General features: G+C 44.4%; 2 protein-coding genes across 7 annotated transcripts; both read right to left on the bottom strand.

Moving 5' to 3' along the window:
• Positions 1–26938: 26938 nt before the first annotated feature.
• LOC104062710 (serine/arginine-rich splicing factor 5) lies at positions 26939–44227 on the bottom strand. 2 transcript variants are annotated; one of them, XM_054067965.1, is made up of 8 exons: positions 44068–44227; positions 41984–42122; positions 37462–37532; positions 36596–36676; positions 34224–34296; positions 30438–30511; positions 29422–29532; positions 26939–28458 (listed from the first exon to the last, which is right to left on the bottom strand). In XM_054067965.1, the coding sequence occupies exons 2-8, from the start codon at positions 42107–42109 to the stop codon at positions 28161–28163; spliced, it is 834 nt and encodes a 277-aa protein (XP_053923940.1). In that variant the 5' UTR covers positions 42110–42122; positions 44068–44227; the 3' UTR covers positions 26939–28160. The 2 variants fall into 2 exon arrangements, with proteins under 2 accessions (XP_053923940.1, XP_053923941.1); XM_054067966.1 differs by having other exon boundaries at positions 34224–34293; positions 44068–44226.
• Positions 44228–48801: 4574 nt separating this feature from the next.
• Positions 48802–139562, bottom strand: ACTN1 (actinin alpha 1). Of its 5 annotated transcripts, XM_009564853.2 has the most exons (22): positions 139304–139562; positions 99199–99313; positions 93842–93961; positions 86587–86673; positions 85920–86007; positions 85110–85188; positions 77932–78013; positions 76218–76303; positions 69543–69635; positions 68641–68871; positions 68001–68148; positions 67245–67395; positions 64705–64813; positions 64081–64221; positions 62204–62386; positions 61343–61477; positions 60327–60506; positions 59264–59410; positions 57219–57299; positions 56640–56705; positions 55136–55294; positions 48806–53312 (listed from the first exon to the last, which is right to left on the bottom strand). In XM_009564853.2, exons 1-22 carry the CDS (start codon positions 139406–139408, stop codon positions 53154–53156), a joined length of 2745 nt encoding a protein of 914 aa, XP_009563148.1. In that variant the 5' UTR covers positions 139409–139562; the 3' UTR covers positions 48806–53153. The 5 variants fall into 5 exon arrangements, with proteins under 5 accessions (XP_009563164.1, XP_053923235.1, XP_009563148.1 ...); XM_009564869.2 differs by lacking the exons at positions 57219–57299; positions 76218–76303 and adding an exon at positions 74787–74872 and having other exon boundaries at positions 48802–53312; XM_054067260.1 differs by lacking the exons at positions 56640–56705; positions 76218–76303 and adding an exon at positions 74787–74872 and having other exon boundaries at positions 48804–53312.
• Between the last annotated feature and the right edge of the window lie 4617 nt (positions 139563–144179).

Here is a 144179-nt window from a genome sequence, read left to right as displayed (position 1 = left end):
GCACTGACGAGGTACTGCAGTGGAAAAAGCAGAGGTATTCTTTTAGCAGACACGGGGTAAGGAAATTGGCTGAACTTAATGGATCTAAGTTATGATTTCCAGTGGAAATACTAATGCAATTAATATTTCCACATAGCAGAACAGCAAGCCCATGCTAGTGTGTAGCTGTTTGTCACAACTGCTCAAGCATCTGGGCCAACCACATCCTGGGGTCCGTCCAGCTGTACCCAGATACATGCAGCCTGTGCTGGGGGTGGGAGAAGGGCTGAGGCACAAACCAGTGTGGAAAATAATAGATTTGAGGGGCTGGACGAAAAGAGCATCACCAGGACTGGCTGCTGCATGGTTGTGGAACGTCAAAGTGCCTGAAAAGGAACCTCTACCCTCTGCCTCTGGCCTGGGTGTGGGGCTGTCGCTGTGCACTGGCTTCCCAGCAGAGCACCCACCAGCCTACCTGGGGTCTGCACACCTGCCCAGATGTGGGACACAGGGCTGGAAAGCCCAGCAGATCCCTCCATAGCGCCCCAGGCCTCCCTGCCACCCACTCACTGCTGGCACCCACTGCCTCCTGCAGAGAAACCTCTCTTTTCTTACCAGGGTTTGCCTGTTCTCAGTGAAGTTGCAAACCCTTTGATTTGCAAAGAGCAAGTCTCATCTGATCACTCCTCCCTGAGCATACCACAAACTGCATGAATCTGGGGAAGGGATTTCCATCCTGCCAGTATGGTAACAGGAGCTGAGAAGGCATCCCAGCATGGTTACAGCAAGGTGAGGGATGGAACAAGATATGTTTTGCACTGCTGGCAGAGGAGAGCTGTGAAACAGCTGTCAGGAAGGCTGGTGTGCTGTCCCACTGCAGGTTACTGGACCAGCATCCTGTCCCTGTTTCTATGGGAAGACCACCTGTGCAGGAGAGCTTGTGCAGCTGGTTGCCGGTACCATTTTTCTTCCAGGTCGTAGTCAGGCACATGGCAGTCCCCGGGTCCCCAGCATCCCTGCTGGGCCCAAACTCAGGAGATGATTATGTTGTACAGCAAGGGCACAGCTTCAAATAGGTACCTTTAACTTGGCCTGGTCTGCCCAGGGCTCTGTGCCTGCCAGGGCAGAGAGAAGTCAAATATCTCTCATCAAAATGAATTGTCGTTCAGATTAAAGGAAGTGCCAGAAGCTTTAAAGAGGCTATTAGCAGTTTCCAAGAAAAAAAGCAAGTGACACCTGCTGCATGTCATAACAGCCATTGCCCTTGTATTGATAAGGTCGTTAGGGCATGAAACAGAAGTGATCGGGGATGTGGAAAGGCATAGATCTCAGAAAACAGCATAAATTCCATGTTTTTTTCAAATCTTGCTTCTGTGCTCCCAGGCCCATACACAGCAGAGCGATAAACAACACAGCGATTTCTGTTGGCCTCTGCCCATTTCTAGCCAGAGCAGCCCTGGCTGCTGATTTATTCAACAGATGTCAACTAATGGAATGTTTCCATGATTTTTCCCTCTGAAAGAATGTGCTAGGACTAAATGCTTTCACCTTTCATTTTTTCAAGGAGAAAGACTAAAGCTACTCAGGAGCCTCCAAGATTGTGACATTTGTCTGACATGCAGTGCTGGTGTGTGAAGGTGCTCCTTGCTGTGCTGATGGCAGCTCACTTTCAATAGCCCCAGCTATAACCCTCTGAAATAGCTTTTTGGCCCTTCACGGTGGAACTTGTCATAACCTTGCTTCCAAACACATGGGATGCACTCCACACATCTTACAGCTCCATGAGATATTTACATCAGGGAAGCAGCTTGCTTTCCTGCCTATCCCGTTCCATCAAAACACACTTTTAGCACCAGGCAGGAAGCCAAGGTCAAGTTTCCTTTTATTTTTTTTTTTTGTTTCTCTGTCTGCTCTGAATATATTATGATACAGACTACAGTTCCACTATATCTTTTCCCACACAACCATTGCTCATTCAGACTACAGCAGGAAACACACTTTCATCTCTGCTAGCTGGGCATGGCTGGAGCGCCCCATGCCTGTAGGAGCTGCATGGGGAGGACACGGAGCGAGTCTTTGCAGATTCTCATGCATGGAGGATGGAGAGGTTTGGTCAGGTCCAAATCTGGGAGGGCATTTCCAGGGAGCCTTTCACATCGCCTCCTTTGTCAGGCCAGTAATGAAGGACTTAGATGGGGATGGGATTCCTCTCACCTGATTTTAGGTGCCTAAAAGTTAGGTGTCTAAACCTAATTAAGTTGGACAGGCTTCCTGCATAGACAGTGGAGACAAATAGGCACCTCTAGTGTGTGAGTCATCTCACCTATCTTGAACGTTTATCTTGAGAAGGGCTGACTCACTCAGCAGCCAAGCGCCTGCTTCTCTTCTGTAACTCAAAAGACAGAATTGGCAACTTGCTGAGAATTTGACAACGAAATTTAGGATCTAAACTAAAGTTGGGCAAGGTGAAGTCCTACCTCCAGCTGAGGCAATGGCTGTGGGAAGCATCGTGACTATACTCTGGCTTGGCCCCCCACCCCTGCAATTTCCCTCAGAGGGTCCATTTCCAGCCCTCCACAAGCAAGGGTGGGTTTTAGCCTGTCCAAATCACGTTATCAGTCCTTATCACATTATGAGACCAAGTTAAATATTTATAAAGCACCTGGGGGCAGGGTCCATGTCATTCGCGTGTTTGTATATTCCCTTGAGGATTGAAGCCCCCATGACGGTTGCAACCCTTTGCAGACTGATACAATACGGCACCGTGGGTCCCTGTGCCAGTCTGCAGGTCCTGACAAAATGCAGCCAGGAAGGCAAGAAGACCTCATGGACATTGAGAAATAAGCAGGAGTGAATCATAAGAGTCAGAAGAAGCTACTAATGTGTGGGAAAAAGGCAAATGTGCTACCTCGGCACAAACATGTAATAAGGAAGTATGTAATAATAATTATTGTTATTGTAATATGGTCTGGGTGAGCTTTTGGGAAAAAGATATCTAATAACTGACAAGCGACGTGGCTCGGTTTGTTTTGATCTGAAATTCAAACAATGGTTGTGTTTATAAGGCAATAATACACAGGGCACAGAGCACTGGCACCACACCAAATATGCACTCCCCAAGTCGGGTTTATATAGGTCATGCCAAACAAATAATAGTGTTCTTCAATATAATTACTGATTCATTACAGAGAGAGAATGTAACTCAGTCTGTTTGGATTTCAGGGAGGCGTTAGATATGGTAAATTCATACATTTGAACTTGAATTGGGAAGGCTTTGTGCGCTCGTCTAGTTCTACTCTTGCAGGAGCCAGTGGTAAAATTCCCACTGCAGCCTGCCCCAGCAGCACAGGAGTCTCCCTGCCAGCTTCGTCCGGTGCTGGTGCTCCTGCTGCCCTTTACAGACTCTCTAAGCACCCTTTGATGCACTTCACAATGTAAATTGGGAAACCAGACTGCTTCTAAACTGAGACCTGAATCCAAATGTGCTGGACCTGGCACTTGATCCAGGTGACTGCACTCACCCCATTAGCTGTCCTCGATCCTGTCCTCTACTTCTAAGCCCCCTGGTCCCTGCCTTGCTTCTGGATGTGTCTCTTTACACATGTTATTCCAGTGTTATTTCAGGGGGAAGTGGCAAAAGCCAGAGGACAGGAAGGCCCAGCAATGCCCACCAAGTACTGTTTCAAAAAAAAAAAAGAGAGATAGGGGAAGAAGGATAACAAGGCAATAGCATTTGCTGCCAAAAGAGAACCATGTATTAGAACTACAAGCAAAGCTCAGCAGGGCTAGGAGGAACTCCAGAAGTTTCTAACTAAAGTCAGAAACCAAACCACAATGACGGAGAAGGTTCAGCACACACAAATGCCAAAGCAAGCTGTTTCAGAAGAAATTGGGCAGGCCTCTCGTTCTGAATTAGAAGCTGGCTTGCAGGGGTCAGCAGTGGGCATACTGTTCAAGCACTGCACGTAAAAGACCTGCATCATGGGTCAGCATGAAAAATATGTCATCGTATAACCTAGTCACACATCACAGTCCGTGTCCGCTTGCCCACTTTGAAGCAGGACCTAAAGAAACCTTGTAAGGCAGACCATGCTGAGTCAAGATCAAAAGTCCACCAAAGGCAGCATGGAAAAACAGAAACAGGATCAAAGGCAGAGCTGGGTGGAGGACTTTTTTGTGCAGGGAGATTGAGGAGTATAATATTATGTCATTTGCACCAGGGAAGCAAAGGGCTAGAAAACAATGGTTCCATTTAGTAACGACTGGCTGATGCTTATGGTTTATTTGTGCTATGCAAGTTGAAAAGAAAGATGTAAAGGTGCTTTTAAAAATAGTTGCAAGGGAAGTTTGTGCTTTGCCACCGATCTCTCCTGTAGTAGTGTTCCCCGCTGGATGCGATCTGCTGATAAGCTTGTACCTGGCCTGAACTCGGCTCTGCATGCCAAGCCACCTGTAGCAGTGTACCTGCTCTGGCTGGACTGCCAAGACCCACTTTTGCAGAGGCTGTATGCAACTGCCTTGTGGGCAATGTCCAGCCCTTGGCAGCAGCTGGAGAAGCCCAGCCTGTGCAATGAAAGCCCGCTCAGCATCCAGCTGTCATGGAGTGGGAACCACATGGTGGGAACAAACATGGTCCCTGGCAGGGTGTGGTGACACCAAGACCCATGCAATAAGAAATGGAAGGGGTGTGTGTGTGTGTAAATAGCTTACTAGTATGACCTAAATGCTACCAGGTCTTTGTTTATTTTTCTGAAGGCAGTAAAGAACCACACAGATCCTGAGACTGGAATTTGGGGACCAGAGGCTGAGTGCTGGCACAAAGCAAAGGCATCTAATCCCTCCACATGGGAACACAGCTGGGATGGGAGCAGAAGGCTGTCTTCCAAGTTTACAGCTTTTCCTTCATACAGAAATTTTTGCAGAGAAACAAGAGGGAGAAATGGCACATATCCACCACCCAGAGAGGTGGGAGTTTCACCACATGCTCTGTGGAAGGACCAGGCAGGGGAGATTGTTTGCTGGATGATGCCTGCCATGTATTTCAAGCAATGTTTCTTGCTGCCCCCAGCCACTAGTGCTGCTCTAGGGCCCTAGGTCCATGGAGTGGTAGGCTTTTGGCTGAGAAGAAAAAGCAAAGCCTGGACTAATTGGCACCAAAGAAGAGTTAATCATGCTTCTCATGAAAGCAGAGACGTTGGGCCTGGTGTCTTACAGTGCAGGTAATTAGTGCTGATGGGATGCTGTGGTGCCCTGCTCCACAGCACAGTTTCCTCGATGTTGCCAAGCCCAGGCGGTCTCGGACATCAATGTCAGGGAGCTGCTTCCTTACAAACCCTTTGTTTCTGTAAGGGAATGAGAGGTTTTGCACATACAAGACATTGATTGCTAGCTTCTGGAGTTGGGCAAAGAGAAAGGCTGTTGCTCTAACTTGTTCCTACTTTTTTTTTTTTTTTTTTTAAGACTTTGCTCCATATATTGTGTGGCTAGAAGAGAATCTCATTTTTCACTCAAAAAAAGCATGCTTTTCCTGCTAGTTAGTGCAGAGAAAAACATGAAAATGCTACATTGTGAGCCAAAGACTGAAGAGTCAAATGCAAACATACAGAATTCAATGTTATTGGTTTTAATTTTTTTAATTGTATTGTTTTAGGTGACAGTATTTTGGAATCTGACTCTCAAACGTTTCCCATTAGGTCTCCTGGAAAGGAGAGGATGTCAGCCCTCTAGTGCCACTTGGGAAATGCCAAGATCCTAGTCCGCAGCTCTGCAGGGGAGGTGTTACTTGGCAAGTACCTAGAGTTTAATCAGAAGTTTGGGACCACCTTTGGGCTGGAGCAGAGAGAAAAGCAGATCAATTTTTCTCTTTCAGCTCTCCTGTGTGCAGCCAGTCCAGCTAGATGATAGGTCCAGCAGTAACTCCTAGCAACAGGAAACTCTCCCTCAATGGCTACCTGATGTCCTATGTGAAACAAGTCAATGGTACAGGCAATTCTTAGTGGACAAGTATCCACACATCATAATTTATGCAGTAACTGAGAGGACTGAAATTACCTGCAATTAATTTTTTCCAGCAAGGTGTCCTTCCAACTGAGACTTTGCACTTCTTTGCAGTAACAGCACATGCACAACCCATGCTTCTTCATTTCTTGCCGTAGCGTGTCTGCGGATACACAATTGCTATTCCCAGGCCTTCAGAGTGAGTATCCTTAGACATATGAAAAATGTCTTCTAACTTCGAAATTCATGGCCCTTTGGTTTGTGCACATCCAGCCCTTACAGCTGAGGAATTGTACCTGCTAATTGTTACTGAACTTTGCAGTTGGTTGACCCACTGGTACAGCGATGGGATACCAGGTGGAGTTGTGCAACTCCTCCCAAGTTCAGATGTGTTCAAGATATGTGGCTCAAAGATGACCAGTCTGTCGCAGGTCACTATCATTGATGGATCAGAACCCCATAGATTCAAGCTTTGGTGGGTATGATAGCATCTGGTGCAAATACAGCTGTTCCAAAATGCAAACCAGAATTTCTAAATGCTATTGAAATGGTGAAGACCCACTGAGGAGTAGGTATGCGGGTGGTAGATGGCAAAATCTCCTTTGGTGAAACTGTTCTAAAGGGCAAGTCTGTTGATGAAGGGAAGGTCCCATGTACACCTCCAACAGTATAAACTCAATGGAAAGCAGCAGCAGCAAAAGCCAGCAATGCACCAAAAGCTAAGTGTCCAGGCTAAATCAGGTCAATAAAAATAGTGATGCTCCTGAATGAATATGCCAATCTAAGCCCCATTTCCTGAGGCAGTTGAACTCACAAACCTTGTCCCAGGCAGAAGGGCTGTTGCAATGATGATGCTATGGAGGGGGATGGCTCGGCCTCATAGCTGAGCTGTATACAGTTATGGTGGATTTGTACTTGTGAAGTGCATGCTTTTGCATCTCTCTTTAGTATGAGAAAAAGAAAAAAAACAGGTGTTTCTATGCATGTGAGTGCTGGGGAGTACATATACTAGACTGGGAAGGGTGTGCATGTTTGTGCATGAGTGTGTTTGTGCTGGCTTAAGGAATTGCATATGTGCATGAGAACAAGTGCTAGTGAACACGTGAATGAGACACTGCGTGGACATCATGCAGCTGCGTGTGAGCATCCTGGACTGCAGAAGAAATGACGTGCATTGAGACGGAGTGTGGATTATGCAAGGGCTGGTAGAGCTGCACCACTGCTCACTTATGCAAGCCACGGGGAGTGTGGGATTGCGCCTGCAGGAGGGCAGAGCACCAGCACAGGGCAGCACACAAGGTGCTCTGGTGCTGGAGGAGAGCTGCAGGAATGCTTATTCCCAACCGGTTATACAACACGGTTTAGCTCAACAAAGAGTTAATTCAGGAAAGAAGAGTCTAGAAAGGCTCCTGCCAGCTATAAACAGAGCGATCAGCATACACAGGATGTGGCAAGCAGCTAAAGGCGTCCCGTTATTAACTTCACTTTTATTTCAAGGGTACTCACTTCTCTGTTCTGTTTCCTATTTGGGAAGTGAAACCTAAGATCATGGTACCATTAAAAAAAAATTTGGTCACAGCTTGTTTGTTTTTCTACTTTATTCTCTCTTCTTTTAAAAAGTTACTTGGCTTTTCCTTGAATGGAATTTATTGATATTACTGGTAACACATTAAATCTTCACTCTCTGTTTCTCTCCTGGTGGATGATCTCATTTCTCTCATTTGAAACTGTTGACTCTGAGGGGAGTGTTTACACCTCATGGCGTGTTCACAGTATGGTGTAACTCAAAGCACAGAGAACAACACAGGTTCCTCCTAAGAAAAGCCAGAGCTGACCTGTGCACTGCTCACAAGGTGCTTTGTAAACATTTATTCATTCTTGCACATATGCTGCCTTCCCTCCCCCCATCAGGTGAGGAAATGTTATTGTCACCATTTCACAGATGGAAGAAGTGAATGCAGATAGGTTTGGTGACTCACCCGCAGCCGCTGAGGCAGATCTAGAGCTGAGTTGTTAAGCTCCCAGCCACCTAATGTAACCCAGCAGGTCACGTTCCCACCCAGGACAATATAGGTACTGCCAGTTCCATCTACTTGCCACCCACTTGCCCTGTGAAGCAGTAATGCTCATTTCCACGTTTGCAGAATGAGATCAGATTGCTGTGGCTTACTCCATGCGACGGTGTCATCACAGCGCGATACATTAGGAGGATATCATGATGTTATTATGCTAGAAACTAACGCAAGGTCAAGCACAGAACAGAGGTAGGCAGTTGAAAATGAGCAACCACGTGCTCCTCAACTGCATCACACACACACACACCCTGTACCAAGGTGTTGTTTGATCCTACCACGCTGCAAGCACCCCGTGTGCTGGGCAGGGTCCCCCCCTTCTCTGTTGGGGCCTGCATTCATTTCTGCCCCATACGGTCCCCATGCAAATAACTGAGGTAGGAAAGATGACACCATGAGGCAGCAGAAGGAAAATGTTTTGTTCTCCAGTGGAAACGGCTCTCAAAGCACATGGGCAGTAGATAAAGATCATGGCCCCAGTTCTCTGGTGAGGCTGGTTTGTTTCGAGTGCTGAGCACTGGCTGCAAACCAAGGCTTCTAAAGGTGGTTCAATACAAGCACTTGGGTGTCTGATCACAGCTGAACATCCAGGGCCACATGTTGCCACTGCTTGGTTCTGCCTTGCTATTTAAAATCCTTGCTGTTATTGTTATTCTCTTCCACACAGAATCAAGAACAGCAACAACAATGCCCCCCCCTTCCTTATCATCTTCTTTGCTTTTTGTGCTGTTTACACAGGGCATGATTTCACTCATGTCCAACTCATTGCAGACGAGACAGATTAGTCAGTTCCACTTTCTGAAGCGGGCTGGTCTGGCTGGCTGCTGCTCAGGGCCCGCAGGATGCTGCTGCAACCAGGCTCACGCTACTGGAGGGGAGGTTAGCTTTCCCAGCATGGACCTTAACTTTCGTTTTTAAATAAAACACTTGATATTCTCTTCTTTTGAATACAACTTTTGTAACAGGTAATTCCAACGAAGCTGGTGTTGCTTTTTGACTTGCCACGTGCAAAACTTGTTTCCATTGCTATGATGAAGTTTGCAGAAAGGTCCTGATTGATTTCTGGGGCTTTGGACCTATCTCTTAGGGGCTGTTACCATACTTGTTGAGAGCAAGAGCAAAACACTCACTGATTTCAAGGTGCGAGAGATTAGGGTCTCAGAAGCACTTGGGAGTATGAAGGAAATGCATTTGAGTGCCTGGCCCGTTCAGAGGCCTCCCTACATCTCTTCCTACTCCTACCATGGTGTGTGTTTTGGGGGGGTGCTGAGACTTTACAGTTGTAGGACGATAGAGAGGTAGAAGTCTTGAGCATCTAGGAGGAAGAGAGCTTGCTCTTCTTCCTCTGTCCCTCCTTTAGGAGCTGTAAGTACCACCCAAACTGTGCCAGCGACCTGGGTGTGACAACACCACCTTTCCAGCATTTATCGCTGGAGTTAAGTTTTCCTTTCCTTATTGAGGGTTAAATGGGAGTTTTCAGGACGTGGAGGAAGGCAGCGTGGCAAGGGCTGTGATCAATGGCAAGAGAGTGTGGAAGAACCTCAAGCCAGCACCTTTCATCCACAGAAACAGAAGACCCTCTGTTGTTGAACTGGCGTAGAGTTAATCTCGTAGTTAAAATATTACTGGGCTCTAGTTGCTCTTATCCTTCCACAGTGCAAGGGGCAAGGGGCTTAGTAGGTCAACTGGCTAGTACCTGATAGCAACTAAAGGAACTCGATCAAGGCCCAGAATTTGACCTGTGCCTCCTTGGTTTAGATCCTCTTCCACAGTTCATGTCATTCTTGTTCATGCTCCAGTGTGTTTTGTGCTAAACAGAACAAAGTAAAAACCCTGCAGAGAAGAAAGCCCAGTCAAAGCTAGGTATGTTCACTGCAGGCTTCAGCAGCTGTCCTGCAGTGATGGTGCACAGAGTGCTCGTGAGGGCAGCCTCGCCATCACTGGCTGCTAAATGAAGGTGGAGTCCTTAGAACAGTACGAAACGTAGTGCATAATTTCAGGAGTCCCTTATGGGGAACATAGCTGTGCCAACTGTGAGAGACAAATGAAATTACTAGTTGAGAAGGAGTCACAAATCCAGGGCAAACACCCAGGCAATACTCTGCCTTCTCGTAAGGCATATAGCCAACACCCTGATTACACTAGTAATCAGGGTCCTGAGTAGCATGGGGCTTGTTTGCTGCTGGCATTGCCTCTGTGCCCACCCTAGCCACAAATCTCTGGTTCCAAACCTAAGCCACCAAGACTGCAAGTTACAGTTTTGCTGGCCAAAAGCTTTTTAAGTGTGAACAGGGAGCAATCCCTGCTATCTCTACAGGTTCCAGCTCGGCAATGTGTGCTACACCCATTCATCTAAATGCAGAATTAGCTCTGAAACTAATGATAAAGCTTTAAATGCCATCACACAGCTAGTTTATTTCCCCACTGTTCCAAAGTACTTCCCAGGTGCTACAAAGCTTAGCTGCCAAAATCTCCATAGCCGCTGCTGACAATCTCAGTGACACAGCTCTTCATTGCATCATCTTTCCCAGTTGTACAGGCCCCAAGCACTTTCAAGCATTTACATACTCAGCCTCAGAGCCCTCAGCAGTTGTGGTGGGGCCATTCTCCCCATGAGACAGCCAAGAAGACCTGTGGCCCAGCAAGGAGAAACGACTGCTCACAGGTAAAGTGGGCACTGGAGCACCAACATCAGCTGATGCCTCCTGTTTTCCATGCGTGTCTTCCCTCTTCAGAGCAACGTGCTTCACCTTGATGTCAGTGGAGTTACACAAGTGTCAGCTAGCACATTTGATTGTGCTGAAGGCACGAAGTCGTCCCACCCCTGGGAAAGAAAGGGAGGACAGGAGTGTATATACACACACACGTGAACACACCTAGGTGATTGTGTATGAACACACATGTGTACACATGGAGCTTCCATTTGGAGATATGCCCTGCATGGCACATGGTCTGTTCAGGCACAAAAACATCACTGCTCTGATTCCTGAAGCAGAATAATTTTTGTTGTTCTTTCTTGGGTTCTGGAGTTACTTCTGGGTTGCAAAAATAGCACTGCTCCAGGCAGCCTTCCTGATAGGTGGAATAGTTTCCCCTTGAGAAGAAACTGGTGGAAATCCCCTCTCTTGAGACATTTTTAGCTTTGCCAGAAAACATACAATGGGAGTGACTGCTTTAACTAGTGAGCTGACTGGGATGAGCTAATGGGTTTTTCCATCTCTGGTGTCTAGTTCCAGGGATTTCCATGAATTGCTGTCAGGACAGAGGAAGGCAACAGATTGCAACTATGGGATCTGCTGTTTCAGCTCCACTGACACGTCATTCCCTCAGGACACCCAGTGACCTGGTTAATCTAGTTCTTTGCTTCTTACTTCTCTTCATAAATGATTTATCAACTGGCGTGGATCCCTGTTTGCTTAAGGAGGCGTGTGACGACCTCTAGCAGACCGGCTGCACAAAGCTACAGTCCATATTTGGCACCTGGTTGCCGGTCCCAGCTTATGACCCTTGGCACAGGGAGCAGAAGGACGGGGCTCCGGCAGAGATTGGTGCAAGAGCTGATGCAGGGAACTGTGGGTAGTGTTTACATGGCACTATGGAGAGCCCCAGTGACTAATCTGTCAGCTCACCAGTGAGGGTGCTTGCAGGCCTACCTCAACCTCTCCTGACCTCCACAACATGAAAGTCCTAACTGGGCAGACGTCTGTCCTGTGCAATATATACAGGCTGTGGGATATGAGTCACGGGAAGGATCAGCTGTGCTAAAGCCAACCTTCACATCCGTGTGCTCCAGAGAGAAAATAACATGAATATCTACCACCTTGTCCACCCTCGCGAAGTAGTGTCAGTGGTGATGAACCAGATGCAGCTCTGGAGGTCTTCATCATGTACGCACATAGCTCAATACACAAGTTACCACACAGTAAACACTGCAACTAGAAAGAAGATAGTATGGATCTAAACACAAGCACTCAAGCCAGGGTGCTGAGGAATGATCCTGTGAGCTTTACATTCTGCCTTTGTATGTAAGGAGCATGGAAAGAGACCAGATATCACAAACTGGGCATCCCCCTTGAAAATTGCCTATGGGCAACTCCCTGCCTTCCCTCCAGGCCAGTTATTGCTGCTTCCTGCTCTGATTGTTTCAAATCCAATTATCTTGAGTTATACCTGTTCTGGCAAATATGGTGCAGCATAGGGAAGGTCGTGTTCCCATCGATGCTGTATGCATGCCACAGATCACAGAAGTTAGCACAGGAGGAATAGCTCAGATGAGCTACTCGAGGCAGGTGTTGGGAAGCTTACAACAGAGCTGTTACTGATTAGAAATATAAAACTGTTTAACAAAATCTTCATGGTTTTGTTCTGGTCCTGACAACAGAAGGCCATTTTCTGGTTCCTTCTCTGTCTATCCCAAAGAGGTTTTAATTTGCATTTTTGACCACAATCAAACAGATATTGTCACTGAGCTGTGCACACAGAAACCATTTTATTGAGCTGTTCTGGTTTTGGTGTGCTAAAATTGCCCAGCTGGCAGAGCCATTCACTGCAAGACCGAGAGAAGTCACATACCTCTCAGCTGGGTTTTACCATAGGAGATCCTACCAGGATGCTCTGACAAAGGCTACAGCTTCCTGCTGTGTAGTCAAGGCATCCTCCTCTACCAAAACTGTTCTGGGAAGACTGGCTCAGAATTAATGGGCTTTCAATCCCAGTGTCTTATCCAGGTTGGCTCCTGATGAGGTTCACATTAAATCTACTGGCAAGGTCTAACAGGATTGCATGCAGAAGGGCACGGTTATGGCTGAATAGAAGTGAGGGCAATAATAACCTGCTTTTCTTGGACCTAGTTCAGCAGTCACTAATGGGGTTTCCATGAGCATTAGTAGGATTCAAATCAGACTATAAATTTCTTGCAATTTTTCTTCTGCTTTATTAAACCAGAAAAAAAACAAACCAAACAAGCTAAAAAAAAAAATATATTGTAGAAGTTGTTTCCCCTTTTTCTTATATATTTATTCTCCTTTCTGCTCCTTCCTGGCACTACGAAGATTATATCCCATGTCTGCCAAGACCACGATCCAACAATTGCCCATAACGCGAGGAGTGCATTTCTGAGACTTCCAGATTTGCTGGGCATGGAACAACCAACTCGTCTCTGCTCCACTTCAAGATTTGTCACTCATACCAGCCACCAGCATGACAGAACTGCACACTGAGAGGACTTTCTTCCTATCTTTTTATCACCTTCTCAAACTATCAATTAAAAAATGTCACATTTCTGTACCCTGTGGATGTCATCTGCCTTATTTACGTACTTTGTTCACACAGAGTTGTGACACATGCTTCCCGCAAGTCATCTAGGGAGGAGTATTACAGGTATTGAAGCACTTAAAGATGCTGGCAGGGGGCCTAGTTGGATTTTAAAAGGGCATTGCTCCTGCTGCCTTTTGATTTCAATGCAGGTTGGACACACAAACCCCAGTTCCTGTCTCTAGGTACCAAATACCTCTAAAGTCTGGTTGACAGCCTCAGTTTGCTCTTAGACTATAGCACTTAGCTGTCAGAGTCTTGTGAGGATGGAAGCCAGAATCATAGAATCATAAAATGGTTTAAGGGAGGGACCTTAAAGATCATCCATTTCCAACCCCCCCAGCCATGGGCAGGGATATCTCTCACTAGATCAGGCTGCTCAAGGCCCCATCCAACCTGGACTTGAACACTTCCAGGGATGAGGCAACCATAACTTCCCTGGGCAATCTGTGCCAGTGCCTCACCACCCTCATTGGGAAGGCTTTCCTCCTTATGTCTAGTCTAAATCTGCCCCTCTCCAATTTAAAGCCACTTCCCCTACTCCTATCACTACAGGCCTTTGTAAACAGTCCCTCCCTAGCTTTCTTGTAGCCCCTTCAGGTACTGGAAGGTTGCTATAAGATCTTCTTCGAGCCTTGTCTTCTTTAGGCTGAACAACCCCAACAATGACTATGTAATGACTATGAGTTCTCAGAAGATGCAGAAATGGAGTCAACTAAGTAACTTTTAAGTCAATCACAAAGACAGTTTATTAACACTTTCTGCTAATAGCCAGCTTTGATAGATTCCCGTGATTTCCACTGTCAGCATCTCCATTCACACAAGGAAATATTTATGATCATTCTCCATCAAAAGGCTAGTTTATCTCATTTGAAATAGAGGGAGCATAAAGATACATCTATCAACTGTAGGGACATTAGCTCTCCTTTTTTGTTTCCATGCTTAAAAAAGAAAACAAGCAAACCTTAAAGTGGGAAGTGAATCACACGAAGTGGCTGCGGATGGAAGCCATTAAATGCCTGGCTACATTTTTTTGATTGAAAAAAATAAAGCAATTTATTGTACAAATAGCTTTGCCAAACAGAGGTTTAGGTTCTATCAAATGAAGTTCACAGCTCTGTATCCCTAAAGATCAAGTACAGCAGTGAAGCCTTTGACTGAGAGGGACCTGGACAAGCTGGAGAAGTGGGCTGTGCAAATCTTGTGAGGTTCAACAAGGCCAAGTGCAAGGTCCTACACCTGGGTCAAGGCAATCCGTGGTTTCAATACAGGATGGAGAGTGATGTGATTGACAGCAGCACTTTGGAGAAGGACTTGGGGTGCTGGTCAATGAGAAGCTCAACATGAGCCAGCAATGTGCGCTCGCAGCCCAGAAAGCCAACCATATCATAGGCTGCATCAAAAGAAAAGCGGCCAGCAGGGTGAGGGAGGGGATTCAGCCCCTTTATTCCTCTCTTTTGAAACTTCATCTGGAGTATCGTGTCAAGTTCTGGAATCCTCAACATAAGAAGGATATGGAGCTGTTGGAACGGGTCCAGAGGAGGGCTACAAAGATGCTCAGAGGGCTGGAGCACCTTCCTTACGAGGACAGGCTGAGAGAGTTGGGGTTGTTCAGCCTGGAGAAGAGAAGGCTCAGAGGAGATCTTATAGCGACCTTCCAGTACCTGAAGGGGGTACAAGAAAGCTGGAGAGGGACTATTCATAAAGGCTTGTGGTGATAGGAGAAGGAGGAATGGGTATAAACTGGAGAGGGGCAGATTTAGGCTTGATATAAGGAAGAATTTCTTCACTATGAGAGTGGTGAGACACTGGCACAGGTTGCCCAGGGAAGTTGTGGACGCCCCATCCCTGGAAGTGTTCAGGGCCACGTTGGACGGAGTCTTGGACAGCCTGATTTAGTGGGAGGTGTCCCTGCCCATGGCAGGGGCCTTGGAACTGGATGATCTTTAAGGTCCCTCCCAACCCAAACTATTCTATAATTCTATGATTCTATGAGTCTATGATTCTATGTCCCTCCTGAGCCCTCAGGCAGTCCTGGCTCTCCCCCTAGGAGCATCGTTGGTCCACCAAGCAAAGTGCACACCAAGTGTGTGTGAGTGCGAGGCCGAAAGGAGGTACCACACCTCTGCTTTGGTTTCCATGCAGATCAGAAACGTCAGGGTCAGTTCCCAGGTAACAATTCCTGGTCCCTGACAGGCAAGTGCCCCAGAGTGGGGCAAATACATAATCCTCATTTTGAACAAGACGAGAGGAGAAAACAAATCCAGTTTGCTATCAAGACAGTCTTGACTGCCCATAGGTTTTGGTTTGAACTACCGAAGTGTGAAGCCTGTCTTTATGCCCCATTTTCAAAAGGAAGGCTTTTCTGTTTTTCAGCATTTTGATGTGTGAGCAACAGGGTTGCCATCTAGAGGCCAAAGAGACTTTCCAGCACATTCTCTCGGACAGCAATGGCGCTGACAGGAATCTGCTCCTCTTGCTACCTTCTTATAAAGGATTTCTCATGTCTAAAGAAAATTGTCGTAGTACAAAACCCTTCTCCACTGACAGCTCTCATTCAAGAATTGCATATCCTGACTTAGTCGATCCAGCTTAAGAATGGGCTATATATATAATGAATGTATCCGTCACAGGGATGAAGGACAGTATGGAACATAAGATATAGAGCCATGCAGAGATATTTGAGGGGTTCTGGGGAGCTCTAGACTTCTGGAAGTGGTATTAAATGTGTGGGTTTGGAAGAGTTATAGCAGGGAGGCTTGAGTATGGGACAGAGCTTTGTGTTGCCAACTTTGTCACATCAAGCTCTACAGCCACAGAGTAAGCATCATTTTCATCTGCTCATCCTGTTGCTATTCCTCACTACTGCCAGGCTTGGGAAGAGTTTACTCTGGAAATGCCCCGGAACTGTGTCTATTTTGGGTCTGAATGTGCTTTTCTCCCATCCCTACAGCAGTCTTATTACTCTCACAGGTGCACCAGGTCTGCTGAGACCAGCAGAAATCTCTGGATACCATCCTTCCCAACCTGTCCCTGAACTGAACACTGCAAGTCAAACTGATCTGGACTCCTGGAAACTGGAACTTGTCTTGGTGGTTACAGCTTGTACAGAAAAGTCACATTTCAACTTTTGCACCCTGCCCACGGCTGCTTCTCTGCCTGGCTGCCTAATCTTATCTCTAGTCTGGCTTAGGAGTGGCCTCTCCCCACGTGCTTCCCTACAGCAGGCATAGGAACCATTTAATACTGACAAACGTTAAAAGGAACCAGGCAGAGGACACCCATGGCACCCTACTGCTGTCCAGAATGTCTCACGCTAATGTAAGGTATGTTAAATGCTTCTGCCACCCATACACCTCAAGTGGCCTAACGAGCAGGTAGAAGTGCAGCCAGAAAGTGAGGGCTGCACAGAAAATATTTTCTGGCCATGCAGCTTGAGAATCCCCAATCAAATGACCTTGCAAAGCACTTCAGTTTTGCTTGCACACTGCCTGCCCTGTGCCCTGCACCCGCTGTATTGCAAAATCCCCCGTTGATGTGACTAAGAGTCACGCTCTGCAGCCTCAGCTTTGGTTTCTACCTCTCACAGCCCTGAAATGGAGACAGGGAAGTGTCAGGCGCTTTCTGTTCTCCTTACCTAGGATTCTCTGACCATGGGTGGGTTTGAGTCCAAGGGGCTGGAGGGACCTTTAAGTCAATACTATTGCGTGAGCAACTGAATAAAAACAGATCTGAACCCAGTCAGTGCTGCTTACATCAAGGAAAGTGGAAGCGGCCGTTGACTCCAGCAAGCACTAGCAAAGTTCTGCAAGAGGTGGCTAAAAATAGGGCTGCCCCCTACAACACTTCCGTCCTGCCTTTGACACACTCGCAGCTTTCACATCCCATCAGCCTCGCTGTTTCCTTGTCGTGGGCTTGCCTCATGCCCCAGCGTCACAGAGCAGCCCTTGCTGCCTGCGGACAACCTCAGGGGCTTTGAAATGTAGGCAGCTCCCTCCCACCCTGGTGTAAGCAGCCACTTCCCCTGCCCTATTGACTGTAGTTCAGCTGCAAATGAGAAGTGGGGCAAGTCCCCAGTGACGGTCTTGCCCTCAGAAGACACTAAAAGTCCCAGACATACCGAAGACCAGAAAAGCTCTTCAGAGTGAAGTGTTTTGACAGTTAATGAAATGGTGGAAAGTGTTTGAATATCCTGGGATAACATTGCCTTTCAATTTTGGTGCTTATCGTTGGAGACCTCGTAGCTGAAAATGTCCCGAACCTGCTTCTTGCAGTAAAAAGCAAAACAAGTGAACCCCAAATGTAGAGGAGGAGATGTGAATGCCCTTCTGCATGTTCTGAGGCTCAGGGGAGATATACCCTTATGCCTGGAGCCAGGGAGATGGCTGTTAGTAGGCTAGTGATACCGTGTGGATGTCGGATGATGGGTCATGGAAGATGACGGTGCATTAGCACTGTGCTTATAGGAAGAGCAAGAGCGTTACAAGTTCTGCCGGTGCTGTTCAGGAGAACAGAGCTCAGAGCGAATGGCCATCACTGGTAAGCTAAGGAGAAAGCAAATGTATTAACCAAGATGAAACAGAGACTGGACAAAGAGATTGTTGGAAATGTCCTGTGCTGTTTACCCAAGGTTTTCCAAATCTTGGGAAAGTAATGCCCATGGGATGTTGGGCTGATTGGGAGCTCATTACTGTTCCTGTCTTCCCTGCCTTTCAGTCCAGCAAGTACCAGGAAGGGCATGGCAGCACATGCTAGACTCCTGGAAACAACAAACAGGATCAGGAAAATCTAAGACCAGGGCTTTGCTGCCTTCTCTGGACCACAAGATGATTAAGCAACCTCCTGCCTTGTTGCCATGCTGCAGGAGCAGGGGGGCGGGCAGCCTGGAGCTGATCTTCTCTTTTAGGAGTTTGGATTCTCACTGTTCTGGCCTCAAGCTTTCTGGTCTTGAAAGAAAAACACATTTCACAGCCCCCAATTCTGCTCCATGGTACCAGGGGTGAATCAGGAAATTCGTTTGAGTCTCCTTGCTGTAAAGCACAGATGATGAGGGAGAGCTGTGCCTCTTCACTGAGGGTGGGGGATGCCCTCTCTAGGTGCCCTCGCTGGAGTTGTGACCTTGGCGGAGGACTGGAGTGTGGAGGAGCTGGCTTGGTAAGTGCCAGAGGTCCCTGGAGTGGACCAGGGAAAGGCACACTTGGGAAAGTGCTCCAGCCAACCCGCAGGACAGCCTCCAGGGAGTAACCCTGTTAGGAGAGGGCTGCTTCAGGGCATGGAGGGGTAAAACAGCAGAAAAGCAATCTGCTGATAAGCCACACCCAGACAGAAGAGATTTTCTCCAGACCAAGCCAAAAGCCATTTCCTGAAGCCTCTTCGACACCAGCCTTCTTTGGAGTAATGGTAACATCCTATACCTAATGGCTAGAAACAGGGCCACGGCAGGAGAAGGGTGCAGCCCCAGTTCTGGGTGCCTCCTGTGGGTACAGGTGTTTCTGGTTCCTCAGCAGAGAGTTTTCTATTTTCCAGTCTAGTGCAGAAGAAAAGCATTCATAAGTTGTAGCTGATTCTAAGCCTTGCTGACCACTATCAGGACTAGCCTGTGAAGGTTTCCTGGGTGGTTGGTTTGTGTTTTTTACCATCACAATTTAGTATCTGGATCTTAATTAAGCCTTTGCATCTCCCTCCTCCGCCCCACCCGTGGTCACAAAGGCAGAGGCAGCCTGGGCTCCTGGGGAAGCTGAGCCTCTGCGACCTTCAGAGGCTGCTGGGATCCCCAGGAGACCTGGGGCAGCAGCTGAGTTGGAGAAATGGATCTGCAGCCCCTTGGGTCAGTCTTCATGGTGGCCTTCCTGACAGAGGGACTTCCAAGGGCTTGGGGCAGGGAGTCCCATCTTTACTATGGTTGACGAGAAGGTCAACCTGAGCCAGCAATGTGCGCTCGCAGCCCAGAAAGCCAACCGTATCCTGGGCTGCATCAAAAGAAGAGCAGCCAGCAGGGCGAGGGAGGGGATTCAGCCCCTTTATTCCTCTCTTTTGAAACTTCATCTGGAGTATCGTGTCCAGTTCTGGAATCCTCAACATAAGAAGGATATGGAGCTGTTGGAACGGGTCCAGAGGAGGGCTACAAAGATGCTCAGAGGGCTGGAGCACCTTCCTTACGAGGACAGCTGAGAGAGTTGGGGTTGTTCAGCCTGGAGAAGAGAAGGCTCAGAGGAGATCTTATAGCGACCTTCTAGTACCTGAAGGAGGTACAAGAAAGCCGGAGAGGGACTATTCATAAAGGCTTGTGGTGATAGGAGAAGGAGGAATGGGTATAAACTGGAGAGGGGCAGATTTAGGCTTGATATAAGGAAGAATTTCTTCACTATGAGGGTGGTGAGGCACTGGCCCAGGTTGCCCAGGGAAGCTGTGGCTGCCCCGTCCCTGGAGGTGTCCAAGGCCAGGTTGGACGGGGCCTTGGGCAGCCTGATCTGGTGGGAGGTGTCCCTGCCCGTGGCAGGGGGGTTGGAACTGGATGATCCCTTCTAACCCACACTGTTCTATGGGCACAGACTATTCACACGGGCAGCTCGGAGCAGGTCCTTGGAGCTGCACAGGGCTGAGCTCCTGGTTGACTCTTGGGACTCCCACACCCCTTCCTCCCGCCCGGCAGGTGAGCGCGGCGGAAACCGCGGCGGGAGGAAGACTCGGTTCCCATCGCTGGGGGCTGTCCGGGTTTGGGTGTGTTTCACAGAGGCGATGGTTTGGGTCACCAGGGCTATTTTAAGAAGGTATTTGCAAGTTGCTCTGAGTTCCTGAGACAGTGTCACAGCACCATCTGCTGGGGGACCGCGCACCCGGCAGCTCGGAGGGGGGTTAGAGCTCTTGGGAGCTGCTCTTCCAAAGCCCAGCCTGCTGCGCTGCCTTGCTTGCTCCACAGGATCCGGCTGATGCTAAGATTTCCCCCAACACTCCGGTACCCTGACATCTGCTCGGCCCTGCGTTGGATGAACCCCTCTGCCAGGGACACCGCAGCATCGCGGCCGAGATGCGAGTGGGGCAGCTTTGGACTCGAGGCCAAGGCAGCACCGGCCACTGCCTACACGACGACAACTTCACCATAAATGTGAGAATAAACCATTCTCACCACACTCTTTTTCCATATGCAGCTATTATGGTTGTTCGGTCAGTGTAGACAAATGTAGGGTAGGAAAATGCACAGGGCAGGTTTGCAAGGTCTTAGCTGAGCTAAGGAAATTCACTCATAGTTTGTGAGGTCTTCGCTGAGAGGTTTGGGGTCTCAAAGGTTGTTCTGAGTATCGTCCATTCTCAATGGGGGTCTCAAAGGTTGTACTAAGTATCATCCATTCTCACTGGGAAATACAGCATAGTGTGATCCTTTTGGTGCTCAAGGATAAAAGATATGAGCTACGGGACTAAAAGAAGTTCAGGAGAGTATACATGATGAGCAGATGTGGATTTTAGACCGTCCAAGTGCCAGAACTGGGAAAAGGTAAAGCAAATTGAAACAAATGGAGGGTGGGGGTGGGCAGAAAGCTTGTGGCAAGCATTTGGGCAAATCTGGAAGACCAGTCTACGTGATCAGCAGTGTTTCTTGCATTGCGCTACAAACAAGTTGTGACAATCTAAAGGCAAAGAACGAGGAAGCTTTTTAAACATGCAAAAAAAATTGTGGTTTTTGAGCACATCACTTTCCAGCCAGGCATCCCCAGGAACTGGCAGTGATGCAGAGAACACAGCAATGGCCATGTGTGTAAGAAAGAGAAGAACTGCCTGCATGTAGTTTTTGTGAAACAGCCAGTGTGATCTGAAGCTTTGCTGGGAAAAAGACACAGAAGGAACAAAGCCTAGTGCAATAAAAACCAAAACCCACTTCAGGCTGAAGCACTACACGTTGTGTTAAAGTCCAGGTCTATTACATTCCATCTTTGTCCAGAGGCGTGGAATGGCAATGCTGTCCAGAGAGGCCAGATACTGATTCTCTGGTGGTCAGTACCAGCAGATTACCCATGGCCTAGGCAGGCACGGTCTGCTTTGGAGAGCTCTGGCTGATAGCTGGAATGCCGCTGGCCTGGCCTCACGACAACCTGAGGCACTTACTAAAACCCCAACCAAAAGTCGCGGTGGTGAGTGCAGCCCAGACCCACGATCCCATTCACCGAGTCCAAGGAATCGTTCTTTCAGCTCCAGTTGTGAAATGCAAAGATTTCATTCAGTTTGCTTTCTTTCCCTGTGTATCTTTTCCTCACATCTCTTTCCTGTCATTGCAGTGCCAGCACACACTGCAGCACTGTCACCCTACCCCCTAGCTAAGATCTGGCCCAAATCTTAACAATTTGGGGTATCTCTGCTTTCAGGGCTCTACAGTAGGAGCATTTTCAGATTTTAATAAGTTCAGCTATACCAATGGGCGCTCACTTCCTCTAAAAGAACATCCTGCTACATCTCATCTCTATGAACCACGAAGTAATATCCACAGGTTTCTGCTAGGCATGGAGAAATCAGCTCCTTAGAAAGCCACAGAGCAGGCTGTTGGGCCAAACAAATCCCGTGTGCATGAGGGATCCTGCTGAACCTGATCGCAGGGTCTCCAGTGGCATATCACACCTATAGACACACATACAGAGCAATTCTTCGTGTGAACTGAAACACGCACTCTTAAGCATATTGATCTGGATCTTTGCAGCTCAACCTGCCACTGCTAAATGGTGCACACAGTGCAATGGTTTTCTAGAGTGGAAAAGGAGAGAACACGGAAAGAAAACATTAATTCCTGGTTACAGGAAGAAGTTATCACACAACACAAAAGTATTATTCATTACCAGTGAAACTCTCGTCTTTTATTTTAAGCCCTTTGTTAATCTTGAAGAGCAGGTTCTACCACACTCTCCTGCTCTCCCTCATCACTCCCTCACGGTCCTACACTCAGCAAATCAATAGCAGTGATTGTCCTTTAAACATCTTGAGACTACCCAGACATACAGAGTTGCCATTAGCTAGTATTTCACTACAGCATATAATTTAGCCTTGTTTTTAACCCAGGTCCCCAGCCCATTAACCCTTGCACTTCCCTCTTGGTGCCAACTCTATCCAAGGCCTGAATGGCTTCCTTATGTGAAGTCTGTGTTTCTGCTGTGTCCCCTCCTTTAAGGTGACAAGCACAGAGCACTCTCCTGGTACTGCTCCCCCAGCTATAGCCTTCTGCCTGGCATGGCTGTTAGCCAGTCAGGGTTATCGTCCTAGTAAATCATCCCCAGGGTGAATGGCTAACACTGTCTTTGCAGGTTTGCAAAAAGGGGTGGAGGGGTAACTGACTGCAGGGCTGGTAAAATGGGAAACATGCCCTCAGGTACCATACACAGACTAGTCTTCCAGTAAACAATGACTAAGGGGGGGGCATGAAGGAAACAGACTGGAAATTACATGCTTCCAAAACCCTTGTTAGAAAACTAAAGCCTCTTCAGCACCGTACAGCAGTCGGCTCTAAGATCAGCGTGCAGCAGGAGGAGCAGGCAGAGCAGAGAACTTCCCACCTCAGAACTCATCGTCCTTGACCCTCTGCTAGAGCAGTGGCAGAGCACTGCAGGTACAGATCCCAGGACTCAGAAGCACACTGCTACTTCATCTCGATTTTGAAAGAGAAACTTTTTCTCTCCTGAGAGGAACCAAAACCCTTCTCAGCCAGTTTTACAGCTTCACAGGCAGTGGCAGCAAGTGCTGCCGTGAAATTTGACAAGACAGAGCTGAACCTGGTCAGGGAGGAATCCTGGCCTTTGCTGCGGGCACATTCCTCCTCCTGAACTCTCTTTTTTCGCAACTGCAGGTGAACACCCTCACCACTTGCTTTCCTTTTCTCATCTGTAAAGTAGAGATGACGTGTTTTAGTAAGCATGGTAGTGTTGGGCTGGTGGTTGGACTGGATGATCTTAGAGGTCCTTTCCAATTTTAATGATTCTCTGATGTGATGTGGCCAAGTATAAAGTTTATCATCACAAACAGATGGGATACCCTTGGATGAAAAGCCCTGTGTTAAATTGACAAAAATGTAATTAATAATAAAGAAGTGCCACGAGTATCACAGAATATACGCTCTTGTTGGGGTGGGATGCAGCCTGCTGCTGAAATGCAACTAATTGCAGTGCTCAGCTTTGCAGTGCTCAACTTCCAGCTGTGCCCTGTGCTGCAAGCAGATGTGTGCTGTAGCTCAAGGTATCCCCTGGAAGAAAAGAGTCCTGTGATAAGAGCAGCACAAGAAATCCTGGATCGAAGGAGTGATGGTGTTCTGTTTGGAGACTGACTACTTGGAGAACAGAATGGGAGGATAAAGTTCGGAAAAATAGAATACTTGTGTTTGTGAGGGAGGAAAACAGAAGGATCACAGGGGAGTTATACCCCAGGTCATAATTCGACTTCCTCATTCTCAAAGAGGACTGGTAAAAGCAGTCTTGCAGGAGATCCAAAGTACCCTCTTTTTATGGTGTAATTTAATTGGCTCCTGGAGGATCAGATGAGCATCACAGACAACACACGACAAAGGGCGGACACAGGGGTGGTAGCTTGTTGTGCCAGCAGTAAGCTGCTAGATCAGCCTAGACATGGTGCCCAACTGCACCCCCTACGTACAAGTGGAACCTTTGAGTCTAATATAAATTCAACATTTGAATTGTCGCCTCCATTTGCTGAGAAGAAATTTGTGAAAACTTCTCTTCAAGGATCAGGTTAGCAGAATAAGGGTAGGAGCAATGACTACAATTACTCAAAGATGCAGCATGACTTCAGTGCTTTTGTTCCTTTCAGCTGGAAGCAGCAGCTTTCTGCCAGTTGGAAGGGATGATTCCCAGCTTTCTCATGGGAAGTGTCAGAAGTTAGAACATGCTGCCTGTAAAAGGTATGACTTTAGTGCTTTAAAGAAGTCTATTCACAGTTATTTTAAAGTGGAGCTTACATTTATGTGCTCTGCAAATTAGGAACTAAAGCACCTGATATAGGTAAACTATTTGTTCCAACACAGTCTAAAAAGGTTCTATTTTAAAATAATCTAGTTTTTGAAATACATTAACAGTTCAGACAGGTTTCAGACTATAAAGTGCTCTGTCAAGAGTCCACCCAAGCAAGTCTGTGTCTACTACTCAAGATGACTACCTGACTTGTAGATCCTATCTTCGCATAGGAAGAGATAAGATTTTAGGGTTTTTTAGACCTTTTGCTCTTCAGCAAAACACCGAATATTTTTATGGAAAACAAGAACACATATTTCCCAATTTGTTTATCTCAAGATCATGTGCTGGAGGAAACCTCTGAATTTGAACTGTTGTCATGAGTATAAAGGTTCTGTTCCTTTCTGTGGTCTATCTATACCACCTGAAACTGCCACCTGTCAAGGCTTAAACTCCTGGTTGTCCTTTTTTTCCCTCCTTCATGGCTTCTACCTATCCCAGTCCCTCTTCTTCCCTCTCAAAAGACACTTGCTGACCACTAAGCAAGTATTTTATTCAGGCTGCTGAACTGCCCTTCTAACCCCTCTGCACCAACTCATATGCTCTAAAACTACAAATTTCAGATTTGGTTTGCTGTAAGTTGAGGTCAGATTTGACCGACTTAAGAGTGGCACAATGAGTTATCTTTGATCAAAGCAATAAATTATATGCACACAGTTGTAGCTCATTTTACATGTCAGGTAAGTTCAAAACTTTAAGCCCTAATGAAAAATGTATTTTTTATTTCCAACTCTACCATGTGCCAAACAGAGCCGTGCTGCTCTCAAACCTGCTCAAAATTGTTAGTGTTTCCTGATAGAAGAGTCTTGGGGTTTGTTGTTTTTTTTTCCCTAAAGAGAAAAAAAAATCCTATCTGTTATTCATAGTCTGTCCTCTCCAAGAAAAAAGAAAAATAAATAAATGTGGTGACATGCAAGAAATGGGAGGGGGGGCAAAATCAGACCACCCTTCCACCTATCCCCAATGTGGTTTTTTAAGGGGCTTAAACATCTTTGACATGGAAAAGTCACGTACACAATAAATAAAAATTTGGACTTCAAAATCCATTATTTCTCCAGGTACCAAAATCAACATACCAAAATAAACAACTAAGAGCTGAGTAGCCAAGGACTCGGCCTCTCCTTTAAGAAAGCTGGTTTTAGCTGCTAAAGACTCCTACCCTTGCCCAAAAGCTGCCAAGTTCACATGTACCATAAATCTTTCCCCAGAGAAAGATCAGATTTAATATTTGTAGTTCAAAAGCTCACCTTTCCTCACCTAAATACCTCTGTATATCCTAGAGGAACAAAGAGCCACTGCTTGCCACCTTGAAAAACATGAAAACAAATCTGTGGAAGTTTCCATTTCCATCCCATCACACTGCATTGGTAACAGCAGCCTGCAATCTGCAGTCCTTAATTACCTGTTGCTACATCTGGAAACCAGTACTACAGTTAACTTGGATGCAGCTGTGCTAGCAAAGATGTTTAAACTGCTACTCCACCAGCACAGAGAAGAAACACTGTCATAGATATTTCTACACTAAACCACTAGCAGCTCAATCATACAAATTACAGAAACGCACTGCTAACTAGTATTAAGAGCAACACAAATCTATGGGTAGACCAAGTTTTAGGTTCAGAAATCAGCTCTATGTATTTATAGTTGCCATCCCAGCAACAGTTATAAACTTACTTCTAACCTCAAGGTGTTCAGAGGGTGAAGGGGAGGCTGGTTCGTTGGTCTATCTTAATCTGTTGCCACTGCTAACTGAAAATCACGGAAGGGGAATGATGTTTTACAATAAAGATACAAGAATGAATAACATTCACAAGATCTACATTAGTTCTACATTTAAACAATTTGCAGGGTCCGCAAACTGCGGTCAGAAGCACGTAAGGTCTCTGGACTTGCACGTGCCAGTCTCAAAGCTACTAGTCTAGGCAGTGGACATTTTGGGGAGCTTTTTGGTAGCATAACTACTTACCAAAGCGGGGAACGCTGACAATCAACACAGCTGGGCATACCCTAGCTTTCCCAACACTCATACCTGAGATTCCTTGGCAAAGTGGTTTCTATTTGTTCCATGTGTGCTTTCTGAACAAATTCAGGTATCACCAAGCCAAACATGCAAAGAACATGATTAGCAATAAGTTGCTCTAGAAGGGGTGCCAGCCTTGAAACCTCAGATGCACAGAAGTAGCGTGGGCAATATAGCAAATCTCTGGAGCCATATTTCAAAACTGACAAATGATTTTATCTATAAAAAGATTCCAGTCCTCACATCCACTTGGTTGCTGGTTCTTCTGTTGAATTGGTAGACAAGAAGGTATCACACAAATCTGTCTGCTAGTACTGCAAAGACTCCTATTTGCCATCCATCCAAACAGCCGCTGATGGCCATGACAGTAAAATCCTGTCCTGCCCTCCTGTTAGTCACCATCCGGTTACTTAGGTCTCGTAATTGGTTTCTAGTTTATATTTTGCTTCGTTCTGCTTCCACAAGGGTACACCTTCAAATAAATTGGCTTGTGATTATGTTTGTGAGGTTGTATAAAGTGAACAACAGCAAAAGTAACATTACTAAACAAAACTGCAAGATAAGCCAGAAAAAGGTTTTATTAGGAATGGTACATTTAAAACACATGTAAGACTTCGGGGTTAATTTACATATTTCTCAAAAAATGTTTCCCTTCTTTAACGATACAGAAGTTAAAAAAATCTAATTGCAAATTATGAGAATGAACAGTATTTGCAGTGGAAATTTCTATTAATCAAAACAATTGTGCATTCAGGAGATTTAAAGACATTATCCCCTTTACACTTTTAACACAATTAACTTTTCCTGTCACAACTGACTACACTTTTCCTGGTATTTTTTCGCTGCTGCCATTACTAAAATAACCTTCCTTTCCATCAAGACTATTGCTAGTCATACACATATTATTCGGTATCATACTTTTGGGCATGAAAGCTATGTCACTTTTATAAACATCAAAAACATGGACATGCATATTGACATTTCTGTGCAGTTTTATGGAGTCACCTGTCAAATAAGGCCTCTACATACAATACCACATACTAGCGAGTTACTGGAAAATTATTATAATGGATTCCCAATAATCCTGACATCTGGATGGTACATCTCATTTTAACAGGAAATTCCAGATTTCATTACTGCTTAACAATGTATTGATTCACTATCCAAATGAGCAATATTCAACTGACCAATGTGTATTCCTGAAAGTCTGTTGCAAATTAAGCATATTATCAAGGTCATTTAAAGCTGGAACTTAAAACAGCCTGTTAAGCCAAGCAACAGGGAAAAAAGTGAACTCTAAACTAAATTCAGCTGGTCCATTCATTCTCACACAGAAAAGTAGCCACAGAACCTTAAAGGAATAAAATCTATGCTTCCTGTTCTCGGAATTAATACCAAGGACAAAAGCTAACGTAGTATTTTGGAAGTCAAAGGCCTTGGAGGTGGAGGGGAAAGTGGGAGACAAGAGATGGGGAAAGCAGCGTATTGTCTCATCCCATTACCTCAGCATTATGTGTACATAATATATCTATGATAGAAATGTTTACTAATAGCAGGGAGAAAAAATAAAAGACTTCCCACTCCAGACTTCACTGAAAGGAGAAAGCTGACAGCCCTCCTCACAGAGATGGCCTATTTGATGACAGGCACTTTGGCAATGTAAGAGGAGGTTACCCTTTCATCATGTTAACTCTTCCCCCCCCAGCTCTCATGTGTAATTTGTCTCAAGTCTTCAAGAAACTCGAATCAAATTAAATGCATTAATACATCTCTAAAAGCAAGTTAACTACGGCTATGAGCAGAGCTTGACCTAGAACGAGATTTTCTTTTAGAAGAGGAGGGAGACGGGGAAGAAGCCGGCAAGCTTGAGCGGTGCCTTTTCTGGGAGTAACTCTTTTTAGGTGTACGACTGCGAGAACGAGACCGGGATCGAGATCGGGACCGGGATCGAGATCGGGACCTAGACCTGGACCTGGACCTTGATCTTGACTTGGACCTGGACCGGCTGTCCGATCTGGAAGATCCTGTAGACCTGGACCTGCTGCGAGACCTTGAGTAACTCCTTGATCGAGATCTGCTTCTGGAGAAACACAATTAAAAGCTGTAGTCTCACCTCTTCTAACTAAATTTAAAACATGCAATTTAAATTCTCAATTACTTCATATGCACAGCACATCCATGTGAACCTCTGAATGTGCTATGCACAGCATTCAATTATTTCAGAGCTAGATTTCTGTTATCCTCCATGGCAAGAATATCTTCTTAGGCCAAGTCTAGCAGGAACTGCTAGCCCTGACATTCTCTGCTAGCTTGGTAAAATATGAATTGCCTAATAAAAGATGTCTCCTCTCCACCCCTGCCAGGAAGAGACAGACAAATTTTTAGCCCCTTGTCAAGAAAAGCACAAAAAAGAAAATTTGTACCTATGATATTTCTTCTCTTCAGAAACACCCATGTAAATTAGTTAAGAGTTTCTTATGAGATGCTGAAAAAAAGTCCCTAAAGGCATGGAATACTAGCACACTTTAAGGCCTGAGAGTTTAACACCACCTTTAGTTGCGTGTCCCTTTTGTCATGAGAAGAAATTGATTTAAAAGAGACAATGAAAAAGCTGCAGCTAACATGTTTTTCTAATGACTAAATGGCAGAACTGCTTTTTATTATGCAAGCAAGCTAACTTTTTCTTTTATTCTCATGAAAAAGTTGGCTTTCACAATTTAAGACAGATTTCACAGGACTGTGAAGCAGCTTTCCATTAAATTAAAAGGTTTCTAATACCAAAATTCATATATTTTTAAAAGTCCTTCCATTTAAACATCGAGTTTTATCTTTAAAAAAGAATCTCATTACTCTCATCCAAAAGTGTTCCATTTACCCTGTTTTCAGCAAGTCAGTTCTTATCTAAATCTGTTTACAGTGCTAGAAAGTGGTTCTGTGCAGTGATACTTAGCTTGGGGCCAAAGAATTAGGTAATAAAACTTTGGCATCAATGCTACCCAAAATCCATGCCCTCAGCAGAAATTTATCAGGTCAGGTGACATACCTATGCCTTCTGTGATCTTCAGTCAGTTTAATTCTGCGTCCATTCAGCTCAGTGCCATCCAGTTTTTCCAGTGCACTCTTCATATCACTGTAAGATGCAAATTCCACCACCCTGCAGACCATCAGGGAAAAAAAAAAAAAAAGTTTCAGAGAAACTGAAAAAAAAGAATAAGCTTGGACCTTCTTCAATCTGTTGATTCACAGCTTGATGTTTTATCTTCTGAAAGCTAATTTTTAACTTGGTTAACAGGAAAATATGACAGTTGTAGACATCCACAGCTTTTGCATCATCTTAAACAATAGCAAAACTCTTATCTGCAATGAAATGGAGGAAATCCACGAAGCTACACCAGCTGAGGAAATATCTTTCAGTCCTCCACAAAACTGCATACTGAAGCTGTCCGAGAAACAAAGCAAATTTGCAGACTCTCCCACCCTACTTAGATTTTTAACAGCAAATAGAAAAATCCCTTGTTTTCCCCTCAAAATAAATCGAAGTTGCATTTGCTTGCAGTGGCCCTAGAGCACTGTTTTTCCAGCACAGACACTATTCACCCACTCTCCTGCTTTGTAGTCTGCAGAATTAAGAATGGAGAGCAGGCAGCTAGTTACTTCCTATTGAGATTGGTTATGTTAACTTCCCATAACTTTGTTGAACCAGCGCAAAGCAGCCACAGACAAGGTATTTCAGCTTCAAGCGTCAGACCATAAATGATTATACATAAATAACTCTAACTTAAAGACAGCAGAACTCAACTGTTGAAAGGTATTCTCCCTTCCCTCTCTGCTTTGACACACTGTTTTCATGGTAAAGAGTACAGACTCAGTTTAATAACACTTCCGAACTCCTACTTACTGGCACTTTGTTTGTGGGCTTGTTTTTTTTTTTTTTAATTGGAGAAATTTCAGCGTCTAAGTCACACCATATTTAAGTTTCATTTCTTTTATATTACAAGGATAATCTAAACCTTTACCAGTTTCAGTTACCATAAAGATTTAGATACAAGGTGAACTTACCCTTCATTCCTGTTGTTTCTGTGTGCATCCACAAAGGTGACCTCCCCTGCCTTTCTCATGACATCTTTCAAGTCCTGCAGCAAAAGTTAACATTTTAACCTTAAACAGGACACAGATAAGTCACCTAGCAGTAAGTAACGCCCTTCTAAAACTTTCTCTGTTAAGACTGCTTAATGCTTTTACATTTTTTTAATATATAAATACATATAACTCAGAAAATTTTTTCTGAAAGAGCCTACGGAATAGCAGCTGCATATAGCAATTTTTACGACTACAGTGAAGAAAATATTGTTTTTAAAATATTCCTGAATCCCAAAACCAGCTGTTGTGAAAACACAATGCAACACTTAAAATACCAACATATGCACTGCAATCAGAAGTACAACAGATGAAAAGCAACAACATAGTGAACGCAAATTTTCATGACTAACACCCCAGTTGAATGACAATCCAATATATGTAGACATATTCACTCTATATGCTCACTTCCCCCAGCTTAACAGCAAAATTAAAAGCAAAAAGGTGTAATTACTATCTAATTAATAATTTTACAAAGGAAAAATGTCTTATATTTCAATTGAATATCTGTCCCACTACAGTGCCATGTCAATAGACACCCGGGTATTTAACTTAACAGAGGCTAAACACGCAGACACTGTAAAATTACTTGCTCAGCAATAGGATAAAGTACAAACAAATAATGTAAAAGGTCACTAAAAAGCTAAACATTTGTATAAGTTAAAGCAGTACTTTTACCAAACAGTATCTGGTATTTTGTAAACCCAGACTACTTACCGCGACATGCTACAAGTGGCAGACGATACAAGAAGGTACCTTAAGCAAAGAGTTGCTTCTCCAATACCTAGCTGGCCAAGAGGAACTCTCTTACATGAGAAAGGCAGAGTGATGGCGCATAGCAATAAGCTTCACGGAGGTACCAGAGGCCCTGAAAGCACTGGACATATTCTCCAGAAGTGGCTAAAGAACCCGAGGATAATCTGTGCTAGCCAATCGAGATCAAACCCAGGCAAACCAAGATCTAGATTGCCAAAAAACAGGAGTGTCATAGGAACCAAAAGGAAAATTCAGAACAGGCCAAACTCTAGAATTTCAGCCACCAGAAAACCCCCAAATCTTTGGTTCTTTTCCTCTACACAAGAAAAATGAGGGTTAACCAAATCAAGGTTGTTAGAAGAGGTTCAAAATGCACTTGGTTAGAAATAGGCTTAAGGAAGAAAAGACCACAAAACAAAAAGCCAAGAAAAACTTCAAACATTGCCACAGAATATAAGAAGGCTTAGTTTTACACAATCTTTTAATTAAAAAATCAATAGTTTTATTTTTAAAAATGGCGTATTCCAACTAGTAGATATTCTTTTTGTTTCATACGTGCTTAACACAAAAAAACCTTAATAACTGAAAAACGGGCCCTACAACACCATTAGAAGTAATACTTTGACCTCAGTATGTTTATCCCTATTTACAAAGAACAAAATTCTGCCTGTGCTAAATTCAATGACAGCTTAACCAGATCAGATATGTTGATCTACATAATTATTTTCCAATTCAGTAACTTCAAGCTCTAAAATTGAGGCCCCCACAGACCTGCCACACTATATGCTGAATCCTAAGGATCCTCATTATGAGATTTCATAATAGTTAGAAAGAAAATAATAAATAATAAACAATAAAATAACATTAATAAAATAAATAATAACCAACATGATTAACCTGCCAATGTTATTGCTCAAAAGAAAGTAAACCTGCATGCGTTCTTAAAGCTCAACAGAGTACTTGCTATTATTAGGGGAATCTTTTAAAGTTATCAGCTTTTACTTAACCAGCGGAACAATCAAGTTTCATCCTAGGTTTACTGTTCTGTTTCACCTCAAAGAGCACAAGAATACCCTATTGTCCTCGGCAGCAAAGGAAAACAAGGTGTAGGACAACCATAAATAGGAAAAGCATGTACCAAATATTTACAGGTGGCTGTAAAGCTCTGAACATGCAGAAATGTTTGCTAAAATAAGGAGAATTCTAACAGCTTGCCTACTACTCGGATATGAGATTATCTATTAGCAACATAGTCAACCATTTGAGGAAACCGATCTGAATACTAATTTAATTTGTGGTTGGTTTGTTTATTAAATATCCCAAAATACTACCTTTTAAAGGAGACAGAAGTTCTCAAAGCACGCAACAAAGACAATATTATGCGTGTAAGTTCTAAAGTAATGGTCCATATTGTCCATAGCTTACTAGAAGCTCAGAAATTAGAAAGCAAAAATAATGCCACTACTGTTAATGTAACAGCTATTTTAATCTGTTGTGTAAGCAGCGTAGTTAAAACAAGTTAAAACACTATAGTCAGTATCAAAGCAGTACAGCTTCAAAACTAAGTAGGGCTTGCATATGAATGTTAGCTTCAAATTTCTACTTAGGCAGGTGTCAAGAAGTCTCTTAGGCTAACTTAACATATATTTAAGAGAATAATTAGAACATTTAATTAGAATCCTAAAGATTCATCAGTATGAAATCTGAGCTGGGCAGGCTTCAGCCTAGAATGGTAAGTACACAAAAAGCCAATATAAATATTCCCAAATAAAAGAAAGTTACAGAAATGCCAATTTTTTTCCCAAGTTATGAATTTAACGCTAAACAGCACTATAGGATTTATTATCCTTAACACTCCATTCTAGCTTACTTCTCTGGTCTCTACTGTCATTTCCAAGTGCTGTGTTTTATAACAATTTCTTCATATACATAACTGCATAGCATAAAAGATATTCAGATGAAATCCACTTTCTCATCACATCAATTCAGAAGTTGTTTTTTTAGTTATTCAATAATTAACACGACTGTACAATTACGATTGAACCTGTCATGCAGAAGATAAACAAACCTAGTCCAACCGTTTATCTACACGGACTGTACCCAAGCTCTTACGAAACACATCAGTGGAGCTCCAGGCAAGCCAAACAGCCTCCTCATGCGGATTTAGCTGCAAGACCACGGCTTTGAACACTTGGCATGTTCTACGGTGTCTTTCAGTAGACTAATTACAGTCTCTTTACTAAACTCCACTATTCACTCACCTTTTGTAAAGCACATCTGTTGCTACGCTTTTAAAAAGTAAACTTTCTATTGACTGTACACTACAGTCTATAGAAGACAACTAAAGGAATTGATTACACAATTTTTCTGTTAAAAGTCAGATAAAAATAAGCAAAACATTAGCAAGGGGTGAAAAAATGGGGAAGGTGGTAAAAAAGCTTCAAAGGACAATTACTGGAAGCTTGGGGGTTTTAAAAAATACCTACAAGTAAGCATCCATTACACAGTAGCTTTCTAAAGATTCCCTTTGTGAGTGACATACTACCAGACTTGTCAATCATGCATCATGTCACAAAAAATATTTCACAAAACACAAGACCACAAATTTCACTCAAAACTAAGGCATGCACTTCCACGTGTAACAATACAAAAGGACAACATAGTTTGAATGGATGCTATGCTTCAATAATTAGAGTCTTCACAAGCTTTACCAGCTGATAAACACAAGAATCAGCTTCCAACTACACAATCTAGTTATAGAACTATTTGCACAGCTGTGAAACAAAAGACTTCTGTAAGTGTTTGATTGTAAATTTTAAGGAATCACTGAAGCTTCTGTGCTAATTTTTTTTAATCAAGTTAAGTATGATGGCTTATTAAGAAACTAGGTTGAGAGTAGTCTTACTTACAGGGTCAGAAGATAAGGTGTAGAAAAAAAAGATGTTAACTCACCTGCCAGCTGATACGGGATGAGAGGTTTTCAACTATGATCCTGTGTTCAGTACGGATAGGAGGTCCATACCTGCTATAAGAGTTCAGAGGAAAAGAAAAAGGAAAAAGTCTACAGTATAAGGAATTTAGAACTTAAGAAATCTCACGTTTTCTATAGTTTTTATATTTTTTTCGATAGTTTTTATATTTTCCTTGTTGCTGGATTGCAGACTTAGTTTTCCCTAGTCATTAATACGTTTAAGAGTCCATTACAAGAAATTAGCTGCTACAAGGGGATTAAAGAGGATTTTGATTAAGAACTTTATACCAAGGCAGTCAATATACCTGCCATTTTTGATAGATATACTGACAAAAGTGCCTAGCAGAATGAAAATAATGTAAAGAGAATTAGTTTAATTTTGGCATTTGACAGGCTCGGTTCATACACTTGGTTCTGGAGGATATTCAGGCAATTAAAAAAGAAAAATTTTGAGTTGGTAGGATGAATTCTACTTCATGTCTGGGATACAGAAGATACAATTTAAAAGCACCATAGCCCATACTTCTAAATCACTCATTAATATTTATAAATGCCACCATGACCTATAGTAGATAATTTTGTGGGTAGAAATATTCTTATTTTAGCAAAATGAGAGCCAAGATAACTGGTTGCCCTGAAATAAGCGTGGCAGTAGACAGGCCCTGAAAGGAAGCTAGTGGTTTTCAATTAATCAAAAATTAAAGACCCTATCAAAAGTGAACATGTGGCTTGAAAATTTTCATACAGAAAGGAAGTGTAAGACATCCGGAAAAAATACTGCCCTTACAGGTCATTTCTACTCCCCAACCTAGTCATTCTGAAGCCAAAGGGAACTGAGAACTACGAAAAAAGGTATACCAGCCTTTTGGTAAGTAATGAAGGATTCTAAAAAACAGCACTAATTTGTATTACTATAAGATTGAAGAACACTGACCTTAGACAAAATTATTCTCATCTTCTTGTCCCATAGAAACATAATCCTAAATTGTGCACATTGATTTGTACACTGGAGCACAGGCAATTTCATTTCAGTGCATACCTCAAAGTGTCCCAATTTTTTTCAGAACATCCAGATCTTCCAGGCATTTAAACAGAGGTTCCTGAGTCCCCAGACTGGCAGGCTGAGTCTCATTTTTCCATTATTGAAAACGGCAGTCTCTTCCTGTCTGGCACTGGCAGTCTGACATCATGAACATGACTACAACGTCAGATGCCCACGACCTTCAATCACACTTCCTACTTTAAAAGTCCACTTTTAGCCTGGACCTCGGACCAATTATAGCGCATCAAGGTTACTGCCACTAAAGAAAAAATAATCTAATTATCATACTTGCATATGCAAATTAGATGTTCCAGACACTGGTTTGTAACTGGCAGCAATTCTGACTTTGAAATAAATGCCAATGTTTATGTCAGTTAAGCCTTTGTCTTTCTTCCAAACTTTACTCTGCGTAGGCCACAGCTATAAATGTTTCTACAGAGTAAATTATTCCTTACATATTTACTTCACACAGGTAGATATGAAGTACAAAGATGTAATGTGTAGTTGTTTGATGGAATACATGCAAATCTGCAGAACTTTCACAAAATCCATTGCAAGCTGGCACAAGGTTTGCCACTGGCGCAAACCACTGAAAGTGAACAATTCCACAAATACTGCATGTCCCCTACAGGCATTCTAGATATAAGCTACATCTGATTTTTCAGATTCCACTGCCAGACAGAGGCTCTCATTCAGCAAGGCACCTGACTGATCAGCAAGCTTAGTCAAATGGCATTTAAACACTTCTGCACGTGCTTGTATCTTGTGCTCTAGCACTGTTTCTCAAATACAGTTCCTTTTGTATGCTGTGCTGAAGTAAACATTTTAATAAGGATACAATTGGAAATATGAAAGCTTGGTTAGATGGTAAATACTTTGAACTAGCACTCTACAATAATTTTACTTAGTCTGTAAGCTAAGTTTAACGACACAAGCCTCAATAGAGAAGCTCTATTTTCTTGATTTAGTGTTAAAAATAGCAAATCCAGCTGCAGCATTACTCCTTCACGTCATTTACACAACAGTAGGCAGCAAGATCAGTGCAGTGCCTACAACACGAAGAGGGAACACATTTCATAATAGGTTTCTGAACCTCTGCGAGTCAGTTAAACTGCTTCGAAATCCATGTTCTCAGCCAGAGGGGGCAAACAATAGCAGTGGACCTCCAAGGTTTGAGAACATAAAACTTCTTCCGTGAAGCTACACAAGTAAAGAGATAGATCCCTCACTTCAGCCACAGGAGGAAAACAGTATTTCAATACAGTTCTTCAGTTAACTGTGTTTGTAGGAAACAGAGTCCAAATCACCCACCTAGATCCACTCTGGTAATAACTGAACCGTTGCGCGAATCTGCCCCTTCCTCTTCGGGCTCGAGCAGGCTCAATTGTAACCCTTATGACAGGAACAAAACAAAACAAGCAAGCAAAAAATAAACCACAAACTTTAGCTATTGGACACTGACTTACATCTTTCGCAACTGGAAGCACATGTGCACAAACAAGAATTATCTTGCCCGTGCAAGCAACAATTTATAAACAGTCACTGGCATTTCTTAAAAGAGCCAGAAGAGTAGCATTCTCCTGGCTCACTCATCTCCCTCAGACTTTCATGGAAATTGTGACGGGTCTGTTATTCAGACCGAAACAATTACATTTGTTCAACCAGAGCCTACGAGTAATCACAGAGAAGGAAGAGAGCACCAAAATAAGTAGCAATGACTGAATGATATAAGCACAGCTTCCACAATCAAAATAAAAATTACATAACATACGACTATAGTCCACACTGGTGCAAACTGAAGGGCAATACTGCAAATGATGAACGGCTATCATCAAGTTATTTTCTGAAGTCAACAGACAGATAAATAACAAATAAATAAGTTCACTTTTACTAATATTTCTAATGACCAGACCTTGAGTTAGCTTCAAAGGAAAAATAAGTGCAAGTGGAGAAAACAGTCAGCCTTGCTCAAAATCATCCCTCCTCCAGTCCCAAACTATCTTTGCCTTATATAAGACTGTAGCCAGGATCCCAATGAACCTCTTCAGATAAAGTTATGAAAGGTGTATCCCACCACAGAGCCACAAGAAACAGGTGTCAGAGACCAAGTTAATGCACTGTAGTTGCACACAAAGTACTTTTGCTGTTCTAAAGCGAAATGATGGTACCGTGCTCACCTTTCATCACACAACTCTTTACCATTTAGTTCATAAATTGCATCATCGGCATCTCTGTGGTCTTCAAATTCCTAGAAAGAAAACAGGAATAAAAAGGTATTTTCCGTCATAGTATATTCAAATGCTAGAAAATTTGTTTTATAAATTTTACATTTCTGCAGCAAGCATCAGCCAGAATTTTGAACAAGAAAGTAGATTTCTAGTTCACCTAAAAAAATTGGTTCTTGGCTTTTCAGTTTTTTCACTGAAAAGCCAAGATGCTCCCATTCAAACCACTTCTCCTCCCTCCACCCTGCAGACTGTTTCGCCTCCCTCAGTTGTTTCAGTACAACTATTTGCATTACCTATATAAAATTAATTACTTAAATTACCTGGCTTATTACAGAAATATCTTCTTTTGGGAGGGGTGTACTTCAAGGCATACAGTTTAAAACACAGCCCTGCATACAGGGCAATCCTATATAAAAGCACAAGCTGATCAGCTGCAAACACAAACAGGATCGCTGTGCACTCCCCAAATCCTCTTAAGAGTTCTGGGGCCGATTCAGTTCTTACTGAATTGGGGCAAAGAAAGAATAAACCAGAAAAAAGCCCTTCTGATATTTTTCTGAGTGAACTCAGCTCACTAGTCTGGCAAAAAGATGCCCATGGAAGAAAATTAAGAAACATAAGTCCCTCTTCAGCACTGGCCACCTGTGGATCTGGATCAGCTGTAATATGAAATTCCGTATACTGCTGCAGCAGAATCTGTTGCTTCGCTTTTGGCCAGAATGCTGCTTCAGTCAGTCTGAGTAGCCTCTGCCCACTATCCAGCTCACTGTTTTTTTGGCAAAGCTGTTTGTACAGCTCTGCAGGAAACTAGGTCAAGAAACCTATCCAACTGAAAAAAAAGCACACTTTGACCAGGAGGTGGGGCAAAAACCACAGTGTTATTTTTCAACTAGATCAGCTTCCCAAGTAGGTTCATTATGTGGCTGAACAACTCTGGTAACACCGTGTGAGGCAAGGGGAGAAAGGAAAGAAATAAAGCAGTGAGAACGAGGAGCTGGGTAGGGACTGCTTGAACCAATAGTGTGGATGGGGGAAAAAAATTGTGGAAGTGTAGCTTGAGAGCAAGAAACAACAGAGAAGAAGCTTCTCAAGTTGAAGAAAGTGTTTGCATAACTATAAACAGCTTTTCAGAAGCAATACTGGCTTAAGCAACCTTCCCCCTTCTGCACTGAAATCTGTTTCACTACCAAGTGAAACATCACACGTCCCTGCATGATGATGCAAAGATTATCTTGACAAAATCGATTTAGGCCCAGCATTTAAGAGTATCAATAGTTATCACCTACAATTCCCATGATTTCAGCTAGTTTCAAACAAACCAAATGTCTGAAAGTCTACCTAGCTCTACGGTCTGAAGTTTAAAAACATTCTGCACTGAAATCTACAAAATTTAAGTAAATATAATTAGTTCCAAAGATCAAACTATTACTTCGATCAAACACAGTGAGAAATGCTTTTAACACTACAACATTCCACCCAGATCACTTGGGGTTTTATGAGGTTTTATAAATACCTATTTTAAATAAACAAAACCAAAGATGAACTGACAGCCCAGGACTGCTGAGGTACCTCAAAGGGTAACGCTATTCAATCTACTTACAGATAATCTGGATGACAGGACTGAGCGCACCTTCAACAATTTTGTGGCTGAAACCAAAGTGGGAGGAGAAATAGATATACCAGAAGGAAAAAAACACCACACAGAGAGACCCTGACAGGCTGACAGATTAGACCAACAAGAATCTCAAGTTTTAATACAAGATAAGCGTGAAGTCTTGCATCTGAGCTAGAATAATCCTAGGCGGCAGAACAGACAGGGGTCTGAGTGGCTGGAGCGTGGCTCTGCTGAAAAGGACATGGGAATCCTTGAAAGAGAGTCAGCTAAGCATGAGTCAGCAGTTTGGCCTTGCTGCAATCAAAGCAAACTGCTTCCTTGGCTGCATCAGTAAGAGTACAGCCAGCAGAACAGGGGATGTGATTATTCCACCCTGCTTGACATTTATTAGGCCATACCTGGAACAGTGTCCAGTTTTAGTGCCTCCAGCTTAAGAAAGACAATGAAAAACCGGAGTAGGACCAGCAGAGGGCCAACAAAGCTGATCAGGTTGGATAACAAAGAAAGGTTGAGAGCTCCATGTTTGTGTAGCCTGAAGAAGGAGCATAAGGGGATCCAGTCAGTCTTCCAAAACCTAAAACACAGTCAGAGAGATGAAAGAAGTGGTTCCCTCCTGTGGGTGCAGTGATGGGATGACAGATAAAGGGAGGGGGAGGAATTTTGTTCAGACGTAAGGAAAAAATTCTTCATCATAAGAATTCTTCATTAATTTTTTTAGACAGTTATGGGACAATTATTCAAGCTTATCAGTGAGCTTCGAAAAGAAAATGCTTCTGCCTAGGAACTGGAGAAAAAGAGGAAGGAGGGCTGGCTGACTCATGCACAGGAGTTGAACAGAAGTTGTTCCTGAATGAGTCAACAGCCCTGCCCAAGAAGAGATGGGGAATGCTCAGGGAAAGGTGATTGAGAAATAGCAGTAATTGGAAAGCACACACTTAATAAAGGCAGGTTCATGTCTAGATTGGCCATTTACCTCTGGACTTTAAGAGGCAGGTATTTACCTACCGGCAGACAACAAGAAGTAGCTCATACTGCAGGGCAACAAGGAACTGGCATGTGTAGGAGTCAAGGAGTAATACTCGTACGAAATTGAAGTAAGGGAAGCCTGTTTTTTTGTTCTTTTCCCACAGCTACCCCCAAGGGACTGATCTTGGCAGAACAAATGGTATATAAGTCTGCCATAATGCGAGGGCAGTATCAACCTTTCTAGTTTCACCTCAGTGTGGCAGAACAGCTAATCCTCAGTTCCCAGGAGACAGTAGTGCAAGAAAAAGGCTGATCCTGAGTCAAATCCGGAAACTGTGAAGCTGTAAAAATTTGGACAACAGTTCAGAAGCACAAAGCTCTAAAAAGCTGAGTTAGGAAGCTAAGATGCGATGAATGGTGTATTTCATTTAATGGTCTGACAGACACATATGCCCTAAGAACATATATTGATGGTGACTATGCCCAACCTCATCTGCACAAGAGTTAAAAGCTGTGTTGCTCAAACCCAGCAGCAAGCACCTATTAAACCTGCTACCTTAGCCAACTACTTTGCTTTTAAAGCAGGCCATTATTTAGAGATATGACTGAAAAGACTAGGACTGAGAGAGCAACTTAAGTGGTTCTATACATACTTTTCTCCAGGTCAAGACTTCGTCAAGTTTTGTAATGCTGCAACACGATATTTGTGCTGTCTTCAGAAATAACAGAAAAAAACCTGAATCTATGGAAGCCTATGACCAGACAATGCATTTAACATAGACAGAATATTACCCAGATTTTGAGCAAAATCGGGCCAAAACCAGGTAAAATTGTAATCCCAGAGCTGCTTAATATCTTCAACAATGAAATAGACAACGAGGCTGTGTGCACCCTCAGCAAGTTTACAGATGACATGAAGCTGAGTGGTGCAGTTGCCCCACCAGAAGAACAGGATGTCATCCAGAATAATCTGGACAAGCTGGAGAAGTGGGCCTGTGAGGTTCAACAAGGGCAAATGCAAGGTCCTACATCTGGGTTGTGGCAATCCCCAGTTTCAATACAGGATGGGGGATGATGTGATTGAGAGTAGCCCTACAGAGGAGGACTTACGGGTGCTGACTGATGAGAAGCTCAACATGAGCTGGCAACGTGTGATCGCAACCCACATCAATCATATCCTGGGCTGCATCAAAAGAACAGTGGCCAGTACGTTGCGGGAGGCGACTCTCCCACTCTACTCTGCTCTTCTGAGACCCCACCTGGAGTATTGTGTCCTGTTCTGGAATCCCCAACATAAGAAGGATATGGAACTGTTAAAATGGTTCCAGAGGAGGGCTATGAAGATGATCAGAGGGCTGGAGCACCTCCCAGGCTGGGAGAGAGCTGGGGTTGTTCAGCCTGGAGAAGAAAAGGCTCCAAGGAGAGGTCACAGCAGCCTTTCAGTACCTGAAGGTGGCCTACAAGAAAGCTGGGGAGGGACTTTTTACAAGGGCATGTAGCGACAGGGTGAGGGGGAATGGCTATAAATTGAAAGGAGGAAGATTTAGATTAGACATTTGGAAGAAATTTTTCCCAATGTGAGTGGTGAGGCACTGGCACAGGTTGCCCAGGGAAGCTCTGGATGCCCCCTCCCTGGAAGAGTTGAAGGTCAGGTTGGACGGGGCTTTGGGCAGCCTGGTCTGCTGGGAGGCGTCCATGCCCATGGCAGGGGGGTTGGAACTGGATGATCTTTAAGGTCTCTTCCAATCAAAATAATTCTATGATTCTGTTATTAATAATTTCCATTTCCCATTGGAACTATTATTCTGTTAAGTATCTTCCCTTCCCTGACATCAGTCTAGCATGGATAACACCTGCAAGCAAAAGGAAGGTAAAAAAGGTATTACTTACCACAAATCCGAACCCATTTTTTAGATGGATTTCTCGTATGCGTCCATATCCTTTGAAGAACTTCTCCACATCCCGTTCCCGAGCACGTGAGCTCAAGTGTCCAACGAAGACACGGCAGCCACTCATCTTAAGGTTGATGCTAAGAAAGAAAACAGCACTGTTTATCAGATTAACAAACTTTAAATTAGGTGACTAAGATCACTTTTACATCTCAGAGGTCTCGGTTAAATAGGACTTGATTTTATTGTCCTCCAGGTATACATGTTAGAAACACAATTCTCTACAGCCAGAGAAGTGAGAAAATCCTGCCTTACTGATTTCCAGCCAGACCTACACAGAACTCTCAGTTTTGTCCTTTCTAGTCATATAACTTGAAGACTTCTTGTATTCAAAATAATGTTTTTCGTAGGCTCATAAGGCTTTTGTATCACAAAACAGTAAAAACCCCACTCTATATACTCCAAGATTAATTTACTGAGCTAACAGCAGTTAGAAAGTACATAACTGTTATTACAATAATCATTGGAATAACAACATAAAACATTCTCAAACTTCTGCTTTCATCTGAAAGAACTACTGCAATAAAACTTATATTAGAATTCAAAAGATAAACAGCAGTCACCAAATTATTATTTGCACTAACCATGCAATACCTTATTATAACAGTCTATCAAGTTAAGAAGAAGGAACATTATGTTATTATATGATTTCAACAACAGCAAAACCAAAGGCTATTTCAGTTATTCAGATCTTTAAAATTATCTACTGAACCAGGACACACAATTTCAGATATTCAGTGGAAGCTCCACTGTCTATGTTGAGTATGTCACTTTTTCAAGTTTATGTGATTTAGAAATGTTTAAGTTCTTGCATCTGGAAAATCTTAATTATCTGGCTCACTCGGTGAGCTTCCTGACAATACAAAAACCCAAAGAATCCAAGTTCTAAGCAGTGAAAATACAATGTGATGTTATATTACAATACTGAGCTGTAAAGCAGACAGAGTAAATAGACAACACCTTAGCTGTGAAAGTAGATCAAGAAAATTTGGATGCAGTTTTTTGAATTAGCGTGATTTATTGTCTGTCTTAACATCCATTAGGTTTCTATTGATTAGCTTCTTACTCAGTCTCACTCTGCCATCAGAGAAGTGCCAGAAGTTTGGAAAAATCATAGAATAGTTTGGGTTGGAAGGGACCAATCATCCAATTCCAACCCCCCCTGCCACACAGAGGGACACCTTCCACTAGATCAGGCTGTCCGAGGCCCCATCCAGCCAAGACAGGGCACAGGGCTTCTTATGGGGCGAGGGTAGAAATGTGACAGTGCTTACTTAGACTGGCCCAAACTGCCCGTGAACCATGACCTGACGTGATAGCTATTTAATCACTTTCACGTGAAAGGTTTTGTGTTTCTCCTACAAGAGCCGACGCCGCCCTTTGTAACCACCCCGTCCTTTGTGGACACACTGGCATTTTTATGCCCACATGGCAGTGCAGCTCAGAGGACTGATTCAGCTCCCTCACGGAGCAGCCGGGCTATTAAGGGAAAGGCAGGCCTTTGCAGAGGAAGGGCGGCCTTATGTAAGCATGTGCTTTAAAACACGGTAAAAACAGCCACTTGGGCAACAGCGCTCAGATCGGGAACAACACAGATCCGACAGATTAAAATGCCCGTGTAACGGCTGTCCGACAGCTTCGCTTCTAGAAAAACAAGATGGGGAGAAGAATTACGGAAGGAAATGAACGCGAGGCGGGCGGGATTGGCCGCCGCAGACACTGTCACAGCGTCAGACGTGTCGCTGGCGTCGCCGCTCGGGCTCCTCGCCACACCAGGCCCTGCCGCCAGGCCGCCCGCTCGCTCCGCGCTCGGAGGAGGCGGGCCGGACCCGCGGCCAGGAGGCGCCTCTCCTCGGTCGCGGCCCTCAGGCCATGGCGGATCCCAACCCCCCCCAGCGCCGCGCCCGGGCCCGGCCCGCCGCCCCCCGAGCCCTACAGGCCGCCACAGCCCCACTCGCAACTCGCTCTCCCCACCCTCCCAGGCCCTCCCGGCGCCGAGCGGCCCGGGAAGAGGCGCCCGCTCACCGTCACGGAGCGCCGGGGGCTGCAGGCCGCGAGTCGATCCGCTCTGTCCCCGCCGCCGCGGCAATGGCTGCCTGGCTGCTGCGCGAGACCGCACCGCCGCGCGCGCACCCGCCTCCCAGCATGCACCGCGCTCCGTGCCGCGCCGCTGGATCCTAGCGCCCCCCCTGGCCCGCGCGGCCCCGGGACCGACCAGGGGATGGGGTTCCCGGAGATGGAGAGGGAAGCACTACTGGGACCGCCCTGGGAAGATCGGGGTCCCGGGGCACCGCAGGGACCGCCCAGGGGATGGGGGTCCCGGGGGGAGCAGCGCTGAGACTTCCCGGAGGATAGAGGTCCCGGGGCAGTGCTGGGACCGCCGGGAGGATGGGGGTCCTGGGGGGAATTGGGGGTCCCGGAGGAAACGGGGGGAGCAGCGCTGGGACCGCTCTGGGGAGATGGGAGTCCTGGGACACCGGACTGGGCAGCGCTGGGACTGTTCAGGGGATGGGGGTCTCGGGCAGCTCTGGGACTACCCTGGGGAGATGGGGGTCCCAGGGGGGATGGGGTCCCGGGGGTGGCGGGGGGAGCAGCGCTGGGACTGTCCTGGGGATGGGGATCCTGGGGATGGGGTCCCGGGGCAGCGCTGGGACCGCCCCGTGGAGCTGCCTGTGTCACGGCAGACAGCTGGGGACCCGAGCTGCTGGGCGAGAGGAGCGACGGCACACACGGGTCATCCGAGAGTCCGGCGAGAGCTCAGCAGTGCTGCCGGCAGGAGGTCTCTGCGGCCATCCCAGAGCTGCCGCCGCCTTTAACCCCAGCCACGAGGCGACGTTGGTGTGGATCAGCCCGCGGTGCTGTTCCTGTCGCTGGCACCGAGGGGTAACCTCGGGTGGGGAGCAGTGGCTGGTGCTGCGGGGTTGCGTGGCAGTGCAGAAGCAGTTTTCCATGCATGGCCACGCGTGCTGCTTCTCGGGTTTATCAGCGAATGAGATTCTTACAGTGTAATTCATGACAGGTCACAATATGATGATCGAGGTAAAAATCATTATCTGCTTTTTCGGTATAGCATACCGGCTTAAATCTTCACCATCTGGGGGCTTAGAATATCGCGACAGCTTGTTTTGCCCATTTCTTTCCCTTGTCGGATAGCATCATGTCTGGATTTCCTGATTTAACTGGGCGTAAATATTGTAATATACATTTATGACATCATGTTAGATTCAGGTGTTGTTCAGATTTCTTGCTCTCTAATTAGTGTTTAGGATGTCAATAACCTATGCATTGAATATCCAAACCAGCTTCATTTAGATTGGAAGAAACGCCTTGAGATCAGCTGGTCCAAGCCCCCAAGGTTGCCCAGCACCGTGTCCAGTCAGGTTTTTAGTATCTTCACAAATGGAGGCTCTTCAGCCTCTCCAGACAACCAGATGCAGTGTAAAACCCTTAGAGCAAAAAAGTGTTTTCTTGAGTTCAGATGAAATTGATACCGAGAAGATCCTGGCTCCTTCCTCTTCCTTCTCTCCCATCAGGTATTTATATACGTTCAGCCTTCTCCAGGCTGAACAGTCCCAGGTCTCTCAGGCTCACCTTATATGAGAGGTGCTCCAGTCCCACAATCATCTTTGAAGCCCTGTGCTGGACTCTCTCTGGTAAGTTCACCTCTCTTTTGTACTGGTGAGCCCAGCAGAGGACACAACACACCAGGTGTCCTCACTGGTGCTGAGGAGAGGGGAAGGACCACCTCCCTTGACATTCCTGCAATGCTCTGCCTAATGCAGCCTGGGATGCTGTTGGCTTTTGCCACAAGGCAGCTGATGTGAACTCTTTTCGGTACAAAAAGGGTGTAATGTGACAGCTTAACAAAGCTAATTGTGGTTAAAAAAATGTGTAGCTGTAGCTGGGGCAAGTATGTCTTACAATTTTGAATGCACTGTTCCGTTCTAAAGCTGTTTTACTTCTTTATTTGATAAGACTGTCCAGGACACTCAAAATGGCAGCTCTGTGACTCTTTCTATGCAAATTCTGTGTAGATAACAGAATTGAACTGTTACACGAGTAGCACCAGAGTCTCTGTGTGCTTAAATTGCTGCACAAGAAGCTCAGAAGCAGAAAAAAGCTCCTTAGGTGGCAGTCTTGGAATGGTATGGGAGTAATAGGGATTTGAGTTACTGGCAATAATGAAGACAAGTCATGCCAGCAGCCCAATTAAAGGTTTTTCAGTTTTGCCCTTCATCTCTGCAGCCTCTAGGTTCGTGTCAGTGGGGAGGAATGTGGCTACACATCTGAAACGCAGCTCTGGCTGTGCCTGAGCTGGGCTGGAGTCCCGCTTTCCCTTTCTTGGTTGTGGACATTCTGCACAGGTGGTAAAAGGCATGAAATATATCATTAGAAGAATCTGCAGCGTTGCCTCTAGTGTGTCGGTAGCGTTTCTGGAAGCTATCATGTACAAAGTCAACTTTCCTAGTGGAGCTGTGGTTTAGTTTCCTCATTATTTTGGTTGCACACGAAGATTGGTCTCTCAGAAGACCATCTGAAAGCCCACTGGGAACTATTAGCATCCCGACTGCACACCTACCAATGTAAACAAATACTCAGCTGGAATCGGGATACTTAAAAAGCACGATCTGTTTATTGCTGGGGTAAATGAACTGCTTCTTGCTTCCCTGAAGAAGACATTTTATTTTTTCCGTGGCAGAAAGCAGGATGCTGTGGTTCAGTAGCACAGATTAGAGATTATGCCCTATTCAAGTAAGAACTAGAGAAATTATTCATTAAAGTGATGGTGGTGGTGTTTAAACGTACTTAGTAATAAAGAAGGCATAAAATGTTTTCTTAACTCTGTTTTTCTTAACTCTTAAGTAGTCCTTATTCAGAGGCAAATCTGTACAAAGAAAGCCACGGGGTTCCTAGAAAAGACAAGACAGCAATTAAGGAACTGGAGGGAATGGCCTGGAAAAAATGGTCTGAAATAGCTGTAGGATGACTGCAGCACTTAGACTGGAATGCGACAGAGCTGGGCTCAGTTCTCTGCTCTGCCAGGGATCTGTGGTCCAGATTGCTTCTGGCTGGAGGCAAGAATTACTCACTTGCCTTTGCTGCAGCACCTAACTCAGAGGAATCCAAGACCCAGAGTTAGGTCTTGCATAGGATGCAGGGGGAGGCAGACTGAGGACCAAAAATGCCTGTGTGCTCGTAAGTGAGTGAGGAGCTGCTAGGAAGCAGTCTTGTAGGTTTTAACCTCCTGCCCCTGCTCAGCACGTACACACCTGCCTGCAGCTGGAAAACCAGAGCCTTGTTCCACTGGGATCCGCGATGCAGAGTTGTCTCAAAGAAAAGTGCCAGCATCTGTTTAGCAAGGACTAACTAGAACTTGATCTTTAGCTTCCGAAAGACATGTTGAGACCAGCAGCTATGTTTTGTAAAATGGCCTATTGTTTAAAATACCAGTCCAGTAGCTTGGATCTGCTGTCTTCCTCAGGCTGAAAACTTGAGCTCCCACCTGCCACAGAGTGCCCTGACCACAGCATGAGCCTCTGGTCACGGAGGCTTCTTTCCTTCAAGCTGTGCTGCTACGGAGCAGGTAACTGAGGGAGAGCAGGCGTAAGGGCAGACCTAGTTGTCGGGGTGCTGAGAGAGGCATCCTAGGGCCTGTTTCCCACTCTGAGGTTTTGTTCTGTGTTTTATCCTTTGTCTAGTTAACAGCAAATGCCTAAAAAATGCCTCCATCGGGGCATTCCTTTTGCTGAGTGCCTAAACTATGAGGATATAAGTTCATGCTTTTTTCTTATTGCTTGGATGCTTATTCATTATTTCACAGAGACGGATGGAGTGAGGCTGGGAAGATGTTCCCTGGCTCAGCCTGTTAATTAGATTTCCCACTGGTTAGGATGTAGTGCTGGGAGATGGGGTTCCCCTGAGGAGATGAAGCATTGAACTTGTGTTATTCTCCTAGAGAAAATATTTTAGGCAATTAGGCTCTCATGGAGCAAATGGGTGGCAAACCCACCTGGAGGCTTTGAAAAGAAAGCAGCTTATCTTGCTGCTCTGTATTGCTCTTTGTACATGGGGTGAGGTTTGTAGCCCCCCGGTGATGTGGGGTGGTTGCGAAGGGAATGCTTTGGGCTCTGATGGGGACTGTCATATGGGACCAGCAATCCACTTGTTTCAATGGGCTGTTCCGGGCCTGTCCTGAAGCAGAAATGTAGGAGTGCAGAGAAATCTTAGGTGCAACAGGGAAAATCCAGACCCTCCAGATTTGGGCAGCATCTGACCAGAAACCGTTTGGATTGCAGTTGTAAATACAGGCTTCACATTTCTGCCTTCTAGTGAGATCTAGCCCTTTTTCCCTATGTGCCTTCATCATCTGCACAGTGGGAATAATAGTATTAATAGATGTTTCGCTTAGCAGTAGTGAGAGATTATATTTTTCCAGATCGTATGAGGATTTGGGTCACTGAGGTATTGTGATAGCTAGAGGTCCTTCTTGATATTTCGCTCGAATGTTTGCTAGGTCACTAGGATGGGAACTACTGACAAAGAGCAAAAAGATGTAAACAACCTTTCTGAGAAGAGACAAGACAGGGATGGGGTGTAGTTCAGTTTCTACCAACAGATTTTCATGCATCTATGTCCCAGAAATTGAAGCAGTGAACAAAACTGAGAAACTATTTCCTGATTGTTGTAAAGTGTCCAAAGATGACAAAGCAAGAATCCATTTTAATATTTTATTGGCGAGATGTATAGTCTGTAGTGGCTCTAAGTCCTTAGAATATAAAAAGATTAATTTTCTTCTTGCAATTTAAGTGAGTTTAAATTGTTGAGATTTAAATTTACCTGAACGAGCCTGATAGAGCGTCCTTCCCTGTACAACAGCTAATCATACAACCTTATCCATCACAATAGCTGCCTTTTCTTACCGACTGCAGCACTGAACGCATTTTCTCAGTGCATGCTGGGGAATGTTCTGATTACCTGCTTGGCTCAGGATGTGCCCTAGACTTTGTTAATCTAGGTTTATTACGCTAAGGCTTTCCCAGCAGCTTAGAGCTAATGCAATGGATTTTAAGGGTTTACACAGTAGCAACTCTTTCAGCAGCCAGTCGCCTTGGCAGTTTGATTAATTCAACAGGATTAAGCTTTCTTAGTTCTCAGCTACTCTGGGGGTGGGAGAGAATCTCTCCTACCCCAGCATCTGTAGTGCGAGTAATGCATATACAATTAATTTTCTTGTTATGGTCTGAAAATTATACCTGCATTCTGGTTTCTTAATTTTAGTTCTAGCTGTTCCTTTTCCCAGCCATTACAGTCACCCTCTCTTTATTCCTCACGCTTTCCATAATTTCCCTGATAAAAACAGTCAGTCTGATTCAGCTGGATGGATCCTCAGTGGATATATGAATACTTCTTTGAAATCAAGTTCATTCAAGGTTGCAGACCAGTTTCCTTTCGTTGTCTTCTGAGACTCCTGTCTCTGCTCCTCTGCTCCAAAACCAGACACTGGCAGAACTGAAGACGTGCAACAGTCACAAGATAGATTTGAGAGGCTTTTGGAAGTGTGGTTGACATTCTGGTAGGCGAGAAAACCCCATGTTAGGTCTGAGCACTGATGTGCTTTTTTGCCCTGTACTGTCAGACAGTCATGCCAGGGCAGGTACCGAGATCTCAGGGTCCAAAGATGTCAACAGTCATGAAAGGAAAATGGTTAATTTCTTGAGAAAGCATTATTTCAATTTTTGTGCCTGATAATATTGAGTATGGCAGACTGACAAAACCAGTTAATCCCTGAACAGAAGATGTGAGCTTGAAGCGGATTGTCCACTTTTGTTCTTGGCAGGGAAAGGGGCAGTTACTGAGCTGTGAACAGCTGCTTCCAGAGACGAATTTCATCAAGGCTGATGTCAGGACTTGGCTAGAGAATGGCACGTTAGCTGCAAACTCATGAGCCTAATACGGAAAACTTTTCAAATTTCAGCATACTAACTGCCAGAGACTGTTAGGCCACAGGATTGCAAGATATATCTTGTGCCGCGAGAAAGGTGAACTTGTTGCAGCATCCTAGTGCTCCTCCGTGGGTGGAGCAGGAATGGGGAGGCTTAAGGGAAAAGACCGGGTCACATAAGCTCTAGCCAGTTTGTCAAAGGCTGTGCCACCTGACCAGAAGAAATACCAGTCCTTGTCCCTGAAATTTTAGACAAACCTATTACCAATATTTCAAACTCTAAACTACTCAGAAGCACAGGCGAGACCTTTTTGGTGCTGTTAACACTTCAGCTTCACCAAAGGATGCAGTGGTGTGGTGCCAATGGAGCAATGCTAGCAAGGCTGCAGCCCACACAGCGCCAACAATTTGTGGTGTGAGCAGGGATGGGGCACTGTTTTCTTTGTCTGATAAAACCATGAATGCTTACATCCTGCTGAAGTTTTGTGCAAAACCTGATTATAGAGTGCAACACTACCACAGCTCAGTAAAAGTTTCTTTGTAAAGACTTCTGGAATCTTCAAGCATGGATTTACAGAGCACTGTCACCGAGATGATTCAAAATAATTTGGCTCCATTCTCAGAGGGACAGCAGACCTGGGCGCACAATGGTGGCCAAAAGCGCACCTATGTTCTTTTTTCAGCCCTATTTCAAAATAACATGAGCTTTTTCTCCAGAGAGTGGTCATATTTCCCCCCCAGCCCCTGGTATGATTGTTTAAACAATTTAAAAAAAGCATACATAAAAAAAAAAGCGTGTCATTACATCTTCTGGCAATGGGTAGAACCTACAGAGAACCTCAACTTATTTGACAATAGCAATGTCCTTTTCCAGGTGCAGCAAACCAAGGACAGGGAAGCTACTGTGGAAAAGGAAAGAGGGTTATCAAAGCAGGGGCAAAGGGTGCTCAAAGACAAACTTCAGCATAGATTATCTACTCATGCCTGTAGTCATCCTCTGCTGTTTTAGTTTTCAAACAGATAACCTATGTTAGGTACAGTAAAATATGGCAATGGAATCAGCACTCCCTGTCTTCAAAGAGGACAGTCCCATTTGTGGCAACATAGTAGCGATGTAGCTGAAAACAGGCCTACTGAGAAGTTTGCAAGTGGATCAAATACTGATGGGGCTGCAAGTCCTACATTACTGACAATTTGTTTTAACCTCTCCAGGCTTCTCATTTTCACAGATTACAACATAGGAAACTCAGCTTCACCTTAACTCCAGCACTCATACGCACAGCTACGGGTAAATGAACTGCCTCTGCTTCCGCCTTTCAAAACAAACAATGGCGAGTTCTGTCTTTCTGTGTCTATGGATGAAACTAAATGGTGCTTATTTGCATACCCTCTACAAACACATTATCCAGCTTAGAGGAGAACACTTTTGGTGGAAAAAGTGCCGTAGCAGACATTAACACCCCCTCTCCCAAATACAGTACGTGAATACAGTCAGGTTGGGATACGCCAGAACACACTACTGTGACTTTTATTGTGTCCTACTCCAGGTTAGGTTATAAACCAGAAAGCTGTGCTGAGCCCCAACCCACCATGTACAATATTCCTCAGGACTTAGCCCTGCTCTGGAGGACAGAGGACAATGCTACCGAGCTGCAGGAGCTCCCTGTGAATCTGTGCACGAATTCTTCACTCCTGCAGTCATTGTTTCACTATAAAAATGGCATTCAGGACTAGAGAGTATATGGTTATACCTAAAAAACTCACTTGAAACACATCATGAAGCACTAATGAATATTTTTCCTTCTAACTCTGTGTTCCCTAAAAAAGTTGTCAGTAGGCAGGAAATGCACCTGTAATATGAGATGGCTGGGAAGGGATTAGCTGCTTCCTTTTGCCGATTTTCAGGCACGTGCATGTGTTCGTATACTTTGATTCATTAAAGGTCCCAAAGGAGTTGTTCTGAAGACTGGTTTCTTTTGACTGTCTAATACAAAGATGATCTTGAGGTCTCTGGAAGAATTTATGATGTCAGAAGATGTGATAACAAATGCAGTCATATTCAGTTCTGAGCATGAGAACGGTGGAGGAATTTTTCATAAATGATTAAAAAATACAGTGATTGTTTGCATAGCTCTAGTAATTAATTTTGTGCCATTTTTAAAGAATAATAATAATATTGTTCCTAGAGATGTGGGTCTATCACAGATAGTTAAAAATTATGTAAGTCATTAACTTAAAGTGGTGAGAAAGTTGTGAAAATTCCAACATCATTCAACAAGAATGAAAAGGTTAAGGTGGAGGCAAGTTTACCTTTAAAGTATTGTAATTTCAATTAAAAAAACCCAACAATTAATTCTGGTTTCTTTGTTGTGTTTGTTGTTTTAACTAAATAGAATTAAACAGTATTGCTATAGAAATGAATAAAGTCTAGAGTTGTTATCACAAGAAATTTTTAATATGGTTTGTGACAAGCAATATCAAAGTTACCAACTCTCAAGCTTCATGTTCTGAAACCAGACAACTCTCAGCAACAAAAAAGTTGTGCACTGATAAACATAGGAGGCATATTGTATTTTTTAATTAAATATGAAAACATGAGCTGTGTACATTATTTTTTCCCTAGAAAACACAGCAATTTCAAAAGTTTATCATAAAATATTTTCATGAAATGAGTGAACCAGCAAACACATGCACTTGTGTGCCTTCCCCCCCTCCCAAGATAAACATAAGAGAGACATACGCAAATGTAAAGTTAACAGAACAAGTGGCGTTTTGTAGTTGTTGTTTGGTTCTTTTTGGAAAGGATGGAATGTAACATTATGCTTGACTTCCTATGTCACAACAAAAAATATTTGGTGCAATATTTTTAACATTTTCATTTTAAGTTTCAATCTGGTGGAGAAAAATACCTTTTTCTATAATAAAATATGTCTGTTTTTCTTAAAACGTTAACTTTTTTTGCACAAAATAATTTTGTAAACTGTCATTTCAAGGGCAATGTAGGCGGTGCCATGTCAATGTCCCCCCCCCGACTTAAAAATGTGATCTGTTATCTGAAGCAAAACAGGGAAACACAAAAAAGAGCGGAGCAGAGGCTGCTTTGCAAAGAGAAGGAAGGGTGTGTCGGACTGGGGAGAGGGAAGGGAGCGTGTGGTGGGGCAGAAAAAAGTTAAAGGTCACTTTCGCCGTAGAGTGCTGTGGAGAAGGACATGTAGTCCAGGGCACCGGGTACAGCATCACGGCCATTGTAGGGTGCCATTCTAGCAATGCAATACTCGGCCTGATCAGGAGGCAGTTCACGCCGTAATTCATCCACAGTGATGTAGTTCTGCAATGACAACAAACAACAGGCGATCGTTACTTTCAAAAAAACGACCTTCCTCGGAGGAACAGCCACCCCCTGCCCCAACACGGCAGCAGACAACAGTCAGGGACAGGGCCCCAGCAACTAGACTAGTGCTGTGCACCCACACAGGGAGCTCTCTGCACGTGCACTTTGGGAGAAAATGCAGTCGCTCGCTACCATTTGTCCAAGAAACTGTTTTTACAACGGAAAGAAAGACCTTTTGCAGGAGAGATGCTGGCACACTTGAAGAAAAGACCTTGAGATATGTAAGGTGTTAGTGTAAGACTGTCTCTTCCCATTCACAGTGTAAGTCCGGCTGAAAGCAAATGGGAAGATATTCATTTGGATCCCATCTCTCACTGGCAGGAGGTAATGGCTGCTTGTGCAGCTTGGGAGTTACTGTTCCCTCTCTTCAGAGTAAGGAAAAGAGCCACCCCCACTAGCTCCAGCTGATGACACCAATGATGATAGCAGATAAGCAAATCATTTGTATTGCTTCCACAGTTACCCCAACAATCCTTGTTTTTCACAGTTTTAATAAGCAAGCAAAACTACTTATGTAAATTTGGGTTCTGGAGATCCATGGAGCTGAGGTGAGGTGGCTCGGTTTCTCTCCATGTAGCAGGTAACAGTAGCTGCCTGCTTGCCATCCACTATGTTCTCTTTAGCTAACTGACTCATGGGCATTTGTAGCTGTCTGAATAATGATTCAGGTTTCACACCATCTCTCTCTCTCTCCTTTGACTTTTCATTCCTTTTTTTTCCCTCTGCCTTTCAGTTTCATGACAGAGTAAGAGGTACTTTTCTTCATAATGAAATACTGTCTGATTCGTGTTATAGTCACCAGGGCATATTAACCATGGACAAGTATATTTAACGTACTGTACAGAGTAAACCACTTAATAAGTAATTCTGTATCCAAAAGTACCTGTTGATTCAGTGATTAGCTTATCTGTTTAGTGTGGAATTTTCAGGCCTTGAATGACAAGAGGACTGGCTTCAGTAAGGGAGATGCCTGAAGGACAGGTATCATGGGTTTCTACATTACAGATTATGAAAAAATATTAGTGAAATGTGGAAACCAGTAGTGGATTGAAGGGTAACTAATTACAATCTGAGAAATGTTATCTCACATTTTAAATGAGACGAATAAAATCATTAGCAAATGTAGAGATATGTTACTATTACATGTACATATTATTTGTTCAATTACATAAAAGATTAGCAGGGATTGTTATATAAGAAAAATAAGATTACATAATTTTTTTTATCAGCTGCTTTCACTGATAATGCAAATTTAGGAACACTTTTAGTATCACTCTGTGCATTTTCCTACTTACAACCAATTTCTATGATTAAAAGATGCTCCTCCTGCAGATACAGTGTATTCTCAATGAAGATCTATTGATTGTGTAATGACTGATAGACACATATATATCTGAGAAAGATCACCTCAAGTTTACAGCCATCAGTAATTAATAGTTTTTCAAGACTAATCAAGAACCATCTGTTGAAGTTGTTCATCCACTTTAAAATAACAAATCACAACCAAGCTCTTAATTAAATTTTTAAAGCAAGAGTGGGCAGCACAGTTCTGACTGACAGCTGAACAGGACTTTCAAGTGCCTTGGCAGGCTGCTCATTAACCCACACGTTAGCCTTGCACTCCTCCAGCACTGCACAATGTTCCTGTGAAAATACCCTCCACACTCGAGAGTGCTTCCCTCAACACTTTCTCGCAGAGATGAGAGAAAAAGAAAAGCAGGAGCAATGCAGACACAGGAAGGGAGGGTGTGGAACCTGACCTTATCTCCAGCCAGGATCTTGAAGGAAGCCATAACCTGGTCAGCAGTATCTGTATCTGCTGTTTCCCGGGACATGAAGTCGATGAAGGCCTGGAACGTCACTACACCCAAACGGTTAGGGTCGACGATGCTCATGATGCGGGCAAACTCTGCCTCTCCCTGAAGGACAAGAAAGTCATGTAAGCCTGGAGATTTGGGCAGCAGTGCTATGAAAGTGGGGAGAAACTGTTCAGCAGCACATCTCACAGCTAGAAAAACAAAGCCAAATAGAAACCACTTATGGTGGGTTTTTTTTTTATCAGGATATTCTTTTTCGGTTTTCTGTTGTGTACAAATGCTTCCCACTCACTTGATGTTTGGAATAAAACACTCTCAGCTGTGCTGTAGGATAATATCCAGCTCCATCTAGCTCTAGGACAATGCTCAATGTCAGGGAATAATATCACACAGACTTACTTCAGGGCAAGACGCACATTTCTCTGCAATACGTGTTCTGCTAAATGTCTCTAGCTATATTTGAAGATATTAATAAAACGATTCCTCGAACCTGTAAAAGAGAGCTTTCACAGCTCTCTTCAGCTGCCAGAACAGGAACCACCAGAAGAAATGTCTCTGGGGTCTTTAACAGTATCTGGTTCATGTTTACTAGACAGCCTTTGGAAAGAAGGACTTGCGTACCTCCCCAGGCAAGGAGGAGGGCAGAGTAGAGCTGAGTCTTCTCCTGGGAACAGGCTCTTCTAACACATCTAGAAGAGTATACCTTTCAGAATAATTAAGGTATCTAATCAAGTGTTAACATGGATTGGCACACTATGCTGAAGAATCTGTATTTATACTGAGCTGATGAGTGAGATGAATAAACACTGCTTCGCCTGACATCAGGATCAAAGATATCAAGAGCACGACCTAGTGTTTTTGTACTACACTCTTCTCATGCACTTTGATGAGCATCAGTCTTCGGTGAAGGTCTTCCTACTAGTTATGGTGCTTCTCAAGTTGCAACATGTAACTGTTCTGAATATGCAGGTGCTCTGGTGAGGGAAAAGCTACGGGGTGATGACTGGAACTTGAACTTACTTACATGTACAGGAAGAGAGATGTGAAATAAATGGTAGGAATGCGAGGAGCAGAATTTGAGTGTATTAAAAAATCAGGTCGTTTATGCTTCCAGGGTAGTTTAACATCTAGGGCTGGGGAGGTTGTGTGCTGTGCAGAGTGCATGATATGAGTAAGTTTAGTGTTTCTTCCACCTGTAGCTATGCAGTTTGATAAATGTAATTCTTATTTGAAAAACACAGAAATTAGGCAATGATTTAAATTTTTTTTACCTTCGGCTACCACTGCAAGACAAAGATTTTACAACTAATACTAGATTTAACATCCATTGATAATAACTGATAAATAAAGGCTATATTTACCTTGATTCACTACACATTCTCCCTTTACTTTTAAATGTGCCTATAAGAATCACTTTGAACATGAGTGACAGAGGGCTCTACATTACCATATTGTAACCCATGGAGATAAGGCAGGCTCGGAAATCTTCACAATCCATCATACCAGTCTTCTTCTACAGGAAATGATGCAAAGATGGAAAAAGCCAAGAGAGAAAAGGGAGAACAGTCCGGGGAGAAATGAACCCACAGGAGACATTACAAAGAATGAGTTTTGGGGAGGAAGGATTTACAGGACAATGAAAAACAATAGTTTGTGAAATCACGAAGTGGCAAAGGGCGTTTTGGACAGGGAATAGTTTACACACAAAATGGAAAAAAAGGAATGAAGATATCAAACAAGACAGATTGAGAGATGGACATGAAAAGGAGTGTTAAGTGACACACATGTAAATGGAATAGTTTGAAGACACAAAAGGAATTTTCTCAAGATAATCAGTTGGGGAATTAAGAAGGAATAGATAGCAAAGTACATTTACAGATAAAGAAGTATAGAAAAGTGATGTATACATAGTCAAACACAAGAACAGTAATGACAGATGGATTACAACAAACAAGAAAAGAAAGGAAAAAACTGTTATTTTTTCACAGTTTAACATCTGGTTGTGTTCACCACTAGCATTCAGTACCTGTGCATCGTTTCCAATATCGTAACCCAAGCTGATGAGACAGGCTTTGAATTCCTCAGGGCCAAGTGTGCCGGAGTGGTCCTGGTTATGCGGTGTGCCAGGCAGCAGGACATGCAGTGCCAGTGGGGTGGTGGTGTGGGCAGGAAGAAGTGGGACACACAGGAAATCAAAAGGAGGTGGAAGGACAACAAACAGGTGCACCATGCAGTGGGTGAGGAGAGGGGGAGAGGAAGAATGACATGCAGACAGGAAGAGAGAGAAGAAAAATAAAAAGTGCACAACATTAGATATCACAATGACATTTCAGGATGTGCTAAAAATGCTCTTGGAACAGCTCCTTCTCAGAGAACTTGTCACATCTTGAGAGCATTTGAATGACAAAAACAGTTGATGCTCAGAAGCCTCAAGATCTCCATCTCCTAAGTGAATTATTTGCGTCACTGCTTGTTATCCATAGTGCCAGAAGCCCTGTGTCTCAATAGTAACTTGGAGTGCACGTAAGCAGAGAGAGGCAGTGGGAAGCATTGCCTTAATCTTCTAGTCAAAAGTCCCACTAAAGGAGTAGGTGAGGGCAAGTATGTTTGGCAACATACTCAAGGAAGCTTAGCTGTCAGGGTATCTCAGGAACAGACAAGGAAAAACAGCTGAAGCTCAGGGGAGCAGTGTTATGGCTGCATTTATGAGATCTGCACATGAGGTGGAGCTTTGACTGGTAAATCTATTTCCAGTGCTCAGCTCTGCAAACAGCACTGCTGTACAGCGTGGCACAACACAGCTTGGCAGCTGCTCTTTCCTTCGCTCATTCCCTGCTCTCCTATGGTGGATGTACCCATCAAACTATACATAAGCTACCACAGGAACTGAGAATCTCCTTCCACCGTGCACAATTTTAGCTCAGGACAGCCCCCAAATATTGAAGAGCCCCTGCCTGTTGCAACCATTCCTGTCCAGATCAAGGAAGCTACAGACAGTATGCTGAGTCCAGTTTTAAGCAATTTTCTTAAAAAAAATCAGCTTTTAAAGTCAGTGTTAAGCCTTCATAAATCAAATGCACAGTTGAAGAGCGGAAACTCACATTCTCTCCGCATTATCATTCAGACTGTTGTGGAGGAAGGGGCAAAAGGATATGAAGGTCAAACTATAAAATTTACAAGGCTTTATGGGTTTCTCTATTAAGAAAGGAAGCTGTGGTTTTCTTTTCAGAAAACCAGTGTTCATCAATCTGAAAGTGTTACCAATCTCTGAGGGCCAGCTGCAGCCCTATTGTCTGGAGATCTCTCAAACAGTCTGGCTGGTGCAGCAAGTGGTGGCTGGTGGACAGCAACCTGTATTTGCATCACTGACTTAGTATCTCTGCTCATGGATTTCCAGACAACACTGATGAGGAAAGATAATGGAGCCATTTTCAGGCTTGGGCTGCTGTCTCCGCTTCACTGCATGACACCTTTGTGATTCGGATTGTAGAAGGAAGAGCTACAGACAGATTGGCAAACTGAGGGGAGGAGAATTTCCTTTAAGGAATTCCTTTCTTATTACACTCATTAGTGCCTTGGCATGTATTTCCACAGTAGGGCAAGGCAGGCTTTACATCGGGGTTTATCTGTATACTGCAGTGCCTTGGTCTGTACAAATCCTCCCGTTTGCTCCATACAAGAGTGAGACTGTTTCTTCAATACAGGTTTATGGGATGTCAGAGTGGAGGAGAGCTGCTTCAAAGAATTCTATAAATCAAGATAATAATCTGCTCTCTGGAGAAGATGGGATAAAAGTCTAATTTCCTAAACAAGCCTTCAAACTTCTCCATACTTCAGCTTTATCAGGAAATTTAACAGTTTCCTGTGAAGATATACTTCTCCTTCCAGCCTAATGATCACCTTACATTCCTCATAGGAACGACTCCTCCACAGGAGTGGGTTTTTTAAGAATGAAACATCTTCCATTGATCTGGTTTTATCACGGTGACTGCTTTTTTTTTTTTTTCATTGCATTGCACTGTCTACATAGAAGCTTGTAGCTTACCAAGCTGCAAGTCAGCACTGACTTACCCTGTCAAAATGGTTGAAAGAAGCCCTGAACTCGTTCATTTGTTCCTGGCTGATTCCTTTGGCATCACGGGTCAGAATCTGGTTTTCCACTTCGTTGATGGTTCTAGCAATTGTTGTTAATAACTGCTCCCAGCCGACTCGGATATGCTGGAAAAAGAGGACAGCACAATTTTTAAATTAAAAAGTAGCTCTCCTGCCAGTGGATCCAATGTGCTACTTGTTACAAATTAAATTATCCTGGTAGCCAAGGCAGGAGAAGTCCATTTGCTCAGAGAAGCATATTTCTCACCTGCAGTGTGAGCCAACCAGATGTTAAAAATCTGAATTTTGTCCGAAAAAAAAATTGAACAAGCCAATTCCTGATCTTAAGAAAGCCTTGGTTCTATTGCAAAGTTCCTTTGCCTTGTCAGAGCAACATACTGGGAGCCTTTAGCACAAATAAGAATCAAACCCAGTGCTTCTAGGACTTAGTTGGGCATAAAAGTCTTCTTACCAAGAAAATAAACAAACCACGGTCCTTGGAAGACACTGGTGCTCCGCTGCCTCTACTGTTGCTTAATGGAGAGCTGGCCAGAAACCAAAATACAAGTTTCAAAGCCCGTCTGTGTTCTGCTAGACTCATGTTGAACTCAGATTGCTTCCAAGAAACCTCATGTTGTCAACAGAAAGCCAGTCTCTGATTTTAAAGAGCTTTTGTTGGACTTTTTCCTTTTGCCAGGCTGTGGTTGCTCAAAATCACTATTACTCCCCTAGTCTTTCTAACCCAGTTAATAGGCTGCCACAACTGTGTGGCAGGAGAAATGAGATCAGTCAATTTTTCAAGCAAAAGTGCTGATCTCATTCAGGTTATTTCTACTGTCTGTATTTGGAATTATATTGAATGGGTTGGCAAGAAGTACAGCAAGGCAAAAAAAAATATTCAGTGACATATTGTTTGATGTTTGGCCATGATGTCAAACTCTTCATTTTCCTGAGAACAACAACATATTGGCAGAGTAAGATGTGGCTAATGCTAACTGGCCACAGCAGATGAGGTTGTCTGATTCGCTGCCAAAACTTTTACCTCCATGGTGTAGTTGGTGTGCTTGTTGTCAAAGATAAGAGCTTCTTGGATCTGTTGGTGATCTCCTTCCAACTGGTCAATCTTTGGTTTGTAATTCACAATGCTTTTCTCATATTGCCGCAAGTGGTTGAGCTGGTCCTCCAACGTCCCATGCATCTCTATTGAAATGCGGCCAATCTCCTACAGTAGCAAAACGAAAGGAGTTAGACCCCAGTGGAAGAACAAGCCTCAACAGGCCTGACATTTATTGCAGCTATTTCATGCTTAGACAGGATGATGATTCAAAAAAAAAAAAAAAAAAACTCATGGAGCAGTTACTTTAGATGAGCTCAGACAGTGTCAGCATAAATTTTAGCAGAGCCCTGAACGTTTTCCAAGTGAGGTGAATCACGAGATGCGTCCAATACAAGCACACAGACAAAAACCTCCAAAACTGCAGTCCATAAACTAGTAATGTACCAAGCCAGATCTTTTTCTGATGTACTGTCTGCCGCTAACTTAATGCCTTCATACGGACATTTCTGTAATTGCTCTTTTTCACAGCTCCTGCCATCAATAATAGCTTCAGATTTTTCTGTTTCATCAATTCCAATTCCTGCAACTCGAATCTTACTTAAAGAGAGATCTCCCTTAAAAATGTCTCCTCTGCTGCTCTTTGATATGCTAATCATATTAATTTTCTCATGTGTATCAAGACAATTGCTGTGAGAGCAGTTACACAAAATATGCTTCTGACATACGGTCTTAACCTGCTGCATATAAACACAATTCTATTAAAATACCAGTGTCCTCCACATAAAGTCATGTTTTTTATCTCTGTACTGAAGAGTTAGAAAAGTACAAGTACTGCAGTAACTGATATCAATCTTGGGATTTTCCATGTTTTCTATGAAAGTTTCTATTGCTGTAACCTGAAGGAAGAATGAATGTGACAGTGGTCAAGAAAGACCAAGGGTAAGACTATCAGTGAAGATCACAGAGGAGAACAGATTGTTTCAAAATGAGTAAGGCGCTACCTCCATCTTGGTCTGGATCCAGGGTCCAATGACATTGGCCTGTGCACCAAACTGTTTACGAAGCCGTTCATTTTGCTGCTGGCGAGCATGTTCCTCCATCAGGGCTTGATCTCTTCTGGGAACCAGTTGCCTCACCTACAACAAAGAGTAACAGAGTAACACTCAAAGGCACTTGTATGGTAAAGGTAGAAATTGCCATAAGGGAGGGATGAGTGGGTGCTTGCATGGAAAACAAGCAGTCACACGGTTCAGGACACAGCAGGAATGCTCATGGAATGTGAATCCTATCTGCTGTAGGATGCCTGCTGCAAACTCATCTCAGGCTGTGGACGACCAAAAGAAGGTTACATCCACTACTTGGGTTTTTGGTGGCTCACGTTAACTGAATTTCGCAGGAACCTGTTCAGATCTCACTTAGGTGATCTTGTTTGCTAGTAAGAACCATCACACCACTGGTATGGAGAGTAGCTGCTCTTTTAGGATTACAGCAAGCAAAGGCTACTTGGCTGCAGAGATAAAACACCGGAAAGGTTGAACGATGAAGAAAGATACTGACTCACATGCCATACTTACTTATCATGTCGGCTGAGGACTGAAAACCTGAAAGCTTTTAATTTAGCATCTTTCACCATAAAATACCAGGTAAAAGTGATCTGACACTGCTTAGATATGTATATGAAAGATCTGTTCCACTTTCCAAGCAAATGGCAATCAAGCCAAAAACAAATGATGAAAAAAAAGCACTCAGCAGTAAGCATGAGAAGGTAACTGAAGAGTAAATAAATACTCCACTTCCTGTGGCCCTAGTGACTGAGCAGTGGCATCCTCCCACACTAACTTGCAAGGCTGGAAAGAACTCACATGTTCCCATTTGCCATTGATCTCATGTGGGGTGATCGTAGTGTAAGGATTTGTTCCTGCCATGTTGACATGGTATGTCTGGACAATCTTTGAGACTTCATTGTGGATTCCCAAGATGGCCTGTCGCTCTTTGTCGGCATCTGGCAAAGTGGCTTTGAACTGTTCATGCGCTGTGGTCAATCCCTGCAGGAGGAAAGCAGCAACAAAAGAAGGGTAAGAGCATTAGTCACTGAATAGCCTCTTCAGCAAGTGTATGCCTGCAGAAGTGACTGGCTTACATACTCCCAGGATACAAAGCAGGCTACTCTAATACACTTTTCAGGTTCTCTCAGCATCACTCAACAGGCTGTTTTAAGTAGTTAAATGTTGTGAAGTCTCGTTTTCCTGCAGTTTCTGTCTCATGTTGACCAGTGACAGCGATCACATCACAAAAAATGGTGGAATAATTCTGACTCATAATTTAGGGGACACTGTTTCTCACTACTCAGTGACTGCCTGTGAGCCCCTTTGGGAAGACGATCTGACCACTAGTATTACTTTAAAGCTGTCATGTCTCACTAGTGTAAATGCACCAAGCTTTTTTTCTCCCACTACGTATGTACTAGTTCTACACCTAAGGTAACTCCAGGTGAATAGTAAGAGTCAGATTCAGTCTGATCAGAGTCAATTAGAACTAGGTGAGGGTCTTCCAGCCAACAGCAAACTTGCACAGGCAACATATTCTCCAGCTGCTGAAAAATATCTCCTTCTCCCTGAACACAACAGGCCCCTTCTGTTCCCTTCTGTTCTTGCTGCATTGCCCAGACTGTGCTCCAAGGACCGATGGGGGCATGGTTGGTGGTAGTTTGAGGACAGCTGATATGCCAGTTGCTCCTGGCTCATCTCCCACTGCTGTTACAGACCTTCAAGGTACTTCATCTCAGAAGCCTGTAAGATCAAGACTAGGGAAGAAAATGTGGGGAAAGAGGCAGCAAAACAAATGGGGGACAGAGAGACATGTGCAGGGATGATCGAGGGGACAGTGTGGACAGAAGAGAGAATGAAAGTAAACCACATGATTGACCACTTTCTTACAATGCACAAACTCTACTTTTTGTAAAATTGCTTCCCTACATTGTGCGTCATCGAAGATGAGATGCAAGTCTGGGGGGCTGGGAGAGATACTGCGAACAGTCACAAAGAGATGGTGGAAGTGTCTAAATGCTGTTCAGATTTGTTCTGCATTATAGAAGATTTAATGAACCCTTTTTTTCAGGAGGGAAGGGTGGAAGAAACCAGCAGAAGCTCAGTAACAGCGCTGATACCAGGCTAGGGCTATTTCACTGCCCCTCTGTTCCCCTCGCTGCATAGTGCTCCCCTGTTTGTCTCCCATATTCTGCCTCACAGATAGCCAAGTTGCAGTCAGTCATTCCTGCAAAGAGCTGCCTTGGATTCTTTTCATGAGCCCAGCGAGCAGGAAAAATGTAAGTCCCCACTGCAACCTAGGGAAGAGTAACTCCTGCTCTCAAACATCTGAAAATTACTTGTAGAGACCCAAGCTGTTTTCATAACAACCTTTTAGAAGGAGGAAAACTTGAGATACTGCCCCTGTTGTCTTGCAGGAGACAGCTTTCATTAATAAGACTCCAGAGTTACGCTGAAAAATCCACTTTCAGTTCTTTGTGTCCAGCTAGGATGGTGTGAGCATGTTTCATACCTATTCAGATCCATGTTTTTGGAGGGAAGACAAGGAAAAAAATATTCCTTTTACTTTTTCCTGTTAAGGCCCACTCATGAGGGGAAAAGCACCAAAACATGACCTACAAATTTGACAACTTGCAGAAGACCCTCAACTTCTCTCTATCCCAGCCCAGTTGGTGCAAATGGCTGCTCTGTACCTGGATCTCTTCAATGGTGTGAACAATGAATGTGTCCTGCAGGTCCTCCATGGCCCCTTCCATCCAGTTATTGAAAGGGGCAGCTCGTTTGGCATATTCCAAGTACAACTGGTCAATTGTTTCCAGTAGCTTCTCTGTCCTCTGGGCATACACAAAAAATACCAAAGAAAATCAGTAAAGGTGGTTAGAGAAGAATAATCACACAGCTATGTTGGTTGTCTGAGCTACTCCTTCCTTTCAGACCTATTTGGTGCTCCCAGGATGGCACCACACTAAAAGCCTCTCTGCTGTTAAGAGACTACACAGAGGATATATTTTTCCCTTTGAAGGAAAAATCTGAGGTTATTTGAAATAAAACAAAACAAGAATAGTCTTTTCAAGCAGAACGAAATTACAAAATCAGAAAAATATAAACAAATGAATAGCCTGAGCAAACAAATAGCACTGTAACTAGGCTGGGAGGGGAAAAGCAGGCTAAATATACTGAAACGTAGCACTTGTTTACAGCCCGGGATGTTCTATCTAGAGTGCAAAGAAGAGCTGGAATCAGTTGCTTGTGCCCACTGCTTCCCACAAATGACCTACCCACATAATCCCAAAGGTCCCTCTTGTAACATGTCTCACCTCCAAGGCTTCTCTACGTTTCTGGGTTAGAGCACCCAGATTATCCCACTGATCACAGATCTTCTGGCACCTGGCATTGACGCTGGGTGAGTCGTAATAGTCCAGCTCACTATAAGGGATGGAGAATAAAAAGGACATGAAATCAAATAAAGACCTTTAGGAGAAGGAAGGGAAATGCATTATGAGTCTTTATCAGCCTTGAGGACAGATTCAGACAAAGAGCTCACAGTCTCTGCAAGTAAAGCGAGCCAGGAAGACAGCAATATCTAGTTTTGGAGACGTTGTATATTATGGTACATTAAAGAGTACAGAACAGGAAGAAAAACAACCACCACCCAAAGCCTCAACAAACACTGGTGCTGTCTGTCTGATGGGAATAGGTTAGCACAGGGAGGAGGGAGTATAGGCTTTTGCTAAAACTGGGAATAAGCAGATTATGAGCAGAGCAATATGCCCCTGTATTCTGTTTAAGAACATCATGCAAGCTGACTATCTGCACCTTGATTATCAGAATGGGCAACAAAGATTTTATTATAAATGCAAAGAAACTGCTTAAGATCCTTGTAAGAGTTGCATAGTACAGGTGGCAAAGGATATCTACAATCCATTCATTTATTTAGGACAACCCCAGAACTACAGTGTAGATTTCTCTCCTGTGTGCCCGACAGGGAGTGGTTTGCTCAGACATCTGTAGGCTGGCACTCATGGAAGATGGGCCGGTAAGAGTACGGCTGTGGAAAGGAGAACGTGGGAGTAAGCTGAAGCTTTTGGTCCTGTTTTGTGCACATGGTCAAAGAGGGAGAAACCCACAGGCAGAGGGGAACCAGCCAAGCTGGGAAGTGTCAGCCTCAAAAGAGGAAGCAAAATAACTCACTGTGCTACTGAGCGACCCTGGGCCATCTGATGAGCATTTTTCTATGCAGTAACATGGGTTTAAATAGCTTCCTCTTGCCTCGCTTAGACTTGTTGCTTCCCACCATTCTATTGCCCTCCTGAGGTGTGTGGGCACAACTGTCGGTAGCGTCTTGCCGTAAACTATTCAGGAAACTGATCTGGGCTAAAAATAACCTTTTCTTTGCTGGGCGTTTAATCCAGATCAGTTCCTTGATCTACTTTGCTGCAGAGCCAGTGCTGCAGATGAAAGAACTGCCCCCGAAAGCCTGGCTTGTAATGCATCCGTGCTGAGCCCCTAACGCTGGTAAGTGGAACATGCTGTGTCCCCAAACACATCTGGCATGGGCAGCCACAGCAGCTTCTTCCAGATCCTCTTCATCTCCCCAGCAGTGTATCTCTACCTGGGGGAGAAAAGAGCTCAGCCATGGATTTTCAGGTCACAGCCTCTTTGCTGAGATGGAAGATGGGTTTTGGAAGGATGGCAGAGCCCGCTGTTCTCACATTTGGGAAGAAATCACCTCTCCCCCAGCTTAGGGCCAAGCCTTCCCTGTTGCTCTTAGAGCTACAGCAGCTTTGGCTGGCATGTAGCATGTGCTTTGGAAGTGGCAGGTCAGCTAATGCCTGCTGAATAGCCAGCTATGGTTTTAATCTTACCGACATGGAGGATTGCCTTGAACCCTCCTCCTGCTCCAAGGTCAATCCTCCAGGGGACAAAGGAACAATTCTGTAAATCTGTGTTGTTAAAGGAGATAATGATCTTGATCCAATAATTCTGAATTTTCAGAGAAAAACAGTCCTTCAGTCCAAGAGTACTGATCTTAGCCCAGACACTAACTTGAGATAGGCCCGCGTGATATATAAATATTTTTAAAATAGGAAACAAGGTCAAAGCCAAGTTGTTCAGACTGTTTTTGCCAAGAAACATGCAGGGTTTCAAAATCTCTCTTCCTGTGCTGCAGAGGCCAGCTCTTTACCTGCCTGCTATCCCTTCCAATCAACCTCCTGCCCTGAGGAAACTGAGTCTCCTGGTAACTTGCATCACTCATCACTCCAGGAAAAGAAGTGGAGGTGAAGGTTTCCAAGTCGGGACCAGCAAGGAGGGAGCTGAGCAGCTGTGAGAACCCTAAAGCAAGTGCTGACAAAGTACAAAGAGAGCAAGTGCTCCTGAAGCAAAGGGCCCACGGTGGCAGCAGAGGCCACAGCTAGCTCAAACATCAACAGACTTTTTTTCCCTGACAGAATAAGAAGGATCTCTTTGATAAAAGAGAGCAAACTCAGAGTTGCTATCCCCTTCTGTTCCTGGAAAAATATGACAGTGTTAGAACTCTGACCTAGCAGGCGCCAGCAATAGGTCAGACTCTTTAGGAAAGGGTTCACAGCAGCATAATGAGCTGGAAGGGGATGGAAACTGGGCTTGGGGATATAATTCTGCCACCCCTCCGTGAGCACCCATGACTCATTCATTTTCTGGCTGGCTCTTCTGGTGTGTCCAGATACTGAAGAGCAGTATCCTAGACACTGTTTGGAAACACTGACTTCCCAGCATTTTTGTATGGGGATTGATTTATGGCTCTCTGGAGAGCAGAGGGCAAAGCCGATTAAGCCTCTTGGGCCCCATGGATGGGACGTGCTCTGGGTTGCCGTACTTCAGCTCTTGTGCAATAGCAGCAATCTGTTCCACGCGGTCCTGGTGTGCAGCCAGGTCACTCTCAAAGGCCTCGTGTTTCTTCAGCAGGGCCTTTATCTCGGAGAGGGTAGCAATTTCGTAATCCTTCTGCTGCAGCATTGCTTCCTTACCTGGGGAGGGAGCCAAAGGACAGGAGAATGAAGGACAGGACCCAGTGCCCTCAAAGCCAGCCCCCAAAGCCAACTCTGCCAGCAAGATAGCCCCAGGGGCAGGGGGGCACTGAAAACATCTGTCCCACTCCAGACACCCTGCCCGAGTCTTGCTCTCATGCGTGCTGGCCTAGAGATGCACAATCCTCAGTCTCAAACCACAGAGTGAGAGTTTGCCATTAAAAACACAGAAGGGAATACAGTGCAGCTCAAGTCAGTTCTGTCACAGTTTATACTGGACTCATCTCAGTATGTGCAAACTGGGCTATGCTGGTCCTGTAAATGCCAACTGTAGCATTTACTGCATGGTAACCTTTCCTCTGCTCTGCAGCTCTTTTCTCTCTGAAGTTCCCACTTTGAAACAGCCAGGGAATGTTTATATGGACACATGACGTAACAAAAGAGAGATCAAGCTCATCTTCATGCATTATTTTCTAATAACATAAGAAACGAACTTAGCATTCTGGAAACAAAAACCTCATGGAAGGACCTATGCAGGAACCAACTCTTCCTCCCTGCGTAAGCACTACATATCAGGCAACAGGAAGCATGTAGGTTAGCATTACCATCTGTCCAGGACTCATGAATGGATGCCTTCTGCCGGAACTTCTCTGCCAGGTGATCCAGCCTCTCTAGCCTCCGGATCTCATTCAACAACCACTCCTCATAGCCCTTCTCAGCCTGCTCTAGCCCACCCCAGGCATTGTTTATATCCTAGAGACAGGAGTACAAGAAAAAAAGGCAAGTTAGAAGATGGGAGGGAAATACGTATGTCAGCATTAGTCTCCATGAGTTACATGGCTCCAGTCAGTTGGAGGAAGTGGATGTGGGCTTTTAATCTCCCAGGGTTGTGCAGACAGGCCAGGGAGATTAAGTGCCAAACTTAAGCAGGACTAGCAGTGTCAAGATATACCTGTCTGCAAGAGTGTCCTTCGCGAAACATTTCCCCACATGAAACTTCACCCGAATTTTCAGTTTGAAAAAATGAGAGGCACACAGACATCTCCTCATAAAGCCACATGAAGAACCTCAGAGTCTAGTTTAGATACAGGGAAGCAATGACCGTTTGATCTTCTCCTATTATGGCCGCAGTGAACTATATTGTCTAGGGTTCCTACCATGAAGTAGCTCACTCTGAAGGCAGGCATACTCACGTCCCATTTTTTAGGCATAGTTAACATATATACGAGCAGTTACTCCACTCACCGAGACCATTTTCCCTTCTGAAGGCATAAAGGCTGGCCTGTTGCTGAGCCGCAGCTTGGTTTGCAAGGTGTTGAAATTGATCTCAAGTTGGCACTTCTCTTGGACCTTGGGGGGCTTGTGCAGGCGACGGTAGTCCCGAAAGTCCTCCAGTTTCTGCTGCATGGCTTGCATGGTGTTCTCTGGGGCCCGGTTCTCCAGCCAGGGAATGGTGCGACGGATCCACTCCAGCAGCTGGAAAGAGCAATAACAAGAAGCCTCAAACTGAAGATTGTGTGAAAACTACAGGTGTTGCTCTGATCTCATTAGGGACTGTTTACTTTTATGTTGTCAGAAAGATTCTGCCACCAGCAGGGCTTTTAAAGAAAAGTTTGCCAGCTTTTTTGCAAGTACTTCTTGTTTTTTTTTTAAATGAGCAGCCCGTTTCCTACCATACCAAGTAGTACTGCTTGTTGCTGCACTGCCAATCCAACATGCTTTCAGGCATAGCTTTTACACAATAACAACCAAATGACGTCCTCAGATTACACTAAAGCCTTATTTTGCTGGACTGTTGCATAACTAAATGATGCTGTCAGTCCTATCAAATGATATTATGAAGCTGTATAGTCTTGAGGAATGCAAGTCTAACCAGATTGATTTTTCCTTAAATTTTACCATTTCTGCAGCTGCTTTTAATAAACTGAGAAACTCAACGCTGTTCTATGGAAGCTTTCTGTTTTGAAGTAGATTGCTCTTGCCTTTAAGGTAATTTGATCTTTAATTTTTCCCTAACTAGGAGTGGAAAAAAATATTTTCCAAAGAAACACAGGCCAATGGCATTCCCCAAGATTAGTTATTAACATTAAATGCAATTCCTTTCCACATACAACCACTCACAAACCAACAGCACCATGGACACCTACATCACTGGCCAGTTTTTCATAGTCTTCCATGAGCTGTTCATTTTCTTGGTTGACTGCCAGCACCTTGCAGATACGATTTGCTGCTGTCTCCGCCTGATGAAGAGAAGAAAAACAGAAAGAAAAAGTGTGAAAAAATATGTATATATACAAAAGCTTGCAGCTTAACTTCCTGCTACATACCTGCAGGTAAAGTCTCCTGCCATTGGCTCTAGCAACCTGCATGTGCTGAGAAATGTCTGTCCTGCCCTTTTTGCTTTCCATCTGACCTTCTGTAATAATTTATTTTTCCCTTCTCATGTGAATACACTCCTTCAGAGATTCTCAGCTCTACTGATCCCACCCTGTGTGTTGTGGACAGCTACATTTCTATGCCTTTTCTGATCCTACTCCTACAAGAGGGTCCTGTTGTTTCCTTCCTACCAGAGGGTCCCTGGCTGCCTCTCTACAAAGACAGCATGTTTCTGCCACCACCTCCATTCCCTCACCAGCATTCAGAGCCACCAGTTACCAAGTGGTAACAAATTGATGAGACTCTCTGCACACTTTTACCTCAGGAACTAACCTAAACAGAGTTAATCCATAGACTAGACTTTGGAAAATTCCTAATTTTATTTGAAGATAAAGTGGTAGATACTCCTCTTAACCTTAAATTCTGCCCAGCAGAGCTGTCTTTCAGCTTCCCTGTATTTCTGACACTCATTACAGGGCCACCTCCTCCAGCATCTTGTTGTATGACACCTACAATGTATTCAGGGTCTCATGATCCAGCTGAGAAGTGGATTTTTTTTCCCTTTCTGGGAAATCTGTCTGCTTACTCTCACAAAACAAGTATCACCAAAAAAAAAAAGCCTGTTGTTACTATTTAGAGGTTGGTTTTTTTTCCTCTGTTGTGGGACCAAAACCTTGCTCTCTACAGGGAGCTGAACATGTCAAAACATGAATTTGGAACAAAGTAAGGATCAGAAAAATCCCAGCTATGAACTCAGGAGCAGACAGTCTGCCCTGGAGTGCCATGCATGTGTCTGGCACGGGGAACATGGAGTAGGCTGATCCTTGTACAACACATATCTGTATATATCAGCTCCCTTTATTCATATAATCGCTTGGTTAGAAAAGACCTTTGAGATCATCAGCCAACCATACCTGTCCACTATTAAACCATAACCCTAAGCACTTCATCTCCACATCTTCTGAACACCTCCAGGGATGGCGAACTCAACCACTTCCCTCTTCCAGTGCCCAATAACCCTCTAGGTGGACAAATTATTGCTAATGTCTAATCTGAACCTCCACTGGTGCAACTTGAGGCCATCCCCTATTGTCTTCCTATCACCTGCCACAGGCTATACAGCAACGTATGCATTGCTAAGGTCCCAGTGGATGCAGCAATCTTATTCATTTGCAAGAAGCAGTAAAAACATATATTTAGTCATCTGTTCCTCCACTAAAGTGGGTCAGCTAGCAGATACAGCGATATTAACTAATTTAAAACACAGAGGGATCTGTACAGGAGATAAGGCAATTTTACTTCAAAATCTGTTAAAAGTGCAAACGATGTTTAAATTTAAGAAAACTTGTACTTTGATCTGTTTTCCTGTATTTTAGTGGAGTGCTTTTTGATATATAAAAAACCTTTACAGACATGGGACCAAGTTGTATGGCAAAAAGACATTTGCAGAGCCCTATCGTGCTGTGCCTAGTGACTGTAGTGAAGTGATGCTGCCAAATGCTTCTCTCAGTCATCCCAGGAGAGGAGCTCCCTGGGTACTCTTAACTCTCTTCTTCACCCAGAAGCTTAATGCAGCAGCAGCCAGCTGTGCAGGGAAGGATCCCATTTTGCGTAGGTATATTTACATGTATCCAATCATATATTTCCTCTAGCTGCCCAAGTTTTATAAATATGTGTGTACGTATTTATGTGTGTTGAAAATCTGTCCAAAACAAAATCCCCCTGAATATAAGCAATTATGACATTATTTGTATTACTTGAATGGCTGAAGGGTAGAGGCTTTCCCTCCCCTACCAGTACTTGCTTCCCTATGGTTCTTGCCTAGCCCAGACTGCTCTCTGCAACAGCATGCTGATGCAGCAGCAGGAAAACCTCTGTGCCTTCCATCACCATTGATGTCATGAGCAATGTATTACATTGGCTTGTAATGTAATGCAAGGCAGTACAAAAGGATCCCAGTGCTTTCAAGTAACCTCCACAAACACCTTCCCACACTGCTACTAACGAGCTGATCTGTGGTGATTGCAAACTTAATGAAACACCTTCAGGTAAAAGAAAAGTGGCACACTCACATGAGGACAAGGTAGCTCCCCTTACAACTTCATTAGCAGAGTGCAAAAAGCCATTTTGGCTTCCTCACAATGCTGAAGGCAATGATGCATTTAGCATGTTCATGCTGACTCCAAATAAGCCAGGATGTTCACAAAGCATGGAGCAGCACTGAGAAGATGCATCATCCTGGGGTCTGGAAGCTGCATATCTGTATTCTCTGAGAACCTGTGTGAGCTGATCTGCTTATCGCATACTGAAACCTTATACTAACTGCACTTGGAGACTGTGGGAGGGCAAACCAAAGACATTCTGCTCTATACCACACTGCTGTGTGATATGCGTGTGCTGTTTGGTGGACTCAAAATAGAAATCTTGAATAGACAAAGTAGCAATAATTTCACTGTCTTTTGCCTTTTCTGTACTTCTCAACTCTGACTTGCACTGCTTAGGATGGAAATGAAGCTCGTTGTCTCTCTAGCTCACGGATCCAGGCGTCTTCACTGAGGAGGATGATAAAGGAAGGCATTCCCACAATGCACTGTGTAGGTAAGATGCCTGCCTGTTGCCATCCTTTGGCCTCAGAGGACCACCCTAGAATGCTGTATGCCAAACACAATCTCTTAATAAAACGGTAAAGTGTTAGTTAGAAATTTTCACCCCAGTAATCAAGTTTACAAAATAGTAAGCCAACCAGTAGTTGCATGCATTTAGCGTGAAAGTCAGAAGCAGTTAGAAAACAAGCAAACCAACCAAAGCAAGTATACCTACAAATATATATAAAAATGGCATAAAGAAAAAGCAGCCATCTACACACACATATCAGGCTGGGACCCTGTACCTTCAAAGGCTCAGTATAAGAGAGTGAAAGAAGCAGAAAGCAGCTCATGGGACTCCCCCTTCAGGACTGGTGGCAGTAATGAAAAATCTGAATGAAAAATGGAGCGATATCACAGTAAGTCACCTAACCGTGCATGAAGGGGCAACACATTACAATCCAAGCTGGGGCTTGCATTCAGTAATCACTTTGCTTTTGCCTGGGGGTTTGAATCTGTGTCACTCAGCAACTGGCTAATCTGCAGCTAAGGCAGCTCCACAAAGGAGCAGTGCCCCTCCTGCCAGGGCACAGTGGAGTGGCTTGTCCGTTAGGACTGTTAAAAAATTAATAAATTATTAAATCTTTAATCTTTCCTATAAGCCAGTTAGACTACATGGAATTAAGGCCTTAGTAACTAAGAAGCTCCATCTCTAGTTCTTGCCCCAGTTCCTTAGTTCAGGTCCCGAGGCAATAAAAGGTTATTTTCAGTTATTCCAGGAAACCTCGCATCCACCTGAATTGCTGATGAGAGCATGGGACCTGCTGAGCAGGTTTCCAAATTGTGGAATGGGCACAGAGAGAAGATGAAGGGATTGGCAAGGGGCATGGTGGCTCCTCTAGCACATCACAACCCTCCTCATATTGTGGTTTGCTGTTTCCTCAATCTAGAGTTCTTTAAGTTAGGCAGACAGCATGAAGCAGTCCCTCGGGGGCATCTGGCAAACAGCAGGCCTTATCGTTGGGCTGCTACGAGTTCAAAGGCCACAGCCTTCCTGGGCAAGTATCAGCTGGCCAGAGCTTACAGCCTGGTCTTAAGGGTCTTAAACTATTCACAAAGCTGGATCCTAGCAGAAAAGTCATGACTAGACAAATTATGCCAAACAGGCAAGTCTACTGCATGGCTGTGAGACATATTCCCAGTCTCTTGCAAACAAGACAGCATCATGTAATTTACACGAAACAGGGCAAACTAAAAATAGCTTGAGCTAAAGAGCTGCACTCTGGAAGCTACCGCGCCTGTGTTTGCTCTCTGAAAGCCAGCATCAGCATGGTATCTGCATCAATGATGTGATCATCAGCACTGCTTTGCACAAAATAGGTGAACTCTTCCTGGAGTCAAGGTAGCCATCAAGCTGGTCAACACATGGATGGTGTCTCAAATAGAAAAGGCCTAGTGAGAGAAATAAGTTGTGGCTGGGGCACACGAGGAGATTTTACATTTGCTTGTAACGTGGACAATGCGGCCTTGAACTTTGGATTTTATTGTTCCAAAGCCTACGATCTGAAATTAGCAGCAGTCTTGTGGAAAGGCTGCAGCCCCGCTAGGCTACGGCATGAGAGGAAAGGATGGACCTTTTTCTTCTGTTCAAAGGATTGCAGGGAAATTGCTGTTGAGGAGAAAGTTTGCCCAAAGGTGAACTGTGACTATTTGGTTCCTCTGAGGACAAATGTCCCAATGCCAGACAAAAAGACTTGGGAGTAAATAGGAAGCAGAGGGAGAAGGACTGAAGTTATGGAAATGGGCAAAGCAGAGGAAAGGAAAAATAAAAACCAGAACATATAGATGGTTTGGGAAACAGAGGAGAATGACCAGGGAGAAGCAAGGAATGGAAAAGTATGTGAGTCTGGGAAATCTCAAGGCCTGGTAGGAATGAACTTTGTGACTGGAGCACAAAAGTGCTATGTAGCCAGCTCACAGATGATTCAGCCTAGGAAGACACCACTGACCTAGTGGGGGCTGAGTGTGGAAGGCAGGATGGCAGCTTAAGGGGGACAGGCTGTGATTTCCTGGAGTAGCATGATTTGATTGTGGTGCTTCTGCAGGCACATCACCTGACCAGGATGATGCCTACTAGTCACTGAAAGGATATCAGACTCTGTCAGAGCATTCATCTTTCGATGCCAACTTTATCAAATGCTTTCTCCACCGCTGGGGAGTGAAACTGGATGGAAGGAGCAGCTCAAGTCTGTTTGAAAGGACATTTACGTCACTTCTTCAGCGAGACTACAGATGGCACATCTGAGCACATCTCTGGATGCTTTAGGCTTCCCTGCAAACGTCCTGGAGTGGACCGGGGTCTGGCATGTTCCTCAGTGGAGAGGAACAGCGGACAGAGCAGGGAGGGGGTTGTTAATGGTAAAGTCTCACCTTCTGCGCCCCTGAGAAGGCGTGGTAGTAACATGAGACATAGGTCATTATGGCCTTCTCATCCGGCCTTAGCGTGCCTATAATATCTGTGCAGAGAAGGAAAAGAGGTTGAAAGGATAAAGTAAGAAGCAGCACATAGAATAAAACAAAACAGTCATGGGTGGCGTGAGAGAGGGGAAAAAAACTTCCCATCATGCATTGCAGGACAGGCCAAACAGATTTCCATGCGGAGAGCTGGGAATTCGGATCAGAAGGTGGCTAGCAGCGTTGGCTTGTGGCTCAAAGCGGCACCCCTCCCTCCTACCCCCCCAAATCCAGGGGGATCCCAAGCTGAGGATCTGGGCTCTGTACCATCATAGCTGCGGTCCAGGGGCTTCGCCCAAAGGTGCCACTAGCCTATTTGGAGGTTTGAATGCCCACACTCAAGGTCTTTCTGTATGGCAAGGATCTAGAGATCAGAGCCTTCCTACGCAGTGCACTTCCTACACAGATATCTGCTCTGCTGCAACATGCACTGCCTGTTCCTACGGCACTGAAGTACAGGCAGCTGCTTGGTTTTGGTGAGAGATGCTTACAAGGTTCCACCCACAAAATGTTTTCCTTAAATGACTCCATTACCAACAGGAAAATGGCAAAGCCAGATACATCAAGGACTCGACTGCCTGATTTCGATCATGGTGGGTGAGAAAAGAGGAATAAAAGAAATAAATGAACAAAACCAGGTATCTCTGTCATGATAAGTAATGCTCTGTTTGCAAAATTACCACAGACATGCTCATTATACATGCTTCATAATTCCCGGGTGAACTGGGACTGAATTTGTGGCACAACTTGAGAAAGCAGCAGGTTCAGACCTTGAAGCAAGGGTGTGGGAACCTGAAGCATACATAAGGATAAAGCTTTGAGTATTCATTGAACCTTTCATAAAACCACTAAGTCAGCTCTGTTCCTCCATCTTTGAAAAAGAAAAAAAAAGGAGAGAGACACCAGCATTGTTTCCAGCAGGGACAGGCTGCAGTGTCCTGCTCTGCAGAGCATCTCTGTGGCAGTCTCCACCTTTGTGAGGCCAAGCATCCTAGTTCAGATTTCCCAAGAACAAGGGGTGCAGGTCCTCAGCTGTCAGGACAGCAGTTTAGAAGGAAAATGGAGAAGGCAGAGCTCTCCACTCCCTTGGGTTTGTATGCATGTCAAGGTGCTGGCATATGCAACTGCCACTAGAAGTTCCACTGACTATAAGGAAATGAGACTCTTGGCTCCCTTGCCCCATGTATTATGTCTGGGGCACCACTTTGAACCAACAGCCAACTCTACCAAGAACATAATAATAAAGATGCCCGTAGCTAGAGAGGAGAGAGAGAAAGAAAAAAAGGTTTGGACATTAGCAACGGCACCAGGTGTGCTCTGTGGAGGGAGCTTGGGATCCTGTGATACCTTCTGGGCTCCTGAGAAGGCGTGGTAGAAGCTAGAAACATAGGTCATGATGGCTTTCTCGTCAGGACGGGCAGTTCCAACAATGTCTGTCAAAAAAAACCTCACGTTAAGAGCATATTCAACTGATAGGAGGAAAGCAAAGGAGAGGGAGGACCACAGCTGTCCAGGAGGCCTGCTGGGGTATATGCTCGTCATAGCAACTTCACAAGGCTCCCCAGCATTCCCCAGAAGATGTGTCTTCCGGAATCCAGGCTCACCCTCCTGGTTCCCTCCCTCATGATAAAATTGCTTCCAGGGTCTGGCCAGGCTAATGCAGCCATATGCCGGCATGTCTCGTGTTACAGCACTTCTCCATCCTGAAAACATTACTGTGAACGGTGGGCTGTTCCAAACTGGCAGCAGGTTTACATGGCTTTTATAGATGTATTATACTGCAATTCTTCCATGCAGTTCTTCAGGAAAAATCCTTTCTCCCTTCCTTTCCATGCCCCCGTCATCCATTTCAACACAATGATGGCTTGAATTTCAAAGGGCCCTTTCATTAGTTTCAGGAGAAACTCAACTGCTCCAGAGATCAGAATTAATGGTGTGGAGGAATGCACATTAGTTCCCTCCATGAGGGAGGAGAGTGATCAAGAAAGAGCAATGGGCAGTCCTGCAAGGGACCCTCTTTATCACTGCTAGCTTTGTTGAGATCTGAAGCTAGATCCACTTACTGTGGTAGCTTTATTTCCTACAGAATGGCAGGAAACACTTGAATCTACTCCATAAACTTCATGATTTTTTGTGACCTCAGCATGATAAACACAGGGAATGCAGGACTCAGTCCTGCGGATGAGAAATACTACTTAAGGACATGAACATCCTAGTTACCCAAGCAGAGGTTCACTGGGTTCTCACCTGTCCTATCCTCACCCTTCTCCCCTGTTCCTCTAACTCCCCTATTTAACAAAAGCCTTTAACTGATTCTCCTGTTCAAACCAAGCCTGAAACAGAACTTCTACCACTGAAACCAGCTGGCTTCAGGCAAACAGCCAACCACCACTGAACTATTTCAGGCTGCTTGTTATTTGTACTCCAGAGTTACAGTCTTCAAAGTCTACTGCCAAGCTGGTGCTGGCAAGGCTCTGAAAAGTAATCCTTGCTGTCCCAGTGGCCTCAGGGAAGCAGTCACAATGAGTAGCACGAGCACCTCAGAGCAACATAAATCTCTGCCTTGGTCTCCAGACCCAGTCAGTGAGGGAACTTCACACCCAACACTTCTGACCAGTCAAGAAGCAGCAGTTTCTAATATTAATAACATGTCCCCAAAAGGAAGATTGCCTGCAATGTCAGAAAGAGCCCAGAAAAAAAAATTTCCAGGAGCAAAAGGAACTCTGTCCTGCACTATACATTAACCAAGTATTAAGCCCGATTCTGCTGTCCACTTTGGTCGGCAGTGGACATAGCCAGGTTTTACTGACATCTGCCTACTGTGTCAACCTCAGGTTAAGATCTCCACAGCAGACTCAGAAGACTGACAGACACAGAAGGAAGAGGGAAGCAGGACATGTTATTCATTATTCCATTGTAATTTCTTCCCTATACATTTATTATATGGTGATGGAGGGAGCATTCAGAAGTTACTCAACTCTTGTACAATACAAATCCACCTAGAAGAAGTGGGAAATTACTTGAGAAAAAGCAAGTTAGAAGCCACTGGGTTCTACTTTACCTTCTGCATCCAGCATCTTGGGAATATCCAGATATTTCTCAGCCACATCAAAAGCTGTGTTTAGATTAGTGAGAGGATCATCCTGGGAAAGAAACAGAGCCAGAACATTAGCATCAATCTGTAACAAGGTACACAGCATTTCTCTCAAAACAAGGTATTGTGCTTGGTTTGGTTCAGGTAACTGTGCTGTCCACACAAAATGATGTGGGAATCTTCACGTAGCAAGATGAAATAATTAGCTTCCTTTTAAAATTAGAGCCTGGAGACTCATGATATGGTAATTAACACATAATCTATGCACTTGCAACAAGAAGGAATAATACATTTTGTGTTAAACCTAGTTTAAAGTAAAATTAGCTTCACATTGTACTGATAGTAAACAGCCATATCTCACATTTATATGTCATGCTTATATTAGGTTTGCAATTTTCATTTTAAAGAACTGCAGAGCAGTGTTATCTATTAGAACATCTAAGCAATACTAAAATAGTAACAACATCTGCAACGGTTGCTGTCCTTAGCTCATGTACAGTTTGCTGAACACCAGTTGAGTGGGAGGAAGAGAAATGTTTTAACAAATCTCTACAAAACAAATATATATAAAAGTACCCATTTTGTCTGAGTATTGCTTTTCCTCTTAGGCGCTGCACAGGACTTGTCATTTCCTTAATACGTTTCTATGCCTCTATATATAAACTTTCTGCTGTGGCAGGATGCATTCCAGATACAGACATCAATATGCACTAATCAAATCCTAGACAAAGTTATATGTGACTTACCACATCATGAGTCACATCACAAAGGTAACGAGATTTAAAGAGCCCCATGAGAGCCCCTGCAAACTCTTTCTAGCATTCAGACATAATGCTCAGCGGCAAGACACCTACCAACCTGTATGAGACACTCATACAAGCCTGATTCCTGTATATCTATGATACTTAGTTATTCTGACGATTAATCCACATCACAGATGATAAATGAAATCTGCTCTACTGGTTTCTACTGCTGGAGGAAGAGTTGCATATAAACTGCAAGCGTTTAGTCACCATGTTTGCTATGTGTCTTTCAAGAAAGAGGAAGGATTGGGTGGTACTCTCCATGCTGTCATTTGTGCCACTTGCACCAAGACCCACCTTAAAAATTAGGAAATAAGGAGGATAATTATTTCACCTTCTTTATAGAGTCGTACACATGTTCTGTTTTGGGATTATTTGTTTTTCCTTCCCTATTCCTATGTGCCTTTGCTTACAGCATTGACTTGGGAGATTAATTTGTACCTGAACTCTAATCAACAGGCAGTTTCCTTCAAACCCACCCAGCACAAAAGGTGAAATTAGGCAGGGTATCGGTGTGCAGGAAAGTTCCTTTATGGCACTGGTCATTATGTAGCCCTTTGATTATAGCCTTCATGAAACTAGTAAATTGAGCTATTCTAGAAAGCAGTTTCCTGCAGCATTGCCGAGGAATTAATGCATGTTAGGCGGCGTCACATATCAGCATCATATTCCTTTTGGTGAATGACAGACAGCAATGTTTCACTACCAACAGACACAGAGAGGCCAGCAAAACCCACATGACCAGTGATTTGTATTTAGTTCACTGGGACAAGTCAATACACAGCGAGGAAATGTTGCACAGTCACACTGTGATGAAACCAGCAGCTGTCACACATGGCAACAGGCCCCCATCTCAGTGTCAAATAACACTTCATCCCTATATAATACACTTATATTGGTAATTATATGAGATATATATCTATATCCACATCTTCAGAGTTTAGCAGCAGTGCAGGCAGGGGATTTTTACTATCCTCCAGCCACAAGGAACCTCCTTTGCCATGGAATCAGAGGCTGGTACCATTCCAGCTTCAGCCTACTTGTTTCCTGTGCCTGCTGTGAAGAAACCTCTATGGACCCAAACTAACCAAAAGCCTTACCCTAGGAAGTGAGAGTAGCTGATATATAATGTACCTTGTTCACTGCTCCCTTTAGGAAGGAAAAATAACAGCCTTTCTTCCACTCAAGTGCAGGAGCACCCAGAAATGCCAAGTGGCAGCTCTCTTGCAAGTTTTCCCCTAGTCCAAGTGTCATTTTCTACTTCTGTAGAAGTGTCACCATTGTGTACCAAACTTTAACCTATGTTGACCATGACCACCATGGCACTGCTAGCGCCCCGACAGAGTATTTGGTATCAACTCTGATCATTCCTTAGCACAGACCCATCTGAATGAGCTGCCTAAAGATCTGTCAGGCTCTCCTGGAGGAAAGGGAGGAGTAAACTCACTGCAGATAGGTTTCCTATCAGTGTGCAAGTAACAACACCAGAAGCAATCAACGTTGCCAAAGAAATTTTAAGCTGGAAGTTGGGAGAGGTTTCCTGATGGGAAAACTTACTAGGCTTGGGCACTCCCAAAGGAACGTCCGGAAGTCTTAACAAGTGAGGAAGTGGAGACTCAACTAGATGAAGCCTTCTGTTTCATATGTGAGAAAGATATGAGATTATTTCTTCGGGAATAAGCTAGAGATAGGTAGCTTGCTTTCAGTAGTACTAAGTCCAAGACTAGCTCTGAGAAGACCAGAGAGCTAAACCCGCACAAGGCCCTGTTCCTTGTAACAAAAGCTTCACTTCTCATGGACAGTGGAGCTGCTCATCACACAGGTACAAGATGCTTCTTTGTACAAGAGATAAGGTTTCCCTGAGGGACTTGTCCAAGACTACAACAGAGTCTTGAGCCCTATGAAATTCCTCCAAACTCCACTGATTCCATCCCATCCCATCCCATCCCATCCCATCCCATCATTATTTCAAATCGCCTGTTTCAGCTGAGTTCCATGAAAAGGGACAAAGTAGTAAGGACTGGCCTGGCAGTGCCAAGCCTTGAAGTGCAGTACTGCAGCACCATGGCTGCAGGCTCACTTTAGGGACCCAAAGGCAGCAGAGCAAACAAAAGCCAAATCACCTGTCCACGGATTCCTTCCATATTTGAAACACACTCCCAGAAGAGCACTGACCCAGATAAAGATCTGCAGAGGTGCCTCAGTTCCTATTCTGCTTTCGCGAACACAGGAATAGTAGAGACATGAAGAGGAGCAGTAACTTGCTAGCCTCCAGCTGGGCCAAATGTAAGGGAAGGTATAGTTTTACCATGGAGGAATGAGGTTTTAATACTGGCAGAAGCAAATCTGCCCTAAACAGATGCCCACCTGACATATTCTCTGCTTCTGCTGACTAAAGACTACCATGGCTCCTCCTCTTTCACCACAACCCTAACTCACTCTCTCTTTCTCCAGCTATTTCCAAGCCCTTCCAGCACACAAGGTTGCCATGACAATTACTGCAGTGTGACATACAAAAAAATCTATTAGTTAGCAATCAGGAAAAAAGATGGAGGGGGAGGAAAATCGAGAGAGCACAAACACTTACTGTATCTGCCAGAGTTGAAGACAGTAGGAAAGAAGTCCAAGTGATATAACTCATATTTTCAGGAATATCTGTAATCAACACATCTAACTTGGCAGCACACAGACAACTTTTCTATATAGATTGTGGTATACAAGGGAGTGTCTGAGCCATAAGTCAACCATCGTACTTCATAAAAAGATCTTAGATGTGGCTCAGAGTTGAGCTGTAGTTGGGGGTAGAAGAAAGAAGGGAAACCCTGTCTTCTGCATATCCCTCATATGCAGACCATTAATCTTGAGATCTTATCTACAGTGAGTTGAACAAGGGCAGGCAGACCTGCGCTTAAAAGAAACCAGGTAACCAAAGAAGTAGTTGTGGTGTCAGGGAATCACTGACACTAAGGGGGGAGGGGGGGTGCACTTTTTATTTTGGGGCCAGGACTATACAAGCAACTTCAGCTAGGCAGTGCATGTATGCAGAAAAGAACTGTGCCTGCTCCACTAATAGAGCTAGGCTAGGATAAATAGCTCAGAACATAAACTCAGGACAAAACTGTGCTGACAAAAGAAGTTGCTGACTTTTGAGAAGAACATGTGCAGCTACACTGGCTACCCTTTGCTCGCATACACTGCCAATGCAGGATCTGTAGCACAGATACAGCCTTTGTGGAGGAGCAGAAAAAAAAAAAACTGCACAAGAATGCTGCCCAAACAGTATGTACAACACAGATCTCTTGGCAGCTCGGATTGATGTTCATCTCTCTATTTTATACACTTGTGTGTGTACACAGAAACACACCAAAACATTGACAAAGTCACACTCAACTGAGATGTCATTAAGCACTCACTAGAGTTGGAAGTACATGGAGGTGGACCTCCAATCTACTATGCACTGTTACGAGTGCTTCTCAGCTGGGTTTCAAAGATCTAGCATAAAAAAGGCAACTTTCCTTCAGCACACATCAACTACCAGAGCTAAAGGCTATGCTCTGAGCTAAAGCTCTTCCCAGCTATTTGATCAAGATTTAAGATGAGGCAGAGTTCTCAAACATGCATTTATCTCTTGCCTTTAGAGTAACTGAGGCAGAGCAACAATAAAAATAATACAGAAAGAGGCAGAAATGTGCAGGAGGACAGAAGAAGGAATCTGATGAAGGATGCAATTAAAGGCAAGTGGAGAACAAAAGATGCTGATTCCCTTTAATCCCACTTTAAGGAGGACAAATGCCTTCCCATCTACAGTGATTTTGCCTGAAACAATCACCCTTTCCTTCATTAACATGAAAGGAAATATGACCAAATGACTTCCTTTCCCTCACTCTCGTCACAAAATCACAGACTATCAGACTGGAAGGGACCTCAAGGATCATCTAGTCCAACCTTTCTTGGCAAAAGCACAGTCTATAGACTAGATGGACCAGTACCCTGTCCAACTGATTCTTAAAAGCGTCCAATGTTGGGGAATCCACCACTTTCCTGGAGAGATTATTCCAATGGCTGATTGTTACCATTGTGAAAAATTTTCATCTCACGTTCTACTGGAATCTCCCCAGAAATAACTTCTACCCATTAGCCCTCATCTTTCCATGTGACTCCTAGTAAAAAGGGAGCCTCCATCTTCTTTGTAGCCAGCATTTCAATACCGGAACATGGTGATATGGTCTCCCCCCCTAAGCCTTCTTTTCTCAGGCCTGGAGAAACCCAGTTCTCTCAGCCTTTCCTCACATGGCAGGCTTCCCAGTCCTTTGGTCATCTTTGTGGCCCTTCTCTGGACCCTCTTCAGCCTGTCCACAGCTTTTCTTGTATAGTAGGGACCAAAACTGAATGCAGTATTCCAGGTGTGGTTTGACAAGCATGGAGTAAAGTGGGATAACAACTTCTTCATCTCTTCTGCTGATGCCCTTCTTTATGCAACCCAGTATGCTGTTGGCTTTCTTTGCTGCAGCAGCACATTGTTTGCTCAAATTCAGTTTGTTGTCCACCAGGACCTGCAGGCCCCTTTCCACAGAGCTCCTCCCCAGCGGGGTAGATCCCAGCCTGTGCTACATTCCTGGACTATGTTTTCCCAGGTGCGAGACCCTACACTTGTCCTTGTTGAACTTCATAATGTTCCTGTTACCCTATTCTTCCAGTCTATCTAGATCTTCCTGCAGGGAGGCTCTAGCCTTCTGAAGTGCCCACTCTCCACTCAATTTGGTAACATCGGCAAGCTTCATCAGGGTATGCTTGATCCCATCATCCAGATCACTTATGAAGATATCGAACAACGTTGGGCCTAATAATGATCCCCAGGGGACCTCACCTGTGACAGCCTGCTACCTTGAAAGCTATTTACCACCACTCTTTGGGTGCAGCCTGTAAGCCAGTTCCCCCACCACTCAGACCACTTGTCTAGACTGTAACCCATCAGTTTCTCTATGAAGAGGTTATGGGAAACTGTGTCTGAAGAAATCCAGACAGAGGATGTCCACTGTTCAACCCACGTAACTGTTTCTCACTGCGCTTGGGTTTAGCTTAGGGCTTTGTTTATAACTGAGAGTGCTGTAACATTTACCCAGATGGGTTTGTCAGATGTACATTGCTTAGCTGCTTGTATTTTCCCAAGATCAAGCACTGAAAATGTAGCTTTAATAACTCCTTTTTTCATTACTGCTGTTTATGTAAACAGGTATAGTCTCTCCCCACTGTTTATTCAACATGTGCTAACACGACACACTAAAACTGATCCGATAATATAATTAACTGCTCTGCAAGACAGCAAAGATCTAAAAGGTTACTGAGAAGCAGATGAGGCATTGTGTAATTCAATGCCTCAAGGATACAGCTAATTTGATTGCCTCATTTATATATTTTCTATTTGCACAGTAATCTAAGAGTCCAGGTCTATTAGTGATAGGCTTGTATGTTTATTTCCCTAGCTAATGTTGACTGTGTATGCACTTTGTAACACACAGCTCACCAGATCAGATGGTCAAACTTTGTGTATTAGCCCCAGTAATAACGCATGAATTATGCTCCCGGTAACATTTCACTCCACATGTGCACAGATATAGTGAAAGTGGACCTCAAGAGACTGCAGGAATGCCAACAGAGTTTGGTCTTTCATTGTCCTGCTAGGCCATGACACTGCTGGCAGAACAAACCACTGAATGCTTATTCTCATCATCCACTTAGCAATCTTCTCTCCAAGACAGAGGAAGCAAATTTAGGAGCAGCCAGGTATCGTGATATCAGTGGCAATTTTTAAAGTAAATTGTTACTGCAAATGCTTTTCTGGCACCTGATACCTGCAAGCTAGAAGAAGCTTAGGACTGCAGATGGCTCAATGCTAAGCTGGAAGCATGTGACAAGTGTCCAGTGAGAGCACACAGATTCCTCAAAGAGCTTTTGCACTTGAACAGTAAGTAACTGGTCTCTATCCAACTCCCCACAGAAATGTTAAGTCTGATTTGACTCACTGGTCTGTGACATTAGCACAGAACTAGTCTCACATTTGGCGTCACTGAATTTGCCAGCTTTTGCTCATCAGATGGGATTGTGGCACGTGTGTCTCATTTAAGGCAGTCTGAAAGCAGGGAAAGTCAAGCAGGAAGCTCATTAAGTTCACGCTTCACTAAGAAGCCTGAATGTACTGATTCATCCCTCCTTCCTTCCTCTCAATCCTGCAACTGCCAACTTGTGCTGAAGTTCTCCAATTATGCTCATCAAGCTAATTCTTTTCCCTCTTTACTTCCAAGGAGCCATGCATCTGGTCTGACAAACAAATTCAAGTTGTACCTTTCGTAGCTTCCCGTAGTCGATGAGCTCTGGACGGTGTCTATGAATTAAAGCGCAAAAACCAAGGCCATCCTTCCAGCTACAAGAGAGACAGAAAAGAGCACAATGAACAGTGCCCAGCCAGGGAGAGACAGTGATGAGCATGAGGGAAGACAGCAGGATGACTAATTCTGGTTCAGTTTCTAGCTAACGGTGCTTCTGTAAGCGCTGGGAAGAAGGCAAGTCTTGTACCTGCATGAAAATGCAATAAATCCACTGTGATTAGGACTTGCATTGCCATCTCCTTTCTGCCAGTTCTCTCAGCTGAACTCTGTGCGTGTCCTGTGGAGCAAGGACAGCTATAGTGCTCAGGATTGAAAAATGTGTAGATACAAGTCCTAAAGAAGGAACAAGTACCTACCTTAGGGAAAAGGCAGATGCTCATAGCTAGCTCCATTACAGTACTGGCTACTGTGGATGGCACTTAAACTCTCAAAAACGTGCTTTACATTTACACAGTTCATACAGCTCTCCAAGATGTGCTGGAAAAAGCACTACAATGCACAATCTTTCCTGGAATATTTGCCGGTTTGGAAATATTAAGAGCAGAGCAAGAAAACCCTTCATCCCTTCCCAACTCTGCCATACTCCAAAGTTTCTGGCGCAGCCACTACTTCACGGCTCCCACAGTGCTCTCAGTTTTGTGTCTCTCTGGACTAAACTGTTACTGTGTAACATGCATCCACATTGCCTTGGGAGGTCTGCTGCATATACCAAGTGGCAGAAGAAAGGAACACAGATTGTAAAGCTAAGTTCTTGCCTGTAACTCACCTGATATGGAAGTTCTGGATGTTTACATTTTTGTAGGGGGCTGTCTTTCTCTGACACCATAACAAAAGTCCTTCTTTAGCAGACGTCTCTAAAGAAAGAAAGCAAGCACACCAATTAACTCATTTTCTCAGAAAGGAGGAGTCTCTGGAGGATATCCTAGAAAAACATGACCAGTTCCTCTTTGATAGAAACTGCACTGAAAAGTGCTTTATTTAATTTCACTTTTCAGAAAATTCCTTGTTTGGAAGAGTCTGCTAGAACAGTTTTGTTACTATGATTTTCTTAATGAGGTTCTGTAATAAGGAGATAGCTTTTTTATATTAGAGAGTTTTGTAGCACTTGTAAGAGATAGGTCCATTTTCAGTGCTAATCCCTCAATCAGTCCGCAAGAAATGCAATAGATTCCAATACCAAAGCTGGCTTTCAGCCTTAGCCACCCTTTGGAGTTGCTCCTAAAATCTCTTACAGAAAGATGTGAAAAACTCTTCTCTGGCCAGAACTTGGCCAGAAATGTCAGTGTGATGACAGGGCAACTTGGGAAGGGCAGCTCCCTAGGATCTTCCAGTGACTCACCTAAGAGCACATTCCGGGCCTTTTAAGCGGCAATGTCATTTAGTTAGCCCAGTTGTTCATTGTTAAACAGTGGCTGGAAAGAATTAAGATTTACCTTCAACTGAGATATCCTGAATGGCAAAACGAAGGATGATGGTCCAGATCATTCCAAGAGTCATTTTAACATTGCCATCCACGATTTCTATGGAAAAAAGAAAAAGGTATAAATAGAAGAAATAGAAGGCATCAGGTTGAAAGTGCAAATTCTAGTAAAAGAGGAGCACTGGGGAGTATTCCCTTTTGCAGACAGAACTGTAATTCCAGCTGAAAACTGTTCTTTCTTGCCTTCCCAGATTTTCTTCTGGTAACAACACAGTCTTGCCCAGTAGTATCCAGTAATCAGACTGGTTCTCCTGCAGTATAATGCTGAGCATAAAACATCCACTAATGATCTGAAACACCAGGAATAAGGACCAACTCAGATCAGTGTAATTCTCCACAGGGGCTTAAAACCATCTTGTTCAGGTGTAATTTTTATCGCTTAGAAGCCGCATAAGCCAAACTGGGAAAAATAAGAGCCTTCCTCTCACATTCTGGTATGTCTACTCCAAGTCACCTATATAACTGTCCCAGAGTAATTATACCAGAAGAACAAGAGAGACTTCCCAGTGCAGGTGAGCTCTGACAGCTGGTTTTGTTGTGTGAACAAGACAGCACCACCAATATTTTAATTTCAAACAAGCCTAAATGTATCAGACTGCCTGTATAGGACTTCTTTCAGTCATATAATTGTAAAAGACAAAACAGAGCATTCCTCAAAGCACACGCATCCCGCTTGAAGAGGAAGTAAAGACTCATGCTGACTGACCTGAGCAGACCATAACATAAACTAAGATGTTAAGCAGATTGGGATTTATTGCTCACTGGACCCTGCAATATAAATCAGCACGGGTCAACAACTTGGAGGTTTCAGAAAGTAACTGCTTGCGTGTGTGAGGTATGATATGTTTAGGATGGGGGATCAAGGTTTTGGGGGGAGGTTGCTGGGGAGGGTATGCAGGCCCAGAAAGTGGCTTCCACCGTGTACAGATTAGCACCAAACAGTCTAAACTGTGAACAGCTGAGTCTCAAGTGCTGATCCTCAGCGTCTACAAAAATTCCACACAGACTGTATATACACATCATAAAATTTACAGCCTTCACTTTTTTGGATAGTGAAACTAGCTGAGCTGCCTTCTCCTACTCATTCTCTGGCAGGTTCTTGCATGGCAGAAGGATCTTTTACAAACAACTGACAAGTTACAGGAGTATTTTCAGCGAGAAAAGGGTTAGAATTAACTTACTGTTTGGAGGTAGAATGATTCAAGTCTTAACAAGGCTGCCATAAACCATTTTTGTACTACTACAGACACCTCTGTGACACTACTCCCATAAAGTTGCCCAGCACGAACACATCATGCTCTGGGGCAAGTAGAAATCCGCAGTGCAGGCAACTGTCACCTGTCTAGATCCAGTCTTAAAAGTAACAATATTTGAAATTTTCCTCTGAAGCCCTTAGAAAAAGTTTTCCCTCTTATGAAAAATTTTCAAAATGTGAACCTTAGTGTACTCAAAACCAACAGACAAGCAGCACACACACCAAAAACGTTTTTTCAGAACCCGTCTCCATCTGGTCCAAATTCCCCAAAGTTTGTGATTTAACGATACATGTGGTGCAACTTCCAGAGTAAACTGGAGGGATAATCTCCACTATGCTTTGACATAAATCTGTATTAGGGATTTACAAATGTAAAAAGACAGAAGACAAGACACATCCCTTTGTTCTACCCCTGGGTCCACTTCTTTCTGCACTTAAGAGTACACACAGTTATCCTGGTGGGGCATTAGTTTGTCCAGACATAAATAGCCAACAACTTTTCACTGCAGGATAAAAGAACTACAGTTATTGTTGCTGGTAGGAAAAAAAAAACCCTGTGTTTGCCTGTTGACAGTTTTCTCACAAATGAATTTTTTACAGGTATTTTGGAGTCAAAGTTATTCAGTAGGTAGATGTGGTGGCAACTATATTCAGTCTGCACTTTTTGCATTCTCCAGCCCTCCAATAAAGCACCACAATCAACTTAAAGAAGAACTCTTATTATTGTTACAAATAACTGAAATACTACTGCTAAAATATAAAATTGTTGTGTTCATGTGATAGATATTTGTGGGGATTTTCAAAAAGCAAAAATCTTCAATGCTTGTAAAAACCACAGAAGTTGGTAGGAGGAACCCAGGGGATATTTAAGCTCTGAAACTAAATCGAGCTGTTTATTTTAATGGACTAGACTAAAATCTGATGGCGATACTTTAATGTTGAAAATGCTTTACAAACACTAATAAATCAATCAGTAAGCTGAAACAGGTAATTAATATTTCTGTTTCATGGATTTTAATTGGAAATAAAGGTCAAGATACTTACATAAAACCAGATGGTGTTAAGTTGCTAATGTGGCATTACAACTCAACACTATGCTCTGGTCACATTCTCACATTCCAGTTTTATAAAGTTAGCTGGCAGAGTTAAGGCAGAAGGCATCTCTTCTCCCCCAGCTGTCTTCATTGCATTACTCATTCTAAAAGGAAGATGTGTGCTCCCTGATCCCATGCCTGATTCTTCCTTAGCAATGCACTAAAGCAAAGCTGCCCTGGAAAAAACCCAGACAGAATATTTCCTCCACCTCATCTTTACCTATGATTTTACTCTTTTCTGGACACAGAGAAAACCCACCACCTACCAAGCAGACACTGATACTGATGTCAGTGACATTAGCAAGTGATCCATCTCGGGATGTAGATTTAACCAACCATACCATCCCCAGTCCTTTTCTTCTTTTATTTTCTTTAAAATAGATGAATAAACTGTTATTTGTTAGTAGTGGGCAAGCATTTTTCATTTCTACAGCTAAAAACTTCTCCTGGTAACCTGGTTACAAAGTCAGCCAGCCTGATCAGAAAGGTCACACGCTCTTTGGCCCTCACTCACTTGGTTTTTCACCTCTGTATTCCTCAATGCCAACCTCCTTTTCCTCCAGGACCCCTTCAGCACCCTGTGACTGCTGCCAGTCTCTTTCTAATGTAGTGGAATATGGCCAAGCAACAAAAGCGAAAAACATGGTTGCAGAACAAGTTTGCATGAAGCCTTCTGCTTCCTGGTGATGAAGAGAGAGAAAATCCACAGGAATTGTTTAAAATTTGAAGACATCACAACAAAGCTAGAACAATCTAATGCTTAATTAAAGATACTGTGTGTATTCCCTGCTGATATAAGTAAGGTTCAGGAATGTGAGAGCAGTTTGCATATTAAAAGGCTAATAATCAAGATAGTATCTTTTGCCTGACTGTGCTTTCCAAGTCCTTTTCCTAGGCAGGACCTCTGCAAGCATCGTCTGCACTTTTACTACTAGCAGCTGTTGGCTGAACAGCAGCAGCAAGTACATGTTATTAATGTGATTTACATTCAACTTGGGGGTGAATCAGTTGCTGGATGAAGCTGATGAAGCATCTGCAGCCACTGGAAAGAAATTTTTTGCACCAATGAATATGCTTCCACCCAACTCCCATTATTGTTCCAAGTATCACGAGAAAAATAGACTAAATCTACAGTACTCTAATCCATTTATCTGACAGCCAGTTAAGGGCCTGACACATATTCAGTCCTTAAGGGCAAGACTGGCTGGCTACACAGATGTGGCTTTTTAAATGCCACCACCCTTTTAAAATGAACGAACTCATTTTGAAAAATGCAAAAAAGATTAAGCTTACATTTCTAGCCTGGCACGGGTAGTCAGAAGTAGAATCAATGCTACAGAAACTGTTATCATCCCTTCACAGCTACTTCACAGAGCACAGCTTCTGGCTACCCCACGGAGAGAAGGAGTTGCAAGGGATGAACAATTGGCAGGATAGTGATCTGAGAACTGGGAGACACAGAGCAACAATGGTGACATAAAATAAAGGCTGCTCTGCATTTTGTTCAGCCTAACAAAAGCCAAACAAAGTAGTACGAGGATCTATGCCCCTGACCTCAGAAAACACGTTGTTAATGATGGCCCAGCCAGATTTAGGATAGATGGCTGGCATTGCCGATAGGGGTGTACATCTCAGCTCTCTAGTTGTGAGCAGGCAGGAGATAGAGACAAATTTAATGCTACATTTCACTTACTGATGTGGAGACACCTTATTCTCCCCCTCTTTCCACTGTCAAATGTGTGCTTGTTCTGCCTAGCGTTTCAGTAGGTGTTCTGCTCAGATCGGACTTCCGCAATTGTTGGAATCTCTGAGCTTTATTTCTCTTTTCACCTGCACAAGTGAGACTAGGGATCAGTTCACTCAGTTACCTTTATGCTAAACTGAGCCACATCTGTCTAAGAAAGCAGCAGCCTTCTATGTAGATTTGAGGTGCAAATAAAACAGTCTTAGGGTCGCACACTTGACCTAGTCAATCTGTTAAATCCCAGGAGCATTTGACAATAGTATGGAATCTATTACAGCAAAGAAGGGTCCTGAGGTGTCAAATGACATTGAGACTTAAAAGCAAATGAAAAACCATTTGAAGCTGCACTAGGCTAGAGCTTTCCTTGATCCAGATTTACACAGATATGCTGTATGCCACAACTGCTTTGATCTTACAGACTCTGGCTTAACAAAGATGTGTAGAATCATCTTGAATTGTTAACAGCCAAAGATGGTTGTAAAAAGCAGCTCTTAACTCTCACTGCTTGTTCCGTTTGCTTAGTTCACCCTCCATTTAACATGGACTTGGAGTATCTCCTGCACTCATGCTGGGTGTAGAAGTCCTCTTCCACTCTGGTTCTTGTTCACTGGGACACAGCTGCAGAGCTTGGCTTGTAAACAGCAGAGAGGACTCTTTATTCGATGAAACGCGAGACAGAAGCCATGAAAACATTTTTGGTGGCTTTAAATCTGATTAAACATAAGGCTTCAGTCTACTTGGGATTCTTTCCGAAGCTTATTTTTTAATGACAAAACCCCCACTCCTAGGTGACGAGTGTGCTGCCCTACCCAGTACTGCTGCTGGATGATAGTCTTCTACTCTGGGAGAAAAGTCACCTAGAAAACTCCCTAGAACAGTGCCACTTGACTGAGGCACTTACAGTTCACCTTCTTGGTGCAGTGTTATGACTGCCTCATTGGCTCTTATCTTCTACTTTGCTGCTGCATAACACCTTTTTAAAGTCTGAAAGTAAGCCCTTTTCACATTTCTGGGAAGGTTTACAATCCTTCCACAAGAGAGAGTTACTGCAGTGCTGTTCAAAGTAAAAGCCCATTTTTATAGCTGATGTGTAATTTACTGTACACGAAGCACTTGGGTGGACTCAGCAGAAGCCCATGCAGCAGATTATGTTTCTTGGTGACACGAGTGGCCTGGGCTCAGTCTGGGTACATGGGCAGGTGATGGGCTGGGGTGGCCCAAGAACTCCATATAACATCAAAACTAACCTTCAGAGTGATATAAATAACAGCTCCTGTCACAAAATGGCCTCTCACGGCCTGTTTATGAACAGGGTAACTGCTATGAAGCTATACTGAGTAACTGGGTCCTGGAGGTCTTTGGTCATAGACCATTTTACTTGCAAATGATTTCTAAGTGCTGTGAGGGTACAGTCACAGCTGATTTAGAAACAGAGATCACAAAATTAAAAAAAAACAGTGGAAGAAGAGGAAAAGGTAAATTAGCACCAGAGAGAGCAGAATTGGAAAAAAAAAAAGGAATAAAGCAGGGAAGATAAGTTTCATACATACTCCAGACTCCCAGAAGGACCCAAATATCTGTTTGAGACCCAAAGGACAGCAGGAACTGTCTTAAGGCAGAATACCTCTACTCCATGCCCAACTTCAAGTTTGAAAAGGGTCCCATATAGATATGGATTACTATATCAGACACTGGATGCATTAGTCTATTTTGCAAGGGCACAAAATTACTTTAGATATGCATTTGTACTACACAAACAGTACTCTGGACCATCAACTCTCACAGGTTGCTCCTGGTGAAAAAGCTGAGAGAACTGAAGAAAAGTTTTGCATATAAAATACTAACATCATTGAGTCATTCACCTCTTGTATTTTGCTCTTAAATACCAAATGCAGTAAAGAAGTGTCTGCAATGTCCCTGGAGACTAGTTTCAAATTGTTCCAAAGTCTCTATAAAGTTAAAGCAGTACATTGAAGTAAAGGTCTCAGTAAGCCAAAGACGAGCACCTGCTGCAGATGAGGTATTCTGCCTGATCTGACACAGAATAAGCAGGCCATAGGACAGGCACAGTATCTTGGAGGTGTCCCCAAGAGCATGACCGAGAGGCCAAAATTAGGGACAGCATGCCAATACTGCTCTGACCTCTTGGGCTGAGAACAGGCTCCCCATGGCTCTCCACATGGAGGAGTGCTCATCCAGAATCATACCAAGGGCTTATTTCCTGACTCTGTCATAAGTTTCCCTGGAAAAACCACACATTTACACGTGTAAGATGGAGATAACAAACCTCCTTCATGTTCCACAGTCACTGTAAAGACTACAGAAGCAGGGTGTCTCCACAGCAACAGTGACAACATGAGTCCTTAGGCAGGACTCACACACAGGTCCAGAACAGTGAAAAATAAGTGTCATGAAAATACAACCAGGGTGACAAGTTGTTAAGGTTTCTAAAAGAGCAAACTGTTTTACTAACTTGCAATCCCATCTGGGTCTCAGGTGACATATCTCCAGAACAGTCACCATCTTTGCTAAAAGACAAAAATCTGACACAAGTCCCTGCTGTCTGCACGATCCAGAAGTTCATCTTGAGACCATCGCCAGCGCTGCTCACAACAAGCACCCCACTTTCTGGGTGCTTGCAAAACAAGTAGCCTGGAAGCCCTGTAAAACTGGATCCTTGGGGTCTTTGACCTCTGCTGACCTCTGCACCTGGCTTTGACCCATTTGTCCTACAGCAACAGGGAATCGTTCTCAGCAGCTCTACAAGTTAAATACAAGCAGCAGCTATGCTTCAATTAAGACTTTTTTTCATCAGCTCTATTAATTTGTTTCTGCCACTGCCCAATGTTTTCCTGAACTCATGAGAACCAGGAGAAAAGCAGGAGGATTTGACCAAAAAGCCCAAGTGGGAATCAGAATTGGCAGCTTGGTAAGAAGATGGGATTTAAATTCAGAGTAAAGGCCTAATATATATCTCCCCTTTTTCCCTCCATGGCTTAATTCTACAAGGATATGGCAGGGCTATGGAGGCATAAAGGGAAATAACATGCAGCCATGAGAGAAAGACAGTGGCTAAGTACAGCTTGGGCTCAGACATATCAGCTGGTTTCTTTACCTTCTGCTCCAATAGATACTAATTTGACTCCTTTGCTGGCAATGAAATCCAAGGCCTTGTTCACGTTGGATATTTTGTGCACTCGCATTTTGCCTCTTTCAGGCTTAGCCAAACGTTCACCTAATAAGAAAAGGGAAAAACAAAGTATTAGAAAACAATTCAGAACCCTTTCCTCCCTGGTGGGTGTTTCCCCATGCTGGTGGCTCTCACAGAGAGGCAGAGGGTAGAGATCTCCCTGCATCCTTTCTCAAGAATGAATGCAGGAAAACCACACTCACCATTAAGTACCCCAGAAAGAATCACACAGAAAAGTATCTTTCTGTTGCATCCCATATAACTTAATAACAGAGCAACTGTCGCATTGAGTCCTTTCCACAGCAGGTTTGTATCAGAGGGGAAAAGGTCCTTTGAAGCCACACTGTAGCAACAGAACCAATCTCCCTACCATTAACCACAGATAAGGATGCCTGGAAAGGGCACAAACTTCCCTCCCCGACAAAGACAGGTGAAGATCTCCCCTCCCAGCATTAACACCACCCCATTCACAATACAAATATCTCCCTAGAAATCCCTACAGTCAAATATGAGGGTGATCTTCTACTTTTCCTTTTCTTCTCCCCAGCCAGGATACAGACCTCCTACCTTTCTAGTCCTTGCACTGAAAGGCCACAACTGCCTGTATCAGGAAATAAAATCACTTGTTTGGCAAGTGACTTCATTACTCTAAAGACTGTAATGTCAACTCCTTTCCATTACATCTGATGTATTTCTAACTCTATGCAAGAGTCTCTTACATAGTAGTATGCACTTTAAACGTTTTTAATGAGGCAGAAAGAGGGAAGTAGCCTAGATCCAAGGTAAGAACAGCTAAATCTCTGATAGAAATGAGTCTTAGGGCAAATAGCAGCTCCTGGAATAAACCTGGAAGATTTGGCAAAGCACTTTCTTGACCTTACTTATTTGAAAGAATTGCATTAAGCACAGTCATGTCCTTGTCGATAGGCTGCTTGTCACTATACTCACAGCTCACTTGTACTAATGCTAACCTAACATGCAGAGTACGTAAATTAAAGCTTGGACAGACAACCAGACTTTTCAAAGGAACCTCTGCTAGCAATATAATTAGATGGGATATCAGGAACCCCCTGTATGTGATAGACAACATCAAAAAACGAGCAGAACAGTTGCTTTCATATGACAAGCTTCAGAATACAAGAAAGATCTAAACAAAATGCAAGAAGGTTTTGCACTTTGGAAAAAAAAAAAAGATAATTAAAAAGAGATCAAATGGGCAAGCCTAGGCGAGTAATTACTCAATCAATTCAGTTCCAAGTTCCTGCTGTATCTTGAACACAAATACTTAAGTCAATGTGAGCTGACTCAAAACCTTTATTTGAGGCTTAAGGGTGAGAAAGTACTTTTAAATGAACTCTTTTTCATACTCAAACAGGGTAGCTTGTTTCCTAATAAAGGAGTAAGGAAAAGCTATAAGGGAGAAAAATAGATTATCTCCATAGCCATAACCTAAAAATAAAAAAAGTCTGGAAATAAAAATACTTCAGAAGCGTTTCAGTGATTACTTGTAGGCTGGTTTCATTAGGCCTCAAGCTTAAGTATAAAACCAGATTCACTTTCAAAATGAAACACTGACGTCTGACAATTTAAGTAAAAGGATCTATTTATGGTACTACCTCCACCCTAGGACTGAAAAAAAAATCTCTTTTGCTTTAACAGAGCCTCGAGTACACGTCATGGTATGTTGCTTTCTTTTCCCATTTGGATAACGCTAATCATTCTAAATAAAAGTGGAAGCGTTTTTTGTGACAGTTTCCCAATAACATTTTTACATTAGCTTCAGAATAGACTTAAGGTGGCTTATCCTGCTAAATGTCAACAAATAGTTTGAGCCAGCTAAAAAATAACCACTTTATTCAGCTGATATGACTGTGAACTAGCCTTGCAGAAAGAAAAATAAAGACAAGAGATTAGGTTTCAGCTGGAACAGCAAACTGATCCAATTCACCTTGTGGCCGCATGACGTGCATTGCCAACACAAGGGAGAGCATCAAAACTGCTGTGCCCAGGGCTGGAGAAAGCAGGACTGTTCCCTCTGACAGCAATGAGATCCTCGAGCAGTTGATGGTGATCGCAAAACTCCAATCTCCGAAATACCACAATTGCTATTCGTTTTAGAATAATTTTTTGGGGTACTTCAAAAGTCCCAAGACCTGATGGCCATTTCTTTCAGACCTGGACGTTACTACAAATTTACATTTCCAGATAAAAGCTTCATCTGGTTCCATAGGATACATTATTAATGAAGTAGACTGTTAAAAGGGAAGCCATCTAGAAATACATTCTACTTTCCACTATTTGCATCATCGCTTTATTGCTCAGTACTTCTCCCAGCTGAGACAATGAAAATGGTCTGCTCGCTTCCATTCTCCGATTCTTACGTACTGGCCCGAGGCTGTACTTTAAAAGCCAAACAATGCAAGGAAGCATTGGCATAGAAGTTGTTCAAAGCAAATTTGTTTAGGAAAAATTTCAGTTAATTGTTCCTTCTGTTTGGAAAAAAGAAAGCCCTACAGCTGTATTTTAGAAGTACTAACGTGACCTTAACCTTTTTCAGTCTTGTAGTATTATTTTTAAAATGGCTTTGTCAGGGGAAGGAAGTGTATGCAGTGAAAAATGAAAGTGCATCTTTTGGGACAGTTTCTAGGGGGAGCCCAACTATTATTTCCTACCACAGAGGCCAAAAGAAGAGGAATCCCAATGAGGACGAAGATCCAGGACTGAAGATCCAGGACTGCACGTAGAGATTCCCTCACCACACAGTGGCTGGGGGAGACCAAGGGGTTCTGGCTGGGCTGGAAGGGGACCTGTTAACAGCACACCTCACTACCAGAAGGTACCAGGCTGAATAAGACTGAGGTGCTCTTTTCCTGCAGAATATCACTGCTTCTCATACTTCAGGAAGTCATGTTGGATGGAAAAACTGCTTCCTACTTGCCCAGCAGCAACATGTCACCAAGGACAGATGGAAGGGTCTGCCCTGAAACAGATCTCCCACACCCCCACTGGCACAGTCCCTCTCCCATCCTAGGATTGCCAGCAGCTTCCCTGATGCATGCGCTCCATCTTTCCCCCCATGGCAGTGACCACCACAGCAGGGGAGAGTGTTCTCTCACTCCTACACACTGCCTGGGTGGACATGTGGGCAAGACACTCATCTCCACACAGCTCTCAGCCAGCCCAGCCCTCTCATGATGAGGGCTTTTACGGCCATCACCCTCTGGGTAGAGGAAAAGATCAGGCTGCCACAGAGCAACCCTGCCCACACCAAATTCCTGTCAGCAGCTCTGCAATCCCCAAAATACCGGAAGAGAAATGTGTGGAGTGAGACAAGAGCTGAAAACAAGGGCCAGAAGCTGAAACTACAGGGCTGAGAGCCATACGGAGACTCATCCTTTTGGCAGGTGATGAGTAGGAACTGTGGCAGGAACATAGAAGCAAATCCTCGCTAACCAGCAAGAAACTCTGCTCTCGTGCTGCTCCCAGGCTGGGCTGCTGCTTCCCCAGCTACAGGCCAAAGGGGCTACTAGTGGGGCTAGCAGCTGGAAGGAAGCTCTGTAAGAGCAGTTGGGCTCACAATTAGAAACAGAACTGCCAGTGATGGAAATGGAATGGGGAAAAAACAGCTGTGCTAAATTTCTCCTCTTTTGCCACTGTACCTAGGAGAACCACAGTTCAAGCTTCTGCTGGCTCTAGGGAAGGATGCTCAGTCCTTAGTGTGTGAAGGACCACAGCCTCTGGTGGGATGCAGCCCAAGCTGTTCCCCGTGCCTTTGCCCACTGGTCATTTAGTGGCAGGCTGCTGGCACAGAGCTGCATTGCAGCAGATGGAGAAATGCCATGCCTACCCCACCAGTGCCTTCGGAAGCCGTTAGATTCTTCCTGAACTGAAGGGGCTCCGACAGGGCCTGCCAGCAGGGTACCAAAGGGACAACAGGAGAGGAAGAGTGTGAGATGAGGCAAGGAAATAAAGCAGTGTGAGATATGAGGTCTCCTGCTTTAGCAGCAAACCTCATCCACCCTCTCCTGTTCACAGTCCTCTCCCCTCTCTGCCAGTTCATCGAACAGAAACTAAACCAAGTTCCATCTGCCCCAGCTTCCAGGCTGCAGCCCCTCCTCTGCAAGGGAACATAAATAAAGAAAATAAACTAACAAGACTCTTCTGCCTCATTTCTTATAGGAACTGCAGAAGCCATGTGCATGCTGAAAAGCTCTGATAATATTTTGAACTCTGATCCTTCCCAAGCCATCAGCATGGGCAAAACCCCAGAGGTTTTACCCTGTATTCATAAGTTCTGAAAAACACATAAACTGACAGCATCTTTGCAGGAGGTGGCAAAGGTGAAGGGAAGAAAAGGAAAGGAGGGGCAAAGGGAAGTCAGTCTGAATGCAAGGCAATTTTATTGGAATATGTATCAAGAAGGTCAGGATTGCGAGTCACTAGGTTGTTATTACTGGCTCAAAAGCCATCAAAAGAAAGTCTGTGAGTGTACAACCCTGGTTTCTTACACACAGTCTTATCATCCCTCAATGCCTCCCACAATATTTCACTAAGGTACTTATTTCATCAGCACATCAATGGGGATTACTGCTTACATGAAAAAAAAAACCTTGGAGATAGCTGCCAAGTAGTGGGACACTTGATATAGGGCGTGAAACCAAATCTGAACTAACTTGTTCATGCCACTGTTTTTATTTCAGACTGGGGTTTCTGAGATTTTCCTTTAATCAGGATTTTTTTTTCCCTGAAGGCTTGAGTAGTGCGCTGAGATTGAAATTAGAATGGAAAAACTTCAGTCACAGCTGAATCTGAACGACACAGAAGATTTACTGGTTTGACTCCTTTCTCCCAAAAACTTCTATCCTGTTCCCACTATCATGTGGCTTTGGTATGATTTGCAGTGCAGCATTCCCACACTCTTCACAGAGCTGCTACTTCAACCCTGCCAAGCAGCAAGCGCCGTTGCCTGAGCCTTCATAGGAGGCCATGCATTCCTGACGGGCAGAGGAAAGCCAAGAGGCAGGAGCAGGAATGCAATGGGCAGTCTGCACAGGCCAAGAAGCTTGGAGTACATTCCAAAAGCACATTAACGGTCACTGCTGGAGACAAGATATTCGTTAGGGAGAAATTTGTTCTCAGTCAGAAAGCAGCTGTTCCTATATTCCAGCAAAATCTGCAGCACTACAGCTCTTGCTGTCCCTATTCTGTGAGGAAAGGGGAGGACAGATTTCAGAGCAGAGACGCTCAGAACATTTGAAAGCGCCACACAGAACCTCTCTCACCTGAAATGACTTCCAGAAGTAACATGAGTTTAAGACCATCCCTGAAATCTTCCTCTATGTTCTCAATCTGTGTCCCAGCCTTGCGGAGGTGAGAATTACACCATGCTGTAAATGTCTAAAACACAGGACAGAAAGAAAGAAAAAAAAAAAAAGCAGTCAGTAATCTTCCCAGAAGCCAAACAACAGTTCAGAACCGAAGCAGTACTGCTAGGTACCATGACACAGATTCAAATGCTGGTTAGGTTATCATCTTTCCACCTGCTGTCCTTGTGGTGCACAAGCATTGTTACCCAAATATCCAAAGAAGTTGCAGCGTGTTCCATGACAGAGGGAGTCTGAGAGACAGTCACTTCATGGCTCCAGCATGTCTGATTTTCTGGAGAGGCCTCTACGCATTGTGTTTGGTTTAGAATACCTTGAAACTGATTTTAAGGCATGCTAAGTGCTCAGATTGCTAAGGACTCTAGTGGTGTTAAGATGACACATCTTAACATAATATGAGGAGAACAGAAAACACCATTCCAGATCTTCTTGACTGCAGACAGTGCTTGATAAAAAAAGAACTATTCTTCTATGGCAAACTGCCTCTGGTCTACTCCATCTCCAGCAAACAACGCAGCCTTTAGACACTAAGGGACAGCGTGCTGAGCTCCTCAGCCATCCCAGTCACATCCCAGTAATGTCTTTCCTGCTGCCTTCCTTTTCACAGACCTCCTCCCCCATTCCTTCCCCCCACCCCCGCCCTTTCAGAAGTTATTCAGAACTGCTTTCCGAGTAACAAAGCTATCACACTTCTCAGGAGAAGTGCAGGTCCCAGAAAGAATAAAAGTAAGCTTTACTTAGCAACACTGCCGTCGAGCACAGTCCCAAACTCACGCTATTTGATAGCCTCTGCCACAAGGATCGTTGCAGCCACCTCAGTGACAGAAATCACAGCCACTCTGTATTAGTAATATTATGCACCACCACTGGAGTAATAATACGAGTTTGAAGCGCAGGAGGGACTGAGGTCCAAACTACAACACAGCCACTGGCATTCAGGCTAAACAAAACTCTTTTTGGAAAGGCCTTCTGACCTCAAGTGGTCAGGATATGAAGATCTCTCATATGAGAGAAATTCATTTCACCGCAACTGATGACAAGCACATTTTCTGTGGTTGCAATCCGTCAGCCCATGTCCTGAACAATGGGCATGTGAGGGACTGACAAGGAAGAGACCATCTCATCCAAGAGATGTGATGGTAGGGATTATCTCAAAAGATCACTGTGTGATGGAGTCTGAAAGAGAAACGTAAACGGTGCCGTTTGACAGCCAAAACACCAGAAGCAAATGTAAAACACCCCACAGCGTGGCATGGTCTTAAATAGGTGAATCAAAAAGCCCAAGCTTGAGATCCTGAAACTGTTGGCCACAAAAGTACTGTTTGAAAAGTAAATGGTAGCAGCTAGTTCTTTTAAGGTAGACAAGTTTGTCCAAGTGCTAATGAATGTGTTTCACGGTGTTTTAACAGGACAACAAGTAAACCCTTTTCTTTGTACAAACCGATAACCCCTCAATCGCTCTTTAGGGTGAGGTTACTAAAAAAATGGGCAGCTCCAAAAGCTTAGTGCTACCACAAGGAAAGGAGGTCTTTCTTCCCTCCCTCTCCAAGATGTGCTGTGAGAGCCAATTCAACTCACTGAGCCAGCAAAGAATCGTTTACTTTCTTCAGTAAGGCTAGTCTTCCGCTCAGTTAGTGCACACAGGCAGTTCAGCAGAGCCTAACAAGACTCTGCAAGAGAAAATTAGGTGTACATGGGCCAAGCAGGAGGGTGGAGTGGACCACAACAGTAATGCCATCTTAGGCTGTTGGGGAACCGCAGCAGAAAGGACTCAGCTGATCCCGAAGCACAACATGCCAAAAATTTAGAAATGCTTCACCATTGCTTACACCATGCACAGGATTTCAAAAGAAAGATTATCCCAAATGGCAAAGAGCATGAAGGCTTGCTCTCATCTGTCTGGAAGCTGGGCTTCCTCTACTAACCTACTCGCATTCATGCTTACGTGACTACAAATAGTGCAAGCAGAATCTTCCCTTGGAAAAAGCATTGCTCAACAGCTGCTGAGCTTCCCACTGCTGTGCTCTGGCCTTGCTCGCCACTGGGGCTGTGGGATGGAGCAGAATAACAGTGCAGCTGTAAATATTTTCATGGCAATGGCCCTTTGGACGGATGCATGTATTGTGAAAGTCTGGGATCTTTTTTTCCAAGAGGGTCTGGTTTCCTTCCAGATTTGGAAGCTTTAAAAAAATAATAATAATAATAAAAAAAAAGCAAGTCATTAAGCACTTTTTATTGCTTTTTATTGTTATTCCCCTGAGACACAAAAACGTGGTGTTTTTCAAATAAGAGCGGTTTTATTTGAAAATGAGCTCTGTATCCTGAAGTACATCGTTTTGGTATTACTTTCTTCATTCCACTGTCTGTGCTGTATTATGTGTGAAGAGGTCCATTTATTTTGGCACCCTTTTGCAGCCAGGCTCCTTCACTCCTCCAGAGGGGCAAATGAGAGCAGAGATGCTTTCAAATCATCGTCACATACCAAAGCATGACAGCAAATTGTGTCAGGAAGGTTGTGGATGCCCATGAACTTCCTAATTTTTTGAAAGCAGCCAAAGCAATATATCTAGAGCTAGTAACTGACTCTGGGTCACATTACAAAACACATCTTGAATTGAGGAAGCCTGAAATCTAACTCATGGGCCACCAGACTGCACTTTTATTTCTTGTATGACTTCTTCGAGGCATTTCATTTTTATTCTCCATCAGCCCAAAGCAGATGAGAAAGTTCTGCTTTCAGTCATGGATAAACCCAGTATAGCTCAATGGGGCATCTCTGCATGTTTTGAGGATGGAAAAGGATAATAGGGTCTATACTGCTAAGACACTCAGATGAAATTAAAAACAAAACACCAATCTTCTAAACTTTGCATTACTATAGAGTCTGGTAGGATAACCAGATCACTGATAGTATTTTTATTGCTGCAAGAGTCACCTAGGGCTTGGTGGAAAAATAACTCCCAGAGCCAGCATTCCAACTTCTCCGCTAGAGCCATCTCCATCATATCACAGCTTCGAACATGCTGAAAGTGAGATGATTGCAAAACATCACTATTACCCACCAGCTGGAAAGCCGACACCTCAGCTCCTCAAGAACATAGACCACAAAGGGTTAAGAGACAGAGAACACACAGTTCCCAAATGACAACTCCCAGATTTGCCATGTGCCAACATTTTCTCAAGGCTCCCTTCATGCCCTACATGAATTCCAAACCCCCTTAAGCAGCGTACAGCAGATGGGAACAGCAAGAACCCAGCAGCCCAGCAGACATACCTGGCCATTTCACAAGACAGCAGGATTATGAATGCTTTTAATAAGAGTGAGCATTTATTGAAATGGGATTCATAAACCATATTCTTCATAGACCAACTACTCAGAGCAACAGCTATCAAAACACAATAATCAGGAAATAGCTTTATGTTGCATTTGCCACATATATTGCATAGGAGTAAAATATCTTTTACTTTAAAGTAGTAGATTAGAAAGAGATTTGAGAAACAGGAGAAAGCTAGAGAAATGTGGCAGAAAAGTTGGGGGAGCAAGAGGAGGGACAGCTGAAATTTCTGCTGTCTGCTGGGTTTTGCAATCTTGGCAGTCTTGTTTGGAGCCATTTTCACTAACTTGGCTTCACGCATCTGCACAGGATCTTTTTTGTTATTCTGGGAAACCTACTGAAACCACCTACTTGCTCCCTCTACCTTCTGGGCAATGCAGCCACTTCCCACCATGCCCCCAGTCACAGCTAGGGGTGGCCATCATCTTGGGCCAGCCACTAAGCCCTGCTGTGCTGCCTGTCACCAGCAAACAAGCTTTGGCAAGTGGAAAGAGCACCATCTTTCTGGCAGAGGCCTGGCTTTGGGAGCAGCCAGATAAAAGAAAAAAAACCACACCTGTGTGTGCTGACATAGGGTGAGGTGCACCCCAGTCTGGAGGGCAGCAATGCACTGCCAGGTGGGAGCAGCACCGTCTCCTTAGTCATGAGCTCAAACCACTTCTCTGAGGCAGCAGATATGATTCCTTGCTGCCTGCAGATGTAGAAGCCTGGAGATTACTCTCCCATTTATCTCTAGCTCCCTGTCCCAAAGATGAGGAAATAAATACTCTTGAGTTAAGGCTTATTTTTCCAGAGCTGGAAAAATACTTAATGTTAAATAATATAGCACAAAACCATACCATCAACTGGATTTTCTTCATGCAAATTTCACACTATAAATTTCCAATGGTAACTGCACAAGAGGTGCAAACAGAGCTGTGTTTCTTGGCCCTTGGATCTTCCCATACATCAAACTCTTAATTCCACTTCTGGACACAACAGATTGCCAGGACCACCCTGTAGATCTGCTTCTTGTTCAGTATTCACAATGGAGGATGCCTGATGAAGGAGCACGCCTGAGCTTGCATATACACGCATGCACTTTTCATCATTGCTCTCTGCACTTCCCACTTCCATCTAATTATGATTTGTAGCTTTCTTCTTTTACACTCCACCTTCCTCACCAAGATGCCTGACACTGAGATCAGCTCTTGCTATTGCTGTGCTGAGTGCTATACTAACAAGAGAACCTTCATATTCTACTACAATATAACCTGTCAGATAATAAAAAGAATAACAAATATTACTAAACAAGCAAATATGTTCTATTGCCTCAGCGTATGAGGCGGGTTTACTGCTAGGGTAACCTCTACAAGCCTACATGCATACTTATTTTAACAGGCATGCACACCCTTTTTCTGACATGACAAGAAAAGTCCCTGCTTTTTCAGAGTTCACTGTATTAACCTTTGCCAAGGCATCAGTTGACTAAAAACAAGAGCCAGGTGATTGTTGGAGGTCCTGCAGCCAAAGCTCTGAGAAACCATCTTCAGCTCCTTTCAGGTATTCTCCCATTCCTGCCAACTGCAAACCTACCTTTGGTTCTCTCTGTTATTACACATGCATGGACACATTCACTCTCAAGTACTCGTTGTACTTCCTAAACTTTTGCTTTTGCTCCTGAAAGCCAATAAGTCCTCCTTTTCACACAGTCCTTTCCAAATTCAGTACCTTTCTGGTACCAAAGTGGCTCAGGTAACATTCCTGAAAACTGGGGAAGCAGGACAGCAAGTCAACATTTTTAAGTTTAAAGAATGCTTCTGCTGGGAAAGCAGCAGTGCCATGACACCACTGAGAGCAGATCTAGAGAGCACTTTACTGTAAGAAAACAGTCATAAGGCACTTCAGCCACTGAGCAATTTTATAACGTAAATGTCGAAGCTACAACCACATAAATGACAGATATTAAAAAAATAAATGGATGGTTTTATCACTTTGTGGCTGTGACAGTGACATTCCAGCTTTATCTGACCTTTCCAGATGCTCTTTACTTCTCTCCTTGCTAAATCACTCTTCCCTCAGCCCTGCTTTCCGTGGGCGAGTGTAAACTTTCTGACACAGCCAAAAGACTTGCCATATTTGTGTAGCAGCCCTGGAGAAGCTGTAACTGAGCCAGCAGTGCCTCTTGCCTCGTTTCTGACAGGAGAAAGGTCTGGCTAAAGCAACTAAACAAAGAATTCATTTCTGAGCACCACTGTCGTGCTCAAAGGAAGGCAGTGTTCACAACCACCAAAGCACCCTTCTTCCTTGAGTTTATGCTGGGGGAAGAATTTAAGCAAGTATTTTCAAGCAAGCAACACAGCTCTGGTGTTGAGATGTGCTCACAAACATTTGCCTCCTGTTGAGAAAGGGATGGAACTGCTAGCACACAAATCTCAGTCTAGTAGCACAGTTTTCTGCTGTGTCTGCACAAGCGCTCTGCAAAGTGAGGTCTCGAACAGGCTGAAAACTACAGGTGTTAGTTCAAGCTTTATTTTAGTGTTGTAGGGGAAACAACAGGAAGACTCCCCTTTCCAGTCACCAGAAAAGAAAGCAGAATATTCAAAGAATACATCATGCACAGCTGGAAAACAAAATCAATTCACGCAGCTGCAAGTGGTGCTCTTCTGCTAGTCACGTGTTCAGAGGAATGCACCTGGGTGTCTGACCGCACAGCCAGGCTGCATTCCCTGCCTGGCCTGACAGCAAACTCTTTGCAGAGCCTGCTCATGACACCACCATATAATACAGGACTACTGACATAGATCAGCTAATTCTTGCAGCAAACTCTACAGCCAATTCCATGCTGCAAGGAATTTTATTTAAATGACATTATCTGGAGCAACAACCAAGGCACTCACCTAATAACAACTAATAGTCTCTTAAGAGCATACAAAAAACTGCTGCACCTATGGCATTTTCAAGCCACAGAATTACTAATCAAACAGTGCAGGCTGCTCCAAAATGGGATTCTTACCACCTTGGTAGTCTGAGAGCTGAATATACTGTATCAAGTAAAGAGGATACTAACCCACAATCACCTCAAATCAATCTCTCTTTTTCCTTGAGCAGACAGATTAAGCCATCATTATCTTATTAATCAGAAGATTTTGGACAGAAAGGCCATGAAACAAATCTCAACCATCTAGTTCAAGTTTTCCTGCGCTCAGCACTAATTCATTGCTAGCATTAATTCCCAGTGCCTCCTATGACTTTCCCCTTCCTGGTGCTATTGTTCTCTGACAGTTTCTGTGACACTCCATTCTCCAAATCCTCCTTTCACACCTTTAACATACTTGGAAAAATTACTGGGGTTTCATGGATGGCTGCTTGTCACTCTCCCCATACTCAACACAGGCTGGTGTGCAGCTCATAAGACAGGCCTGGTTGCATCGTCTTTTTCTGCACAAGGTTGTAGTTAGCTGACAAGGAGGTACTGAGTTAATTAGAGAGTAATTATGAAGTGATTCTGTCAACATCCTGGCACAAGAAAGGCCATGGCTGGATGAGACAGATCACACCAACAAGCCTAGTAAAGAAAGTTGCTTGTTGAAAGGGCCCTTCATGAAGTACAGCTATGATCAGATAAGCCAAAACAGTCTCCTGGCCCACTGAACAGTTTCTGTGTCCACAGGCTGCAAGTGGCAGAAGCTTTACACACATAGATATTAGTGGTCCTCAGCTGTGATGGAGGAAGTGCAGTCCTACAGCCCTCAGCCCTGTATACTCCACCTCTTTGTCTACAGCTTGGTGTACTTGGATGTCAGCTACGACGCCCAAAAGTACTCAAAAGTGGCATCTCCCTACAGAGGAGCTCTAGCGACTGAAAATCCTCTTCACAAACCTCATCGCCTCAGTGTAAGTCCACAGAGTCACTCAAAGTGGCTTTTTTTTGAATTTGAATTATGAGATGAGCCACCACTTGCCACACCCTCCAACTTCATCATCTGACCTGAAATACCTCCACTGCATGTTGCTTTGCATTTGAAGCCACATAACAATTTTGAACAGAAGAAAGGCATTTAATAAACCCTTTCAGCGTTTGCTCTTGAGCTTATTCTCCAAGACACAGGCGTGGTTCAAAGAGCTTGGCTTGTTTTGAAGTTACAGTATCAGCAGCTGACCTCTAAAGAATTACAGGTTTGATAGTCAATGAGACCAACACTGCACAATGAAGAACTTTGTTTTCCAATGGAGCTGGCCAGTTCTCTTAGGAGGGCCAAAGGAATTAAATAGTTATTCGAAAGGAATCATCACAGAGACTCATAGCACTACTTTACCACCTCCACTAAAGGAATTTAGTACCACTGGCATCAGTGCTAACGTCCTGTTCTGGTTTAATTGCAACGGTTGAGTTCCAAGCATGAAAGACAAAATACAGCCCATGTTGCTTCTGAAGTACTATGTCCTGAAAACAGAAGGTATCGTTACATTCTATTATGTGGTATCAGCACCCACCTACCGAGCCAGCCATTTGTAGGCTATGTAAGGAATTACTGAGGGAGAAAAAAACCCTAAGTTTACTTGCCTTTCCAAACTCCAGGGCACATCCCCTGCGACTTGGAAACACATTGCCCTGTCACTGTCTCTCAGCCATTTCCCAAACTCCATCTCTGCAGCTCATGATGAGAACAACATTAAAACAGTAAGAGCCTCAGCCTTAACTATAACTGCATAAGCCAGGCTGGATTCTGCTGGGAATGTGAAGTTCACCACCAAAGCCCTTCCTTGTCCAGAGGAGCTAGGAACCATCGCATAGGGAAAATAAACTCTGCTGAAAAAATCAATTCATCCTTTTGAAAGATGGCAATGAATCAGCACATCACTTGCAAGAAGTGCAAGTAAATTCAGTGTAGTTTTCATTTTTCACTAAGTGGAATACAGTTCTCACTGCTTGGCACAATTTTTAATTCTCCTCTCCTGGAAGACAGGACAAAAACAAAGCCAAACACCAGAGTCCTCTCCATCCTGGCTTTTCACTCGTGTGGTATTAACTGCTTTGGAGTCAGAACGATCCCTTTTATTAGCAAACAATGGGCTAAAGTGGTAAGGGCAGAAATCTCAATCCAGCGCACTTCCCGTCCAACACAGAGTAAATATTTGTTCTTCTTTGCATTTGTGCCTCTGGAGCCTTTAATTCCATTTCTGCTACAGAGCCACACCATTTCGGGAAGAATCTTTTCTGGCATTTGAAAGCTACTGACCATTACATCAATGAGTCAGCTAGCATTTCAGACCCATAAAGCATAAACTGTCTTTATCCCAGAGTTGCCAAGGCGTTCCAACAGCTAGGAACTTGTAAGAGGTCTTCAGATATGCAAAAAAACAATGCAAGGAGATCAGCTGGCTAGAAGTATGGTGTTTCAGAGTTTATTGTGAAGCTCAGACTAGCAAAACTCTTCCTTATGCTCTCCTCTCTCCTCTGAAACCGGCTCATAAATGTCAACTTGCTTCAAGCTCTCTCATAACAAAAATTAAACAGAGCTTGTCTCTGCACTTCACATGCTGAGCTTCCCAATGCTTTACAGCACTTGGAGAGACAATGCAAGAAATATTTCTACCGAGCACTAGGATTCAACTATTCATAGACTGCAAAGTGGCAATAAACCACTGAAAGCAAAACTATTTGATTCATGGAGGCTGAACGAACCCTCTCAGCGCATTTATCCAGTCCCACTACTGATTTTGTGGCAAGATGTCACCCACCTGGTCCCAGGAAAAGGCTAGGGAGGAAGACAGCAAACACCTGGCATGAATTCATAACAAATCAGGACATGTGGATCCACTCCAGCCATGGCCCGTCTGAGAGTACAGCACAAAGGCAGGGGACTTCTTCCAATTGGAATCAGGACAGGGAAGTGCAACCCCTGTGGTGGATTCACGTTTCTCCATAGGCAGATGTAAATACAACTGCTGTGCTAGAGATTTGTCTTGTGTTTCTGCTCTCATGGGGCAGGGGGGGCTATCAGTTTATACTAAGTACACAAAGCCAGCAGCGCAGGAGCTGACCTGGCTCAAAGCCCTTCTGAAGATTAGGTTCAGAGACATTTAAAACTACCCAGAGCTCTCATGTCGATCTTGCATGCTGCACCCCTAAGGGCTGCTTCCAGGGACAATTCACAGGTGTTGCTTTTTCAGTGGTTCTGTTTTGGTTGTATACTTTGATGATGAAGGGGAAGGGAGGAAATTCCAGCTTCATTTATCCAGACTTTCTAAATACAGGGCTAAGTAAACAGGTTGAATAATTGAAACAACTTAATGTATTTGCCCACTATTCCAAATAATGCAGAACGAGCTCAAAGTGTTGCTCCAGGCTTTTCAGGCCACAGAATTTTAGTGACTCTGGAAGGTTGAAAAAAAACCTTGAAACAATCTGGTTTTCTAAGGGATGATGGCAAGTGTCCTAGCTAAAAGAGCCTGTAGGTGCATTTCTAGTGAGAAAGGGACTCCAAAGCAGTGTTTGTCAGTAGGCCTGGCAAAGAGCAAGTATACCTGTATCCAGCTGAGTTTCTGGAGGCTATATGGCATGACTGTACTATGGGTTTGGGCTTCAGTCACATCACCGGCGACATAACCTCTTTACAGGAAGAAAACAGACTTTTTAACACACTTCTCCCATTGGCCATCATCCCTGACTTAATGTGCTGTCAATGCTCATCTGCAGCTGTGAAATGCATCACACTCAGGTCAGGAGGATGATCCTTTTGAATACGGTCTGCAACAGATAGCTTCTGGAAAGGGACAACTGTGATGCATATGAACTGTCAAAGAAGTAAAGGGCATGAAGATTGGGAAGGACATGACTGTGCTAGGGGCTACAGAGACACAGGGTGAAAAGCTGCTAAGTGCTCCAAAACACTTTCAATGAGATTCGGAAATGAAGGTGGAGACAAGTGCATCTCAGAACAACAAGGCAGTGTCAGTCAGGGTATTTGGCAGTTGTCTCAGCCTCTTGTCACATTCTTTACCAAGATCGTAATAAGCCAAAAAGAGATTTAATCCAAAAAAACATTAAGTCTATCTGAAAAAAAAGCTACAAACTGTTCACAATCCCTACAAGGTACACAACTGCATCAAAACAGCAGCTTCCTATGCAAGACTACAGGACTGATTCCCTCACACTCCCCAGTGTTTGGTGTTATCATGCTATGTTTTAGTGCCACCACCTTGTTCTCCAAAGCTACATCCTGCTGCCATGGTGCAGCTTGCTACAGCTTGGTCCTTACAGTAGGTGCTGGTAGCTTCATTGGAGAGAAAACACAACAAAACTGTGGTCTATAGCAGATCACTCCTAAGCAACAGAGGCAGCATAAAAAAGAGCAAGAAAGCTTTTGTTTGCAAATACAATAAGCAGACACTTGGCATCAGGGGCTGACAGAGGTGAGACCTGACATCTCAAAGCAGAGAGATAAGAATGTTAGGCAACATGGGGCCTCGAAAACAAACACAGCTACCTCGTATTTAACATGGTGAAGAAACGGGTACTGGTGGAGGGACAAGAACTGAAAGGCATGTTTCTAAGTGATGGCTGACAAAAACTATTGCTGTCACTGTTTGGGCAAGTGTGATTGGATTGCTTCATGGAAGTCAGAAAAAAAAGGATGCTGCTGTTACTTAGACATAAGATAACTGAAAGCCCAGGTGGGAACTGTATGGGAGATCCATCAGCTATTCTGGAGGGAAATGAAAGGTCAGGAGAGGAAATGTCACATATATTGTTGGATCAAAGGATTTAACTGATCTAGGTGTGGGCAAGATGTTGAATGTTTACATGAAGGCATTGCAAAAGTAAGTCCCACCGCTAACCTATGTGAGCAGTGAATGTCTTACAAAAGGCAAAATATGGAACTGAACCTTGGGAACTCTGAACAAGGACTACCCCAATGCCCCCTCTCACTCCCTGCTACACAGACCAACAGAAAGACCGTGAAGAGGTGAAGCTGCTTCTTTCATTCACATACACAGAGCAGCAGGAGTTGTCACTTGTTACTGCTTTTACCTCTATGGAGCCAGCACAGACAATTGGGATAGTGCCGAGGTCTGTACGTTCTCCTGTATGAAGAGAAGTAGATCTTTACTGTGGTACAAGCTTTCCAGTGTGTCCATTATGACTCTCGCTGAACCTGCAGAACTTCAACAGTGTACAGACAGTGTACAGAACAATGTCAGGATGACAAGCCCCTCAGTGAATTACTGGGAGTTCACTAAAGGCATCTCCCCTCCCAGGCTGTCACTCTTAGGTGGGTGCACGTTTGCACAGCTGTAAGTTCAACAGTGTTTTCACTTACTGCTTATACACCCAGCACATATATTACATAGAACAACATAAATTCACATATATCAGTGTCTATGTGTCCTGTGGTTGTGGGAAAGGGTATTTACTAAGATAACGGTCATATTTAAAATTTAATTGCATCGTGACTTCTTTTTAATTGGATACTGAAAGTGCTGAAGCTACTGTGGGTGGTGAGATTATGAAGATGGTCTTTTCTGGGATCTTAAGACATGTTCCTTGCTGAGGCATCAATGTGTCATCTAAAATAAAACAGGATTTCAACCATCTATACTAGCATGGAGTAGCAAGCTATTTCTCAGTGTGCATCGCAGCGCAAGGAATGGTCTAATTAACGAGCATCCTTATTTCTTCACCTTAAGGGTTATTGGGTACTGGAACAGGCTTTGCAGGGAGGTGACTGAGTCACCATCCCTGGCGGTGTTCAAAAGACAGGTAAATGAAGTGTTCAGGGATATGGTTTAGCGGTGGATGAGTATGGTTGGACTTGATCTCAAAGGTCTTTTGCACCAAGCGATACTATGATTGTATGATCTAAGCCAAGGTACCAGAAACAGCAGTGATAGAAAAACACAACTTGGCAAGGGCAATACGATGTGGGAGCCACACCAGGGGTTCAGGGCACAACTCTACATAGCAAGCATAGGAACTGAGGCTCAATATTGCAGCAGAGCCAGGAAGAAAGGAAGGGTCAGGTCTTCTCCGCATGCGTGTGCACAGCAGGATGGAGATCTTAAAAGCAAAGTAAGAAAAAAAGGCAGTGGAAGATTAAGAATTATGACGGAGATAATTACAGTAGGAGCTTTGTTCTAGATTACAGTGGTTCAATGCTTCAGACACCTCAAAAAAGCAGCAACTGCATTAAAACATATGGAAGCAATGGTGGCTCGCCCAAATAACACCTGGCTGAGGACAGCACAGCAATTCTTCACTGCTTCTCCCAACTTGCTGCCTTTGCTCAAACCTCATGCTTCCTTTGACCTGCCCACAGCCACTGAGACTCCAGACTTGGAATCTAAGCAGAATATGATCCAAATTTAAGGGGATGTAGTCAAGACTTTTTTGACCTCGTTACAAAAATCTCATATTTTCATCTAATTTAGCCTTAATTATTTTGTTTGTCCAAATTGTTTAGCAAACCAAAGAACTCTTTATCTAAAAGAAGTTAGATGTGGGACAGATATCAAGGATTAAAAGGGAAAGAAACATTCAAGTTGTTTTTGTCTTTGATTTGACTTGAACCATTAGCAAAGGAAGTCTCGCTTCTAGGTAGCACAGTAGCTTTGAGCTAGTATATATCAGTATTATTTATTCTTCAAAAAGCTTGTGCTAGGGTTTTACAGTCTAATGTTCCAGATCTTTTATGAAAAGGAAAAAAGGAAGGGAGGCTTAAAGACATGTGCATCAGGAATCTGCAATACTTGGGGAGGGTGTTGAGTCTATTAGAATAGACACCCGAGGTAAAGCCTGGGAAACGCAGTCGGCGAACTTTCTGGACTTGACCCAAAAGCTACAAAGGAAAATGTTTCCACTGACTGCAGGGGCTTGGGATCAGGCCCTGCGCTGTGGGGGACAGTGGCAGAATGACAGAAAGAGTCTGGTGATTCTAACCGAGTCCAAGGGAGCCATAAGGAGCTGCTGCATTACCTAAAACCAGACACACAGAATATTTTGCCAGATACTAATAGGAAAAATTTGATCTCTTTTTAACCTAGCAGCAAAAATTTTCACTGTCCTGATGACAGGAAGACCTATGGGAACATAGAGGGAAACACACTGCAGAAAGAACTGGGAAGAAAACACTGCTACTAGCCAGCAGACCATTAGGAAACATTTGCTGTTTCTACTTTTCCACCTCAAAGAGCTGGAGCTTCAAACAACATTCTCTGAGAGGGAGAGCACAAGGGAAACACAGAATCATAGAATCTCAAGGTTGGAAAAGACCTTTAAGATCATCAAGTCCAACCGTGCCTGTCCACCACTGAACCATATCTCTGAGCACTTCATTTACCCATCTTTTAAATACCTCCAGGGATGGTGACCCAACCATTCCCTTGGGCAGCCTGTGCCAGTGCCTGATCACCCTATCAGTGAAGAAGTTTTTCGTAATGTCCAATCTGAACCTCCCCTGGCACAGCTTGAGACCATTCCCTCTCATCCTCTCTATGCAAAGAGACCAATACCCACCTCTCTACAACCTCCTTTCAGGTAGTTGTAGACAGTGGTGAGGTCTACTGTGAAAAATGGTGTCAAAGGCTTTACTGAAGACCAAGTATGCTATATCCACAGGCTTTCACTCATCCATTAAGCAACTGACATTGTCATAGAAAGAGATCAGGTTAGTTTGGCAGCACCTGCCTTTCATAAACCCATGCTGACTGTGCCTGATCACCCATTTGTCTTGTGTGTGCTGTGTGACAGCACTCAAGATGACCTGCTCCATGACCCTGCTTGGCACCGAGGTCAGACTGACAGATGTGTAGTTTTTCAGATCCTCCCTCCAGTTCCTCTTGTAAATGGGTGACATCTTTAGCGAGGCCCAAGGTAGGCAGCAGACTTCCCTATGTAATGGGTCCCATCTGCAGATCAGGCCTTCTGTTCCCTTCAGAAGGGAGCCACCTATGAAAATAATGTTCTCTGGGTACTCGGCCTCGGGAGTCAGAAGACAGGAAGGGAGAGCAGAACAAAGCTCCCATGATCCATGAGGAAATGGTTAAAGACCAGCTTGGCCAATTAGACATTCACAAGTCTATGGAGCCAGATGGAATCCACTGGGTATTTAAAGGGAGCTGGTGGAAGTGCCTGCCAGACCCCTTTCCATTATCAACCAGCAGTCCTGGCTGACTGAGGAAGTTCCTCGACTGGAGGCTGGCAGATCTTTCACCCTATGACAATAACCCATCTTTTCTTCTTAACAGAGGTCATTTTGATGGATGGCTTAGGGTGTCTTAACCTAGGGAAGATTTCTAGGCTGTGAGATCCATCATCCTCATTGAGGTTTGGTTCCACTTGCAGAGCTTTGTATCTACTGTTCAAGGTAACCTGAAAGGCCAAGGTTGGCACAGGGGAGACATAACTGATGCATAGGGCAGGAACCTGCTGCCATTCTCCTCCATCTCCTAAACTTCTCAGCTGATTGGAGAGCGGATGGGGAGTCCTCTGTCATACAAGGCACGCCTGCCTGTTGTGTCTGAGACAGGCAGCATAGGGTGTTATTCCAGTAGTCAATAATCTGAAGGCAGAAGCTGGAGCTGTAACAACACCAAAAGCTGAGGACAGAGTGCGATTTAAGCCCTAGCCACAGACACGTTGACATTCTTGCATCTGTTCATTTCTAGGAGATGAGGTCAAAGAGCTCACCACAAGAGAGGACGGATGATGTAAACTGGATACTGTGTGCCAGCAGTAGGGTTTTTTTTTCTTACTGTGCTCTGCACATACCCAGAGCTTTTCCATTTATAGGAAAGGCCATTGGTATAAAAGGTACATTCTTCAGTGGGCTACAGGAAGAGGCATCATACTGAATGTAAAAATGTTAGCACCGTTTCCAATGCTCAGCAATCCCAGCTAAGGAATTAGAGGAAAAAACCCACAATGTTCTCCCTCTCTAAGGAGGATCTTTCAGGTAGGCAGAGGACTTGAAAAGAGATTCAAGGAGAAAAAGCAGGTATTTTCATCAAGTAAAATGAATATACCTCTGAGTTAATGTTGTCTTAGCTATTTTCAATAAAAAGTTCTAGATATCCTTTTTTATTTTTACCAGCTTTATGCTGGGACAGTTCTTATTTCCCATGCTAAATGTCCCCAAGATGCTGTGCATTAATGCAAATATTATGTTGAGAAAGAAAAGATGGAAGAAGAGTAAAATCTCACTGGAAACGAAGTTAAAAATATTTTTTTCTTTAGACATTTCTATGTTACTTAACAATTTGTTAGGATTTTCCCTTCCTTTCTGTAGGTCTATTTCAATGCTAACCACATACTCCCAGCTATACTCCTAAACAGTGAGTGCTCCCAATTCACAGCTGCAATTTCACCCTTTCACAAAAGTCAGCAAGTGTCAGGATAGTTCTGACAATTTGAAATATTGGCTAGAGTGAATAACAGACATCTTTTTCCTGCTCTACAGCAAAGGGCCTGTTTGCAGCAAGCATGTACATAAGAGAAATACTTTGCCACGAATTACTGGATTCTGCTTCAATGATTGAGCTGCCATGTCTTTCAGGAGCTGTAGTTCAGATGCATCGTGCTCCCATTTTCTTCTGCTGTGCAGGAACGCGCTTAGAGGCAACTTCCACAACATACTACCAAGTAGGATGGTACTTTACAGGCATCTGATGGGCACAAAACCTGGGAGTTGCAATTCCCTTTGGATTTACAATTGAACTATTGCACATCAAAGTGTATTTTGCAGAAAGGAAAGGAGGCTGGGCAACATATTGGGATTTGGAGATTTCCACTATCTGGCTTTTCTTATCTAACAGTTTGAGAAGGACTGGCCCTTCACCGTAATTGCTGAACATCACCCTGGCTACTATGTGTTTCCCAAAGGGTCATCAAGAGAACAGGGCACACAGAGTGCTGCCAGTTTTGCCATCAACCTTGCAGTTCCCAAGCACAGAAGGGCATTTTCTCGCCGCTGCTAGCAGACTGCCACTAGGAGGACAGTCACTGGGAAATGAACACAGCAGTTCAAAAGACAGTGGTTGGTTGGACAAGGATGGCAGAGAGGCATGGGTAGGGTTTATCTTCTGATTCATCTGTAGGGAGACACATTCAGTTATAAAGGATGACTGATAGCTGAGAGGAACTGATTTGAATGGGGTCAGGCAAAGATTAATTATTTGCCTTTGCTGCTGTGTGAAGGGATGATGAAAACTGCAAGATGAGAAATGCTTCTGACTCATCCTGGAACAGGAGGAGGAAAAAGGAGACATGGGGACTAGTTTTCTGTCTTATTAGATGAAGGAAATTGCAAAAATAGCTGGGGAAAGAGTTTATTTGTGTTACGAGGTTTAATCTCAGTCTGGTGGTGGTGGCAATGGGCTTTGATCCAGCAGCAGCTGGAGAGAACGACTATATGAAAAGTCTGTATTATACATGAATACAAATCCAGAGCTTTTCACTCCTCTTCCTGCAAGCACACGGCATCTATTCCCGAAAGTTTCAAGTAGCAGACACTGAAATGGTCACAAGCCCTGTGGCTAGGAATTATTTTTTCATAGCTCTACATTTAAAAATTCTGTGCTTTATCCTTGGACATGATGAAATCTTGCAATAAAATTGTATTATTGCTGAACATGGGAGAATTTTTAACCTCCCTGCCTGCCAAACATAGCACAGGAGCTTGGTACTGACTCCAACAAGTGTACTTTTACAGCATATGTGACCGGAGGTGCAGTCAGTCCTCAAGGAGATACACTGCAGGATGTACAAGATACGAGGAAAAGGGTGCATTTGCACGGGTTAACACAGAACTGTGCGAAGCTCTACTACTTTCTGATGAGCAGTTCGCTCCACTAATGCTACTATGTTCAGGTTTCCTTTTGGCACCCAGGTCTGCTGAAACTGCTCAGAGACCACAGACCATGCTTTAATAAAGAAAGCTCATACACAGAGAAGAGAAATTCCACCACAACTGAAACCTAGCCACCCTTCTATCCTCACCACCTCCCACGCTGAGCTTCATTAGAACAAGTCAGAAGTGACCAGCTCTGTTCAAAGTATCAAAGCAGCCAGTACACAAATGCATCAGCAGTTTTGTAGACAGCCACTGGTTATCTGTCCACATAAACTCATAATCAGGGGACTACTGGTCTCCATTTCAAGGCTGAGCAAAATGTGAAACAGCCAGGACGTGAAGCTTTGCTAAAGAGCCCTGGAAGACGAAGTGCTGTGCTCAGACACCTCAGACCCAAGAGAATATCCCTCCACTCTACACAACAGCTGAGATGGGATTAGATAAGGAGGCCAAAGGAAAGACATGGGGGTAGCAGCAAGGCATACTGTGAGCTCAGAGTCCCCCAGAAAAGAACAGCTTGAGCAACTCCCTCACTATGCTCCGTAGAGCTTCACTATAAACACACCCTCTACTGAAGCAGAGAGCAGTAATATAAACCAGATGCTGTAGGGAATTTTTTCCCTCTTCGTCTGCACTAAATTTAAATACTGAGCTCTTCTTTTGCCAATTTGTTCTTAAAGGGCCTTTGTACCGCTCTTCATCTCTATCCCACATGTCCGAATTTAACAGAGAACTCGGCAGCCCTCCACATGCTGTGACCACCTCAGGAAGCACATGTTCTTTCTGCAGTCTTGAACACAAATCTGGCTTTCTAACTACTGCACCAGGAGCCCTCACAGCTCCTCTGCCCATTCACCTGGGCACGAAGGGCATCTGGCAGGTGAAGCGATGGCACAAAAGCAGTGCTTGTTGCTTTGGCTACCTGAATGCTAGTGACTTAATGCAGTGCCACACATTCATTTGGGCTCTTCCAAGAAAATGGAAGAAGGAAGGGAGAGGTGGCATGTAATACACACTTGGGAAGCTGGGTATCACATTGTAGCACATACTGCAAACTTATTCAACAGGACACATCATCATCTTTCATTTAATCAAAGGCAAGTGAGTAACACAACGACAAACAAAAGTAATTGGTGATACATCCTGAAGGATTCACTTGTATTGGAACAACCTCAAGCATCTCAGTGGATCCTAAATTAATTAAAAATAAACTGGGATAAAACAAGGAAGAGCCCTGGGCAGCTCACCACTTCATCTGCTTAATGCACAGCAATACCCTAAAAGTGAGACTGCAAGTACAGGTGAGGAAGGAGTGGGATAAACAACAGTTACAGACATTACCATAACAGCACACCACTCTGTCTATGCACAGAGCACAGTGAGGTCCTGAACCTGCACAACGAGAGAGCAGGAACAAAAGATTTTTGTAAGCAAAGTCCTTAAATCATCTGAGATGTTCAATTTACTTCTACTTTACAGTTCAGTAGGAAAGAGCAGAATATAATTACCCAGCAATTGTTCCATACATCTACAGCAGATTTTATGTAGAGTTTGACTTAGGTGAAGGTCAGATCGATACCACGTGGCTTCCAGTTGGTTTGTTTAGCTTTTTTTAAGGCAATACAAAGTAAATTTCCCCTTTCCTGCCCCTCCCTTGCCACTCTTGAAAAAGACATTGTCAAAGTGCAGAAATAATAGTTGATATCTAGACTTTATGTAGACACTGTGGTTGCATATTAACTACCAGCACAAAATGCCACCAACAATAGCAGCTGCAATGATAGCATGGGGAAGTGGCCTTTTCTCATATGCAGAAATGAAAGCATTCAAAGGATGGGGTGATTTTTACCTCGTGTACTACAAGTTTTGAAATAGTCTTACAAAGATATTTTGGGTGGATAACATAACTGGCTTCAGGAGTTCTTATAAAATTAGGCTTCAAAAACACTATAAACCGTCACAACACATTATTTGTCTAAGCTGAGTATGTGTGCAATCATATTCCTAACCCATATCCTTCCTTAGCTTTTTTTTTTTTTTCTTTCTAGTAAGCTCTGATCTCATCTGAAATGTATGTTATTGTAGCTACAAGGTCCCCAAGATGCATACGTTGCTCTTGAAACCTTCAGATGTGGCTCCTGACCACAGGAAACTATCTGTGGTCTAGCCTGTCAGGAAGAACAAAGTACAAGGATACTTGCTGCTTTATACTTGCACAAGGGTAGCTGAAGCCACTAATTCTACCCAGAAACTCTCCAGGACACAGGCTCATCATGTTTTTGGCAAAGCATGAAACACTGCTGCACAAATTAGCAGCCAGTAAACCTGTGCACTTCATGGTTTTCAAAACAGGGGGCATCCGTTAGGAAATGCAGAAGTGCTTTGTTGCAGTGGTCCCAAACTACCACAGAAGACTATCACCCCACGGCCCTGCCACAGCAGAATGGGGTCTTTTTGCCAAGGGACAAGAGAAAGCTCTAATACCATACCATTTCTGAATGGCATTTCTGAAAAAAGGAAACCTCCATTTCTTTGGCAAGTGGCACGGGATTTATTCAACTCAGAGGCATGATATAATTCCAGACAGAGTTTCAAGCTTTCTGTGGGAGTTTTGGAAAACCCCATGAACCTAAGCAATGTGTTGGCAGTAGACTGAAGCTGAACTCATTGAGATGCTCCCCATGACCAGAACAGGAAAAGAGCTCCCACAGCACCAGAGCACCATCCTGGATTTCCATCATTCCAAAATCTTTTCAGTTCATTACCCTAATTTAGGCTACATGAGATTTTTTTCAATCCTGGAAAAAACACTTTGAGGATCCTCAGAATGCAATTTGCTAGTGTGGTACAATGTGCGAGCATGATAAAGTTGTGTTCTCCATATCCATACTCTCATCTGCTGTTGTCTCTGTTTCCAAGCAGGCTCTTTCAGCTGCGCCCCCTCAATGTAGCACTGAAGCACGCATCGATGGGCGTCAGCTCAGCAGCATTAGTTACCAGAGCTGGTCTCTCAACTCTTACCTCTGCTTCCTGACACAAGTCAGCTGATTTCTTTCTTTAGCAGAAAAACCTGCCAAGCTCCCCACTGGGTGAACAGGGACAAAGCTAGACTGAGGAAGCCCGTAAATTCAGACAGCCAGCTTGCTCTCAGGAGCATGCTCTCACTGACAGGGAGGGCAGGAGGGTAGCAATCCCCTCAGCTTCCAGACAGACCATCACACAGTGCTGCCCCACCAGAGTGGCAGGAGGAAGATGGACAGGCAGCACACACCATCCTGAAGAGGCTGGCAGAGATGAGTCACCGATGCAGACCTACATGGGAGGTAGCAGAGCCACCAGCACAGCGTGGGAACCCTCATTTAGAGCACAAGTTTTACAAAGAATGGCTGAGGGAACTGGGGTGGTTTAATCTGGACAAGAGGAGGCTGAGGGGATACCTTAATGCTCTCTACGACTACCTGAAAGGAGGTTGAAGGAATCTGTCTCTTCGCCCAAGTGACAGGAGATAGGATGAGAGAGAATGGCCTCAAGTTGTGCCAGCGGAGGTTCGGATTAGACATTAGAAAAAATCCTTCACTGAAAGGGTGATCAAGCACTGGAACAGGCTGCCCAGGGAGGTGGTTGAGTCACCATCCTTGGAGGTACTTAAAAGGCAGGTAGATGAAGCGCTCCGGGATGGTTCAGTAGTGGACAGGTACGGTTGGACTCTATCCCAGAGGTCTTTTCCAACCTAGTGATTACTACTACATCAAGCTCTTCGACGTTGCTGACTTGTGTTGGGAAGCTGCCTAGAGACACCCACTACATAGAGAAAGACAGCAAGAGCATTTATGAAGGGGATTAGATTGAACTTGTTTTGATGTATATTCATAAATGCTCATATTCATACATGTTTAAGAAAATGCCAAACCATTTAGTCACAGAATACATCAGAGTACAGCTCATCTCTTTCTAAGAGCACCTTCTGTACTCACCATTCCCAATTTTGCTGTTGCCTGACAATTTTCCTTTGCAACAGTTGCTAAGCAAAACATTTGCAGTTCAGCTCAGTGTCACAACTGATACACAGTAATTGTTCCTAACAGTTACGCAGTAAAACACATGGCTGTTGAGTCTTGTGCATTTTTTTTACCTATCCTGGTTTTTTTCCAGATCTGTAACACTCAGATGTTTTATTCTTTACCTAAGGAACACCTAAATAATTTCTACTGCCATATACATGTGCACGGATATAGTAGGAATAATAAACTGGCAGATTACAGATCCTGTATCATATCATTGGGGGGTGGGGGGGTGTGGAAACAAACCACAAGGACCAAAAGGGCAGGACTTGCAGTTTCTGTACAGTCTACAAGCCATCATTGTAATATTTGTCATCTGTTTTCTCAACTAAGGAATCATTTGAGCAAGGCAAGGTGCATGCAGATGACAAATGGAAGTGAGAGTTACATGTGGAATTTATATCACCCCGGTACAAACAGCCAAGGAACATTTATTGCTGCTTGTTTCAGAAGAAGCAAAAACCTCACTCCAGCAACATCCACAGGTCTGTTAATATCTACTGAAAACAGATACCTTGCTAGTACCCTAAGACACACAAGTCTTCTAATTAGAGGAATTTAGGATTATTTCTAAAATTCCAAGTACCTTTCTGTTTCTCCTGCAATAATCCAGCTCTATCAAAGACCAATACAGAAAGATTAATTCAAGATTAGACTCGAACTAGTATATTTTTTATATTTGTGGCTAAGAAACTGTACTGTGGGTTAGCAGTCACAGCAAGCACTCGAGAACAGGAAGCAGGAACTCATCTCCTTTCCTGCTGAAGCACAAAAGTAAACAATGTCAGCTTTGGTGAGAAAAAAGGAGGGTCCTTGTGACATTGGGTGACATTGAGCTGGGTGGAAGTGTAGATCTGATGGAGGGTAGGGAGGCTCTGCAAAGGGACCTGAACAGACTGGACCGCTGGGCTGAGACCAATTGCCGGGTCTGCAACTTGGGGCACAACAACCCTATGCAGTGTTACAAACTAGAAGAAGTCTGGCTAGAAAGCTGCCTGGAGGAGAAGGACCTGGGGGTGTTGGTTGACAGCTGACTGAACACGAGCCAGCAATGTGCCCAGGTGGCGAAGAAGGCCAATGGCATCTTGGCTTGTATCAGAAACGGTGTGACCAGCACGTCCAGGGAGGTGATTCTCCCTCTGTACTCGGCACTGGTGAGACTGCACCCCAAATACAGTGTTCGGTTCTGGACCCCTCAACACAAGAAGGATGTTGAGGCTCTGGAGCGTGTCCAGAGAAGAGCAACGAAGATGGTGAGGGGGCTGGAGAACAAGTCTTACGAGGAGCGGCTGAGAGAGCTGGGGTTGTTTAGCCTGGAGAAGAGGAGGCTGAGGGGAGACCTTATTGCTCTCTACAACTACCTGAAAGGAGGTTGTGGAGAGGAGGGAGCTGGCCTCTTCTCCCAAGTGACAGGGGACAGGACAAAGCAGAATGGCCTCAAGCTCTGCCAGGGGAGGTTCAGGCTGGACATCAGGAAAAAATTTTTCACGGAAAGGGTCATTGGGCACTGGAACAGGCTGCCCAGGGAGGTGGTTGAGTCACCTTCCCTGGAGATGTTTGAAGGACTGGTGGATGAGGTGCTGAGGGGCATGGTTCTGGGATTGTTAGGAATGGTTGGACTCGATGATCCAGTAGGTCCTTTCCAACCTACTGATTCTATGATTACTGACACATATGGACAGGTTTATTTCCAGCTTGTGCTTAGACTAGGAAACAACTCCTACTCCCCTTCAGCCCCAAAGCTTCCTAAGCAGGTAATTCCCAATAACAACCAAGATCTTTTTCCACTAGCTTTCGCTACGTCATGGACAATGGGGAGGAACTACACCTCTCCGTCTTTCATCTTTCAAATCTAATTCATATCAACTTAATCCATGGATAATGATCAGACTTTTAAGGTAAAACAGAGAGACAGTGATAGAAAAAGGACTTTGGAAGCATGGGGGAAAACAGACCTCAGCAATTCCTAAGAGACGATAGGATTCTTCTCCAAAAGCTTTGGAAATCAGCAGCAATGCAGACTGCTGTCATGTTGAATCTCTAAGGTGCACGTCAGGTCTTCACAAGTGAACTGGTTCTAAACTGAAGAAGGGAAAAGCCCCATGCTGCGTACATGTATGGGCAGAGATGAGTTTGTTAGGAGCGGGAAAGACAAGAGGGATCTGTCCTGTACAGGAGCAGGAAGGTAAATCTGATTGGGCCCAAGGCAGGGCATAAATTTGCTACAATTACACCCATGCTGATACTAAGGGTAACCTATAGACCATGCTGCAAAATTTACACCTTCCTTCTTGTCCAAAACTACACCTCAAAAACTAGCTTGAATTTTATACTTGGTTCTCCACCATCATAACTGTTTGTATTCAGTACTGGACACATCACTGTGTGAGACCCATCCAAATCCTTATGCTAAGGGGCATGCTCCTATTTCCAACACTGGTCACTGTTGAGGGTGGATAGCTTCACACACTAATTTCAGTCCAGGGTCCAGCCAGAGCCTCCCTTGGAAGAGATCAAGTTATCATGGAATACGTTGATTCCAAGCAAAACTACCTTGGCTTCAAGTTTATGCCAGTGAAAATGCCTGTCAGTCCAATCCACTTTTTCCCTAAAGCTGTCCATTTTCGTCTCTCCTCATAGGTCTCTGAGGGCCACAGGGATGAGCAGGTCTCTGCAAGAGAGCTGATGGCAGACTGCATAGCTTCACAGGAATACCAACATGAAACACATTGTTTCAGGGTCTCTGGTTAAGTGCTAATCTTCTTCCGTTCTGGATGTCAGCCCCAATTATGAGAAATATGCAGTAAACAGAACTGTGCCATGTGATAAGTGCGCTTAACCCTCTTCCTGCTGGCAGCTGCACATCAGCACAAAGTTGCAGTGGGAACAGCAAAACAGTGTCTCTGCAGACTGATTTGGCTTTTGTCCTCTAATTAGTGCTTGTTGCTGTCTCCTCTGGAAAACCACAGTGACACAAAGGAAGACTGCAGAAGGATGAATGTGATCTCCACCATAACTAGTCCCCTGAAAGTCTGCTTTATTTGGTGATCTACCTCACTCTGACCCAAGCATACAGCTGGGCACCAGCCACAGCCATGTCCAACAACACCGGTCTACGTGCAGCTTCACAGGGAAAAGGGTATGGGTAATCAAGACTCCGCAGCAGGATGCTCAAGCTGATCTTGACTGTGGGCCAGGAAGAAATAATCCCACTCCCAACATGCTGAATAACCAGCAGGCGGCCTTTAAGAGCAAGGGCACAGTTGTCACAACCCTTTCAGTGAGCAATCACACAATTGTTACATGCTACATTAAATACTGACCAGCGCCCAGGGGCATTGTGGCTTCTGCACAAGCATCCAGTGCAGTGCATCGCACACTGCGCTCCCACTCCAACTGCTGCCACACGTGTTGTGCAGCTACGACCACGCAATCCCACACCAGCACCCACCACAGCTTGGGAAGAGAAGGTGACTGAACTAACAGACTGGAAATCTAGCAAGTAATGAATTTCAGTCTCTCTCCCCCATGGAATCACATATCTTACCACCAAGGCACGTAGTATCTAACCTTTACAGGACTCTTCCTTCCTCTTATGCAGTCAGACGGCCACGGAGCATTGTGCTTGTAAGGGAAATATTTTCTTCCTGCACAAATTGGGCAATCCAACTCAAAGTAGAGTTTACATAGCATTAAGTTCAACTCAATTCTTAGCAAGCCTAGCTAAACTTACTAGTGGCCCAGGGCCACCTCACATCCTATGCACTGTACTAACAACTGCCAGAGGAAGTTAGTCATTTCCACATTAGACTGTCTCCCACACCATCAGACAGACAGCCCAATTCTGCACGCAGGTAAGGTATTGTTAAGTGAATTAGAATTTATATCTTCCCTTCTTAGATGCCAAAACAGCTAAGCCTCTTGCACTGCTTTGCATGCTACTTGGGCACTTCCCCCCCCCCCCCCCCAACTTCCTGATGCTTAAGAACCCACCCCCATAATGCAGAGCTGATCTCCCGCTCTCTATGTGGTTTCTCTCTAGGTTGGCTGTAGATCGAGCTCTATCTAGGAAGACTCAGCACAGAGCCCTGACATGCTCATGCTGCAGACTTTGGCCTACATTTGAAGCAACAACTGGCAGACAAATATAGGTCCACACAAACAACAACCAGGTAGCAAAGGCAGATCAGAGCACTAAGCATTTGCGAGGGAATAAAGAGCCAGGCACCTGTCAGTGGGGCAGCTGCAACAGAGCATCTCCCCACTGATAGAGGATCATGGCTCAGCTCACCGTAGCACCACTCAGCCCTGTTTGATTATTCCAAGAGGGAAACACCAGCTCTCAGGCATGACAGACCAATCCACAACACATCCCTTTGCTCCCCAAAGTCCCTGCAGCAGCATCTATAAGGATGGCGATCAGACTACTGGTACCTGTTCATGGAAGGAGTCTGGTATTCTGTGAAGCAGCATGGCAAAGTCCTCAGATTTTGAGATTTCAGACCTCACTACAGACTGCACTTGCTGAGCAGCTTTGTTTCCTCAAAGCTTCAGCAACTGGGTCCATGTGTACTGCTTTGAGCTCTGGAAATTTTATAGGGCCTAGGAGGAGGCAGCTAGCGTTCCTGCACAGGCAACAGGAGCAGTTCCTTTCCCAGCTCAGCAGCTGCTGTGCAGCAGTTCTCTGGCTATTAAGCACTCGCATCCAGAAAGCGGGAGATTGCACTGGACTTGAAAATTATACAGATGTCAAATCCCAGTCCAGGGCCAGTCCTTGGGGAACCAGGCAATGTGATGTTCAGAATGTGAATTCACTAATTTCCACAGCAAAAACAGAAGTTGTTTTGTTTTTTTTCCTTAGACTCTCCCCCAGCTCTTACCCGTTCTCTCATTGCTCCCTGACTGTGTGGAGTTATCTTGACTTAACTCTTCTTCCTCTTATAGTTTTGGTAAATTAATTTTAACATTGATTAAGTTCTTTCATCTGGCTCACAGTTCATGTTCGCAAGCAGTTATGCTGGAGCAATGCAGATAGATGCTGTGGCTCATAAGGGAGGGAAGGAACAGCTGGGGACACCTTTTCCTGAGGCAGCTATTGAGAGCGTAGTCCCCTTACTCTATCAAGCCATAACCGTAGTCTCACTGCTTCCAACAGGAAGATTTCCAGTCCTCCACCCCAAAACCCTTCCCCCCATAATCTCAGATATCTTGCATGGCTAGAGGTGGTTTTGAGGTGCATTCCTACCTATGGAGAGTTGGAAGACAACTTATTCTTTTCACATGCAGACTAGAACTATCACCTGGTCCAAGCTGCAAATATTCAAGGAATTTGGGCAGGGCCTTTATAAAGAAAGCTAGAAGGCATTGCTTTGCTTCCAACCTAGTAAAAGGTATTCAGAAGCCTGGAACAGAGCACAAACCTCAAGCTCCTTTGGCTGCTAGAACAAGATTCCCTCTGCTGCAGTTCCATGTACCACATTGCTGAAGGATGGGTTTCACTTTATTGACAAGCTGCCATTAAAGCGGACAATGGACAATCCCACTCTGCACTTGCCCCTCACTTCCCCCACCTTGTCACCTCCTCCTTCTCTTAATCTTTGTCTCACCAGGATTAACTCTGTTATCTGGCTGAAAACTCACTTTTCCATAGCAAACACAAGTAGTGATCATGGATGCATCCAACTGAGAACGTGACAGACAGGCTAGACTGAAGACTGTGAAACTGCATCAGGAGCGAGTCTTGCCCAAGTAAATGGATGGAGAACACTCAGCACTCACATATGCAAAAGTTAAATAAATTAGGTGCAAAACATAAGTTTTTGGCAGGTCTCTGGAATCATCAGGGACTGCCAATTAGAATGTACGTTATGTCACCCTCTGGCCAGCTATCAAGAACAGACTTCACAGATTGCAATTACACAATACATTTATTCACCCCTTTTGTAAGGCTGCAGAACTACCAGAATTCACTAGCCAAAAAAGCAGATAAGCACTACATAAACTACATTAAAAACTCTGGAGTATGCTATCCCCAATATACAGATGTAAAACATATTGCCCATTCATATCTTCTTGGGAATACAAAGCAAGTAGCAAACAGGGGGTAAATTAAGCCCCAGTTAGTTTGATAGAAACAGTCACATCTAGCTAATGTTTCTATCCTCTTCTACTAAGATAGGAAGGGTGACGGTTGTTCTGGTGCACCGCAATTTCATTACAAATAAGCACCCTTACAAAAATCTTTGTTAAGGGTTCCCATGAGAAGAAGTCATAGAAGAATGTAACTTAACAATCCACCACAGAGGAAGTTCAGAGGTGAACAGAAATCTAAAGGAATAAACAAGTTTTGCTAATGCCTTGCTCTGCTATAGCATCAGGACTGCACTCGCATGTTTATCCAAAGGACATGTCTTACTGCACCCCTTCACTGATGAAGAGCTGTTCCTTTGGATGGCCTGGGCAGACCAAACACATACCTTCAGTTCCCACAGCCTGACTGTGCCCAGCACAAGCACTCCCCTACCTCAAGCCTGCTCGCTGCTGCCCTGCTCAGAAGCAGAGCAAGCCTTACCCAGTTACGGGCTGCTGGAGCCTGCCGCCAGCACAGGACTTCCAAGTAAGCTCTAAAGGAAGGCAACACCACCAAAAATACTCTCTATGTGAGAGAGATGAAGATAATTATTAAAAAAAATATCAATAACCAGTTTCAGAAGCTCCTTCCAGCACCACGTAATTTTGTTAATGTACCAGACCACATGAGCCAGCCACCCACCTAAGTAGGACAGTAATCTTCAATCCAAAGCATATGAGACTGCTGAACACAATTCAGAGCAAGAGGGGAACACAGATTTCCCTTCCCAGCTCCTGCTAATAAAGATGGGGCAAGGAAGGAAAGGGAGAAGAGAAGGAGGGAGAATTTAGGATAAGGAAATGTAGGTAGAAAGATATAAAGAAGTACCAGAGGCTTGGAAGTCAAAGCAAAATTTATTTTAAATGATATTTAATTAGTTTTTCATTTACATAAGTACCACTTTCAAGTGGTCTATGACTAGACATCATCCTGAAGTGAGACCAAGAACCACTCAGGGAGGGTGTGCTGATAGTGGTGCACCAGTACGTAAAACCAAGAGCAAGCCAAATGCATGATGCTAGTGCAGAAGAATATGGAATTGAATTTCTTTGCATCAAGTGGATTGTAAGCGAGTACCACAAACGGGGAAACAACCTTTATGTACTGTAATCAACACAAGTAGAATTAAGATAACACATAAAAGAAAAATAAAGGTCCATTTAAACTCAATTACTATTGTTTCAGTGCTCATAGTCTTGCAGCATCTGGGAACCATACTCACAGATTAGAGCTGGGCTATGAAGGACACTGTACAAATGCAAGGCAGAAACACTGACCCCTTCCCCAAGTACTCTGCAGGCCACGAGCTCGGCAAGAGACTGCAAGAAGATGCAGACAGACGCAAACTGCATGAGAAGAGGCAGGCACTGCTCTGGCCAGCAGGAAAAAAATCTCTGCACATCATGGGGCCCACCACATCGATCTCTGGCCACAGGCATTCTAGGACTTGCTCCTCACCCTACTGACCGCTCTGACCTACACGGCAACAAGTATATTTTCAATCTTTCACACAACTCAGTGACAACAGCACATTTCAGGGTAATAAATTTTGAGACAGCAGTGGCAGATGTTGATGGCACACACAACATCCAAAGGGGTGAAAACATCTCTCCCCTCCTAAGCTAAATCCAGAACACAGGAAACAAACACATTCTCAGAGGCTGTAGTACTACTACATCACACCCTCAATACCACCAGCTGCCCTGCAAGTTCCATTTAACACCAGCATCCTCTGACACAGCTTGTAAAGAGAGGGCTCCTTTCAGACAAAGGGACAGCGGGAGATCACCATGAGCTGGGCATACTGGCTCACCTCCGTGGGGCTCCTGAGCTTCTTCCTGCTGTGGTAAACTCATGTGGCACCATACAGAGCTTGGCGCAAGAAACAGCATGACCTGTGGCCTGTATCCCCTGCACTCGCCTCTTGACCATCAGCAGCAATTGCCTCCCACAGGACTGCAGGAAAGAGTTGTTCCAAGTTCTATGGACACAGAGGATGTTATGCTTCAAGTGTTTTAGTTACTGCAAGCAGTTCACTAATTACAGTAGTAATGATTGGATTAAGACCAGTTAACAGCTTTAAAGAAACAAGCCATTAAAGGAGGGGGAGGGAAATGCTCTCTAGCATGGAAAGAGCTTTCAGCAGTCCACCCTCTAAGAGGCTGTCAGTAGCTGACTGGATCACACCATTTGCAACAGGCTGCAGCAGCAAGGAGCAGTGTAGTGTTTCACTAATTGACACAATGGCACATGAAAATTATCAGTGTTGCTGTAAGTGCCCTTGCAGGAACATAAGGTCTCCTGTTCATACACTGGCCCTGTCAGCTCCAACACCTCCGCATGACTGGACCCAGAAGACATGCTGCAGGCAGGTGTGTGCATGCGAAGTTTCCGACACAGTATCATGCTCGTAATGCTGTTTCAGCATGCAAGGGGTTGTGACTACAGGCTTTTTGGAAACTCTTAACAGACTCATGCTAGCTCAAACCAACCAGTCAAACGCAAACACTCACGGCATCAGAAGGCACTCACCAAAAAGAGCAGCTAAAAATTTCCTTTCACTAGCAATTGTTGCCAGCACTAGAAGGATCACAGTATCAGGCATTAATCCTCTAGTCCTTCCAGCTGCTAAAAAGAAACATGCAGAGAGGCTCCCTGCACACCTGATTCTCACACTGCACCTTGTTACTCTGCTGCATCTGACTGCAGAGCAGTTTTTGGAGAACAGCAGCTGGACCAATGGATCCCTGCAAGAAGTCCTATCCCAATACACAGAAACTGCAACAAGAAGGACTGCCACCTCTAGAAGATAAAAGTTGTTCACGGCCTTGACTTTTCTGTGGAGGGCAAGAGATCCCAGATTCGCAGCCTCTCCCTTGAAAGGCACCTTCTACCCTGCAGTAGGTAGGAAAGGATATTCCTTTTAGAGGAAAAGAATATCCTACTTTACAGAAATTGTGTACTGAAACCGCAACGAAGGGAATAATACTCATTCCCAGAGACTAACCTGATGGCCCTGCCAGCAGTACATCCCTGTGGGTTGGAAAGCTCTGTCTAACCAAAGCAAAGCCAACCTCCACCATCCACTTTTTCCTCTCCACTTGCTCTAGGAAAAGCAGGTTCCTACATCCCTCATCAGACCCCACCTACAACACCCACCCCTCAGTGGTGACACCCCACAATTGTGCCTCCTGCGCAATCTCTTCAGCGCCTCCCCTCATCCCCTCCTCAGCAGTACGTTGCTCTGCTTGGTCTCATCTCCCTTCACAGGTCTTTGGCTGAAGACTCAGAAACTGGGTTTGGCATTGCTGGCTGGAGGGTAAGGATTTCTGGCAGGAGGAAACCAGTGGGGCTGGGCATCTTGCCAAGAGTGAGTTCACACTTGGCTCACTACAGCTGGAAATAGTCTCTTCCCTGGCCAGAGTTCCCCAATGGCCCAACAAAACCCTTGAGAAACAGCAAGTTTCCACGAGTTAGCCATTTTGAAACAGACTGGTTTGTGTTCATGAATGTACTCCCCTACTGCCTCCACACAGCCTTCCCTGCACAGCACAGCTGCCTGACAGTGCCAGTGCCAAAAGGTGTTTGATGAGCAAGCACTGACAAAACACAAGGTCTCGCCTTTGTCTGTGGAGGCAGGTGTGGCTAAGACAGATGCTTCCTCTGAAGATGCGCCTCCTACAGAGCCACACCATGAGCAGAGCTAGAGGGAAGGCAGAGGCTTGAACAAACATACCCTGATGCTGCTCTTCCCACCACGCCCTTGTATGTGAACTACTCCTCTCCTCTTCCTCATCAATGAGAGATCTCCACATCTCCCAAACCAGATAAGACATGTAGGAAATTCACTTGAAAGCTTGAAGAGTTGGAACTGCTTTTGGCTGCAATCAAAGTTTTCCTTAGGAAATTAAGTACTTTCCTTTGTGACAAACCCTGGCATTGACAAGGTCTAAACAGTTTAAAGCAGTGCATTTTCTTTGACATTGTTCAGCAGTTAAGAAATTAAATTAACTTGCCTTCTTTCACCTGTGGAGCCAAATTGTAAAGTTTTCTTGGGGATAACACATTTAGGTAGCAGAACTCACTCATCTACTGAAGGGTAGAATTAAATAAAATGAGAGGGATGACAGGTAATTACACTGGGTAGCAAGAGAAACTTAAACTTGGCTACTACAGAGCCAAGGAATCTGGCCAGGAAACAGGGTTCCGGGACATACACATCACTTTCCATGATGAAAAAACAGCGCTCCGCTGGGATGCAAAGACCATAGATGGTTCTCTCCCTCATCTCTCCGCAGCCTTTATGGGCTAGCTCCTGTAGTGAAGATATAATAGCACAACTTCCATTTACAGCAGCGGTTGAGTGCTTAGCATCAATATGCTGCAGCAAGGAGCAGCAAGTACCCTGATCCAAAGGCCACAGAAAGCAGAAGTTCTTCCTCTGCTGCCAATTGGATTTGGTTCAGAACCTCTATAAGATGGGAGAGTTGTCCTCAGCATTGTAGAAGGAAGCATGAGTATTCTGCATGAAACTTCTCCAGCTATACAGCACTCTGCTCATGGAAGGAGCAGAGTGAACAGACTGCCTATCCACACTGTGCTGTGTGGCACAGAGATACAAGATTTCACAAGTGTCCCTCTGAAAATGAGGGCCATGCATAGGACACATGCTACCCTGAAGAGCAAGGACCTACAGTGCTGTAATGCACTGTCACTGCAAAGTGAAGCAGACTGCCGAAGAAGCAACCACCTCATACATCAAGTCATCCCTGCCTTCCCATTGACCACATAAGCCATTTAAGAGGATGCAGAACAAGTTCTTAAGAAGTCTGCCCTACAGCCCTACCTGCCTGTCAACTATCCACACTGGTGTGTTTCCGTAAGATTGCCCCAAAGAGACCTACTTGAAACTACTCCAATCTGAGCAACAGATAGGTTATATATGAAGACTCACATCAGTGGTGTTCACTGTAGTGAGTGTTAATAGCAAAGACATGGCCTCTTCACCTGCCAGCACATCCCATCTTGGCTCTAATACCATGGAAAGGCCAGTTTTGCTATCATTTCCCACACCACAGGGATGAACACCTCTCCAGGAGGCTTTCGGTCTACATAGATAGAATGACAAATCAAAGATTCATCTCAATGAGAGACCAAAATCTCTTTTGTTTATTCACACATACCCTACTCCTGAAATGGGAGCTGTTTCAGTGGAAAAAGTCTCTGCAGAGATTTGTACATGTTATAGTGCTTCAAAGCAGCAACAGATTTGGCAGAGGGGACAACGGCAGGTAAAAGCCTGAGGTCAGCCAGCTGCAGTACTGGTACAAGGGTTGGCTTGCAAAGGCCTGACCCAGCCCTTACCAAAAGGATACATGCACTGCCAGCTGAGCAGGAAAGACACAACGACAGGAAACCAACATAGGGAAAAAATGCTTCTGCTTTACTGCCTAATAGGGAGCCAAGAGGCTAAACTGGCACAAAGCCACACCACAAACATCCTATGACCAAGTTCTGGTCTCATGCAGTGAGAGAATGAAAGCAGGGAAGGCAACGGCAGGAGGGGCACAGGAAGTTAGCTTTATTTGCTAATCATATTAACGCTAGTGGTTTTGCTCACTTACACATCAGCTGGGTTGGCCCAAGAAGTGTCCAGTTCTGTCTCATGAATCTGCGTGACTCTTGAGATCCTGGATGTCAGTCTTATGCACACTGGGATAAAAAAAGTGGCAGGTGCCTCCACAGACTTCAATAAAATAGACTTTTCTGGCATGCCTAGCATCAGACAGAAGGTCCTGCTGCTGACAAACCTATCTTGCAACCCTGCACCAACTCACCCCAACAGACCAAAGTTCCACATAACATGCTTCAGCCCCCAAATCGCAGAGTTAGAGCAAATCTTATGTCTCTATGAAGAAAAGATGATTTTCTGCCTTTCTTGCATTTTCCCACCTAGCACTTGCCAAGCATACTCCCAAGGTTTCCCCTCTACACATACAGTCCACCTACAGCTTTGAGGGGATGATAGGGCTTTACATTGCTATACAAGACTTGCACCCGTCATGCTAAGCACGTTCCTTACAGTAACCATCATGTTTCCAACAGTCTCACATGGCAAGAAGTCAGTTTTATGTTTGTATATAAAAGAAGAGTAAACTGTTGCACTATCACATATTCTCCTCCAAAAACACTTAGACTGTAAAAAAAAAAAAATACCACTAAAAATCACAGCAACACATCCAGCAAGCCTCTGGGGCAGGGGCAACACATTAAAGTGAGACCAGTCTACTGTATGTGTCGTATTTTAGCAGCTTCCCAGCATTTCCCCAGACAGCTCTCCAGCCTCTCTTCTACAGTGACTGCTTTCTGCACCTCATCATCAGGAAGAGCACAGCCACCCTCTCCTAGCATAAGTGAATCCCAGAGAACAGCCTGTCAGGCAAAATAGCAATAATCCACAGGCAGCTGGAAAACACTCAATCCTTTCCCAGCACAGCCATGCAAGTTTTCACTCTCTGTCACAGCTCTTTGTGCCACCCTTAAGGACCGCAGGCCAAAGTCTGAAGCGGATCCCGGTGAGACGGCACAGAAAAGCGCACAGGCTCATAACCTGGCCGAGAGGCCAACTGAGCTCTGCTCCTCCTTCAGTTAAAAATGCATGAGACAGGTTGTAGAACTGCACCTCTCACATAGCACACATGAGAAAAGCAAGGTGCCTACAGCAGGAGCTGCTGGGTAGCATGTTACTACCATGCATGGTGGTCACCGCAGTGCTGGGAAGAGCAGGTACCATTTTCTGGGTCTCCACTGTAACACACACAGCTTTTAAAAATGTGATCCCAGTGTTCCTGAACACTTCTACTGAACAGGTTTACAGGCCCACATTCTCACAGCTACCATCCATTTACATTTGAATTTCATAGCCAGACAACATCACCTCATACAAAAGCACCTACTTCCTTCCAAGGGAACAAGACACCAGACACCCAAGAAAACTGAAGTTTCCAATCAGCTTCTGCTTAAAGATGCCCTTACGTTCACACCAGATGCCCCAAACTATACCACCAAGCACTGTCAGTGGTCAGGGAGGCAAACAATGTTATCCTCTCTAGCCTTTCCACTTATGCATGGCAAATAAGTCATTTCCAAATCACCTGCACAAGAATTTAAACTGGTTGCCTGAAGCAGTCAGCAAGAAATTCCCCAGACAGACACAGACTTTACATCACTGGGCTGGCAGCTGGATGCCTTTGAGATGTTTCACCCTTCTCTAGGATTAAGAGAATGAACAGTTCAATCCAGTTTGGCAAGTATCATGTTCTCATTAGTTGAGATCTGTCAGAGTCCCCCCACAAAGAACGTGCAGTCTATTCTCATCCACATCCATTTTCTCAGTTTCTCCCTTTAAATAGGATGCTTAACAGGCAGGTAAGTCTCTACAAAGTGCACATGCCTCATTCATCATGAATCAAGAGGTTACAATGAATAATAATGTTCTTACTAAAAAACCCACAAGCGCACATTCTGACAAAACCTGATCACAGAAAGTATAAGGTGGCTCCCACACTCAAGGACAAACAGCTGATCTACAAAGCCAGATATTTCCAGAGCCCCTTACAGAAACTTTTGAATTTAATGTTTCGAAGAGCAAGTATCTGGCAATAAGATACTTATGTTAAGCAACAAAACCTTGATCCAAAAGATAAGGGATATCTGGTGACCTATATTGCCTGCCTGTTTGACTGTAAAACAGCAGCCTAGCAAACGGCTTTACAAACTTCATCATTCTGCTTCTGTACTGATATTGGTCTGGTACAAAATGAAGGACAGAGGATCCTTGGGTGCATCAGGGACACTCTTCCTACTGCACATGGACAGTGCAAGCAAAGATCGTGCAAAGACCATCCCTTGCTATGTCCCATCAAGTATAATACAGTATCACTCACAGCAGAAGCAAAGAGAACCAATGTCATGCATTCACCAACAACATGGTGAATGGCTGAATCTATGATGGCGGTAAAGAAGTTCTAGTAACCTACCTACAGATTAGGTGTGGTTTCACACCTCCATGTGGGTCCACAGCAGCTACCACAACTGTAGCCATCTACAAATCTAGATACCCTGTCTGGGTCACAACAGACCCTGCCTGGACAACAGGACACTCAATACAAGGGAAAGAAAGCTGTGCTTGTGATTTCTACATTTTGTCAGAGATTAGTCACGCTCATATCACCTGATTTGAGCACACTACTAGCAGGCTTGGAGGTGGGGTGTTTCCATTATGGACCTGGGCTCTGCTTCATGTGTACTTTCTATCATTAACAACTCCACCTCAAACAGAGAGGTGATTAGCGAAATTCAAATCATAACAAGAGCAGTAAGACCTGTCAGATGCAGACACAGCTGGGCCACGAGACCCATGGCTTTTTAGTTTATGGGATCGCCCTTGTAATTTATGTGTATCTCTACATGCAGTGCATGGCACAGAGTGGGCAAGAGGGGTCCTGGGAGACTGCCATTTCTACAGGGAATTTTTGTCAGTTCACAAATAACTATACTTCTTAAGTACTTATCTCTTCAGGGCAGAAAAGGTGCTCCCAAAGTCTGTGCTATCATTGCTTCAGCAGCACCCTAAATCTGAACAGTGCCGCTTTCTCAGCCAGAGATATCATGTATTGCCACGTTGCCAGAGAAATTACAACCTGGTGAAGCAGAACATCACTAGATAAAGGCAAGGCACACTTATTTAATTATTTTTTTTAAAAAGAAAAGCATTACTATTGTTATTTACAGCATTTAAGTTGTATATGTCTGTCTTCTACATGCTGCACACTTCTACATACTGCTTCCTATTCATATTGTCAAGACAGCAGGTGTCAGGTCAGAAAAGTAATTCGGCATTCCAAGTTAACCAAACTGTAGAGCTAGGGGGGGGAAGTTGCTTCAGGCCAGATTTTAAAATAAAACCTAAATGAGGTGCACTTCGAGCAACCAGCTTATGAAATGAGGGTAGCCAACACGATACACTGCTGCATGCCAGGCCCAAGGGCTGACCTCCACTGGCGCCCCAAAGCAGCACCAGCTTCACCCCAGTGTCGTTCCTGACCTCCCTGGGACACTCAAGAGACGGTAGCAGGTGGCTGTCCTTCTCACTACCACCCTTTGCCTCATCTGAGAGAGCAAGCCAGGCATGCTGAACACCAAGTGGCTCACCCAGTTCCTCAAGGCCAAGTCCAGCCCTTTCACCAAAATCCCCAGCTGACTAAGGAAAAACTCGAACACTGAGGCTGGCCATCTGTCATCTAGAGGGAGAAATGTCCTTGTAGGCACAAGTGACAATCCCTTGGCCAGTAAATATCAGTGTATGTACTTTTTACATGGTGAGCTTTTATATCTTGACAGCTAGGTGAGATCGTTGCAATAGCTTTCAGCAAGATTTGCTTCGCAACACTAGGAAACAGCAGGACCAACCTTATTATGCCTTGGCTAGTGCCACTTTGAGGCCTGACTCCAGATGGGAAAAAAGAGAGAAGTGAGAGGAAAGAAAGGTTATTAGAAGCTACCAAGATGAGTTCAACAGTGCAAAGGGGAAATTACTTTAATCTGCGGAAGAGACCCCCTGCTCCTGCACAAAAGGGAATGCAGAGGCTTTTATCAAGTGAGAAGTACCTGGATTTGTTCTGCACATTGTATTTTTTGCTGCTTATGAGTAGTAATGCTACAACAAGCTCTTTAAAACCTCTTAAAGTCTCTTCTGACAGACATGAAAATCAGGCTTTGTGTGGAAAGCTGCTTCCCTCCCAGGAACTGTCACTTTATCCTTGCATCGTAAAACAGTAACTCCCCAGAAACGGGCAGGTGAGAAAAGCTGTGAGACCAGAGTGCCTCTTCCACATCACATTCAAGAGGCCAAGCTTCACTTTCCGAATACAAAATTCACTCTGCAGCTCACCTATTTACCCATCTCAAAGCAGCTCATGAGTTCATATCTCCAGCACCATCCCAGACAGTGAAGGCTGTCATTATCTCTCCCTCAGTATGGAGAGGAAACCTGTGAATGAGCTCCCAAAAACTCAACAAAGCTCTTGATCTGTTCAAGCTGTTACTAAAAATCAGCAGATCTTCCTGCTTCCAATGCCTGCCATGAGCTCTGCTGAGCCTGTGCAGCCAGGAGAAGGGAAGCTGGATTCAATTCATCTTCGAGCAACATCTCTAGACTGTTTGCTTCCCAAGCCTCAATTAGTCCCAGCTGTGCAAAGCCATGCAGGACAGTACTGTGGCACAGCTATCCCCAGCCCGCAGGGCCTTACTGAGCCACGACATGAGGGGCTGGGTTGGAAACAGCCAGCAAGACACAGCCACCTCTTGCACAGACATTCGTTCACTGGATTACTGGCCACACCACCACTTTAGACACGCTGTCTCCCCTCCCAGAGAAGGCCCAAAAAGTTTCAAGTCTGCCTCACTGGTTGGCCTCAGCACTATATAAATATTACTGAATTACTGTCGCTATACTTCAATCAGATTTAGTACTGTCTGCTTTAACTATTAAACAAGAAAGATCTCTGTCAGAAATTCTTCAGCTATTCCTTAGGTGAAGGAAAACCTAAAACACGAGTCAACCAGGACAGACCGAGCATGAAGAGAGCCTACAGGAATATTTAGCAGGCCTGAATCTCTCCTGTTCAACTCAGTGAGCTATTAACTAATGTGTGCAGTAATAAAGATTTAACTTTAATTACTGCAAAGATTTCATTTCACAGGTAAGTAGGGGTGACAATTTTATCATAGCATACATGCAGATGATGCCTGCCCCACAGACACTGTCTCCCCACCTCTGAGGGAAGCAAGCCCCAAGCCCACATTGAGACTCCAGGGAGGGGAACAAAGCTGTCACTCAGTATCTGCACATCCTGCTCAGGCTGGGAATAGCCATCACTCCCAGACCTGATCTTCCTACCTAAAGATACCAGAGGGGTGGGCCACGATAAAACTATGAGCTTTCACCCACTGCAGAAGGGAACAGATTCAGCTGTCCATCAGCAGGAAAAGAAACAACCAAGTGACTCCATCACCAGAGAAACACATCAAATGATAAAGAGCCCTCTCATTCAGAAAGTGAGACCCAGAACATCAAATTCAACTGGTAGGAGGTCACCATCAAAAGGAATCAGCTTGTATTATTTTGAAGCAGATGTGTTAATTCCTTAAAACTCCCTCTTGGCTTCTCCTCTCCTCTGCACAAGTAACCCAAGTTAACAGAGTAGCTCTCTGTCCCCCTCTTGTGATAGGATCAAGAGGATTTAAAAACTCCCGGAGGGAGGCAATATCAAAAGAGCATGGCCTTCAGGACACGTGCCACAGCTTGGGGTTTGGGACTTCTTTTTAAAGCAAAGGTTTAACTCCTGCTTCTGACAATGAAATCAGTGTCCCACTACACAAAATAATTCCTTTCACCATGAAAGGCAAAAAACCCCCATGGTATGACAATCATTTCCCCTCGTAGCCCGTGAGCAATAGGGCCCATCTCTGACTGTTCCTAGCTGTATGGGCCAGATATTGGCGTATGACTGGAGAATGACTGGATCGCAGCCAGGCAGATCTTTTGAAATGGAAGAAACTTCCCTCCTCAAGTGAGCAGAACCTGGTCTTCAGATAAACCATCCAGCAACCACACCCCAGACTGAGATTACATTCCTCTCTTTCTCCTTTGTGGAAGTGTAAGCTCAGAGCCATCACCTCTATTTCCATTAAATGCCCCGGTTTGTGTGCTTTAATTCTCACGCCGTCTCCTCTCCCCACGCAGGTCCCCAGCGAGCCAGGAAACCGCTGACAGCGGCTCTGTAGGTATCACCTTCAATTAACTCATCACACTCCAGGGCAAAGTCTGCTCAGTGGCACCATTTCAGACAGCTGTGAGCAGGAGAACCTGAAAATCCTTTATCTGGAAGCAGAGGAGTGAGGAAGGAGAGGGGCTAAACAGGAATGAGTCTCCTTGCGTGCCCTCCTTCCCAGCTGCTCACAGCTCCTTACAAGCCCCGCACCTTGAGCTACGTTATGCATCGTTTGGGTTGGAAGGGACCTTAAAGATCATCCAGTTCCAACCCCCCTGCGATGTACGATAAGCGACAGCCTCCCCCCCGGCACGGAGGCTCCGGGGATGCTCCCGGCGGCTCCGGCAGGGCGAGGCGAACCCGGGCAGCGCCCGCCCCACCCCGAGGTGCCCCTGCCATGTTAGCACGAGCGCCGCTTCCAACCCTGCTTTTATCGCTGCCTGATGAAGTGACTAAAACGGAAACGTTCGGGGGGGATTAGGATTCCAGAGCCATCTAATACACGATGCTTTTGGCTGAAAGGAGGGAGGGGGGGAGGGATACGGGACTAAAGAGCGGGGAGGCTGGAGCTCCTCCCGGGCTCCCCTCCCCACCACCACCCTCTCGCTTTAAAAAAAAGGGCCGAATGTTACCATTTTTGGACATGAGCTCGGCGCAAGCCCTGCCCTCACCCGCACCGCGCACACCACGGGCCCCTCGGGCATCGTCCCGGAGGGGAGAAGAGCCGCCCCCGGGGCACCTGCAAGCCAGAACCGGGGCTGCGGGGACCGTCCTCTCCCTTCCCCCCGCGCAGGTGGCGGCGAGCTCCCACCTTCCGCTGCTGCTTCTCCCACGCCGGGTCGAGGAGCAGGTCCCGATCCCAGTCCTCCTCCGGTTGCATGTAGTCGTTGTTCTGCTGCGGGTCGTAGTGATCCATGGCGGCGGCTGTTGCTGCTGCTGCGTGGCCACCCTTCCCCGCAGCCGTCCGACCCCGCTGGGCTCTGCCTGCTGCGCCCGGCCCCGCGGCCGCTCAGCCCGAGCAGGCGGCAGCGGCACCCGCTCCGCCTCCTCCTCCTCCTCCTCCAGCGCCGCGGGGGGAGGGAGGGACGCACCGCACCGCCCCCGCGCCCCGGCTCATTGGGCCGCGCCCCCCGCCCCGCCCCCCGCAGCCCACGCGGAGGAGCCTGCGGCGCTGGGGCGATGCAGGGCGGCTCGGCGCTGCTTCCCCGGCGGTCTTTGGGCTTTGGGAAGGGGTTTCCTTGTGATGCCCCTCGAAGGGGCCCTCCTGCTGCCCCGCTGGTGAGGCCGCACCTCGAATGCTGTGTTCGGTTCTGGGCCCCTCGCTACGAGAAGGATGTTGAGGCTCTGGAGCGTGTCCAGAGAAGAGCAACGAAGCTGGTGAAGGGGATGGAGAACAAGGAGCGGCTGAGAGAGCTGGAGTTGTTTAGCCTGGAGAAGAGGAGGCTGAGGGGAGACCTTATTGCTCTCTACAACTACCTGGAAGGAGGTTGTGTAGAAGAGGGAGCTGGGCTCTTCTCCCAAGTGACAGGGGACAGGACAAGGGGGAATGGCCTCAAGCTCTGCCAGACTGGATATCGGAAAAAAATTTTCACAAACGGGTCATTGGGCACTGGCAGAGGCTGCCCAGGGAGGTGGTGGAGTCCCCATCCCTGGAGGTGTTTAATAGATGGGGAGACGAGGTGCTCAGGGACATAGTTTAGTGGCAGATACAAATGGTTGGACTTGATAATCTTCTCCAACGAAGTGATTCTATGATTCTATAAAACGGAGCTTCCCCATGGAGTCACACAGGTGTGCCTGTGCCTGGAGTGGCACAGAATAACAGCTTTCATAGCATCCCTAGGCTGGAAAAGACCTTTGAGATCATCAAGCCCACCCATACCTGTCCACTGCTAAATCATAGAATCATAGAGTCATAGAATGTTTGGAAGGGACCTTAAAGATCATTCAGTTCCAACCCCCCTGCCAGGGGCAGGGACATGTCCTACCAGATCAGACTACTCAAGGCCCCACCTAACCTGGACTTCAACACCTCCAGGAATGGGGTATTCACAATTCCCTGGGCAACCTGTGCCAGTGCCTCACCACTCTCACGGTGAAGAAATTCCTCCTTATGCGCAGTCTAAATCTGCCCCTCTCCTGTTTATACCCATTGCCCCTAGTCCTATCACTACAAGCCTTTGTAAACAGTCCCTCCCCAGCTTTCTTTCTTCCAGTACCCTTTCAGGTACTGGAAGGCCTCTATAAGATCTCTTCGTCGCCTTTTTTCTCCAGGCTGAACAATCCCAACTCTCTCAGCCTGTCTTCGTATGGGAGCTACTCCAGCCCTCTGATGACCCTTGTAGCATCTGCCTTTTCTCTTGCTCCTAGCCTGGTAACTGCTCGTCAAGGTTGGGGCTGCCAGCAGTGGCAGCCAAGGCTTCATGCTTGGAGTTGGCAGCCGCGGCTGTGTGGTGCCATGACCACCCCACCTGACCCTGCATGCCCTGAGCTGCCCCAGGCCTCCCAGACACATCTGCCATGCTCTGCCCATGGATATCCTCTTCAAAAAAACCACTGAACTAAAGTACACTTGGCTCTTCTAGCAACTTCCTGGGAGAAAAACAGAAAATGTTAAGGAGTGTACTGGTATACAAATGCTGAGCATGGGTTTCTGTCAGGTAAACGTATCAAGGGGAAAAAATGACAATACCATTTTTATTTTCCCTTGGTGGTCTCACTGAGTAGCAGGATGGTGTCTATCTCTCACAAAAGTGAGAGGAAGCATAAAGACACGCCATTCCACAACACCATCCAGGGCAGAGTGAGCCTGTGTCCCAATTCATCCAGATTCCGAGGAAATACTTTGTGACCTATGAATGTGGGAAAGCAGGATGCTGAGAATGGATGGACAGATGCTGAAGAGCATTAGCATTAATTGAGTAGATATGCTCAACATCAGGCAGGATTTAACCTTGATTTGCACTACTGAGCTTCTGTTCCAAAAGTGAGGATTTTTCCTGCTTGTTCATTGGAGGTGAAGTTGGATATCTTCTCTCATTTCTTGGCATAAATAACTGCACAAAACATAATGGACAGATGTTCCTTACGGTTCTCTGTCTCCATGTGTCATATAATGCCCCTTGTGTGGACTTTCAGGCTTCATAAACATAAAAAAAGCAATCGAGGTTGCTCTGCCCTGTTCAGAGACTGCTGTATTTACCCTGCCATGAGTCACTGAGGGTAGAAAGATTACTTAAATGCATAGAAACAGTAATATGCTTGATTTTTAAAAGCAATGCAGGTTTCCATTTTGAGACCATTTGGGGAAACCAGGCCACCTAAAGAATTCCAGCTCAAGGGAGCCAGATCCGAGGAATCCAGGTCTACCAGGCACCTTGGAAATCCTCCTGGATATGCTTCATGATTAAAAATGTTGGAGAATGCAAAATAGTCCTATCACTCTGTAGAGATGATAATAGGCTTGAAGAAAACTTCACTGTTCATTACTGCAGAGAGGTACAGATGATGATGGCTGTTTTTTGAAAAGCACAGTGCAAGAATTTACTTTGGAAAAGTATGTAAATCATCAGAATCTGAAAAGGCCAATTTTTAATTCTTACAACAATTCGATGAATACCCAGCAACAGAATTTATGAACCAACAGCCTGATCACATGATAGTTTAGAAGCAACAAACATGTTGTCTGAAAATTCCCCTACCTTCTTGGTTTTCTCATTTTTCAGGACACTTCCAGTCTGAGGAATCTGGAACAATATGGGAATTGGCAAGATCTGGGGAAAGAAAGACTTGAGAGAAGTCTTGAGCTTTGTATTTTAAGGCAGGGGTCCTATTGTATTACTTCCCCAGCCTTGTAATTTAAGAGCCTGTTATTCACAGCCACTTTTCACACCTTCCCACAGATATCCAAATCCCAAGACCTGATAGATTTCTGAGGCTGAATCTTCTGGATGCTGTCACTTTGGTTCCTTGGAGTTGAGTTACAAAGCAACTAGCCCCATAATCATAGGTTGTTATTCTTCTTACCTGTATAAAATACACCTAGTGATCTCTCTTACAGAAGTTGGTCGTACTATAAATAGAAAAATGTTATTAACTGCTGGTATCAGCAATCCCATTCATTTACCTATTTCTTCTTGCACAGGGTAGAGGATAAATAAGATGATTTATGTACAACATCAGTGTATTAAAATGTAATGAAATCAGGAATAACTGTGAGGTTTCTGGTGTATTAGAGCCTCTCTCCTAACTGTCCCTCCTATTTGTATTTCTAACTCCATGATCCTCACTTCTTAAAATTCTTGCCTGCATTTCTTGGAAATACCTTAATTTTTCACTCCTAAACCCCATACCACTTCTTAGCTTTTCCAGTGTTCCTCAACAAAAGCAAGTCAATGTTCTTGGCCAGATTTTCATGACCTTATAGTCAACAGTGCAGGAGGGAAAAAGATGCTTTTTTGTAAATTTGGGATAGTTCCCAGATCCACTTGACCCTTACCCTTGTGAAGAATTGTACCAGCACCACAAAGGGGAAGAAACGAGCTCAAAATGGAAGAGGGAAGCACAGCAGCAACAGGAGCTACAGAAGGCAGTGCTGGTAATGAAAGAGATGCCTGTAACCACAGCAGTACTCTGTTTTTCCTTATTTAGTCTCCTAGAGTTCTATTCTCCTCTGTACAAGATTGCTGCTGATTTCCTCAGGTATTATTCAAACCTTGCTGGACCAAAAGGTCCAACAAGGTCTTTTCAATTCCATGAATGGAGAATGTTGTTTTGTAAGCATCAGGCAGAGCCTCCACAGCAATGGTTGGACATATATCCTACTTCTTCATCTCGCAGCAGATGAAAAGAGGAAGGAGCCCAAGGGCATTGGGGTATTTCTAGTTACTGTTTGATGCTCTTTCTCTTTGTGTTTAGCTTATTAGCTACAGGTCACGAGCTTCCCTGGGGAGATATCTGTTTTCTTGCCAAGAACATCCATAAGCTTCTGTAATGAGGCCCAGCAGGTGAGCTTGGTCATTGTAAAACAATGAATGAGGCTGTGTTGAAGTGGCCCTTGACATGTGTTTTGGGAAGTCACACAGCCAAGTTTCAGTGCTTATATTCTGCAGATACACAAAAAACATTGCAGCTTTGGGATTTAGCACTTAAATTTGAGCGGCATGTTGGGCTCTTATGGTAAAGAATTCACCAAGTTATGCTCATTTCATAATTTCCACTTGCCCAGTCCAGGACATAATACTGCTGAAAACACCACAACTCTGGAATGCAGACATTAATTTGCTGATGATTAGTGAGGAATACCATACTTCATGGAAGACTGAGGAGTGGGCTGTCCTGTGGCCAGAAACTGGGTACAACTTATGCTTTTAAAAAATGCCATAGAATAAATGCCTTGGTCATCCAGGCTGGAAGCGAGGCAAAAAAACTCAGAACAGCAAAGCAGGAAGGGGCCTGAATAAAGCTCCCAGGTACGATACATCTTCCTTCTCCTTCAGGCCCCCTTCACCTGAGTTGTATTCCTCTTCCAACCTACCCTCACCATCCTAAGTCCTCTTTCCCTTTACTTTCCTTCCCATTTACCTGAACTTCCAAAACTGGCTCCCCAGACCTGTACCCTGGAATTAATGTGACTTCTGGGACTGCACAAGTACCTGAAGAAGTTGTTATCTCCTCCTGCTGACTAA

The sequence above is a fragment of the Cuculus canorus genome, chromosome 5, assembly GCF_017976375.1.
Source record: "Cuculus canorus isolate bCucCan1 chromosome 5, bCucCan1.pri, whole genome shotgun sequence".
Classification (NCBI taxonomy): Eukaryota; Metazoa; Chordata; class Aves; order Cuculiformes; family Cuculidae; genus Cuculus; species Cuculus canorus.
The sequence above is the reverse complement of the archived record's forward strand: the minus strand, read 5'-3'. Positions and strand labels throughout refer to the sequence as shown.

Coding starts and splice junctions, on each gene's coding strand:
- LOC104062710 (XM_054067965.1), bottom strand. CDS start 42,109: ATGAGTGGCTGCCGTGTCTTCGTTGGACACTTGAGCTCACGTGCTCGG. Junction 36,677..37,461: donor AAAGAGTTGTGTGATGAAAG/GTGAGCACGGTA, acceptor TCCTGTCATAAG/GGTTACAATTGAGCCTGCTC. Junction 30,512..34,223: donor CATCCCGTATCAGCTGGCAG/GTGAGTTAACAT, acceptor CTTTTGCTGCAG/GACTTGAAAGATGTCATGAG.
- ACTN1 (XM_009564853.2), bottom strand. CDS start 139,408: ATGGATCACTACGACCCGCAGCAGAACAACGACTACATGCAACCGGAG. Junction 99,314..139,303: donor GGGAGAAGCAGCAGCGGAAG/GTGGGAGCTCGC, acceptor CCTGTGTTTTAG/ACATTTACAGCATGGTGTAA. Junction 60,507..61,342: donor GGATCCAGACCAAGATGGAG/GTAGCGCCTTAC, acceptor TTGCTACTGTAG/GAGATTGGCCGCATTTCAAT.